General features: G+C 36.7%; 2 protein-coding genes and 1 long non-coding RNA gene across 3 annotated transcripts in view; 2 read left to right on the plus strand and 1 right to left on the minus strand.

Moving 5' to 3' along the window:
- LOC126910967 (homeobox protein homothorax-like) overlaps positions 1–16139 on the plus strand; it is a 23343-nt gene extending 7204 nt beyond the window's left edge. The window contains exons 2-3 of the mRNA XM_050695639.1: positions 13208–13380; positions 15929–16139. Of these exons, the coding sequence (XP_050551596.1) occupies positions 13208–13380; positions 15929–16124 (369 nt within the window). The 3' untranslated portion in view covers positions 16125–16139. The remainder of the gene's footprint in view (positions 1–13207; positions 13381–15928) is intronic.
- An 11763-nt stretch (positions 16140–27902) lies between these two features.
- On the plus strand, positions 27903–72056 carry LOC126910982 (homeobox protein homothorax-like). The gene is made up of 3 exons (XM_050695670.1): positions 27903–28109; positions 70787–70913; positions 71989–72056. The coding sequence occupies exons 1-3, from the start codon at positions 27996–27998 to the stop codon at positions 72054–72056; spliced, it is 309 nt and encodes a 102-aa protein (XP_050551627.1). The 5' UTR covers positions 27903–27995.
- Positions 72057–77992: 5936 nt separating this feature from the next.
- LOC126910968 (uncharacterized) lies at positions 77993–79728 on the minus strand. Its single transcript, XR_007705567.1, has 2 exons — positions 78966–79728; positions 77993–78213 (listed from the first exon to the last, which is right to left on the minus strand). It is a non-coding gene; the product is annotated as an uncharacterized LOC126910968 (long non-coding RNA).
- Between the last annotated feature and the right edge of the window lie 31141 nt (positions 79729–110869).

Below are 110869 nucleotides of genomic sequence, written 5' to 3' on the forward strand. Positions count from 1 at the left end.
ATACCGAGCAGTGAGCACCCGAGGGCAGGTACCCGCTTCTCATTGTTTTATTCGCTGCGCGTTCCATTTTCAATTTGAATATCGCTGTTCATTTTCGAATTGGCTCTTTGTAGACGCGCGTTAATTGCGCACTTTAGATTCAACGGTAATTCGCGCGATCGCTAATTTGAGGGTTTATTGTTGCCCGAACGACTGACATCCTTTTTACGTGTACTCCCCGTGAATTACTGATTGATACGCGCCGTTCTAGTCAAAATACTATACGCCATCAAACACCGTGTCGTAAATCAGTGCGATCCCGTCTGGCGACAATTATTTGGACGTTCATATCGAAATATGTTTCCTACTCGCATATTCTTGTCACGCCGTTTCTTCTGCTGATCAAACACTGCTAGTTTATCGTGCGATCGACAAATCCTACCGCGGTGACTCCCGAAACGATATAATTCCTCTAACACGCCGCCGGGATCTAGATACAGATTAAATAATATTAATTGAAGCAACATGACTCGGCGGTCCGCGCGAAGGGCTGGAACAATGCGCGTCGAGTGCTGGCCGCTAGCCGCTGCGTGTGTACGAATCGAACGTTCCATTTTTAAAAACTTGTTGTTTGAATTTTTTCCGAATCCTTTTTTGATATCTCGTTCAGCCTCGTCTTTTTTCGGCCAGCGATAACGAGGTTTGAAATTGGAATCACGACGGTCCGTTACTAGGCCATTTATCGCGTGCTTTTCTTCGGTGACACTTTTTAGAAATATGGCGGAGATATACGAGGCGAGATGAATAGTCGCCGGTTACTGGTAATTAGTGAGGCTTATCTTTTAGATTAGTGTTGCTCGGCACCGAGTATTGTATCTATTGATTTATTTGGTTAACCGTGCGTCGGTTGTTTTCGTCGCCGTGTGCTCGGTCACATCGACCGGGGCGATGACCAAATTATTGCCAAGAACGAGTCCCGCCGGTGGCTGGTCACCGGCGGGCGCCCAATTCATATGATCCCGCGTCGCGCGTCGTCTGTAAATCTTGATATAACATTTTAGACGAAATTTTAATTCTCTTCGTCGGTGTTAACGACGTTGACACGCCGCTGTTAGACTATCGCGGGTGATTAAAAATAAAAACAGTTTTTCACTAACAAACGTTATCTGTCGAAACAATTTTATTTATAAGACAAACGTAACACACTTAACATAAATCTGAACGCAGCCGCAGCACTTATACAGATTATACAAAAGTCAAATACCTAAAGCGAACGCGTCCGAGCCGCGATCGTACAAAAGACAAGAAATGCTCGGTCGGTTCAGAAATGCGTCACTCACAGAATTCGAAGTTTAAATAGTCAATCACGAGTGTCGGTGTGGCTAATCTCGCATTCACAGCCACAATAGAGGTAACGAACGGACAAACGGACAGACGCGGTAATAAGACGCGCGTGGGCGGCTTTATGTCAACCTTATTTATGATGATACACATTTTTCGGACTTTTTGCCCGACGGAGCCCTATCGGCCACTCGAAATTGGAATTTTCTTAGAATATGTGCGTCTGAGCATTTAACGAGGCGCATGCGCGGCCATTTTATTATTAACATGGAAATCCTTTAAGTAGTTAAGTATGTCCTTATTTTAATACTTTGAATAAAAGCAAAAAGATAGTGTGGCCGTCGCGTCGAAAGGAAATCGTTATCTTAACGACCGCGTATTTACGTGAAATCTGACTGGGAGAGAGTCTCGGACTGTCCCTTGGAGTGCAGCAGACGATAAGAGGGCACGGCTATCGGGCGCGGTTCATGTGCCAGCTATTGACCTCACTGTTTACATTACAGACCCAAGATATTCATATTACGCAGAAATTACGATAACCGAGCCATATTAGTTTCAATTTGTTAAGTTAATCGCGGGTTGCGGGGTTAATGGTCGCTTAAAATTAATTTTGATATCATAAAAAAATTAATTGCGCGTCTCTGATAAGCTGTAAACACACGCAGCCAGCAGTCAGCTGATACAGATTGGAGGCGCGCGAGACGGACTCTGCCGCGGCTGCTGTTTAAAGAGTTCAAATTAAAAATCGAATGGGAAGTAAAACTTTCATCTGCGGCCTTAAAACAAGTGTTAACGTTCCCCCCGCGGTACTTTCTGAACGATAAATCTGCTCGCGAATCGACCGAATTCGAGTCCGGCATCGCTCACAGTTCTATTATTAAAAAAGCAACAAGAAAAACATTCTAGGCGCAGAATGGGTATCGGAGCGGCTCGGCTCGAGAGCGGAGCAACCTTACTCGTATTTAGAACGGGCCCTACGAGATTCGGATTCAAATATAGAACGGTGAAGTGTTGCCAGTAATTAAGGTAGGTGCGCAGCGTTCGGATACGGCGCGCGATTGGTTTATTGACACGTGTTAGCGCTGTCGCGTCGGTGTCGTGCCGCCGTGTCCCCATGCGGATGGGCAAATGGAATAATGGACGTCTGGGCCCGCATCCGGCGCGGGAGTCGGATACAACTCTTGCAACGCTCTGGATACAATTTTTCAATTAAATCGACCAGACAGAAGATCCCTAATAGGTGTCGTTAAGAAGTCGTGTGCCCGATTTTCGAACTGTCCCCGTAACGAGGCCGTTTTATTAGTATTTATGGTCGAGAAACAAACGCACGGAGCATTCTTTGCTCTCTTACGCTGTGTGTATCATGAATGAAGCGGAATTTATGACTAGCGCCCGCTATAATGTTGTGTCGCTGGGAAATTGAAGAGGTCGCTGCGGCGGCGTTAATTCCCGCCTCGGCTGGCACGTCTCAATTCGGCCGGCTAATATTTTAATACACAAAGATTTTTCTAAGTTTTATGGTCGTATTACGTTCGACTCGAACGGGACGCAGTAAAATTCGATACGAGCATCTCGCAGCGTCTAACGACGCTTGATTTACCACTATCAATTTAAAAAATACATAAAAACACACCTGAGTGATTGCTACCTACTTCACTTTAATGTATCATTTTTATTGTGCTGAATTTATGTCTTTAACAAGTATTGTTTGGGAATTAAAGTTTGTATTTTTTGATATGGCAATTGTCTATTATTATTATTAGTTATTGTGAGCTATTCATATGCATTATTCACTGTTACGAATCGGTTCTGGTGCCCCTCAGCCGTGTGAATAGGTTGCCAGATGACAAGGCAGCGACGGCGCGAGCGAGGCGCGGCGGGCGCGAGCGGGACGCGCGATGCTAAGGGTGGTGTTCATCATGTCCCACCCCGCGTCGGGCACAAGTGACGGTTCTGTCTTCCCCAACCGCCTGCGTTCGAAAACCTCGTCTAATTTTATCTACTTTTTATATAAGCGCTTTCCGTACCAGAGGTAACGTAAGATGCTCACCACAACATTTGAAGATATCACTCATATCTGTTGCCGCAAAAGAGTTAATTTTTTACTTCTCGGAATCGACCTACGCTAATCTCGTAACCGCAAGTCGTAAAAAACGATAACCCCACGGGCGTTTCAAGCAAAATTTAAATAACTGAAGCGATTAATAACAGCGGGCTTAATTAGCGCAACAGGGTTCTGAACTCATCAATGTTTGACGGCATGACTTATGCGCTGGGCCCACGACAATGTGCGACCGGCGAAAATTTTAATCATATTTTGATAGTGTTAAAGGAACAAATCGAAGAAACAGTATGGCGCGCAAAAACCGGCCGCTCCGTAAACTTATTACTCTGTAACATTCCCAGCGAGAAAAAACCACAAGAATGTCATTTAAAAAAATTAAAAAGCTAAGATGCTTATTTTTTCTTTATGGCAACCCAAATGGACTAAAGGTTATCTCGATGGAAAAAAGGCGGGACAGAGCGATTCCATTTTTAAAACGTATCATTTAATTTTGGAACCGGCTCTCGAGCCGTCAAAAGGTAGTCATTACACGTTTTGTGCCGGACGATTCTTAGCGCCCGCAGATTACACAACTATTTATGAATTATGGGCTTTATTGACAAAAATGTTGTTTATGGCTTGTGAGCTGGCCTTACCGTTTGGAGTGAAGCAATTGGCCCGGGGACCGGTGATTGATTGTTATGCCTCCCGTTTGAGATTGTCGACTGACTGACAAGTCTGAATGAGTTCGTTGTTAATGAGACAATTTCTAAGCAACTGTTCATAGTTCAAGCGAAGTACTTACTGATAGTATCGACGGGCCATCCAGACAGCTTTTTTTAATAAAAGAAAACAGACAATCAGCGGAGCTTGAATTATGGGGTCGTTGCGTTGGAATTTATGACCTGAGCAAAAGAAATTCAGAAGACATCACGCCGAGGGCCGAGACCGCGCAGGCATTCGACACAACCTGGCAGATTCACACGGAAATCCTCCTCAAGTGTCTCTTTTAACAAAAACTTAAGACTGAGCGCCAAACGGACATCCCTTACTGCTTTTTACGGCTGGCAATTCCAGAGTTATTTCATTTATTAATTGCCAGCGTTGTAATTGTTGTGAGGTGTGAATATGATCGGGACAGCATTTTAATTGGCTCCCTACGTGATGTAATGTGACCTAAAACGTCATGGGAATATAATTTATAAGTTGTCCGTGTGTGCTGTGGGTTTGACGTAAAAGTGTGAGTGAGCAGATGAGAATGTCCGCCATGTGTAATGTCAAGCCGCCTACGAGTTACGTCACCACGACCGTCACTATTTAGATTGATTGTGGCCGAGAAATAACACGGGTTTAGGGCCTCGCTGGAGGTCGGGATGGCTGGCCATATAATGTAAATTAGGTGGAAATACTTTCTAGCAAGGTGCTGCACTATAAAATGTGGAATATTTAGAATTCATGTTGGTTTTGGTGATGCTTTAAACAAGGGTAACAAATACTCCTCAATAAAACTACAACAGCTGGTGATTGACTGAAAATAATGAAACTTAGCAATAAGAAAATAAATACACAGTTATACGGAACTGAAACTATGGAATGAACAGTTTCTCTCAACGAGCGAATACGTACATATTTTCCACCGTCTCGTAGACATGTTACAATGATTTAATTTGCCGGCTATCGGTCCGTTAACATAGACAGGGACATGTTCGAAGCAAACTCTCTTTGACAATCTAACGGAACCCGTGAACAGCCCGCCTTATAAAAAAAATACACGACTGTCTATCGTTTCTTGTTTATAACAAAGTGACATTCTAAATTTGATTCTGTCAAAATGGCTGAATTAATGTAGAGATCTTTGCCTTTCATAAATATAAGGAAAATAAATACGTAGCAAGTACAGTGCGTTTTCAGATTTTATTATATTTTTCCGTTTCTCAGTCTAGATTTTTAGGACCGGAATCATATTGCCTAGTTTTAGTTTGATACGGCCTAAAAACAACAACTGAAACGAATTAGAAAATGTAACATGGCTTCCATTCCACGATTACCCCACGGCTAATTTGTTTCATGGCGACCAAACGTAATGTCGATCAAACAAACGCTAATTTCACCCCCGCAGGCCGTATCACCCCCAAACGTAGGCGTAGTTCTGTTATCGCACTAAGATCAGTGCGTGTTGTCGAATTATTATGAATGGAACGCGCCTTCCACGGTAGCCATTTTGGAAAAATGGGCGGCTAAATTTTCTTGGCGCCATGACAGCATTTATTGCGGGATTTTGAGATTTTTAACTGTTTTGTTTCATTTGTAATACAAATGTTAAAAACGAACCTATTCAGTCCACTGGTTGGCGTTTTTATAGCTCGAGAACAATCGCAAAACATTTAATGGCTCTGCCATTTTGTACGCAATCCGACAAAACATAATCTTAAAGTTCTCCGACACGTTTATCAAATTCACAAAAGTCCGAAATGAGCTTCGACGTACACAAAATAATTTTAGGCGTTCACAAACATCCATTGTTTCAAACATGCTCCAATAAAAATACCTAACTTCGCCGCCATTTTCATAACGCGCAATACAAACATAACCTCAAAACTGAAACATAACCTCTTCGTTTACAGAATAAGGTCGAAAATCGGTCACCAAGATTTTTATGACGATTTGTTTATTAAAGGACATTTTTATAATCCTTATCACATCGTAATAGAGTTCAAAATGCGTGTCATACGAATGTACGATTGAGTTTATAAGTAATTATGATTTAAAGCGACTTTTACGACGCCGATTATTGTCGAGCGCTTGTAAATAGTTAGTGCAGCGATTTTGTACGGTTATATACGTTTGGTTAAGCTCGGTTGCTTAATTATAACCATTTAAATCGAGTTGATTGTCAATTCAGCGAAAAAGCGTCATGGTTCCGCTGAATGCTGTGCAAACATCGTGCTCTTTGCACGTCGTGTGACGTCACACTTGGGTAATTGTTGTCCGTCCATTATTGGAGGTTTCATTCATGACTTACGTACTCAGTGCCACACAAACGTCTTTTGAAAATGTCTGGAGCTAAAGGTCTATTTAGACTGCTAGTATTTTATGTGTAGCATACCTAGTTAAATGTTAAAATACCTCCTAAGATATCTCCCATCTTGATTTGAGGACTACCTAGCGGGTTTACCGGGGACTCCGGCTCGAAAAGCAGGAGTAGGAACGGGGCTTTTTATATAGAAAGAGTCTAAAACACCCTCTTGCCTCGCCCAAGGCCGGAAAAGTCATTGGATGATTGTCCTCCCTCAAAAATAAAGGTGTACACTATCTATGTATAGGGGAAAAAGCTATATCTAGAAAGAGCATTTTTAAATTGATTTTACAAGTCTGTTGCTGCAATTGAACTCGCAATAATTACAAAAGTAATTAAACAAAACAACGTTGATGTCATAATTGACAGCTGTCAACAAATGTGCCTACAGTAAAAGATTGTATTTTTGATTAGCAATGTTATCGAGGAGATTATTTAATAATCTTTAGATAATGTCCATTGAACGTTGTAAAAGTATCTGTGATATTAATGATATGTTATATTACTTTTATCTTGGGTTTTTTAACAAATAATCCGATGACGATTCACGCTACCGTGTTGAAGAATAAATTCGATATTGTGAACTAAAATAATTCTGTGATTACTTACTTAAATATCCTTTTAGTCTTATGCACATTATTCTCAGATGTAGCAAAATAGAAAATGGCTGCGGTATCCATTTTTAAATATTTTGACAGTTATGCTATATATGGCACCTGGCCTTTTTACCAATTAGGTCAATCAGATTTAGATGAACCTATACATGTTAGATAAAGCGATCGGTAGCAAAAATAATTATTGACTAGGCTATTTATTAGGTCTTCGTATCCACCACAAGGCAAATAATGCATGGAAATAGTGTAACAGGACAAAACAATAAGAAAATGATTATTTAGTTAGTTGGAAATAAGTAATATTCTTGTTTCTCAGAATTAATTTATTCTACGATTGGTTTGCTTACGTCGTTCATTAATAACGAAGGTTGCCAGTTGAACGTGTGTCGGCAATAATCATTAATATTGTCATATTCAAGAAATAAGTACCATCGACCATGTGACTTAGGTAACTTGGGAAACTATCGAGAAAAAATCCAATGATAGAGCTACCTACTTATTATTACCGACTTTTGAGATTTTATTGTAAATTTTATTACAGGCTTTTATTTTCATTTTTAATGAGTATCATCCTACCTTACCTTGACAGAGCAATAAATTACTAGATATGATTACGTGTGTCAACTCCAATAGCGCTTCTAGAAACGATACATCGGTGGTCGCGTTCGATATTCAAAAACTTATTACGTCCCCCTCAAGCAATTTTCCATTTGAACCTCTTTAAATATGAACAACCTCACGTTCGAACCATCTTTAAAAAGTATACATTTAGGAAAAGCGTTTATTCATAATAACTGGGGAATTAGACCCCCTATCGTTCCCTGGGCAATTTGTCTAATACCTAAGGTGGGGTGACGGCGCCGAGAATGCCATACTGTCCAATCTAGGCTAGGTACGTCGTAAAATTACATACATGTACATTTTTAATGACTTAATGTATGCTCGGTGGTAATTACGGCTTGTAATGAGTCCTTCGACAACCAATTACGGTGAAGCGATGAGTTAGACGTGTCCTAGGTCCGAGAAATATACGTTTTCATTGATTTTATGACGTTAGTGTTAGTTTACGTTGCCATCTATAAAAGTTGACGGATATAGCGGGAAAGAAATTCAAATTAAAACATGGCGAGAGGTTCTATTCGAATTTTGAAATGCTTTATAGTTTTTTTTGACATTCATTTGTCAAAAAAGTATGGTGACCAAATATTTTAAGGAAATTCCCGTATTACTTTTTTAGAAACCTTGTATAGGAAAAAAAAGTGTCTAAATAAAAACAATGTCGGCAAGATAATTGGCATATGTACGTTCTGATTGCAATACTATGACAATCGCTACTTTATCTAAATAACAGTAATACATAAATAATACATTTGCCCGTATCTGTGTGCTGGAGAAAATGTCAAATATTCCCACAGAGTGTGGGGCAGGGAAAAACATGGCGCGCCAATTTCTTTGACTTGCTTTATTGAGATTAATTATTGTTATTATGGTTACTAGGTTCATTATGTAACGTGCCTAGGTAATCTATCGATGAAGCAATGTCTAAGATAAGTCTTGGTTGATTCAGTAACAATCAGGCTTCGTTACTTTTTGTTATTTACTATTTTATTTATACTCTTTGCCTCCAAGGTGATGTGGGCACTAGATTAAAATGTCCATTTTTATTTTAGTTTTTAATATTGTTGGAAATAGAGAATTTCACTTTCTTAATTAAGCTGGCTAAATAAGCTGAAACCTAGACAGTAAATGCTATGCCAATACACTTGTACTCTTTTAAAGTATAGTACTTACATAGTTACCTGCTAATAATACTTGTTTTTATGGCACAAGTCCTTCATAATCTCCTAAAACTGCAACTCCTGTAAGCCAGGATCTACTGTGCAGACAAAAGATAACAGGCAACAATATGGAACGGTCCAGAAGGAAAAAGGAAAAGGGGGCGCCCCAGAAAAAGATGGATAGACGAAATAAAAGCAATAGCAGGACATTAACAATAGTCTTCGATCCCACAACGAAATAAATCAGAAGATATTATTAGAGAAGAAAAATAATACTTATTTAACAATACATATCAGATAAACCTTTGCCTACCTTTTCGAGGTAAACAAGCGTAATCTTATGTCATTTAGAATAAATTAGGCTTATGCCGTGCAGTTATTCATACGATCTAAATAAAAGATAGCTTAGCTTGACAATTTTGTACATAGTTCCGTTCACTTAGTATAATTTAGTCGTTAAAGTGCTAGAATAGAAATATTTTAAGATTAACTTAACTTTGATTGGGTTTTATAATAGGACAATGTCGTTTAGTTTCTAATTTTCAATTGAATAAACACCAAAACGCTTAGAAAAAAAAGATACCGTAAGATTAAAATTTAATTAAATGATGATTCATAAACACAGGAAAAAAACCTAGACTTACTGTAAAACTAAAAAAAAAACATTTAAAAATAGGAAAATTTTCCATATTTTTTTCAAATACATATAAGTAACGGTTTCGAACGCACCGAACCGTCAAGTTTGAACATTTATAAAAGTACAGTCAGCAACAGAACGAGCAGTAAAACCGATACGACGTGATCACGTGCACACAACAAAAACAATTACAATGAGCTTAACATCAGTAACGTTCTAATAAAGTGACGTATTGAATGCGCAGTAAACTCGCGCAGGTACGGTTAGCAAAACAATGGGTTTTATCAGAAAATAAAGTCCTTTACTTTAATGGTGGTTATCAACATTATAAATTATGTTTGAGTACTTGTGTTGTTGGCATGTCGTCTGTACGACTTAGCTATTTCCTCTATATTTGTATGGTTTGCAAAGAAAATCTATGTTTCTTTATATAGGCGATAATAACATAGAATGGTATGTTTACTTAGTTAATTAAATAGACCATAGGTCTCAGCGTCATTAAATGTCTACCTATGTTGAAAGAACATCACAATATTTATATTTCAATAATTTTAAAGTTAAAAAGACATTCTGGTTGAAATGAGAACCTCCTTTTTGGGAAGTCGGTTAAAAAGTCTTACCGTAATATACGGGGTACTAAATGGATTGAAGTGAAATAAACTTGAAACTTGGGCGATGAACATTTATTTATTTATTTACTATTTATGTACACACATACAATATAATAGATAACATTTAGGTATTTAGGTAACAAGTATACCTATTTATAACTGCGGTATAAATAGGTATACTTGTTACCAATTTAAATTGACGCAATTACGTGATACCTGCTAGACAAAAATAAATTAAAATAGTTTGTAAATAGAAGCCATTAAAAATGTAAATGTTTGATTGAAATTACCCACCCAAGACACATTAACAAATAAATTACCTAACTTCAATAATAATAAGCTTTTATAGTGAATCATTATGTTAGGTAATACTTAGGTATCCTACGTGTTATGCTGTCGGTACTTTTACGTATTGTTTACTTGGCACTAAGTGTTGAGAGAAGCGGGTAACAAGACCTAGATTATATCGTACAAATACGTATTTTGTATATACATACACTCATACATACAAACATACATACATACATACATACATACATGTACACTTTTAGTAAAACGTAAACAGGACGCTCTGCCAACGGTTTCGCAATTAGAAAATAAATTAAACTAGATTTCTTTTAGTTTTTACTTTATTTTTTTTTAGAGAAGTATTCGGTATCCGCTCGCAGTGTCGTTGTATGGCACGTCACTAGTGTTAAGTGGACGCTTTTTGACATTTCATAGTTAAAAAAACAAATGAAAATAAATGGTTTTGGTGAGAAAAATATGTATAAATGAAATTTTATTAAAGAAAATTAAGATCCATACATTGACGTGCTTTTTCTAGTTTTGAAGCGATCACTATTTAATTTTATTAAACTTTGATAACCATATAAGCATAATACACATCCATCTACATAACAACAACCAAATCCGAACACATTTTTCCATACCAAACACCGAGCCATCCTTCAATTAGTAAAAATTAAAACATTTAAAATTTCTGACAACGCGCCATTGGAGTGCTTTAAAAAAAATAACAGGCAAAGGTGCGGTAATGACCGGCCAAGTCTATCGATCGACGCAAAACGCATAGTCACCCTATTTGATGGGTCGTCAGTACAAAATGGACGATATCATGTAGTATAGGTATCTAAAGAAGGTTTTGATGCATCTTTAGATTAGGGGACACGTTAGCATAATCGGCAATGGCTGGTGTTTGGGGACGTACCTAAAGGTTTTTCTAGAAACATTCGGATTGAGGTATCATAAGTAAATAGGTGTTAAAATAAAATGTAAAAAAAATATTAAAGAAAGAATCTTTCATTAAATCCTTGACAACTTAAAATGAGAAAAAAAATACACAAAAATTATGCGAAAGGGTTTAAAAAGAAAAACTTATTAATACATGATGGTCATTCGATATAATGTTTTCCAATGGTTTCCCATTCGAACTTCAATCATTGAAGTAACACCATATTAGTAAAAATGCGGAAATAAAATAGACAGACAATGATAATTCCTGCTTACCTATCTATAATATTGGAATGGAATGTTACTTCGTTTGTTGTAGTAAATATAATTATGTAAATAACTAATACATAGACACTTATTTATAAATAAACATTGCGGATCTATTCTATACTTAATTCAAAGAATTCTAAAATAGAAATTCAAATATTGACTTCATAAGAACCTTCTAATTATAGAATATTAATTATGTCACAAGTCCACCATTTTGTATTTTATATGTCAAAATAATAATTTTAATTAAATCAATTTTATATTATGAACCCGTCAAAATAGACGAAGCTGTGCTATAATTATATTGTAATATAAAAATTCATACCTATTACTTAATGGTTGAACATATCATAATTATTTAAATGTATTAAAAAGGAAACTAAAATGAGTGCATACGATATCTATTTTCGTGTCAGAGGTCGTCAAACTTTTTATTATTTTTGACAAAACAAAATGTCTGTGATGCATTTAAATTTGTAAATTAAAGATTGCATTATAAAATTATGAATTTATTAATTTATTTACCGTCTAATGCGTCTGCGGCCATCAACGTTTCTAAAAGACAAATTCAATACAAAGAAAGCTAATACGTTATTATTTTCTTAAATCAATATTAAGATAGACAACGGAACAATATCTATACAGCCAACGTATGTCTTAAGTTTAATCTGTCATTATAGAATAGTACACAAAAGAACCACAAGAGGGCCTGTCAATTTTTTTTAAACGTTCTAATCTGCTTAAAAGCACAGGCACGCATTCTAAAAGCCTATGGTGTTTAATTGAGGGTCGCCATTGATGTTAGATAGCCATCATGATGACTTAAACATTTTTAATGAATATTCAACGTTTCAAGTCGTACTTTTTTGTTTTTTAACTCCTTTGTACGCGCGTTTAATTGTTGCCTTAAGAGGAATGTGGCGTATAGGAAGTATAATGCCTGGTCTGATGCTTTTAACTGATTTTTTTTTGGATAAAAGGAGGATGAGGTTTGTTTGGCTGTGTATAAAGGCAATGTGTCTGTGAAACTGTACTGTAACTACATAATTATACACACACGACTCTTATTTAAGTTAATTTTGCGCTATTTTCCTGAGTACTGTTAGTTTTGTTTAGTAAAATGAAGGTCAGTTAGTATGCAGTCCTTTCATTACTCACTATTATCAAACTTAATTGTTTACATTATTGAGATAATTAGGTAGGTACCTGTAATATGGTTAGGTACACTCTACACAAGTAGCCTTTAAGAATTTAACTCTCTGCTACATCTCTTCCTAATGGCAATCATTCTTCTTTATTCTCTACCTTGCCTTCTTGATTAACCGGTTGCGTGTCCAACCATACGCAGTTATATTCTGGGTTCGATCCCTGGAAGAAACCAAAACATTCTACTCACATCTGTAGACAAAAAGAAGAATATTACCTATTGCTACAGATCTTGTTAGTTCTTTTACATTCTTCTGTCTTTTAGCACCTTTAACCCGTTGTCTGTCGGAACGCAGATCTACGCGAGACACAATGTGTTTTCTATTGTGTCTTATATACCGACAGACAACGGGTTAATCTTCTTTCTTCTATTACAATCTTCTTTTATTCACTTTCTAATCTCTATTTTCTCCAACAGTACGACGAAGGCCTCCACGGCGGAGGCTACATGGAGGGCGGCGCGATGTACCACGAACACAGACTGTCTCACCCCCACTTACCGCCAGTCCACTACCCCCCTCCCGCGGCCCCTGCGCATGCGCTGCCCGGCGAGCCCCTCGTCCACAAGAGAGACAAAGACGCTATTTACGGGTGAGTGGTAACGTGTGACTTTCAGATGGTATTTGGTATTAAGGTTATTGTAAAACATTGTAGATTGGAAGACTTGTCCAGAAAACAACATACTATTTACTTAAAAGGCAATGCAACTGTGACTCTTCTCTGGGAGTGTCAAATGTCAATGGACGGCGATGTTCGCTTACCATCAGGTGATCTGTCGGTTTGCCTTCTATCCCATAAAAAATGGCTATTAGTCTCTCTGATGATGTGTGACTGGTTTACTTACCAGTCTTGTAAAGCTATAAAATAGGTATATCAGGTAAGATTCCAGAAGATTACTGCCTTCTCTAACGAAATATTTGAAGAGTGTTTACAGTCTCTGACTTTTCCCTCAGCTCCATTATTCAGTAAATATATGTATAGTTGTGTATTATTGTAATAGTTCCATAGCATACACTGCAATTATTTGGTGTACTTTAAACTGCAGTTAGGATTCAGTAATGGTTTCCAATAAAGGGAAAAATCCATTTAATTTTGGCACCTATTAATTTACTTCTAATAAAATAATCCTTTAAACAATCCCATCTTCTATTCTCCCCTCTATCAAAACTTCAAATCTATTTCCATTCCCATAGCACAGCCTCAGAATCAACCAACCAATGTTTGTTACCACTTTAAAACAACACCAAACTTGGCCCAATCTTTGGCCAAACTTTGGCTATCAGTCTCAACTCGAGATGTTTGATAAAGGACATAAAGGTGCCACATTTGACGCTTAGCCATCCATTTGTGGCAATCTTAAATGTTATCTGATCAAAAGTTGTCAAGAAACTTGAGGTTAGGCGCCACTGCGAGCGAGTGGTGGGGCCCCACTGTTAGGGTTGGTGCTTACAATAGGAGAGAATTTGTGCGCTCCACTTCATGTTTATAATGCTAACAAAATGGTTAAAGAATTTGTCACAATATTTTTTTTTGGTGGTAAATTGTATGCAATGAAAAGACAAGTTGGTTTATTCAAGTTTATTTTTTCCTTAACCCCCATTAGTAAGTTACAACAAATTAGGATATACATTTGAATAATTAATGTTTATTAAACTAGCTTTATAGTCATATTAACTTAATATATTTATTTTAACATCCATAATTTGTTGTAAAACTTTAACATAGTTAACAGACATTCATTTGAATCCTATACTGAATCAAAAGTCATACTTAAACAAGACTTTTACTTATTTAAAACTTAAAATTAATTATACGAACTTGGTCAAGAAGGAATAAAAATGTGTTATCTATGGTTATAGACGTGGAAATCTATTGTGTGGTGCAAAGCTCCGCTATAAAAAGGTTTTAAATGTTAATGAAAGGAAATTATAATGTTCGTGTTTAACATAATATAACTGACTCTGGCACTGGATACGCATTATTGCGAGTTTCTAATATTATTCGCTTCAGAAAACATTGTTAGAAATAATTGGAAATTGTAGATAATTGTACTAATGCAATAGAATTGTTGAAACTTTAGAAATTGTTATTGTACATACGTTGTTAGTTCATTCCATTTTAAATACGTATGATATTATCGTAATATGTAATATAAAATAAAGTTTAAATGCTACAAATCTTTAAGAAACTAAACAAGATTTAGCATTTGATTCCTCAAAACAACTCATCTAGACAATATAGGCTGTCGTTTTTTTTCAAATCACTCTGTGTTATACCATATCTAACTACAACTATAGCATAACAAAAAACAATTTAAAATTCAAAAAAAAGCCTCGACAGTTATCGTAAAATTACTAATAAATGCATATAAATTGCACTTTAAACGCAATAAATTTTACCGCGTTACTTCGGTTGGTACAAAAAACAACAATCTATGTCTATAGCGTTGACCTTTTCATGGCGTTATTTACACGGAAATTAATTAAAAAAGAAATCTTTAGGGTCTACTGACTTGTACACGCCATTACGCTATGGTTCTACATTATTTTAATGCGTAACTCTACTAATGATGCAATTTTTTCTTACTAGAAGACGCTTTAGATATTTGTCTCATATAAAGAAACTAATTTGTAAATAAGGAAATGATATCGGTTAGGAATTCCTCAATGATATTAGCTAATCGTATTCATTATCTGCTAAGCTATTTTTAGGAAGATATCCACCCTATCAATCATAGATAAACTAGTCTGTTGTTTAAGTATGTAATATGTAAGGCCAAATAACGCTATCACTGGGACCCCACCCCATACAGTGGCAAAACTATAAAGATTTAATCGACGTCACGTACTGAATATCAGCATCTGATCAGTCGCGTGAGAGGTCATCCGCCAGCAATTGGACCATATCTCTTTAGTTTTATTAACTTTTACCACCTTTTTTTGTAAAGACATGACATATTCCTCACCTTTTTATTAATATTTAATAGTTATTTTATAAATTAAGTCGATTTTTTTCTTTATTGTTCAACGACAATAATTTTGACAGCTTCGTTTTTACTGATCAAGGTATTCGGTCATACAGCCACAAGTGTCACTGTCAAAAAATAAATGTACTAAGTTAACAATGCACCAATTTCCAGGCACCCACTGTTCCCCCTGCTGGCGCTGATCTTCGAGAAGTGCGAGTTGGCCACATGTACCCCCCGAGACCCTGGCGTGGCGGGGGGTGACGTGTGTTCATCAGAATCCTTCAATGAAGACATTGCAGTTTTCAGTAAACAGGTAAATAAATCAATACACACAATAGTCTATAACTCATCACCAAGCAGGTTCTAACTAGACAGAAGCATCAGCATGGAGGTTGTAAATTGAAAAAAGATATAACCTTTAATAAAAATCAACAATTGAGTCATAAATATCACGTAGGAATTAGGTATTTTCAAATGTAAAATGTTTTTGCTAATAGAATAGGGGTCTAGACTAAAATAGCGTCCCCCAGAACCATTGAATGCATAAAAACGATTCAAAGAACCGAACTAGAATTACTCCGTACAGGCAGCTTGAATAACTTGGCACGAAACACCTGCTGCCTTTGCCCTTCGAAAAAAAAGCCACCGGGGTTGCTTGATAGAAAATTTAAAATAATATTCAATAATATTTTTAAAAGGAGTTCTTGTAATTACATCGAACGTTTGTAGGAGTTTTATAAAACAGCAGTGCTCAATAAATAAGATATAAACTGCACCTACGTATTCCCTAAACCAGTTTGTAAATGCAAAATCCAGTCAACATTCTGGCAACTTTGCATATTCATTCGAATTTTAAAACGTCGTTCAAAATGGCGCCCAGTAAATCAGTAGCAACAATTTCTCCTGCATAATGCTTTAATAACTATAAACTTGTAATTAGTAATGGTAAATTCGAGCACGAGTAAATACGACGTTGTATCGATTACAAATTGTTTACGCACAGCGTCTCGCTATTCGGATTGTTATCGATTTTTCTAAATCGAGTCGAGAGTACTTGAATTAATGATTATAATCGATTCGATGCGTGTATTTCTTTCAATTTTCATTTACCTCCTGATAAGAAATTATTTCGCTACGGATGAATGAGTTTTTAACTTTTTAATTTTTATGTTACTAACGTAACTTCTTGTAAGTTTTGAATCGATGTTTTATTGAAATATTTTATGTGTAAATGTTTTTAAAAACATTCGTGGTTCCAAAGCGTCCCCTCTTCAGTTCCAAACTAGATCCACGGGCCATAAAACTAACAAAGCACCTTGTAATAAGAGTGAGAAATGCTGATAAAGTAACATTCAAAAGACAAGCGTGATTTACGACTCCGGCTGTAGAAACAAAAAAAGATCGTCCCTTCAACCGTAATCCCTTGGCAGTACAAAAAAACGTTGTTTATTCTCAAATTCTGAACAAACTTCCTGGAAGGACACTTGTTTAAAATGGCAACATTATAAAGAAAGTGTTGCTACATTTATAAAAATGATATTTCATTACGGAACCTATAATAACATGACAAGGCAGATCGGTTAATACGTATTATTGAAATAAAAAAAGGAAGGAAAATGGAGTCATTTTGTAGCAATTCGGGGCTTCGTAAAACTGGTAATCTGTACAAACCGACAATCAAACACCGTGTAATTTGTAACAAAATTATGTTACCGCGATATCTTTGTGGGTTTTTCAATTTTTTTTTCAACAATAGGCACAATAGTTGTTGACATGTTGCGGCTGATATGCAATTTAAAAAATAACTTTGATGTCTTCACATTCTCGGTTCCACCGGATGTGACTTTGTAACGACGTGCAATTTGAATTTCACTTTTTAATTTTATTGGTTTATTCAGTTTATATCCTTAAAGGGGTTATTTTTCTATCATATTTAGATATTGTTTGTTTATTATCCGAGTTGTTATGTTGCATATTATAATTTTCTATGAACCCCGTCTAATATCGTAGTGCTGTGATAAAATATCGATAGTTTATCAGTCAAAGACTTTATTGTATTATAATTATTGAAATTAAATTGTATTTATAAGTGGAAACGGCGGCGACCCGCGGGACCTCGCCGAGATAAATGATATACAGCAGTCAGTCAGTGTCATGGAACTGACCAGACTTTATATATTTATTGACATAGGTTCCTCTCTGATAACGTTAGTATATCAGTGCTTCGCCGAGCAAAATATTGACGTTCTAGGGAGGTACCAAAATAACTTCAGGTTTGAAATAGAGACTGTGATCGATTTCTCCTTTATGAAGGAAATGAAAGTTAGGTTTTCCATTGTTTAGATTTAGAAACATGCGGAAATGAAACGCGTCACGAAATCACTATCTAACGTTTGGCGTCCTGGCAGTAAACATAAAAACGCTACTATCACAAACAGATTAACAGTGTAAAATGACACATTTATCAAATGTTTGGACGCGTAACACGTACGGAATCTAATCGGTCGCTTTAATTACTATAATAAAACGTTTATCGGTAGCTGTGGCACGTGAAATCGCAATAGATAGAGATAAAACGCACATCGCCTTCTCTTTCTTACGCTAAATAAGTGACGTCCATAATTCATACCACGAAATAAATCATAAACCGTAAAGTGTTTATTTTCAACGTACTTAATATGTTATAAATTTATTTAAGTGGCGTGCGGTGCGATTGTGGGCCAAATGATTGATATAGTGCCCTCCCTGTGGACGATCGGTTTAGTTGTAATACTGTCGTGCCATCGGGGATACTAGCCGTCACTACCGAGTTGATGCAATGACCGAGTACGCTCGATACTCGAGAGTCGAGTACCGACGATGAGTTTAGCTCTTTTTGTTGTCATTAATCGTTCTCTGAATGACAGTGAGTCAATTTTTATACTTTGAATGGTTCGTTTGTTTATTGCTGGATTGAGATGTTTTCTAATGTCTGTCAAGTGTGACGCGGCTATTGGTAGTAAAGAGCACCCAGCGGTGGATTAATGAGGCAATTGAGACAAGGATTAAGTGTTCTCCGACGTTTCTTCAGCTCTCAGTGACGTCATGCACTTGATTGTTTCTTTAGCCATCCCACACCGCAGACTCCCTTCAAATTGGTACAAATTGTTTCTTTACTTCAACTCCTGTTGAATAAATCTGACGTTCACGTACACTTTAAAGTATTCCACAAACGATACGCCATTATTAAGCCATCGTGTTGAAGAAACGTTAAAACAAAAATCGCGAACAACGCCTCCGCCTCCGCTAAATAACTGAATCAAGAAATTTTTATAGAAACGGAAAGTATAATGAGATGTTATTAAAAATTAATTGCGGGAATTTTAATTGACAATTGTCGGGGAGACGATCTATCGATGTGGGAATCGATTCCGAAATGTTTTTTTGTTCACATCACTAATGATAGGGAGGGGAACCTGGTATGTCGATGTGTTACGTTTTTTTATAATTTTTTCCTTGAAGTTATGCATTGTTACGTCATAATACAACGCTTCATTGGCTTGACAGCTGGTGTCTTAGTCTGATTAGTTCATTAGTCAATGCTAGATTGGACCTGTCTGGAACTGATTGCAGCTGTGATAAAATAAAGCTGTTAGCTTCTAGTTTATGTAAATAGCCAAACATAATTCTAATTTAATTGTAATAATAACGTTGTTTAGGAATGTTGTTAGAATTTAACAATAAATTAATCGATCAAGGCTTACATTGATTCGATTATTTTGCATTAAAACGTCTCGTTACAATATTGCAATCATGTCATTTCTTCTTTAAACGATTCCATTCGAATCGAAGCCACTAAAAGACATATTTTTTGTCAATTAACGAGTTTTCTTTCACGTTTCGATATGTTCATTGTTCTTGTGCAATGTTTGAATGGCGTGCATCGATGTCGTTACACCGATGTTGTTCTCATTATAACGCTTTTTAGTGGAGTTCACACAAAACTCCGCCGTATCGAGTTCATATTAGTTCATGCCGATTTAATTGTATATTTTTATTGGTTATTGTACGCCGTCACGGTGGTTGGTGCTGCGGGACCGAGAGGTACTCAGCAGTACCGTAATCCAGTGCGTTGTTCTGTTTGTTTGTTTTTTAAAGTAAATAGATAATTGTATTGCTCTAGTAATTATAGTGCTGAGTTTCGTTTGAGCATAAACTTAGTCAAGCGAAACCGAAATAATTGGGGGGTCTAAATCGTATAAATCATTGCTATCATAAATGCATCTCACGATAGCAGCTGTAAAATATGTGCTGGTGCGTTTTACTTGTAACATTTCGCATGCAGTCATGCAAAGTGGACTAAAAACATATCAGCTTCATGTTTATGCCATTCGTTATATTAAACTTTCCCTGACTGATTGAAAATAATTAGAAAATTACAGCATCGTCAGTTTGATCGAGGTGCACTGATATATCGGCCGCTGGCTATTAGTTGATTCTATTACAAAGCGCTGTTTGGCAGAGTGATCGCCGTCAATCACTTTCAACTGGCATTTTCTAAGTATTCCATCCCATTATCGCGAGTTTACTGAATATAGACAAGTAATCGATCTTGCAATGTCGGATTAAACGATAAAAGAATATACAGTTGTGTTAATAACTAGAGTTTATAATTACGAGGCAAGTAGCGCCGCAGGAAAAACACAGTAATGGGCACACGCACGCACAGACAGATGATCTATCTGCAGATGCGAAGTTTAGACAGATTTATGCGTCATTGAATTTTTTCACATTCACGGATTGTAGTTTTTCATTGCGATCAGACGGAGCCAGGCTGTTTAGTAGAGACGTGTTACTACAGCAACTCGAGCAGATTTATAGTGTTGATTACAGTCACTAATAATATCCCAACATTATCTATAAACACATTAAACACGTTCATTTCCACGATGTATGCTCTCGTCTGAGGAATTTCGAAAGTGTATAAAGTGTTAGAAATGTCATAGTTGTGCAATCCATTCATTACACTGCGTTCTGTATTGCATTACAAAAAGGATTAGCACGCAGTCTTGAACATACAAGATCGATCCCCGCGCCAGCGACCCGTGCGCCGACGCTGCGCCGCAGATACTGCTCATCCGCCGCATTGTGTCGCGCGGCGTCAGAAGACACTGCATTGTGTGTTTGTTTACATCTGTCCGTGTTCCGTTTAACGCTATAATTGACAATTGTCATGGGATTTGGACGCGCAATTTAACCTCTTTGTCGTACTGATCCAATTCAACGTTTCGCGCCGAAATAAAATAAATAATGGAAATGGCGGATCGGTCCGCTCGCGCAGCTGCGCCCGCGCAGCGCGCCACGCAGTATTCATTAGCTGCGCGCGCTAGAGTGGAACCGCGATACGATACGTTTTTTGTTATCTCGCTCGCACGCAGCACTTGCATTTTTTTTTCGACAACGCATCGGCGATTTCGTTTTATCGTCCCCATCGAGTGGTTTTTGCCGTTTGGAATTCCTTACGCATCTTGTTTCGGGTTCGTTTGTTGATAAAAATTGTTGGGTTTTAGATACACTCGACCCCAGATTCGTGGGAAACCGTCGAGCTCCCCAAGATTTCAAGTTAATTTTCGTACCTCGTTTGGCCTCGACGAGCCGAAGAAAACAACAGCAATCGCAAATCGACGATTACACTTTGTTGCATTTTTTGCGTAATCACCAGCGTGAGCGTAAAGGATATCACCTATTTAATACGCATTACCCGCGACGTCGCTCGCGTAACATTGATGCGACCGTTTAATTACACAGTGAGACCACGTACGTGATAAACACAAAAAACCGATTATGTAACGAATGTTTCTTAAGCCACATGCGAAAATGCGAGTAGCATACTTTTAAAATGTCGATAATAAAATTTACAGCCGCCGTTACAAGGTTATGGCGTATGGCATTTTCTCTTTTATTATTGTGGCATCTCCGTGAAAGTGGTTATTACTACAATAAACTGTTTTCTTTGCAGAAATAATAATAATTATTTATTTCATTAGATGCGTTTGGCGCTGCATTCGCAATTATTGAGGCTAATGAATTCTTGTCATGATAACGAGCGCTGTTACAATATTTATTAGATTCGCAACTATCGCTGGCCACAGCTACAACACTTGTTATTGCACGGTTTGTTTCGGTAGTTCAAGTCAACATTGTTTATGTAATTCTAACTGTCCTTTAGAAACTACAACGCAATTTCACTCTAAACAGCCCCCAACAGAGTCCTTATTTAATGCGCCCATTCTATATCACATGCTAAAGAATGTAAAATGCTTTCCACTTTAAAAAGCGACTTCTTTCTAGCGATATAAAAAGGCCGCTGAGTAAAAAGAGCAATTAATTCATTCTGATTACGAGCACAGATAATCTATGCAATTTTATGAAAGGCTGGTCATCGGTAGAAATAAATAAAAATATGTAATTAAGAGAATTTTCTAACCTTTGCTTACTGATTGAGGCCCGGTTGCACCATGCGATAGCGTGCGCCTCTCAATTAGTGGCTGACACGCCGCGACGACCGACTCGCGTCGAGTTTTTGTCCGTTTAAAGCAGCATTAATATGCCGATGGACTAAACATTATGGTCTTTCATCACTCGCCATGACGTCAACTAGAAAATTAAAATAAAGAAAATACGACGACGTTCCGAGGTCACCGCGGATGGTAGAGATTTTGGAAATAGAACACGAATCACGACCGCAGAAGGGACGCGTTCGAAATTTAAATTCGTCCAAGGGTTCCCGAATTTGAATACGCCAATCGTAACGCGAGCCGACGTGATTGGTCAGAGGCTTTTCGGTAATCTCAAGGGTGTTTTAATTTTACCTAAACGTTCTATGAAGGTAGGCACCAAACCTATACATTATTTATTGTATATTATTATACCTTTCATAAACCTTGTATCTCGATGAATTGTTCCATATAAACCGAACAACATTCAGTTGAATCTGACAAAAGACCAGCAGAAAGAAATGCATCATGAAACTGTGTTTAAAAAAAAATCTTTTATGACTTGTGTCAAGAAAAATATCGATTTCTATCGAAAATCTCCACTGAGTCCATTTCTAAATTGTCTCACAATACTTCCTATGAACAAAAGCAACAAATCCCAACAAATATAAATGATACCACAACAATGATTAGCGCTCCATTTTCGGTGGAAAGCTGCAACTAAGTAAAAAACCGGTGGCGCGTCAAGCCGCGCCGTGCTAGAGGAATGAGCTTTTTGCGCATGCCCAGAGCATTCGCGATAAAAATGGATGCTAAATGAGTATTAATTCGCACCGGTTAATAATGACATAAATACACTAGGTGCAAGCTTTTGTTTAAAGGGTGCTTTATGGAAGGAAAATGAAATTTTCTGACGCTTAAATATGTTTTTTTTTACTGTAAAGTTTTTGACTTCCTAACTTATAACTTGATTTTTAATTGGGTATTTTCAATTTATTATGTTTATCTTGATTTAATTAAGTATGACTTATTTTATTAATTCATACTAGACTTTTACTTATCTTATTAGATCTGTATCAGATTTTATATTTATAGAAAAACAAAAATGTAAAATAAAATATTAAGAAAAAATAAATCATGAAACCAAACCGCCTGTATATAAAGAGGTGTGCAATTACAAAGTCTGAGGCGCATTCCTCGCGACACGTCGCCCGATTTCGTCGGCGACACTTACCGACTCTTGCCGACTTTTGCCGACTCTCGACGACTCGACTGTTCGAACGTTTTGATTCCATTTTTAAATTTCAAGTACCGTACACATACTGGTTTGGATGAAAACGGGCGAATTGTTCAGTGTCATTAACCCTTCAATACTGTTTTGATCAAATGTTTTCCAGTAATTTGAGTGTTCATAATTAATTTAGAGCGCTAATTACGGATGAGGGTTTTTAATAGTAAAGTTTGGAGTCTATATTTTAGAGTTCAAAATGCATTGTAGAGTTTTTCTCTCTCATTTTCTTACGGTGCTCACTGTTGTCACAAAAACAGGCGACACCAAAACAAAATATTATTCCGAACAGAATCGATCGCTTTAACGACACTGGACTGAAATAATATAAAAAATACACTCATTATGTATTTGACAGCTCAGCTAGGAGCCATCAGAACCAGCATAACTTGACACCTCACTCAATTTGTACAGTTTTAAAAAACCGTTCAGCTTATACCGGTTGGTTAAGCCAGTATAACTTGACCTCTTGTGGGAAAGGAATTGTGAGGATGGGTAGGTCATTGTTTATTTTGGTGTAAATAAGGGTTTTTGAAGGGTAGAATGGGGAGAAGCGACCAGTCAGAAGCAGCTGACGGGGATTAGAGGGAGTTTTACCTACATAGGGTACAATGTACCTATGGTGTTGTTTAAATTCATCATTATTGAATAGGTTTTAATAAATTCATGTGTTTACTTTGATTTGTTTGTTATAGGGACGATTAAACATATATTTGGTGAGGGGACATGTTTTCTATGATACTACGATCTTTGGGTCTATGTAATAATTACTGAATGCAGGGCTTTAGGTTCAGTGATAGTAATATAGGGAATGTTTAATAGACTTCAGTCATAATCTAATCTAAATGAACCAACAATTAAGGTCGTAAAAACAAAAACATTTGCCAAAAATTCTCATCATAAATACAGATCAATAAACTTTGCATGAAAAAAAAACGACAACACTACTTCCGTAGTCTATGGTGTGGCATAGACAAAAGCCAGCCAACCCTCTTTTATTGAAATTAATGTTGCAGCGATGATTGGTCGTTTTTACCCCCAGACATAAAGTAGAGCGCGGTTGTAGTGTTGGAAATAGTTACAAATATAACGCGAATAGCAAATAATATATTTATTGTAGATATATTTGGGAAAAACATACTAATATTGTAGGTATCGTCATTAGTAATAGAATAGCAACGCGACAATCGTCGCGTCGTGTGTCGCGAATGCTGCTCATGAATATGAGCCTCTAGCATGGCTTGAAACTAGTCGAGTTCCTCGTCAAACAGTTACGTGAGTAAGCCGATAATATAATAATTAACAAGGTATCGTCATTGTTATGAATTACATTCACATCTTACAAAATTTTTAATCAGTAAAATTTATACTGCACTTTGACTAGACCACAAATAGACAAGCATATTTTTATACCACATATTCAGTTACTTATAAAAGTACTTAATACATATAAAATAATTTACAATAGCTGTGTGAAAATATTCGAAAAACAATGTCTACTTCTATTACACACGTATTATATTGTAGCTACGCAACAATAAATGTCTAAATGCATTAGATGCGACTGCATTTTTCATTGCACGGTTATATCTCGGTACAAACACATGCATGTATGATAGGGGCTCAATATGATGCTTAATCCTACCATGAATCACAATGTCTTATAACAATAATATTTATAATCTCTTATGCGAACCGACCGGCAGATCTACCGATACAAAAAAAAAACAAACGCCAAAACAATCAAAAATAAACTTTATCATAACACCACTTAGATCGAAAATCGTGCGTGTTCATCCCACACGGAGATTAAATTCATGATGCATCTGTTTCGTATAAAAAATACACATTTTTACTAAACGCGCAAAAAATGGTTATTAATATTTTTTTTCGGGTTTGTCTTTTTATCCCCGTTCTCCTCTTAGCGTCTTTGTGAATTAATTCTTAAATAAAAAAACTAAATTCTTAGTCTTTTAATAGGCGACATCAATATAAAATTATCTAAATTACCAATCATTGTGTAGAAAGATGTTCGTTGCTAGCTAATTAAAGCGAAATTAAAAGACAATTATTAGATAATCATAATTTATCAACGTAGCCTTGGATAGTACTTATCATAATATACTATGTCCAGGAATTAGCTAAAGGTATTCCATTCACTAAATATGTCTATCTGACATGTAAACAAAACAAGAATTATCTGCGCTAATACGCTATCAAAAGCTAAAACAAAACTTCATTGACTTACGATTCTATTAAAAAAAAAAACACAATTCCACGTACACGAATGAAAAATTAAATAGGTACTATTAGTGTTACTCAGTGGCACGTTTTAACCCTCTGAATATTTCAATTTTCAAGTAATATTACGATCAAGTACTTCGTTTAAAACCCTGTAATTTCTTCGCCGTTAATTTGCCGCTGAATTTGCCCCGCCACAAATGATACACCACGCTACTGAACTTGTAATTATTTTTAATCTATTCCAATGTAATTGTAGTCTGTGGTAGCGGAAAATTCTATTTTGACGGCCATATTGTACGGGGTTCGGCGCGAAAAAAAATCCCTTATTATTCCAAATGTCACGAGCCGTTATGTATCACCTTTCATTTCATTCCAATTTTAAAAAGTATCGGTGAGACGCCGTTTCTTAATCCTGTGTTCCAAATTTAAAATTTTCTGGAAAGAGTTTTGGTGCGACAGGATAAGCTTACGTTATGTCATTTTTAATTTAAATTATTTGTAAAGAGATACTTATAGCTGCATCGCTGCTAATGAATTTTAAACCTTTATAAAAAGCCAAAATGTTTATTGTTGATGAGCAATATGACTTACTACTTATGTTTTTATACACTTAAAAGTATCAGTCATAAAATAAAGCAATTAATTATGAATTTGCACTGAATTATTTACAAAATCTTATAGAAAGAAAGAAAAACAGTTACAAAAGTTCTGTCTGTTGCCAGATGTGATTCCTACGTTTTTCATTTCTCGTCAGTTGTCGAGTAATTTAGAAAAACCTGTCGATTAGGAAATTACTATCCCGAAACATAATTAACTGTCAACGGGGAGCATCGTTTCCGTTTCCGTCGTAGCATTCTATTTTCAAATTCTCTGACGTTTCTTCCCTAGTTTCGATGATAAAAATTAATATTATGAGTTATGGCTAAGGTTGTGCAATAAATTACATTTGAAACAGTTAAAAACTTTTTATTATTTTTGCAACACTGTTGGTTGTTTCTATGACAGTAAATGTCAAAATTAAAAAAAGATGAAAGATTGTCTTTGTTCTAGGCAAAGGAATCTCATAATTCTTCCAATGTTTTTACATTGTTTTTAGTTTTGATGTGTATATTTATATTATATAAAAGTTATATATTAATATATTAACGACGTCTAAATCAAGGGGGTGGACAGCTCTTAATTCTATCATCGCAAGAATTACGATCCCCCGCATACTAATGCATCATATTAGTGTTGACATGTTAATTACTCCAAAATTATTTGATGATGAATATTAGATATTATTATAACATGTTTTAGTGACGTCCCTTGCGTACACAGTATGGCGGTCACGCATGCGCTGTAAAGGGATAAAAAAAGATAACCCAATGATATAATTCACAGATAATTAAAAATTGACAGACGTCAAAAACAGAAGGGTGGAATTAGGCAGTTTGGCCAACACTGTGATATTAGTTTAGGTAAAAAAATATATTATTAATTATTGTATGTGTATTTAATATGGAAAATTATTCCAAATCTCTTATACCGAAATATAGGACGTTAAGCTTAGTACACAATAGTGGTCGTACGACAAAATTGTAAAGTAAAATTACAATTTCAAATGCCCCTTACACCTGCCGATATTTTATTGCCGACCGTGTAAACGCTATCTAAAAGTTTCGTTACCCATTTTATAGCTCTATGTTAATTTCTAAGTTAATTATAGCTATGAAAATTTATAAGGCCAACGCACAAAATTAATAATCAGCCCTCCGGGGTGCCTTTGGAGGTAGGAATGGTAAAAAATCGTGTTTCTTTTCCGTTTTACGATTCATTTTAGAGTTTTTACACGCGTGTGACAGTTGGTCGGTTCCAAATGTATTCCCTTTTTGTTGTTGTTTTTTACTTTTTAGTTTTGTATCCTGATATTAGTTTAAAGGTTAAGTTTAGGTGAGCGGAACGACGATGGTTTAGTGTCGCAGAAACTAATAAATTAGCCTGTATAAACGGTTGTAATAATGTTTTAACTAGTACTAGACTGAGTTTTATTACCTTCAGAAATATTGACTCAAGTCGTTAGGAAAATTTATACCCAGTACAGATAATGATTGATATTACGACAATTTCTAGCGACACTAGGCCCCATACAACTTGAGCAGCGAGCAGCTTGTAACGGTCCTCCTGTCCGCAGGTACACGAGCTGTGTGACAACTTCTGCCACCGCTACATCAGCTGCCTGAAGGGCAAGATGCCAATAGACCTGGTGATCGACGAGCGGGAGTCAACGCGCCCGCCCGACACCAACGGCGAGCCGCGCTCCGCCCCCGACAGCAGCCACGACGGAGCCTCCACCCCCGATGTCGTGAGTACCCCCTACACCAAGTCCCATCTGATTCAGAGGCGTGATCCCCAGCTTGCACCCAACTCTACCACGAGCTATCTCGTGCACCCCTGCTCTTAGTTTGGCCATTGCAAAAACGAAGTATAAAAAGGGGGTGCTCGCAAAATAGTTTTAAATTCCCGCCTCCCTCGTTGTAATGCTGCGTCCGCCGATATTGTGACCTGAGCACCAGTTCTTTCCGCTTCTCGATGGTGTCAGGCCAGGTCACAGTGTCGGCGGGCGCCGCACGCTCCCGGCCGCTCCGCCACCCTCGGGCTCGCGCCTGTCGGTCAAGGATCGGCCGCTAGTTTAAGTTCCTTTAGAACAAATCTTCGTTTTTGCAATTGGCCAACCTCTTAACACTGTACGATTCAATTAAAGTAAATAAAGCAAACATAAAAATGAACGAAAATTTCCAAATTATTTTCATATCAACGTTACAGTGAAGGGGTGAAATCGGGTGCGATTCAACACTATGACAAATGATAAAACGCCGTTTTGTATATTTTATTGATGGCGCGGACTCCCGCGCAGCACGTGTCGATTTGTTTCTACTTTAGAGTTACGCTGACTGGACACGCGCGCCTGTGTCCGTCTTACTATTATTTTGCACTGGAATTTATGTATACGATTGAAAAAAACATACGTATAACGTTGATTGTAATATGTGTATACTAATAACTACTTTTAAGTAAATAATACATTCAAGGTATGAGTTGGAGAGCCGTTGTTCTTGTCTTGAGGCAGTTACTACAATGCCATACAAATATTAGCATCGCGTTTCGGAGCTTAGATTTAAAACGTAATTAGATGTATTAAAAAACCTATTGGAAAACGAAGTATACGTAAAAATACAACTTTAACTTGCCTAAGTGAGATAATAAGGATTAATTAAGAGTTTTAAATTATTGTAATTGATTTAACGGTGGTAGTTGCTAGAGTGTTATTGTTTTTGGCTAGTAAATACAACAAGATACGTAAATAGTTGATATTTTACGTTTACTATGGGATAGCACGATTAACTACATCTTAGTTAGTGAAAAAAGGTAAAAAAAATACGTACACAGTATACGCTAGTTGTAAAGAATGTCCATGTGGTTTGCTCGACTTCTGTACATCTCATTGTAATCAGGCGTCTGCTTGTTACAAATGTACAGATAAGAGCAATTATCATGTTCGGATAATATATGTATGTGCGTTAATGGATAGAACTAGATGCTTATACAGAATAAATTAAATTTAATCGTGGCGTTCATTGTGTTGCCGATATTAAAACGTTAATGTGTACATTTATCCCCATTCTCCTCTCGATTTTAATATTAAAGTAAAAATAAATGATAAGTTTCGCTGTATTTTTATACAATGCGTGAAAATTTTACAGTTTTCTTTGTGTTTCAATGAAATATTTCCGAGGTTTGCTTTGGTTCTCGAGTCGAGAGCGGCAGGAGGACGCTGCCGCGTATTTGTTTAATATTTTAAGAAATATTTTGGGCGTTGAGACTGAATTGTTTTGTTTGTGTTATATGATTATTATTTTCCACATTTGTTAACATTGGAAGCCATACTTAACTAATGTAAGAGCGCGGCTTCGCCCGCACATGTTAACTTGGGGACGATTAATTCTATCTAAAACAATTATTAGTTATTTTTGTCTGTATATGAGTTCTTTTTAACATTTAAAATTTTTCTGTAGTTGTTTGTCTAAGTTAGGTTTTTAGAATACGATGCGATAGTACTCCGGTTTCGGGTGCTATATTTTTTTCTTAAAATCTAACTCTTAATGTATTAAATGCTATTTGGTGTACGTTTACATCTTGTATGTCAATGTGATTATAATTTTATAGTTTTATTTTCTGAACGGATTAAACAATAAAATGTTCTGTTTGAAATTAATGCGAGTTTGTTTTCATGACGGTTACCATTTCACGAGGATAAAAGATTTTTATACAATAATACTAAATTATGACGATAGGTTTATCTTCAGAAAGCCTAGATAGAGACTAATTCATATATTTTCTAAGTGTTTAAAAATTAATGGATAAAGAAATAGAAATAAAACACTTAAAAACATTCACACAAAGACACAGCTAATCCCAAAACACCACTTTGCACAAAAAAAGTACAAAAAAGGGGAAAAATATCCACTAAAAATCATCACGACCCACAAAATTCCCATAGAATAAAAAGAAAAAGAAAATATTCTGTGTGAAAATTCGCAACAATATCGCATTTTTATCATGTACCCGGTACTTCTTAAGCGAGTGAGATCCCCTGGTGTGGGAGGAAAGCTGGAAAATTGTTTCTTTACGACACCACCGCCTCTAATCTTGAAGGGGAAGCGGCCATTAAAAAAATACCCAAAAGTATTGACAATCTGATGTTTTATTACAAACCTCCTTTGATGTTTAAGGGTGTTAAAGTAAGAACAGCAGGACAATTTGCTTTTATTTTACGAGGTTTTAAAATAACAGATTTGGAAGTTGTTAAGGTGTAATTGGGTAGGGCTTTTGTAGATGTAGAAATAAGGGATGGTGAATTAACCACAGGTGAACATTGTGTTGTTGATAGTCAAATTGATGATAATAAAGCTACAGCTTAAGATTTTAAGTTCCAAAAACTTTTAAGACACTATAAGAGATGGGGAAGAAACATAAATACCTAAAGAAACTTGATCGCAAACTCATACCAATATGCTATAGTCAACTGAATTAATATCAGATTGGACAATAAAAAAGGCAAAGATCAATAAAGATAAAGATAAAGATGACGTCACACATCCTAAACATCATCACGAAGCCTTCCTTCCAGATGACTTGACACCAATTACAGCCAAAGAAATATGACCAGACGAACCAATCAGAGTAACGATCAACAAAATTAGTCGCAACTTGCTATTCATGACGGTTACCCAGATATAACAATAATTCGACACAGCAATATGGGTAACTCCCATGAATTATGTATAGGGTATAAGCAGAAATAATAAAATAGTGAGATAAGGGGGACAAAGCAGGGATTTTGGATGGAGACGATTCGTCACGGGTCCGTCACGGATTCACAGAGCTGGTATTTTTTGGTAAGGAACTTTGTATGCGATGGTGGACTTGCTAATCAATAGGAAAGAATATTCAGTGGCATTTAATCTGTTGGATAAAGATTATCTTTTTCACTACATTCGATTCCAAGTAATTTTGTTTCTTACTCTTGATAAAGGATTCTAATACTTAAGTGTCTTGCTCAATTGAATTCATTTTGCTATGACCAAGCTTCGATCTTTTAGGTACAAATTAGCATGTAATAAAAAAGCAATATCATGTGTTTCACATAAATCCCTAAGTTTATATACAGCATGTTAATCACTGTTTACTCCGAACATAAACCTGAGGACATTCCCAACAAACACCAATAAAATCGTTTCTATTAATAATTAATACCAGCGCCGGCCGTTTGTGATGCACATAGGCTGCGCAAGCGCATACTCATTAGTCTGACTGCTTTACAACATTATATATCAGCATCACTTTGCATGACATGGACGCTGTGTAAATAAAGCCAGGCTTTTTAATTAATGGAGACAGTCGCCTGTAGGGATTCATTCAGATTTATTTTGTATTTACTGGGAAGTGGGAACTGAGGGCTTAAATTAACTACGCAGAGATCAACGGTAAATCTCTCAAGTTATTAGCTAACATCACTCCGAGTACAGAGTCACAGAAATATCAGTGATTGATGCCCAGCAGGTCTCCAAGCTAGATGCAGTTTTGGCAACACCAACTAACATTATTACAAATGAGGATCCTGACATTGAGTCCAGTGTTATTTCAGCACACAAATGGTGCTGAAATCGTGCCCAATCGCCCGCGGACCCGGTTAACTAATTAACTGTAAAATGCATCCCGACCAAACTCACCTATAACTCGAATTTAAAGACTGAGCTGTCAATTTTGGCGCCAAAACAGCAAAAAGACGCCGCCTGCCGGTCGTAAACCGTCGCTTTCAAATCTGGAACGTGCTTTTATTGGCTAAGAGCTGACCAATCGCGTCGCGCGAGCAAATTTTACGGCCACCCATTGGTCGTCCGGCATTTTCTTATTTACGACTGTCCTAAGGATCGCTCGCAAAATTTCTATTAATAAATTAGTCGTAAACTGTTTCAAATTTATTATCATTGCGTTTTCAACGTAATTATTTCCTTTATAAGAATAACATTATTCCTTGTTTGCAACGAGAGACTTGACTTTTATAATTCTTCTTCAACTTCTTTAAAGTTTATCTGAAATAAATTTGCAGATCTCTTTTGTACTGAAAGGCGATGAATCTCATATGTTAACAGAAAATTTGATTTCTTTTCCATTTTTGGATCACAAACATTGTGTGGACTTGCCTTTAAATGTTTTGGAACAAAAATTATCAGTTCCTTAAATGGAAAAAAGTGGTTATGTTATTACTGTCTTGTGACAGAAATAAAACCCATAACCACACTCTAGACATAAACTTAGTCTTTGTTTACCCACCTATAGTACCCTGTACCTCATGCTACTTGACACCACTGGATGATCAATAGTTTCTCTAACTGTTTAATGTCTTTCTGGAGTCTTTACGTCCATGTAGTGTTTGCTCATAACCCTTACCATTGTAACCTGCTATCAACTAGTTTAAGTTTAACTTGTAGGCATCTATCATAGTTATACGAAACACAACTTTTTCCTCAAAATGTTTTTAACAAAATATTTCATCAATTCGTTCCGAATACTCAATTATTTCAATATATAATCAAAATATAGATTACAAAAGGGATCGTTTTAGGTATTTTTTTTGCAGTAATAAGTGTTCCCGCTGTGTTTTGATGTGGTTCGGTACATTTGATGGCCACGGGGCGTCGACGTCTTAATCTGTCTTTGAAAAATGTGCTCCACAGATGATGGAAGTATTTCGGATGAGTCTCACTGTCGCTGGAATATAAATCTGATTTTATCTGGAATTTTCCAATGATATTTTTTTCTGTTCTCTTAAGAGATGAAAGTTTTAAAACCGATGCGAAAGAAGACTAATTAAAAACAGCGCATTGTCTAAAAAAAGGTTTGAATACAAATCTTCATTACAATACAATACATAGGCAATTTCCCTGCAGTTTTTTCGTCCGTGCATATGATTACGAATAAATTATAACGTTTCACAACAAAAGAAACTTTACATTAAGGTCGTACATACATAAATAGCCATATATCGTGTATGTACAATCATCTCGACTTGTATGTAGGTACTTGTGTCACAGACGTTGTATGTAGGACTCATCAATTGCTCCGAAAAGGTTGGATGATGTCACTGCGCAGTGCCCACGCTTCCCCTGTAGGGCAAATCTTGCAGCCAAGCAGCCTCAATATACATTACTTTATGGCATATCATAAAATATTGGGCAAATTTAAAAATATAAATTACTGGGCGAGAATTGTGTACATTTTGAGTAGGTTTTCTGCGATAAGTGGCGATAAAGATGGAGAGAAATTGTTGTTGTATGTTCAGACTAGGAAGAATATAATATTATGATCTTGCTCAGATTTTAGGTTTTGATTAATGTACTTCAGCCTTAGTTGTATTAAGGACAGTGTAACATTTAAAGACTACACTATACCTATTAAAAAATAAGTTATATTTCCTTCACTAGTTATGCTACAATCAACAGTTTAATTTTAAAGAATAAAGCTCCTATCATTTCTTCAAAGACAAAATCAACACAATTTTCCGTTCAACAAAATTTAACAAGACTTTTTTACAATAGCACAACGGTATACCATGCGCGCAATGTTTGCGAACCGTCACAGCCAATCAGCGACCGTCACACGCAGACCAAACTCTCCACACCGTAAAACTCAAGTGCACGATAACTAAACACAAGAAATGCTCCGGATATGGTTCCTAAATATCCCCTGTACTTCCCCCCAACCTGACCATCACGCCGTGACTGAAGGGAGCTGGCAGAGACCCCGCTGCGCTATTTGTAACAAACCGCTTGGATTTCCGCCCTCATTCTTAGGGTGGGTTTTTGTGTATGTATGTTTCTGTGTTTGGATGAATGGGTTTTGTATGGTTGTGATGTGTTATGGATGGTAAATGGTTGGTCTTCTGTTGCTTTTGGTATACCAGTCACACATCCAATATGACCATTTTAATTTTCCCAACAATTTCTTTGATCTGAATATCACATAATTCGATCTTCACTCTACAGTCTTAGTTATATCTGCAATCTAGAATATTGAACCACTAGAATATTGAAGTCTGTGCAATTTAAATGCAGATCAAAATTATCGACGAACAAAAAATGCTCTGCTCTAGTTGAAACTAAAGCCTTCCAATATCTGATATTCTTACCTATGTACCATTGAGATACACTGATCAACCTCCAATTTTCAACTCTACCTTCATCGAAACAAAGTCTCATTTCCTTTGAAGAGAATTCATATTAGTATACCTTCATATGCGGCTGGTATAAATAAACCTATATGCCGATCTTATCACGGTATAATATTTATTGGCTAGATAAAAATACAGACGTTACAGACTGACAGATTAATCTTAGCATCTAGATTTTGTTGTGAGACTAAATGAATGTTAGTTGGTTAACGACAAAAACTGATGAATGGATTTTGATGAAAATGTTTTTGGCTTTGGGATAAGAGATAAACGATGTACGATATTATTTGTTGCTGGCTTTACATTGTTAAGATTTTGTCAAAAAATCTGTGACCATTACATATATGGCTTTGTAAATGAGAATTTTGGAATCAATACACTGCACATTTAATATAAACATAAGCGGAAATCAAAAGATAAGTAACAAAATGGTTTTATAAGACAGTATTTGTTAAAAGATTTCAATATTATCTTAAACTTTTACACCTACTGTTACTATAAATCTACTCTCACCACTTATCTTATCTGATCCAAATAAATCTGACTGGTGTATCTCTTTGCATCACCCTAAGGTTGACTGTTAGAGAATGGCAAATTGGCATTAAGTCCACCATTGTTTCAATATACAAAAATTGAAAATGAAATAAATAAATGAATGAAATACTATACTAAAATTATAGACGAAAACAGTCCACAAATCAAAAATATCACAGAGAAACTTCCCAAAAAAGAACTAGTTCACCATCGTATCGTAACCGAGATTTTTAACACAAAATGTATGATTTATAGTTATATAGATTGCGAGAAAAAGTGACACAAACGTCTTACTAATCACATTCACGAGATATGTGTGAGAACAGTGTGGGAATGTTCTAATCAATTTCATTTTGAATCCAATGTATCTACCGTTACCACTCAAATTGACTTCGTTCACATATATTTTATATTTTGTACTTTGGTATGAGAGTAGTTGAGTTTGTCTGTGTACCGACATTGCTCTCTAAAGGATAGTAATAACTTAAGTAATTTCTTACGTGGTTTATTATTTATTACAATTTGAAGACAATGTCAGCAGCATTTATCAGAAACCTTCAATGGCACGCCATAAGCTCTTCGCAACTAGCCCTTTTACATTACTTATCAGCCATTTAACATAATACAAAGTAAACCAATAAAATTAATAGTAATTAGTCTCCACGCTGTAGACCATGAAATTATAATCATTCTATCTATCAATGTTTCTATTGTCTCTCTTTATTTATTTCTATACGAGCGAATCCGCAAACCGCCAGTAGTTTCTCAGAAATATCCCACAGCCATAAAAGCCGACACAGTAACACCAGAAGTGGAAATAGCATTGGTGTAATCAAGAATTTCGAAATTTAAAAGTTCAATTATAGAACCGATCGGCTTCCGAACACATCCGAGCACATTTCCTAATTAGCGATTGGTCACGCGCTCGGCGGTCGCTCTTCGGCCGTCTTCGGGCAATTTGAATTCGGAACGGTTGCATACAATGTGATATACTAAAAAATCAGTTATAAACGTGGACAACTGGATTAGTTTTCATTAAAATGCATCGTTAGACTTAATTGTGAATGATCGTTTCGTGATTAAATGGCGGCCGGCTTCGGCTGCTCATCGATTACGAAGCCATTTTTAATTTGAAAATAATGAAAGACTTCTTCATACCTTTCTACCATGTTCTTGCTCCTGTTCAGCCCATTTCTTACTCACCTCTCCAAGACAACTCCGCACTAAGGTGAGATTAAGTATGTAGGAATGCAGTCAGTCAAAACCCAACCAGCTATGATATCCTTGTACAAAGTGAAGCAGACAGAGTTAGAACGGCTGCACAAAAAGGTATCATTACATCAAAGTCTCTATCAATGATAATGAGCAAAAAAAATATAAACAAAGTCAATCAAGATGTCGGGAAAGGAATTCTAAATCAAACGCTGTCCTGCACATAAATGGTCAACATCACTAAACAGAGTGATGTCGTCATATCAATTAAGATAATTATACCCCCTTAATAAGTGTCAATTCTTAACGAATGCGCGTACGTACGATTTTTATTCACACGTTTCTTAGTGCGGTATTGAATTTATTACCAGAAACACACGAATATCAACCGTATCTAACGGGCACACGGTCCACAATCAACGAAAGACTTGAAAATTTTACGACTATTTTTATTGACGGTTAGTCTCGACACTCATATGTAGCGATTTTAAACGAAGAACATCACACGAGTGGGACGTGTCAATCAAAATTGAACCCTATAAAATGTTGAATAAGGTCTTGTTTATGGGTGGTACGCGAATAAGTTCGGGGGCGCAGAGGCAGTTAATACGAAGCAAGTCGAAGATGAACGAAGTGGAAGCCATCAAATTTTAATTGTCCGTTAAAATAATAATCAATGAGGCGACTACCATTCGCAAATAGAACTAATAATGCGAGCATATCTGTAGTATATTGTAATAGACTTGGTGCAATAACTACTGAAATCTGTTTCAATGCCAGGACAAATGTGAACTATCGATAGCTTTACAGAAATCTAAGACGTACTTGTATTTTACTGTAAGTACTACTGGATTTTTTGGTGCAGTATTCTACTTACCATTCTTGTAAGATATAGCAGCAATGCAAGTAGTAGTACTGTCTGCTGTAATCCTTCTAGAAAAGCTAAGTTGTAGAATATCACATTTTCAACCCTCTCAATTAAAAATAGTACCAACATAACATATTACCCAGTAGGTACCCTCATTCCTATACTACCCGCAGTAGCTCCCGTCTCCATTTCAAATTGAGAATTGTTCGTAACAGCAATAACGTTTTATGATTGATGTGTTTAGCCATGGCTCTTATGGCATTAACCAGCGAAACGACGTAAAACGCTTGTTTCCAACCTTTTAATTACACTTAAAATACCATTGATGACTAATTAAGTAGTAATAAACGAAGGAATTTGTGGTTTATCAAAGCAGTAGCTTTATATAAAACCCTTGATATTCACAGACCGTAAAACTCGAGTGTTACAGCACAAGTTATGACAGCAGGTAACTTGGCATTAGATTAGACAGCAGATGCCAACTGTGCATATCAATTGCAAACAAATGACACGCACAATTGGCGTAACCAACTGAACATTGGCTTAAATCAGCAAATTCTCTTAAATTTTGGCAACATCATCGAAAAGAGGTCGGTAGCGCGGTCAGCCGTCAGACACAAAAAAGTCGTATATCAAAAAGATACTTTCATTCTAAAACTAGTTTCCGATGTGATTGATATTCGAACTAATCATAAAAAACAGCTAGTAAATTAGAAATGTATATTTAGAATCGTTATTTTCCCACATTTCGGCGTGAAATTGGACGAAGCGGTGGGGTTACCGCAAACACTTTGATTTTGGCAAAAGCTGCAACTTTTCTCACTTTGAAATAACTGTTATCCCCTGTTTGATAATCACATGAGGCGTTTTCTACGTCACGGGTGATTTTAGTCGTCATCTTCACGTTTTTACGTGTGTACTGACGCAGTTTTATCAGTTCTGGACGTACTAGCGGGGCTAGTAGACGTTACTGTTTATTTCAGTTCGTTATAAGCTGCCAGTTTCGTCTCAAGAATGTCCCCGCACGTGCCCATGCTATGATAATAATAAAATGTTGGCGCATTATTTATTTATAGTCCGTCTCGCGGCTGTCGCTCGTCCGTCTGTCTTGCTTGTACGCTTATGTTATTATATATAAAGTGTTGGCTGAGCGAGCGGAGACTAGCGTTTCTTTGTCTCGACTTCACTTTGAAATTAAAGAGAAATATTTCTTATTTGCTGCTTTCCACTTTGTCTCTCTTATCAAGAGTATCTTTGGTATCCTCATTTATGGCTGCGATTGCGCCATTATCATCAAATCTTCCCTCAACTTCATTGAGGTATCTTTCAGCGAGTATGACGTCACGGTCACAGTTATCCGCATACCACTCGAGATTCTTAAAACCGCACAAATCTCGCAGTGCGTACTGTAGCATAATATCATACCGGTATTGTTTTGCTCGGCAGAGATGGTCGCTATTTGCGGACGTCTTCCCCCTTCCCCCCGCGAGCCCCGGCCGCCGGTGCCGTCCCCCTCTACGGTACCGTCTGTACATGAGCTATATTTTATCCCTGGCTTGGGCCGCAACGTAAACTGTCAGAATCATTCCGATGAATCTGCAGGACGTTCAACTTTTAGTTTGAAATTTTAAGAGGATGGAATTTGTCTGGTTGTCTGTCTTTGGAGTTTGATTTTGGACTATTTTTACACTGATTGTTTACAGTAGATGAGTGCTGCATTTCTCATCGATAGCTGCTCTAGTGTGTGTTAGACGTCTAAAATTGAACTGATTCATAATAGTAGTTTTGTGCACCAAACTGCTGTAGCGTACCTGGTTTATATTTATTTCGCATAATTCACCACGTCAATCATAATACACCTTTTGACATCTGCCAAATTTTTGAAGACACAAAGTCATCGCGACAGAAAAACTAATCTGCTAACAAGACTCGAAAATATTATAAAGATCTTCCACTGATGCTTAACAAGACAAAATGGACGGCGAGCATTAATACATCAAGAGCAACCATCTGTATCCCTTGAACAATAGCAGAAACAATAAGATAATTTAATTAAACAAATGGTTCCGAAGACATGGGAGAATGTGCCGTGAAAATGTCATTAACAACACTAATAATTAGATATATATCATCGGAATCAGTGCGACGATGCATTGATAAAACGGCTGTATATATCTCAAACGTGCTTGAAATATGGCGGCCACGTCGCACCCGACAGCCAGTTGGCGCGTTCCAAAACTCCCGCTAATATGCGCATGATTGATTTTCGAAATAACTGCACAGGAACCTGGCGCTGCCGACGCTTTCGAGCAAATGACTGACTATTCTAATTATGAAAAAAGAACATGGAGTTTGTATAAAATGAGTTTCGAAATTAGAACACCCAATCCAAATATAAAGTGAGTTAAATATGAGGGTACATTGAGAAGTTCGTGAGCGCGTTTCAGATTCTTTATTTCGCCTCGTTATCTAAGTATGAAGTGGCTTGTTAAACTCGTAAGTGACGTCCGCTGTACAAACACTATAAATTATTGCTCAAATCACATCTGATGCGCATTTCCCTGTCGCCCACAAAAAGCTCATGTATCTCTCTCGATCTTCACGGAACGACAAATGTGTAACAAATAAATTATGAAATCAACGGCCACAGTTTTTATTCTCACGTGTTATGAACTATCCCTTTCTTGCCAGTTGATTTATCATATGTTCCGTCCCTCTCGCACGCAGGTTGTCACCGCCAGAACCGCAGTATATCATCAACTGTCGTCTAATGATGACGTGTCTATTTATCTGTTAGGATTTAGAACATTTCACACAAATTGCAATTTGAAGTATGACAGTTCAACGCACTTTTTATTGTTATGTTTAATTATTAATTATCGTCAACAGTATATCACGGAGTAACAAAATAACAAAATTAAATCGTCATAATTCTTTTAAAATGTCGTCCGGCGTCGAGAGCGGACGATAAAAACATGAAATATCAGTAAAGGAAGTAATATGTTTGGATTATTACAGAAACTTGTTCACTGAAGACTATCAATCTGAATATTACACAAGAAGTGAGGGCGAAAATCTAAAAAATGTCTTCGTATATTTCTGTGGTGATTGAAGCTGTCAGTTGTAAACGAGAGCGTTGCTAATTAAACATGATCAGGGTGGTCCACTCGAGCCGCTTATATATTGTTTCCTTTCCAAAGAGCTTCCTCTACTACACTCTGACATAACGTAGTGACATTCCCAATATCTCTTAGCCTATCTTGGTATTCCATGTGTCGCCATATCGCAAGCTCTAGCAACCTGTTCGACAGACACCTGTTGAATCAACTGTCTTGTTAGGAGAAAGCCACTAGTAATTCATTCGAAATTCTTCGTCCACTTAGCTCGCGATCTACACATGACGATATAAGTCATTTCACTTAGAATTTTCTCTTTAATCCGAGATATTTATTGCTGTGCAAAAAAGGCGGAGTGCATTTGGGAAATTTCAGGACAGTCGCCAAAATGTTTTCGAAAAACGTCCATGAGCAGCCATCTCCCAATTAATTAGCATGGCGGCTATAATTAGCGTCGCACGCGCAGTCGGTAGGTGTAGCTGTGACGTGTGACAGATGGGGACACTGCGCTGGCGCACTCACAGCGCTTCTTTGAACCGAGATGCTTGAGGAAACTTAGAGTTAATTAGATACGAAATTTATATCACAAGAATCTATCATGGGTGAGGGGCTTGTTAGTGGAGTTTTTGTAGCGGAGGTACCAGATGGTGTTTTAAATTAATGTAGAGATGAAAATAATTATAAAGATCTTCACGTCTTATTTCTGGAGAAGTTAAAGGTTAGCTAATGACATTGATTTCAATCTTTCTACAACAATCATACCACAGTAACTGTGTAACTCCCAGTTTTTGAAGTTCTATAACAAATTACAATAATAGTCATCACAACACACTAGAATACATTTTGCATACATAACAGTAACACTGCGGTTGATGACAGCCGAGATGAAGCTATAAAAATAATGACAGAAACAGTTCCAGACAAACAAACAGTAAAAACACCACAATTATCTGACACATGTGAGTGCCATAAAAATGTGATCCTCTTTAGAAAAACTATTAAAACTAAGATTCACTCCACGATACGGTATATCCAATATCTTCATTGACAAATTTATCCTGCCATCAATCAAAGCTACTGCTATCGAATTTCTATCTTATGTCCCTGATAATAGAAGTCTATTTAAGTCCTTTTCGGGTTCAGTAAAGGTAAATTGTAAATTTGTATTTTAATTATATGCTTGTCTCGTACGCGAAGCTGCGATTTAAACCTGTTTAGTGGCTATTGTTTGTCCGTTCGTCCCCAAATAAGTCAGTAACACGATTAGTGTGGATCTTTGAACCATGTTTTTTAATGCTATAATTAATTTTTTTTGCTAAGTCAGTGGTAGGTATTAGTGTCCTATGTATTATTTCCTCTATGTACTACTGATATTTATAAATTATGTTCGATCAGTAACTTGTAGAAAAAATTGTTTTGAATATTTGTGATCAATTAAATAATTACTTTGTCGGTAGATTTAATTGAAACGTGTGTAGTGATCACGATCGGAATTATATAAATACATTTAGAAAAGTACAACTGTTGCGCCAGACGTATGAGAATATGTAAAAAAATACCTCTTTGACACTTTCATTAGTGAAATATTCAAGAAACGACATGAGAATGGAAGCGAATGCGGTTCAAAGTAAAATTTATCCATTATGTATTTAGTATAGGTGAGGTGCGCGCACGCAGCATGTTGCGGTTAGGGCTGGCGTGAGGAGAAAATGTATGACGAGACACTTCAACAAATAAGTGAATTAAACAAACATTACAATTATAAAATTAACTGGACCAAATTAAGAAATCACTAAGAGGAAAACCAAAAAGACTATAGATTATTTTTTGTTCCAATTCACTAAAAACAAACAATAATTTTACTAAACCTATTTGACTTGCAAATCATCGTATAACTCTCAATAACCTAAAACCGAGATCAATAAACCTAAAGACGTCGGTGTCAACCCTACCTGTGCCCGAATGCTGCGCACGATTCGATCGAAATCTCGCGCGGAACAGACGCGGTGCGCATGCGCAACCTATCTGCTTAACTAAGCTGCACGTGGTAAATAAACTTAATCCGTACGGAACCACTCGTGTGAATTTTTAGGGTACCTCCGTGAGAAATGCTGAGGTCCACTTTATGTTCTTAGTAATAGTTGCTGAGGAATTTTTTGTAGCTGTTCAGGGAAATTGGGGTTTTCTAATAAACGGTGATTTGTATGATAAAGTACATGAGTAAAGGAGACTGTGATGATGAGCTGTTAATCATCAGGTAATTAATACTATAATATACTATAATAATAATATATACGAGTAATCTAAGTCGTCTTCATCGAGAATGCTTGTGTATGAACTGTTTCTTATTACTTCTTGTTTAATGAAAGTGTCTCCAAAGATTCCAAACGCATTAATATTAACAGATGCTATCATTTTGATATTACGAATACATAATGAGTATAGATCCATTATTATCTTTCAAAAATACTTTTGTAAATGCACTTAAAGAAACAATACTAAGTCTAACACAATGTCCATTTCCAAAGAACTCATTCACGACAAACTTAAATCATAAAATATATCTAGCAACATTATCTAAGCACTAAAAGATATTATCCTTGATACAGCACAGAAACGAGGCTGGATTAAGACGACGTACTTGTTGATTCAGACTAAGTTCAGCGAAGGAAATTGAATTCTGATGAAAAAAGTTCTATGGGTGAATTAGTATGGGAAAATTTACTCACAGGAGATAACAAAGACTCTACAGATGAAGAAATAGCCACAGTCTATGAAAGTGTAATCGAAAAATTCCCAAGCAAAGATTTCGAAAGTGAGTTCAAGACAAGAGATGGCTGATGGAATTTGGTAAGCTGGCAACTGTCAAATGACGTCATAATGGAACAGATAATCCATTTATTTGTACGTCAAGTAGCCGGACCACCGCAGCACGTCACGCCCACCCAATACCAATCTGATCTGATGATATCTCGGCGCGTGATTTTTTTTAATTCGACTACTTATGCCGCTATTCCGAAGGAATGCGATAACTTGGAGTTGCCAATTCAAATATATTCCTATTGACACTGACTACTTTATTGGTACATACATGCAAAGGAGGTCTCAGTTGTTGAATGTTAAAATTGTAAATTATTCCGGATTTTTGCTCGAACAGATTTATACTAAGTATCCCTAGTAAATATTGATGGCCGAGTTAACATACCGGATCGAACCTTGGGTTTCCCTAAACAGCAACACCTGATCTGTTAGGTGGGCATTATCCAGTTCATATTTAAATTGGCCGAGTCAGCCGCTGCAATTTCGAAGTGCACCTTTTCCAAGCTTGTTCCGAACCCAGCCAATGGCGTTGCCGCGACCACGCAACATACAGTTTTAAGGCGCCAAGCCTCAAGCGCGTAATTCAAAATGCAAATATTGTGCACTTATAATGTATTTTGTATTCAAGCGGCAACGGTGCAGCAGACCGGCCACGTCTCTCGTCAGTTTTACTGGAGAATCATGTAAAAATCGGCCATTTTTATTCTGTTCGCGCACACCTGATTGGCGGTTCCCATGAGGTTAATTTTCGCGGATTTCTTAAAAAGCGATATTTGTCTATGTTCGTGAGGTATTTACGTGCGGCGACGAGAGTGTCACCCCGAGTGGGGTTCGATATTCAAATCGATTTATTGTTTTCCTGTAATATTGGCAAGCGGCAGGTTGTGTGGCTTGCATCACGAGTGGATTTGTTGCATGTCTGAGTGTTCGTAAATCGCTGAACGGTTGCGGATGTGATTATGCATCGGTCTTCCTTTATAAATATTTGGATACGCAGATCTGCTGAAACATTGTAACAATCAAAATATTCAGAAGCAGTATAAATAATAATTTGTTTTGGAATGAACTCATCTGGAATCCCGCTCCAGTGTGAGATCGACCCAAACATTTGACGAGAACACTAGCTATTTTTAATTTACCAACGATAATTGATCACAACACTGGCTCGGCGAAGCGCGAAACCAAACATCTTGCGTTTGAAAAAAAATCTAACTACCTCGTTAGCGTGATACGTCATTTGACCGAGCCACAGAGTAGGGAAGTGCAGTAGGAACATCTAACCTTACAACGTAGTGTCAGATGATGGACGATACAGCTCTGTTCAGTGTTCGGTATGGGGATGTGCAGTCGCTGTGAGGAGTGGGTCTTCTGTGAACATATTGTGTGACTACTCTGTGTATACCAGACAGTGGTTCTGTAGGAGCTTCTATAAAAAGGTGCTTCGCCCCTCCTCGTCCCCCGGAGCCCCTCGCCGCCGTTCGTCTAATTTTAACCCGAAGACGAACCAGCACGTGTGCACTTAGTACTCGGCAACTTGAATAAAGTTTCCTTTAAGAGTCGAGTTTTTTTTGGAAGAAAATATTTTTGGTTTTAATTTGAAAGTTCTGAGATAATTGGAGACTTAATTAATTTTGGAGATGTGCTTCTGGTTTCTTCCGTGTTATTTCCTTTAGACTAATTGCTGTTTTAGTGTCTTCTAAAAATTGGAAATTCATTAAAGATTTTCTTTGCTAATCCTATTTATAGTCGACATTAGATTTGCTTTATTAATTATTATGTTATCGGCTTACTCACGTAACGTTTTGACGAGGAACTCGACTAGTTTCAAGCCATGCTAGAGGCTCATATTCATGAGCAGCATTACGTGAGTAAGCCGATAACATAATAATTAATTTAGTATGTCTCACGAAAGTTACAATAAAATCATTAGATTTGCTGTCACCGTCACTTGAAACCAGTCTTTAAGAAAACTGACTAATATTTGTTTTGAGAAGGTATCATAACAAAACAAACATTGCTAAGCCGAGCAGACAAAACGGGTCAGTTCCAACCGCGACACAAGTACCAGACCACCACAGTACCGAAGAGCCGTTATATAAAAAGATAAAATTTCACCAAAAAAGCTGCATCGATAAAAACAATCGACGAATTCATTCGGACACCGGACCGAAGGCCAACGCTGATATAAAATTAAAAAGTATAAGCGAACGAGTCGAGAGTTTATTAAATTTCAAATATTTACCGGTTGAAATTACAATTTCAAATTTTTCGGACTTGCCGCGACATAGTTGTGGGATCGGGTCATCTCTACGCAGACAGATGGGACGCTGGTCTCATTGTACAGTCGAATGATGTCTTTGAACTGATTATGTCGAATTATGGATCAGGGATTCGGTGGTGCATTTGTTTAGCATTAAATAGGAATTAACTAGATCAGTGGTCTGGATTCTATTTGTACGTTAGCAACAACGGATCTTCTTAGTACCAGAGATATCTGGTTTTATTCATTTACTTATTCAAGATCTTCTTTCCTTTTGATGAACAGGGTGTTAGAAACATTATCAATATTTCTAGCATTACTTGTAACTGGTAAAAACGTATTTCTTATCAGTTTCCTTCAATCTTCAACATCCACAACAACTACTGTTTGTAGATTTCTCTCAACGTTAAGATTAGAAGTATCGTCTTCAGCGTCTATTTTAAATTCATACATAGCATTGGACATCTCAGTTAAGTATGTAATATTGATATCTTCAAGAACTACTGTTTTAACTTTGCATACCGGTACAGTGAGTTCAAAGTCTTTCACTTTTATACATTCATTTTGTACATGTAGGGAATATTGTTCTCTCAAGTGATCATTGAATTTTTTAAAATGTCTGCATTTAAATGAATAATTTTAACATTCATGTCACCTTGTGTTTTAGTATAAAAATAAGGAAAATGCGTTTTATTGAGTTTTTGTTTTATTCCTTTTCTTTGCACTCATATTTTTGTGTTTGTAGTTTCATTAGTTATTCTGTGACTTTTTAAAATCTTCCGCAGAAATCAAGCTTTGGAATAAAAATAATTTCCTATATTCTAATTTCAACTTGATTAATGTGATCAAAATACGAACAGCTAACATAGCTGGTTAGATATGAACCTAAACTTTAAAGATTTTGGGTTCAAAATGATATCAGCAACAACTTATAGTAGCAATTTTTGTCATATTCTGTGACATTTATTAATAGGTAGATTAACAATATCTTTGGATGCTAATAAATCAACCAACTCCCATCGTACAGTCTCGAATTAATCCAAGAATAAACTATAGGATTTGACATCGACTGTACATAACCTGTGTTACTACTTTTAGTTTTGATTTGACGTAACTGGCTACTTTCTATTCGGGATACCGTTCAGCACGATTGTACAAGCGTGCACGTCAAGCTATACAGCCAATTTATCAGGGCCTCTCATTGTACGATCTTTCTGTACATTTGACGGGTCAGTTTATACTGGTTTTGTATAGTTCTATGTGCAGTCGTGTGCACATTGAAATGCTTCAAATGGTCACCATGTTATTGTGTTTAGATAAATTCTTCTCTATTCAGACAGATATAAAGATGATATTGGCTTAGCAAAGAAAGATGATGCTGTTGATGATAATAAGGATTTTTGTCATAACAGTTTTGGAATTTTTAATGCTGAAATTGTTATAGATAACAGTCTGTGATGTCTGATCATTAAACTCGTTTTCAAATACGTGGAATATTATAACATAACTGGTGAAAAATCCCAGGTATGAGGAGCAGATATGAATAAATTGAAAATCCATGAATAAAATGTTCCAAAGATACTAATAATACTAATGATATTTGTTTTTTTGGAACACCAAGATTCAAATCTGAAGATAAAACTAAAAGACTTCTAGAAACTAAATAAAACAAAACGAGATCAATGCAAGTCTCATTAAAATAAATTTTTTGCTCTTCGCAAAATATCGATAAGTACCTCACAGAATTCTGATAAGAATCTGGGACATGTATTAAATATTATTCTCGGAACTGTATTATATATTTTTTTAAATACACATACAGAGCTTAACGTTAAAATTTCATCTTTGTCTTAATGGCTTTCAAATCGCATTTACAAAAAACAATCTTTGAATTCATCTTGAAACACTCCAGCTAGAAATTATCGAAACATCTCAAGTCCAGGCTTAGGTAGATGGAATTGGAGACTTCAATGTTCAGCTTAAGGTTTAAATTAGTGTGATTGGGGATGTTTATTAAGACATTTTGGCTGTCCAAAAGTGAGAAATCTGTATAAAGATAAGCTGAGATTTTCAAAATACGGCGAGTGAAATTCGGATGCCGAATAGTTTTTGCTGTAGTCTCTCGAATAACGTGTTGCGTTTAATTATTTCGGGTGCTAATTAGCTCTTTGGGTACCGTAGTGATGTCAAATATCAAAATGTTGTTTGTTTCTTCTCTTTATTTTGCATTTCTGATATTCTTTTTTTTACTGTTTTTGAAAACTCATTTGGAAATGGTGTCTTGTTATTTGTTTGGTTTACTGCCGTTCGTACATTAACTTTCAAAAAATAATTATTCGTAATACTCTCGATCATATCAAGATTACACTTCTTTAAAATAATCCACAACTTTACCGTGATGTTACTGTTACTGCTTCAAAAGAAAAAACAAGCGACTCATCTCAATCATTCTCTTTTTCCAACTTTATTTAAAGATCTTTGAAACACAATACGGAACCAACTCCATCAAACCTGCAACACGCTTGTCACTTAGTTTTAACCAAAAACATCAGTAAGGAGTTAGGTGACATTTTATGGCTTGTTCCAAGCATCAGATGGAAGTAAAAAATCCAATTTTAACATGAGGACGAGACTCCAACATTCTCCAGTTTTAGGTGTCGTGAATAACTCAATGGACGTAATGTCGCTTCTGTTTTTACTCCATGTTTTATTAACAACATTCCTACCCAAGACAGTTTTAATGAATATTACGGTTTAAATGTGGATTTAGCTGATTAATCTCAACTTAACACAATGGCAAACTTAAAATTTATGAACACCACATCTAAGATATCTTTCGCTCAACCAGGAGATAAGGTCAATAAAATAAATCTAAACAAAACACGACCAAAGTCAGACACAAAAGCTAGTATAATAAACAACAAAGTTTTCGTATCAAAATTTATAACATTTTATTAAGAGTACGGTACTAGGCGGCCCGAACAGGCGAGGAGGTTTAATGAACGTATCGGTTACGGAGTCGAGTTACACTCGTTAGTGGGTGACGTCGTGGCTGCTACCCGTTCATTGTCTCCTGGTACTCTTACGGTGATGTTTTGTTTTAGTGGCTCGTATGCCATTTTGGCGAGACTTGGGGATGTTTTTAGGCTCTAGAATTAAAACAATGTGTGTGTTGTTCATGCTGCAGTTTGTTTCTTTCCAATTGGCAAGCGCTGTCTCCAAACCGCCCGGCCCGTAGTTGATTGAACGCTTACAAATGGCTGTCACGTCCACCAGTACAGTAACATAGCATAAATCGTTCGGCCATCCTTGATTGACGTTAGATTTAATTCTAACCGACAGCAATAGATCCCGTATAATCTACCCACACTCCCAAACAAAAACAAACAGAGTGTACACTCAAAACAGTTCCCTGCACGCGTCAACAAAGCGACGACTGAATAGAAGTTGCCTCTGACGCGGTGTTGACGAACCGTCAATTTGTCAGGCCACCAACACCCAGACAGTTTCGAGCTCTCCCAACCACCCGAAGAATGGGCACCGATGACGGCGCACGAGATATATTGGAGCCCCGACGTCCGACGATTAGGCCCCATGCCAACCCGAACACGCCCGATGATTCACGAACGGGTTGAACGAACGCACCCGAACGCGATTGTGTCAATTGTTTTTCTTAAACGGACGAACATTAATTTGTACATGCGGGTTTGAATTTCGAATGTCGCACATTCTATTTAAGGTTAACTGTTTTGGAGATAATGGTCGCTTTTCTAGTTGAGGTTAATTACTAAAATCTACAGTAAGTAGGTTAGTTTTTGCGTGATTAACGCGACACAAACGAGTTGGTTGTTGGCAACAGTGTCGTGGTATCGTCGTCGCCTCATTGGGCCGATGCGATGAACACTGAAAATTGATGACAATTCTTAGCAATGATGTGTGAATTTTATGAGCATTGCCTTGTCTTCAATCAACTTCGGGTAATTTGAGGAGAGATGTCCGTCTTAATGACCTGATGGACTCTAATAAACGTACAGCAGCCGGCGCCTTCGCAACGCATAAAAGACTAGCAGGTCGACTTACACCTATGTCTAGAACTTTATTTGCAACTGACAATAAGCATCACGAAGTAACAGAGAAAACGTTCGCATCTCAAATTAGATATAAATTGCGAAATATTGTAACTGGCAACACTTGGACCGCGTTGACATCGGGTGTGTCAATTATTTGGCAGAGCCGCGGCGCATTCTGGGCCATGACGACCAAGACCACTCTTTTGTCATCAATATGATAATCAAGGCATTTCTGACCCTACCACCTCGAATTTAGGGCTGAGTATTCAGTGTTACAACTTAATACTGAATGGATACTTGTTCGTTTTTTAGCTCGTTTCAAAATTAATGTTATTCTTAAATTAATATGTAGATTAGTTATGTTCGGTGGCGGATATTAATTAACGTGATTCCAAAACACTCCTTTTTCTTGTTAGGATGCTTTCTGATAAAAATATTTAAGCACACATCCTGCTTGGTAAGACAAGACAATCGATAAAAAATGACTATTAGAGATTGGAACAAAAAAAAGTCGGTAACTATTTATATCGATTAAAGTACAAATCGAATAGAATACTAATAACGAATCGGTATGACCATTTATCATTAATACGTTAATGAGATCGATGTTCGCGGATCGGTCGCTACAATTGGTTTTGAATCGATTCAACGTTTGAGAGAGACAATGGCCTCTGGGTGTCCGTATGATTTACGTCCGCTCGTTACGACCGCCGTAATGAGCTGCGCCCGCGCTGCTTAGTTTACATCTCTTCGATTATAAATAGTGATGACTAGATGCGGATATTATATATTTTCTATCGGATATTTTTTTAAACTATTGTAAGTCATTTTCTATGTTTAAAATAAGCTGTTTTATGTTTAAAAATTCTGTTATGATTATGTATACCTACTATTATTTGTTTAGCATTTAGTGCTATTTTTACTATCCTGTTATGCTAGAAATAATCACTATGAATTAAAATGTCTGTATTTGAAATGGCGTTTATTTGATCACACCCAAATATATTATAAAACAACACATCACAAAAAATCGACTAGCAAAAATATTTCACCCCTTCATTGAAACAATATCGATATAAAATATCCGAAATATCGGATAGTATCGGAACTATTCGGATATCGTGTCACATCACTAGAGTCGGCCATTTGTGTATTAACAATAGTGATGTTAATAATGATGGTGGAGAACGCTCTCTGATTGGATTTTGAATTTTATTTCCTTTTTCTTTTATTTAAATTTAAATCATTTAAAAATATTGTTTCAGGTAAGTAACGTTTTATGTTTTAGCTGAAAGCTGTGTTGGTAAGGCTGAAGGTATTGGTACTGCATGAGTTGTGTTACTACTGAATATGTCTAGTTTCAAACTAACTAGACACAATTTTTGGAAATTATTAAAATCCTTGAATTTTGTTCAAGCAGTTTAGAATCTATTGAGTTCGATTCCCGAAGTAACGGAAATGATTTCTCTACTAAACTAACTACAAATGCGAACTAGTCACGGATAATACGTAAAACCTACAGTTTTTATGTCTGGTAATATACCTAAAACCCTATCCTAAGTCTAAAAATACTATACTGAAAATCACATCAAAATCGGTTCAGCCTATTGCGAGATAATCGCACATAAACACACACACAAATATACACACAGGACAAACAGAGACGTTTTTGAAGTCGGTTAACAAACACATTTTTAATATGTTATTCTTTTCTTAAATCAACATGGATTAACCTGAATAAAGGAGATTTAGTTATAAACTCCAAAAGCATTAAATAAAGGGCATTCAAGAATGTAAAATATGTTGATTCTTAAGCTGGACCGACATCTTACATATTTATTGAATCACAAGTATTTATTTCCTCATAAAATAAAGCGGTTGCCTCAATAAAAGACATGTCCCAAGAAATAAGATTTTTGTAATCAAATAAAATAGAGATATAAAACATGAATTGCTTTAGATAGATGTAAATATAGATAGAGAGACGTCAAAATAATGGATTAGTGAGAAGAATGCTGATATATATGTTATCCTTTATTTTAATACATGTATAGATGCTGTAGAAGAAATGGACACTAAAAGTGTAAATGAATCTAAACTTCCAGATTTCATTAATCGATGTCATCGTGTTGTGACAGAAACTAAAGAAGGAAACGTTAACAATTAAATAGAATTCATTTAACAACAGTATAATTTATTAAAACTATCTCAATATATGAACTTAAAACAAAACGATGGCAATCTTAATATAAATATAGATAAAATACAGTTTCTAAAAACATTCCCAACGTCAGAACCGAATAGAAATACTTACACACACTTCCTTCAACATTATATCGATAAAATAAGAAATAGGAGAGAAGTCACGGCCATAACAGACTACAGTGAAAGAGTCCCACAGGGATCTATTCTCGGCCCCCTTCCTTGAATCTCGAAAATATTTTTTTCAACCATCTCTTAGCGTGGTATTAATAGAATGTTGCGTTCCTGTGTTTGATTTAGTTTTCGTTTACTATAAATAAGACGGATTTTTCACCAGAAACGAGGATTTGAATAATGTTATAGAAGATTATACTAATGCAAGAGAAAATTATTTGATTACGTATTTAGTTAAGAGTGTTGATGTTTCATGATCAATTTATGCGGTTGTAAAAAATTTAGATGCAATTCAGTAGTTGCTAGTGTTGAAAATATTATTAGTTCATAAAACTAAGACAATGGCTGATTCAGTTCATTTAAATATTATAGCTGGTCATTATTTGCATAACAAAGTGTTTGATAGTCGTTAAAAAGTAGAATATTGATTAAAGTTATCTTTGTAAACTAAGATAGCTGAGGTAATAACTATTCATCCATTGAGCACATTGAAAACAGCCATAATCTTAACAAGCATCTCTCTATAGTTTCACGCAAAAATTATAGGTTTCCAATAATAATAAATAATGAGAAAAGAGATAATGAATGAAATAACGTAATACGCCGTAAAAGCTTTTAATTCAACACTAAAAATCATAAATAAGATTTACAACGCAACGTCCATTTGCAATAAAAACAATCCCATTACCACCGCACATTATAATAACGAAAATTCATTAAGGTACCGACCATTAATTTCATTCCGCATCCGATGCAATGCCATTACTCTCATTCCTTACCAAAACAAACAAATCCTACAATTATTCTAACCCCACAAAGTCATCTATGTAACCCGGGCGATCCATTCTAACCTCTACACCTTTAGAAATATGGTTCACACCAACCGCTCTCGTATTACCATCTGTGAATTCCTCTACCGTTATATCACTAAGAGTATTTCCAACGATTTCAACAAAAATAGTATCTATATCCATTACGTTAAGGTTGATAGCTTTGGTATTGGTGTCTGGTAGAATCTGATCCCCAAGTCTTGTCCCGAAATTCTCAAGATATTGAAAGATTAGCAGTGGGTTGCGTTTTGGATGTCCCCATAAATAATACATCGGCTGGGGTGTCTCGTGATGGATCGTGTCTGTCTATCCACTTTCTATTAGTCGGGAATTCTTAAAGGGTGGCGTAGGGTAGTTGTTATTATGAGCAGCGACCAATGTTAGCTTAGCAAGTGATATGGTGGACTCATTAATTCCATGGACGATTCTCGGGGGGTATTACAGTTGTCATGTAAACAGATTTGCTATAAATCTTTCGGAAGCTTTTGTTGGACGACAATTGTGCTTTCTCCTTGTTGATGAAGAAGGGTTGTAGTTGTATGTATTGTTACTTGTTTGCTTTTTATGACGTCATTTCTTGGTGGTTGTTGAGACTGGTTTTAGTGTGTGAAGAGAATAAAATTATCAGTGATGGCATGTTTTTAAGAAATAGTGGAATATAGTTGTGTTTGGCTGGTAGTTGCAAGAAGAACTTCCTATTGTAGTCTTTGCTATAGCATTCGGTTGAAGGCGAAGCAAATGAGAGTCTGATTCTTTTCTAGTATTGTATCTTGTGGATTACCAAAACGATAAGTTTAAAGTAAACCCTATAAGCACTAGTACTTAGTATAGCCTCTGCTACCCAAGAATGTTTATGTGTCTTGCCAGAATATAGCCAAATACTTCACACGCCACTTGAAACTAAATAAAATCAGTACAGTTGTAAATCTATCGGTATTTTAAATATTTGCTGATGGCAACATTCCAGTACGCAACATGGGAACCCTTATCTACGTGATATCAACCGATAATGAGAATTTGGGTGACCGATAACGGATCGGGGAAAAAAACATTAAACCAACATAGGATTTACTTTTAACCTTATCTAGGGCTAGGTAGACTTGTGAATGGAAATTACTGAATAACATGACAACATGCTTGTTATACTCAGATTTATTATACCCAGTTATGTTATTAATACTAGGTAAGAGCTAAAGTTAAATTTACACACATAATTAGAAAAATGAAACTAATTTGACATTTCAACATTAAAAACTTGAGAAAGTAATTTTATCATAGTATAGTAACGTCACGCTTTCTATCCCCGAAGGGGTGGGCAGAGGTGCACATTACGGCACGTAATGCCGCACAGTGTTTTAGATGGAGGAGGACGATTTAGCTGATGGCAATTGCAAAAGAAACCCCATGTCATTTTTAGTTTTCGAGAAAAAAATACGCAACAGTGTGGTTTAAAGAGGATTTTTTAAAAAACTTTTATCTATTTGATATCCGGATTTTAACATATATTTATGTGTTATTCAAGCTTTACAACAATGAGAATTGCAAAAAATCCAATTTTGACCGATAACGGATCGGGGTACTTAAATTAAATCAGCCACATAAAAAACATTAAACCAACATAGGATTTACTTTTAACCTTATCTAGGGCTAGGTAGACTTGTGAATGGAAATTACTGAATAACATGACAACATGCTTGTTATGCTCAGATTTATTATACTCAGTTATGTTATTTTCAGTCTCGTTTATAATACAATGTTAATTATATCTACAAGTGTTACGTGAAACTATGTCAATACAAAAATACCTAGCTCCTAGCTACATATCTGTACCCACAAAATGTACACTTGATTATAAAATTCAAACTACATACATAACTTCACGCCTCCTGTCTCTCATGAGGGTAGGCAGAGACAATACTTACAAAAAAATCAAACTTATTCCACATTTTATTTAAACCCATAACATTAATACTATAGATACAAAATAATCTCTCAATATTTTCACCAAGAAAGTGACGCAACAATTCGTCCATAAAAATAGGGAATACTTTGACAAACCCACAATAAAACGTTCACCTGTTTATTCGATTTATTCGATTCGAAACGATGTTTTTATTATTCATCCTGTGTCCTTCCCGCAAAAGTTGTGAACTTATCAAGTATCGTATCCCAAGCACTTGTTATTTTACAATAACTTTTACGAGAGTCGACATCTTTTTGAATTTCGAATCAGTGGACGGTTGCGATTGACGCATTCTTTGTTATGTGGTTTCGTATCGAATAATTTTGAATAATTGTTTCGATCGATAGATGTTTCTTTTTTGTTGTGTTTGTCGCATCACTACTTTTTTGTTGTAATTAGTTACTTAGTTGATAAGTAATAATATAGAACTAAATTTAATACTTATTTATGGGTAATATTGTTAGACTATCATATTAATTCCAAATTAAAAGGCACAGTTTGTTTAAATTGTTTTATTAATCAAGTTAAGCTCACATTATTTGGGACATAGGTATAACACAGATGGTGAAAAGTAGATGTACATTGTGGCATTATGGGCCGTAATGTGCACCTCTGCCTACCCCTTTGGAGATATAAGGCGTGGCAATACGTTATTAATCTAAAAACATATTGGAAGTTAACTAGGCTATTTACTACACTAAACTTTTAATTGACACAGAGTGTAAAATAATGTAATGTAATTCAGAGGGTATTTTAAAAATATGGGATTTTCTATTTCTTTTAATAATACCTTTACTATGAATAACAACGAAACAAAAGAGCTACGTAATCGTAAACTTTTGTTTTAACAAAAAAAAAGAAAACAGTTATCGAACATATTTTTTCATTCTATCAGCATAGTACTTTTAACGGTGTAATCCAAACTCCTGAAAACTTTCCCATCTCCTTTCAATTACAGTGAAAAAACTTGATACAACATAAACTTTTTATTATTGAAAGTATTTATATTATTTCTTCTCGTCCCCTTTTACTGAAACTTTTTCAGGTTTAATACACTTAGTGGGACAACTTCAGTCGTGTTTGTTTCAATCATATTTTCCCTCACTTTCAGGGACTTTTTAAACTTACTTTTTCTTTCTTTCTTTCCTCTTTTTATTATTGGGAAAGTACACTATGCTTTTAGCCCGGCGTTGTCTCGGGATTTCAAAAATGGCGTGCGGATAATGTGACATCGTCCTTTGTGTCAATTTTTATGTTAAAAAGAAAAGTTTCTGTTGACATTTTTTTCATTTTGTATCTCTTAAATTGTTTCGTGTGTGGAATTTTGTTCATTTGTTTTTATTTTATACGAGTATGTTACTTTTAGAATGAAGTTAGTGTAAGACTTTGGAAAACCTTTCAGGTACTTTAATGTATATTATAAAGTATTTTTTGCATACACGTCTATTCAATCCAAATTCAATGTTACACTTTAACAACTAAACGACCAAATCTTTAACAAATGAAAGAGAAAACACTCATGATTCAATGATTACTTAAATATTACAATTAAATAATCGTCATAAGATTACGTTTCCTAGTAAGTACCTAAAGTCATATAGTTTTAATCGCTCAACGTCAAACTTAATCTTTCTTGTTTTCCCTCATAAAATATTTCTCAAAACTAGTAATTCTAAGGTTGGAACAAATATTAGTTGTTTATATTTTTACTTTATTATCAACGAGTAAACTGCAATGAGATATAGATAGACCAGTGACGTAGATTTTCTCATGAAAATGTGACGACTAACTATTTCTTAGAAGATGCTAATTATACGGATGCTGCCACTTAATGCATTGTTGACGTTTTGGAAAATTATAATGTATGGACATTGTAAACTAAAGATAAGATTAAATACAAAGAAATTAGATTATAATCTAGATTCGGTTAAGGTTGTTCAGTGCGGTCGTACTAAGTTAGATAACTAAAAGCAATTAGAAATCTTAATTGGAGAAGGATATTTTCTCGACAATTAAGATTATTGGACGGCTGTTCTTAGTGTAATTGTGATAGCAATAGCCTTAATCTTATTAAATACACCTATTACTACAATCCATGAAAATGGAAACTGAAACGGAAATGACCAAGTTGGACGAAGCACTAATATAAATAATAAAAAAAAAAACATGAAAATTGTAAATAGTAAAGATGGAATTGTATACAACCATTAATTAATGCTTAAAATATATAGGTCCGAAGACAAATAAATAAATAATGTACCGTGAAATAATGAATTCAAAATCAAACATAATAAATATCAATGCAGAAAGAGGCACGGTTGTAGACAATGCGAATGAGGCGGGGGAGGGCGAGGGTAAGACAAAGGGACTCAAATCTATCGCGGTTTAGAATTACACACGAAAACATAAACAGACGTATGAAATCGAATAGCTTTGGATGATAGAAGAATTGATGTGGTAAGGAATGGTGAAAATAGTTAAGAACATGATTAAAAATTAATTACTATGTTATCGGCTTACTCACTGTAACGTAACTGTTTGACAAGGAACCCGATTAGTTGTAAGCCATGGTAGAGGCTCATATTCATAAGCAGCATTCCGCGACATACAACGCGACGATCGTTGATAAAAATGGTAAATGAAGTTTGTATAGAGTTGGAAGTGGTTTTAAAATAGTTCTAGTTTCTAATGAAAGAAAAGTCATTATTAATAAGAATGAGTCTGTTTGGGAAAATCTTGATGATGATATGAATCAGAAGATATCAATTTACTATTTACTTATTATAGTTTAAGCGCTAGATAAGCTATATTATCGCAGCATTTTCACTGCTAAACGTGTTCTCGAAGGTACATCACGCCTGAAACCACAATATTGGCCACCACATCTCAAAAACCACTAAACATTTATTGAAAGTGTAAATCAAACAAACATCTAGCCCCACATCAAACGCTCTCTGACAGACGACAGCAGTAATCTCGGCTCTATTGTCGAACCCGCTACCCTCCGGCAAGCAGCCAACTACTGCACAATCAACCGACAATACTCCACCACTCAGGTCCCCGTGTTTTCCTTTGTAATCATCCCCCAACGCTCACCCCTAATGATTTTTCTCTGTTATTTGTTTTTGTTCTGTAATTACTGTTTGGTTTTCCTGTGAATTGCCCTGCGGTTGTAAATATGCAGCCGTGGTTTAGCTTAGCGTTAGATTTGTAGTTTTCTGTCTAATAAGAAAAGCATTTTGTATATAATCTTGTAGTATGAATTAACAGATCAGATAAGTCCACGGTTTTTCTGTTACGAAATTTCGACTGATATCCAAACTGGAAAATTAGGTATTACTCGTAAACTACCGATGTTTCCGGGCAATATATTATAGGCATAATATTAACGTGATAAGCTATCAAACCAAAGTACTTAGTACACATGGTTTTGGGTAATAATGTCCGATATCACCGGTTATATTATCTGATTGTGTAAGAACGAGGCACACACTAACAAAATTCACAACTACAAGCTGTATATAGGACATAGGAAATGAATACAGAACGATCACGAAACTAAACGAAATAATCGCAAACCAAACGCAAACCAACGACAACAAAACCTCACGCAAACATAAAAACTAATCAAACTTAATGAAAAAGCTAATAACCAGACGCAAATCCCATTAAAATGCGACCACAATCCTAAAAAACATAGCAAGGAGAAATTTCAATATCAATTGTGAAGCGGTCCCAGTGTAGCGCCCTGCGGAACTCCGACACGTGTAGCAAAGGCTTAGCTGCTCTAACAATTAAGCATTAAGCTCCGGTTAATTTAACCGAGTGAGTATTGTCGCCAGAACCCTTTGAGCTCACAATATGAACGCTTCGTGAAAAAAGGCTATTTAATACTCGCAGTTTGTATTGACGGACGTATTGAATGCTTTAATATAGACATTCGCATGAATGAGGCCTTTAGTCGTTTCGATTATTGAATTTCCGGATTTGGGTTAGTTTTGTGGGATATTTAAATTGATTTGGGTTTTATTGCGTTGCGTTCCTACTTCGTACATGTATCTGTGTTTGAACTAAGATTTGCATGTCATTATGCAATATAAACATGGCATCAAGGTAAATAATGTTTTCCGAAACGTACGTTTTCCAAGTAATATTTATCTAATACTAGGTGCATTCTAATTAAATGATGCTTGTAGCTACTTACGCATAAAACACCCGACAGCATTTATTGCATAACTTAGACAAGTCTACGAAGCGCACATAAATAAATAATAATGAATAAGGCAACGTCTGGCATTAAAAATGGCTCCGTCAAAAAAGTCATGTACACAAATTAATTTAATATACTTCCTAAACAAATGATCGCTGGGGATATTAAAAGCAGCGATTTAAATAGAAACAATTGTTAAATCAATTAGCAGAGGCCGGAAGTGACATAGGAAGAAGCATACGCCGATAGCTGACCAGAGAACGATCCCTGAATTATTTATGCCCCCCTGTTCCGTTACATTGCATATCTAATGAGCTGTGCCTAGGAATATTTACTTTGAATTTAATATTAATGCCTGTATGCCGTGGACTGACTACCGATACCAGTCTGCGATGCGTCTGTATCCAGTGATGAATTCGATCTATATATCTTTTAGTTTTTATTTATAATCTGGGTTTTGTAAAGCAATTCCTGAGATAAAGTACGTGTAACGTCTGTATGTTTCTTTGATTGACTATTTGTTTGAATTTGTTTTGAAGGAGAAACGTATTTCTGGCATAATGGCATAGGTAATGTATGCATAAGCGATGGCGATGAAAGGAGCATTACAAACATTAGTTGAACTGTCGGTGCTGCTGATGGTTGTAATCTGGAGATGTAACGTCTGAAGTATGTAAAGTCTAAATAGTGCATTAGAATTAGTTGCAAAAATGTTGGAGGAAAACATTTGCTAGTGAAAACAGTATTATTTGCGTAACAGAATGGGAAGCAGCTTACAAACATACCAGTCCAAAACAGACCCCAATTTAACACAAACTAGAGCAAAGTCAACACGTTTTCTCCGCACATTTCCCACAAGCCGTTGTTAGGGGACGCGGCGCGCGCGCCGGCTCCGGTTACATCCTAAACAATGGTACATGACCCTCCTAGACCCATTATTACAACACAATCACTCTTGATTAGCTATTGACCCATTTTCAAATGTATATTTTCAATACAATTTCATTTTATTTTGAAACGAACTAATTTTGTTTGGCCGTAGTTGAGTAGGAACCATTGTACTATGTATAGGGTTAATCATAACTACGTGATCATTTGACTGCCTCACGCAACAGTTAAAGAAATGATTTCAGTTACAATATAATACAATATTGTTCTATAAAATCCAAATGTAATCCACGCTGATATAGACGTAAAATAAAAACATAAAAAATACAATCTTATCGCTGTACAGTTGTAAAATTAGATTGAAGAGAAAATATTGGTACTAAAGTTAGTATTTCACCAGCTACATTTGATACCATAAAACATTTCTAAACTAAACTTTTTCACTCAATTACTCACAAAAATAGATAAACAAATACTGTTAATGATATCGTGCCGCAATAAATCTATGTACCAGGGCGGCATAAGAGGGCAGGAGTAAGATCGCACGGAGATAGCAAGCCTAAAGGACACATTGATTGAACGGAGCGGACAACGCAGATAAGAGCCGGCTACACTATTTGCATATTAAATGAGTGGATATTAATTTTACCGGGACTGGTCTAGCTTTGTTAGGGAGAAAGGTAAAGATGCCAGTACTTAATACTTAGTACAGGGACTATTAAAATAGATATGCAAAAAGTCGTCGCCAATCAAGCGAGGCGCTAGTTTTGTTGCTGGAAAATAGTTTGTTAATAAAATTACTTTATTTCCAACGTCGCAGTTCCATCAATGTCAACGTTGAACATTTTAATTTTACAACCAAATTGTATAAAAAAAGATAAACATTTCTCTTAATTTAAAGTTTATTTTTTCCTAAGCAAAGGCCGAGTAACATGCCTTTTCACGCCTAAAGCACAGGCTATTAATTAAAAATGCATAGCTCTTATAATCTATAGTCGTTAACGAGCTCCTTTTATTTTCTGCACTCCTGGTACATGGAGTGTTTATTTTGCATAGAGAAACGTTTTATACCTATAGCATTTATTAGGTTTTAATTAAGAGACCTGAGTATCCTCGTAATGGGGTTTTTATGTCTGAAGTCCGCCATGGTTACACCGCAGTCTAGAATTTACTTTAGCACTAACTTGGCTATGTTTTGCTAAGTCACCTTCTGGTTGAAGATATAAAAATCTGGATAAAGCAATTATATTTTTAGTGTTATTATTTAACGATAGACATTTATTGGTAGTACGTATAGTTTCTGTAGTATTAAAGTCCAATACTATCTTTGCTTAACCTCTTAACTTAACACAATACAAATTAATACGGTGCCTTATTGAGCGAAGTTATTTTGCTGTTGAAGACAGTCGCTCCTTAGAATACTAATTAAAAATGCATTCCTACTCCTTACCACTTACCTAGTGATCTAATATCATATCAGACATCCTCATTACCTGCTTGTTCTTTCATGGTTTCTATAACATCTTCTTCAAGGTATCAGTCTTTTACCAGAACAGTCCAAATGACTTCAAAATCATCAATGACGTGAATAAACAATAAATTATCGGTATATCAAGGGACATCACGTAAGTATGGTGTCCAGTTCCCATGCTGGTCAGTGACTTATGGCGTCAAATTTTCCATTAAATCATTTTGTTTATGTTGTTAACTAGCCAACGCCGCGGACTCACTTCACTATTTTTGTGTCTAATCATGAGTGTTTTTCTATTTGATGATGGTCGTGGGATTTTGTTACAAGTGTTCGTGGGATACATGGAAAAGATACTATGATATATACATATAGGGAACAAATAATTCGTTCATTTAAAAAAATATTGTGTCATTAATGACCTTCTTCACATACTCTCAAACTATTTAAAAAAATGACAGAAAAACTTGTAAATCACTGCATAGTATAAAACAAAGTCGCTTTCTCTGTGCTTATGTCCCTTTGTATGCTTAAATATTTAAAACTACGCAACGGATTTTGATGCAGATTTTTTTACAGATAGAGTGATTCAAGAAGAAGGTTTATATGTATAATACATGCGTAATATATCACCATTGCACCCATGGGTCGCTATAGTATAATATTAATACTAACTTTCGTAGTTAAAAACCTTGCAACATAAAAACAGACAGACACATCAATTACAACATTACATGCCAGGCACAAAAGTGACCAAATATAATGTGCAAGCGCCATCATCAGTATTTGAGTCACGTTCATCGTAAAGCGGCGACATAAATAGCATAGATTAAATACACATAAAACTTGCCCTTGAGTTAGTACATTGTTTAATTATGTATAATTTAGTAGGGGGCCCATTTTGGTCACTATTAATGTAAGGAATATTAAGTATTGCTTGATATTAAGTGTATGGCGATAGTCGCGACGGTTGTATTGTGTCTGGACATGAGGAAAATGGTTTTGATGACTATGTTGGGTAAATGCATACAATTTTATTACTAAACGGTATTTAACTAACAGAACTGGGTGAAAAAACATTGTTTTATTGAAAAAAAAAAATGCGAATATTTCCTTACTTAAAAGGAGATTTAAAATAAAATTGTAACAGTTAAAAATAAATTAATGTAATAAAATATTTACCAAATATTTTCTTAAGAGGAGATATAAAATTGTAACTGTCTAAAATAAATCACTGGAACATTTGCATACCAGGGCCGTATGAATCGCTAGGAGTATTTGAACCACCCCTAAGCACACGGTTTCCTGATTAACAAAATACTAAGAGCTACTTCAAAATGTCAATCAAATCAAAATTCCAACATGGCTACCACGACATCTGTTGAACACATTACTTGAAACGTTTTTGTCCCATCTTGCTATCGCAAAAAAACTTTCACTTCCAGGAATCGAACCTGGTTCGGGATTGAACAGCCCTCCTGTTCAGTGAAATGGATATTGTAGAAAAAATATCCTAATTTTGAAGGCGGGAACTGTGTTTAGTCTGAAATTGTAAAATGATATTGTCATTATGTGGTTAATATACTTAAGGAAATCAGTCAGTAGATAAGTTTAGTCTTGGTCCTGTAATTTATCGACTATTTAAAAGGTGGCACTGACCCAATAGTTCTGTCGACTGCAGGTTTCAGAAGTATAGCATGAACAAGACTCATAGTTAATACAATTGTAATGTAAAATTGTCTGTTTTAGTTGTCAATTTTGATTCTTTTTATTAATTTATCGAGCTAGTTTACATCGAACAACAAACGAGCAGTGTTTAGGTCTGGCTAATTAGTCCAGTCAAATAAGGCAAAATTAGGTAAGAATCTCGGAATGCGAGATACCCAGCTGTAATTTTGTATATACTTGTATATTGACCCGCTAAAACTTGTCTCAAAACCTACATATGGTAGGGCGTAAGCAACCCTTAAAATTCAGGGTCAAAGGGCCCAAGAATCGTTTTTTTCGGTTTTTTGAATATCTCATTTCCTATGGGTTTTTGATAGTTGTATTCAATAGCAATATTGTGAAATACAAAATTCTCTACAACTTTTGTCTAAACTTTTTTTTTATACGGTGAACCGTTTTCGAGATAGAGGGCGGAGAGCGTGCGGTCACTGCATCTCTTCAAAAATATTTTTCGTCTAACCTATCCGTGATGGTTGTCTATGGATAGGACATTAAAAAATACGTCATGGTTCCTAAAACCATTTTTCGTCAAATCAATCGTTTGAAAGATAGACGCTTCCAAAGTGGAAAAATGAGGTCTACAGAATGTGTCCTGCCCTCTAACTTTTAAAATAAGTGAGTAAGAAAACTAAAAAAAAATATATACTGTAGATTTTAATGGAAACTTTCAACGACAATTGGTTTGAACGAGATATCATAATTAGTTTTTAAGAATTGATACATTTTTAAAAAAACACTCTTAATTTTCCACTTTCTCAATTCTTTTAATCAATTCTTAAAAACTAATTATGATATATCATTCAAACCAATTTTCGTTGAAAGTTTCCATTAAAATCTACAGTATAAAAAAAAGTTTACACAAAAGTTGTAGAGAATTTTGTATTCTACAATATTGGTATTAAATGCAAATACCAAAAACCCATAGGAAATGAGATATTTAGCGTCAAAAAAGCGCAAAAAAACGATTTTTGGGACCTTTGGACCTTAAAATTTAATAGTTGCTTACACCCTACCATTTGTAGGTTTTGAGACAAGTTTTAGGGTGTCAATATACAAGTATATACAAAATTACAGCTGGGTATCTCGAATTCCGAGGTGAATTCCTAAATTGACTGGACTAAATTAGAGATCTGCCGGGAATTAAACCTTTAGTCTGAAATTCTATCTTAAAAACAAAGCGTGTTAAAATAACTATTGTAGCGTCAGGAGAGAAAAAATTGGGTTCGTGGTATGAAGCACATGCACAAAATTAAATAGAAAACCATCAAAAATAGCGTAATTATTAGTTATATGTTTGTCAAAACTAACATTACGCACCATTTCATATCCTCCTAGTACCCCTTACTTAAAATGATTATAATTTCGCGCTAACGTCACGGCCAGACACACAAACATTTGTCCTTACATTGTGTTGCGTTTGCGCAGACACGTGGCCAGTGTCGGGTGACGTGGGAACTGCGATCGTTTGCCAATTTACTCGGCGTTTGTGGGGGTGAGCAGAGATGTAGGATCCTCTAGAGATTATGGCTAGTTGTCGTGGTTGTGTTTCTTGTTGGTTTGTATATTTGGGCGTGTTTTCTAATGGTTGATTGGGTCAGTTCATGATAATCTGAAAGAAGAACATTTTATGTATTATTTTAGGGTAGGGGATTTAAGGTATTATTATCAAAAAAATATTAGTCCAAACTAGCATTGTCGTAAGAATTTGAATAATATCTAAACGGAAGACTTACTGAATCTGAAAAAGATGGTGAAATTATTGTCAAACCATTGAAGTCTGCCTAGATTATGTAAAATAAAAATCTATATGTTAACCTTAACTATTTTGAATAATTTTCACTGTAAACTGCGCGACATCATCGCGTCTGCGCACGTTGCTCATGATGAAGTGTCCCTCTGTGACTCGAAACTAATAGAACTTTTCTCCTTTAATTTACGTGAGTAAACCGTGATTTTTAGTTAATTTAGTATGTCTCACGATAGTTATTATAAAAAAAATTAACTGTACAACATAACATTTATGTAGGTATTAGTTGAAAATCATAGCCAGATTCACTATTTCTAAAACACACTTCTCAAGACTATTGACTTGGTATCAACCAAGTACCTCCGATTTACTTAAAACATGTATACGCCTCTTGATAAAGACGAAGAGTAGACAACCGTCCACCGCCCTTGGGGTGAATAGTACCGGACTCTTCCATTACCATTAATACAACCAAATGAAACTTTACTATGGTGTCATCTAGCCCGGCCATACATCTTAATGTACGCAACGTCTTTTGTTTTTCTTTTTTTTCTACGTAGGTACTGCTAAAGTGGGTGAGTAGAGTGTTCGGTGTTTGTTGGGATGGTGAATTGTCGTTCAATGACAGTTTTGTGGTTAGATTTTTGATAGGTTTTGGGAGATTTTCGTAGGTGCTAAGTTTTTTTTTGTCTTACGAGGGGTGGAGTCGTCTTTGATTGTTTGAAATTGAAACGTTACTATTGAATACTTTTCAGTAAACTATGTTTAACCCGCCATTGGTGACCTATATGTCTGAGACCGGGTAATTTAAAAACAAATAATATTTTTTAAACTGTTTATCGAATTGGGTTGCGATTTCGAGTAGCTGCCTTACTACACGCCCTCTACCATTAGTCCACCCCGCAACAGCAATGCGAGCGTTTTATTTTTATGTCCTTTCTATGCCATTTTATATCAGTAAGACAAATACACGTCACCAATGGCGGGTTAATAAAACCGATTTCTGGCACCTCTTTTTGATGTCGGTTAGTATACTAAAATCTGGTCCTAAATATAATAAATACTTTTCAGAAAACCGTGATATGGTACACTCGAGTTAAACTGAGAACCTTCTTTTTGAAGTCGGTTAAAAATCTTTATAATTATTGACGCATTTACTACAATCAAAACAATAATTATGCTGCAGGCATTTACATTTATATTTAAATAAAAAAATCCAATTGAAACCACAACCGAAATAATTTAAAACCACAAGAATACAAATCACATCACAGACCTCAATATAAAAACAATGAAACGTATCGCATTACTCTCTTTTAACCGACTTCATTGAGGCACACCCCCACCTGGCTTGCGCGTGCGTCGCCGATTCCAAATTCAAACTGGAAGTTTTGTTCCAACCCTTCTATTGTTCTTTTTACGAATTGTTTTCGATTTAATTCATCGACTGCGTGCGTTTGACGGGTTGATTCAAGGGTCCGTGTAGGGTTGGCGCTGTTGACGTACTTGAGTGCTGTAGGTAAATATAAATAAGTAAATAAAATAGGTTTTGATTATTGAAACGTACGTAGGGGGTTATTAGGGGGGAGTCCATGTGTTGAAAATACCACAAGTTACAGAGTATATTTGCTTGGTAAGCTCCTAAGGAAAATGCAGAACCTAATGAAAAATCCACCTTCTAGTGAAGTGTGGGTCTGCGGACGGCGAGCAAGGATAGCTCGCCAACCGACCAGAACCAGACCACAGATGGGGCCCAGTAGGGCTGATGCCTAATTCGGAGCTGACTACCTAACGGGTTTCACCTTGCACAAGGGAGAAAACTTTAGATGATTTTCCCCCTAAAAAAACTCTGGTGAAACGTGAATTTTTCGTTCTGTGTATTGCATTTTTACATCAACACACACAATTCCCTGATTACTTACTACGAACATTTTAAACACCAAAAACATATAATAATACTTCATTTTAAAGCTAACAATATATCAATTGGATTTCCACTTTCAGCCAATTTCCACTGAAACGCAGGTACAACCCTGCTACAGGCGGGTATTGTTTTCTTAACTAAAGTTAACCCTGCCGGCGTAGTGTTATTGATTTGTTTAAAAATAATTGTGGCTCTATAGACCGAAGTGACTTGTAAGTACTATGCGTACAGCTACACAATAACCAGTTTATCATGACCTCGCTTTGTATGATGTTTGCGTACTTTTGACGGTCAGTTTACACTGGTTTATGTAGCTTGCTGCATGGAGCTATACATAACCAGTTTATCATGGTCTGGCTTTCTAAGATCTTTTAGTACATTTGAAGGTCAGTTTATATTGGTTTTGTATATCTTTATATGGAGCCGTGTGCTTATATGTTATTCTTTTGTAAATGAAATGGTGTGTGTAATTATATTTTTATGTTTTAAGGGTTATTCGTTTGTTGTTCTATTAAATGTTGGGTGGTTGGTGAGAGTGTTTGTTGAGTAAGGGGTTTGAAGTTTCATCTCTGAGTGAAGTAATAGATTACTCCTCTTCCTATTTCACTTGAACAAGTGCAACCTTTATGATTATGATTAAGAATTACGAATTCATAATAAACTAAATGCACCTCTTACAATGCGCCTCTGACTCCTCTGGTGCTGCGAATGTTCATGGGTGGCGCTGATAGCTCAGGTAATTCGTCTGTTTAATTGCCACCTATTTCATAAAAATGAAATAGGGACGTTGTTCTACCCAAGAATTGAACCTGGTAATAAACCAGCTAACTTCACAAGACCAAAGGAGCAGTAGATATCTATACTTATCTTTTTAAGTAAAATCTAAACACAACTAGTTACAAAACAGCACAAAACTATCCATACTTTAAACACTCAAATTCACAAACACACCTTTAAAACACCCACACTACATACAAATACAAAAATAATGATATAAAAATAACTAACATCGATTCCCTAATCGATTTCCGTCACACACTTTATTCGAGTTGTTATAATTTCGCTAACGATCCAATATGGCGGCTTTAAGGTAAACACTAGTATTACAATAACACGTACGGTAATGATGCATTTGTCCCATATGGTGTGAAACGGTCGGTGTTGCCATAAAAAATATATTAGAGGTGTAAACCAATTAGTGTTGCTAGCGTCCGAAGTTTGAGTGTAATTGAATTTTGTTTTTTTTTGTTGATAAGTATTGTTTTGGTTGATTTATGAACTATTTTAATGTTTTTATGCAGAAAAGTGATATAAAAATGATAGTAAGTTAGTAGATCCACGATTATTAAGTATCACACTCAAGATTGTGTTTTAAAATATCTAGAATATTTTACGCGATTAAGGAGTCGAACTTACTATACATCGTATTTACGTCCGCTAACAAGCAATCTAGTCAGATAACTAGACAATAGAGACACATATAAATCACATAATCTCAATTATATCAATAGATAACTCATATAACATACGGCTAATCGACTAATCAATAACTAATTACACGTTAATTCCTCTACCAATAGTAATACAATCTAATTATTACACAGTATCATTACAAATTTAATTCGTACGTCAAACGTTTGACATAACTCAAAATAATGGCGTACTATTCGTATTTGAATTTGGTACGTCAAAAGCCAAATGGCGTTCGATTAATTTGAAAAGAATACGTTAAAGGGTTGTTTGATTTCGAATTTGAATTTGAATTTGGAACAGGTGTGTGAATTGTATTCTTGACAGTTGTAAAATTAGGTTAGTTTCCATTATTGTAGCGATTAACTAGAATGGGTATTCATGATTTAAAGCATTTCTTTGTGTGTGTAATTTCTTGGTAAGTAATCGTTAGTCAAGTATTTGTAAAAGCTCAACTTCTCAATAAATAAAAGTTGTTACTTCAATTAAATCGAAAAAATAAACAATTTTGGAACATCAAAATCTGGATAAATCTGGAATGAGCAAGAAACTATACCAGAGGATTTTCTTTAGGTGTCACCTAGCCTAGATAACTCATATGTGGCCCAGTAGGGCTGATGCCCGACCCGGAACTGCGGACTACCTAGCGGGGTTACCGTTGCTCCAGCTCAAAGAGTAGGAGTAGGAACGGGGTGGTTTTTAGTCAGTAAGAGTCTGACACTCCCTCTCGCCTCGCCCAAGGCAGGAGAAGTCATTGGATAATTTCCCCCCACTTAAACTTACTTAACTGCTTTTTATATTAGTTCCCATGGGACACCACGAGTCCAAAGCTAGAAACAAACCTTCCTATGTAATACATATCATACAGAAATCATTAAATCCATTACACCAAGCCATTAAGTTAAATGCAAGTTATACATCAGTTAAGCCGTAACGATCGTTAGTTACCTATCACACACACAATTAAATCCAAGTTTTTTCGGTAATTACTGGTAAGCCGAATGTCTGGCTATTTATCATTTGTATGGTAATTAGAATTGTGTTACATGAATGGGAAATAAGTTTTTATGTTATATTTTTGGAAGTTTAGAAGTAGAACACAATGCACTAATTTTAATCTAACTTATGTAAAATAATAGATTGAGAATGCATCATACCTTCTCTGTATGAGAAGAGGACTTTGAAAACAAATGGGATAATAGTGAAACAGTTTGCAGATCAAGCTACCCCAATCTGTCAATTTTATTCATTGGATTTTCTGCTTTATATCAATTTAATAAGGTTGAAAATGTTTGTTAGAAAAGGATAGGTTGACATGCTGGTTGACTGTATAATGAGAACTAGGTGTTGAGGGCAGGTGATGTTAATAAGACATAGTTTCATGTAAACAGTATTTGATTTTGATTGGCAGTAACAAACTGCATTGGACTGATCTAGATACTCAGTTGCCATTGAAAATACAAAACAGACTATATTGGTATTAGAAGAAGTAATAAAAGATTCCTTTATAGAAATCAATTAGGTAAATGTAGAAAGAAACAGCTGCATTCATAATCAAATTATATCAAAATAATTTCGCTAATATTTTACCAAACACAATAAGCGAGTCTCCTTTAATATCACCATACTTCCTTATTTCATAACCTGACCATTACTGCTAAAGTACGGCAGGTGTTGCTCACGCGCTGTCTAATGGCGAAGTGGCGTGCGCGCCGGCTCATTACCCGATCGCTTCCGAAGTATTACGACAATACCCGAAGTGTTACGACAATTGCCGAACGATTTAATTTTAATGCATAGGAAGTCTGTTTCTAATTATTATTGAGGGTAGAATAGGAAATAGTTATTGGTGGTGATTTGCGAAATGTCAGCGAGTTGTGTCAAAGGATTGTGAGAATAAAATTCATGTTTTGTGATAGTGTCTGGAGATATTTCATCTTGACCATGGATGTAAGTAAAACGTAATTATTAAAGCAGTGATAGATTAGGAATTATATATCTTATAACTTATTTGGTATGGATTGCACTAGATCAATCGTATTTTTGTCAAAGAGAATAACAGTCGTGGGTTGTTGAACGCCAAATTGAAAAGCAATCTAAATTGTCATGTCTAACAACCAAAACAGCGGTTAGGAGCATATTTATTAACAATTTAAAGCCCAATTTTCGTAAATATGATCACACATTAATTTCCTAGCCTAACCCAATAGTTTTCTATCTCTAATAAAATAAATATGTCGTTTTTTTTTACTTCTCCCATTTAGTCACGGCTGAGTAGTCACTGTTGGTCGCCTCGCCTCATTGACCTCACTGAATCGATTGTCAGGGGTCCAAAATTATGTTTAATACAATAATTGATATAAAAATACCATAGTTGCTCTGTAGATACGGGTGTAAGCTGTACTGGGACGTGAGTTTTGGTTCAAAACAAACTAAATATGTGTAGTTAAATATGTACCTTACTAAACTTTTCAGATTTTGGTATTAGTATCTGAAAGTGATTGTGAATATATCTGACATACACTTTTTTCAATCTGCATACCTGCTGAACACCTTGAAGATGTAATTTAGTTAGTATCTAATAATAAACCACTGTTTAGGTACTTGGTAAAGAAAAAACAAAAACCTAATCTCATCAATAAGTCTTTGAAGACTTCATCATAGGTAGTTCTTTCTTCCACTCTAGAAGATTTCCTAGTCAACACAACTTAAGTCCTTGGTAAGCTATCCAAGTCTAATATCTCCATCTCTCTCTTGTTCACAGAGACCGCCATCGTCGTCCTTGTCATACGGTGGAGCGGTGAACGATGACGTTCGTTCTCCTGGCTCCGGTGGCACTCCTGGACCTCTCAGCCAGCCCCCGCCGCAGACACTCGACGCGACAGATCCAGGTAAGCTTTCTTACATTTATGTTGCCCTGGTACTTTGGTTTATGAAAGTGATATTTAGTTTAATGATGACATTTGTTTTATTAGGTTTTATTCAATTTATAAGGATGTGAAGATTCATTATTAACTTTCTAGAATTCATGATTTCCTAGTACCTTGGACATGAAATGAAATTTTCTTTTAGGCTCTAGACAGACGGACTGCATTTCAACTTCCAACTGCAAATTGCAGTTTGAATACAGTTGACACGTTCACATAATGCTGGGCTGCATGGTCGGCTTGCAGTCCGTCTGTCTAGAGCCTTAGAACTTTTGCCTTCTGTAAATCTATAAACTAGGTCTTAAATTTAATTCCTTATCATGGAAAAAATTCAGTTCACTTTTAATAAAGGTTCGAGTCTCGTCATTAAGTAATTGTAGAGGAACTAAAAGTAACTAACCTATAGCAGTTTCTAGCATAAAATTAATTGATCCATTTTGAACCAAAACTGTTGCAATAATATTGGCAAAAACCTCAAAAAAGGTAAAAGGAATTGGAAACTTAGTCAAAATTGACGACCAATAAACATTTTAATCGCGATATTTAATAATTTCCGTAATTAGACAGTAAAATGATGAAATAATCATCGGTGTCCGGCGCTGAATGTAAATTTAACACCTAAGCCGGGCAATAACGATCATTTGGTTAAATGCTCATTATTTTAACATAAATTATAAGTTTTTTTTTCGCTGTTTCGTTGCAACATTACGTCGCTAGTATTAGGGTTCGTGTACAAGTGTAGATAGACGTTATACTATTGACTTAGAAATGGATGAATAGTACTCTTAGTACGAATTTGTTTGACGTCGAACGAAAACGAAACGAGAGCGCGTTGGTTGATTGGTGGTTCATTCGCGCCCGCCAATCAGAAGACCGTACGCGTACGTCGTTTTCGTTTAACGTAAAGCAAACTCGTACTAAGGTACAGTATTAAATGGATTTGACGACTGTCAAGCATAGACTGCTTAAATTTTGGTCTATGAAACAAAGGCGTTTTTTTTAAATTCGTATTTGAAAACACCGTTGTATGTTTTCACAGATTTCATGGCTACTAAGTATTTATACTTAAAACATGGACACGGAAAGGGCATTCTTAGACAACCTTGATGTTACATGTTCACGTTTGTACATAAGATTAATTTTATATCTCAATGAAGGTAACACACATGTAATTTGAGTTCTTACAAAATGTATCAACGGACGACGATAATTATTGCAAAAGCCAAAGTAATCTAAACAGGAATCCATCACTGAAACACTAAAATAACTTAAACCTCGTGATTAGCCTGTATCTCATCATAATATGTAAATTTTAACGATCATGGCATATTTTCTTGCTTCAACAGAAACTATCTTTTACGAGCTATCGCTCCGCTTCACTGCGTATCATACCTAATGATGTTTACTATTGCAACTTAGTAAACTACTCGTATCCGTTTTAGTAATCGATTCTCATCGGAATATACGATTATCTATATCGATTAACGAACAGCGATCAAGTTTCATAGGCCGCGTAGGTTCCGTATTCTAAAAACTGATATCGAATTACACGCAAATACGTTTGGAAAGCGAATAAACGTCAGGGGTGTGTTTATGTGACTCCTACGCTGCGTCCATAACAATTAACATGTCCGCACTTGGATCTAGATCCGACTCGGCACGTCAACACCCTTTGAGAGCCAATTGAAAACTGACAGGTCCACATCGTCACGTCACTATCACACGTCAAGTTCTTCTGCTTAAATTTTGTAAAAAGAAGTCGCCGGCCGCGCTGGCCACACGTTTGTCAACGTTCAGATATCCGTCACGAGTCGGAGAATCCGTCGTCACTCAGCGGCGACATGTTACCTTACGTATCTCGATCGATTGTCATGTATTCATTCGTAAATGACTGATGGGTGTCCGTAGAACGGGACGTTACGACGTTACAACACTAGCGCCGACCTCACAATAGGTATTGAAATGAGACAGGATTGTGTGCACGTATCGCCGATGCATCTCGGTTTATCGCTTTCATATTCCTATGCGCTGGTAATTTGTGTGGGATTACATTGTGCTATTCATATTTACGATTCAAAATATCCAGCCGCGGTGACGTTTTGATTTTTCCACGTAAAAAATACGTGTCTCAAAAAAAGGTGCGACTACAAAAGACGCAATCACTAGCGCAGCGTTTGACAGCTGTCAAAAATGGCCGACGCGTTGGCGCGAAAAACTAACAAAGCGTCAGCGAGTGTGTTTTTTTCACATTTCCACGTAGTTTTTGTGGAAAAATTATGCTTTCGACACACGTATGTGTAATTGTTTGGTTTGTCGCACGGCGCGCGGCGGGAGGACCGAAATGCTGGCCAAATTGAATTTTGTGAAGCCGCAGTGTCCGTACTGATCTGTAACTAGGAACCATTTTGTTTTCAACGTTTTTCTCTTCTATTCACCGGGAATAAGTAATTGCGTAATATATCAGTGTTCTGCGGATCGCGAACCGTCTCGTGTCAGCTAGCGACGTCTCTCACGAGTGGAAAAAAATAATATGATTCAGTTACGCCTATCTAAGGTTAAGAAGTTAACAGTTATTGTGCTTTTAACATATTGATATAATAAATCATTAGTTATTAGGTCACAGTTATTACTTGTCAGAAAAAGCTGCCATAAATATTGTTTCACTATTATCTAACGTACCTACTACTATAATAAAATACAATTATTATGTCAGATAGAACGTCTTTATTATTTATACGAATGCAATTAAATCTTTATCGCTCCAACACTATTGAACAAAAAGATGCCAAAAACAATTAGGACCACAAAACCCGTTTCCACCCGAAACAATAAGCAGACTAATTAAACCAAAAATTCACTCGTCCTCCTCCCGCGTGCCATAAAGGGCTAACTCACTCCCGTGAATTATTCAAAATTCAAAATTTGCCTATAATTCAATCAGTCCATGCCCCCTGTGTCCCCGGGGAGGGGGTGTGCGGGGAGAGCGGGGCGATTATTTCAGAATTTAATATTAATTAACTGACGCTCTCGGCGTTCATAATTGCGTTTTTCAATTACCGAATGACAATTATGCGAAAATTTTGGATCAGACAGGACGATGCTGCTAATTGTCAATCGTTGACACTTGTGCAGATGATTTTTTTTGTGCCGCCATGTTTATTGACATGGACGAAAATTATTCTGCCAGCTTTTCAAAAATATTCCTGATTGGTAGACGAAATGTGACAGACGAATGTGATTCAGCCTTAATTGTCAGGCTATTTTAAATGATATGGAAACTTTGGTCCGGGGATACTGCAGGGAATAATGTCGTTAAAATGAAATTGTTTCATATGTTAACTTATTCGGGCAACTGGCAATTTCCTATTGCCCTGGCGTAGGGCCAGAAAAACCATAGAATTTTAAGAACCTGCTAGGGTTTTCACGTGTGAATTAAATCTAGTTGGTCGTAATGCTAATGGCGTCGTGTGAGCCAGCAGTTTTATGCTGATTACTTATTTAAATAAAGCATATTGTTTGCCAGGTGTTCCTTTAATGGGTTTCTTGCTCTTTTCTTCAAGTCCTGTAGGTTTATTTGGGCAATTACTGCTTGTTAGGATCGGAGTAAATCTTAAGTTTAGGATATAAATAGAATTATATGAGAAGCTGATCTAGTGAAGCAATCTTTGTCATACGTCTTTGAAACCAAGAGTAAAAAAGTACCCCAATTTGAAAAGGCTATAAACAAAATTCAACCCTAAAATTCAAGTACCCGCAACAGTAAATTAGAAAGTAATTCCTAACCAAATACGTTCAAGTGTGACTCGTACAAAATATGACGATTATTGCATTACGGCACCCTTGAGGAGGTTGGGGGTAAATATGAACGTGGAACACAATTACAGGCTATGGCTGCTCGCTTCTATTTTCGTCAGAATTCTGTCGGTAACTTGGTATTCAATCCACGAGTGAAATGACCGCTGACTGGACGTTTGTGTGTTCGGAATATTCTGTTCTAGAGCTATCCGGGTGTCGGCGAAGTCTACTCGCGTTGCCTACATGTTTTTTGCGTGCTAATAACAAGCTTTACGCATTGTCGTATGCTAAACAGGCTCGCGTCGTTTTTGATGGGTTTTTTCTGTATGACTTTGTAAGTTATAAGTTATTTGTTAGTGCGAATGTAATTTGATTAGGTGTTTATGTTCTTTTGACGTAGTTTAGGACTAGTTTTATAGGCATTGTGTGCTAATGTTTGGACACTTTTGATTAGCACTTAAATTTAGTGTTACATTAAATATGCATGGACTTTAAGTTAGTATCCCTCTTGAATCATAACAAATGGCACGCATGGAGTTCAGTAAGTGGCGCAATGTTGGAAACTGCAAATCATCTTCGAGTGATCCAATAAACTGAACACGGGGGACTTCAGCTTATCAATATTTCAGGCACAAAATTGAAAATTACCGGAACCCCCAGCTGACTTACATAACTCAAACCTATCGAAACCAATAAAATATTAACTGGCAACGTTTTCCCGCCATTTTTCACCGGCCATTCGACTTTCGTATCACGTCCCGCCCGCACTTACACTCAATGCTAAATGTAATCATAAAATTGTTGTTAATAATTCATGTGAGAGCGAGACAGACGTGTACGAGTGAAAGGGAGGTGTGTATAGGTGTGGGAGCGGGATTATTAAATTCTGTGAATGCTCACTTTGTATCTAATATCCGAATGTGTTTAATATTAGATTAGCGGAGGGTCGGTGTTTGCCCGACTTCCCCGGGGCGTGGTGGCTCGTGATAGATTCGCGTTAAGTTACGTTTTCCCCGAATTATGATTGGTTGATGGTTTCTCCTCATTTAGAAATGGAAAATTCGCCCTTTGAACGTGTAGTAAGTAGTTGGGTATCGATAATAATTAGGAATATTCTGATACATTGACACGGAACTGCTATGTTTTAATATATTAGAAACGTTAGCATTTCCTTGTGGGGAGAGATTTTGATACAAAATCACTCATTCATTTTACAGGTTATGAGTATGACTACTTGTTGGTTAAAAGTCGTAAAGAGCCTTGTCATCTTGCAAAACTATCCCTAAATTCTGCATTCGAAGTAGACTAACAAGCTTCATATAATCAAATTACATAAAACTGTTTATGAGAACTCTTGAAACTCAGACATTCACACCGCATATCTGCTTACTCCTCCAGGGCACAACAGGTGTGATGACACCATGTCGTAAGACCAACAGCAATAGTCATACGATACGATGTTGATCAAAAAAAGAAACAATGAGTTCACTGAGCTTTAGCTGTGTCCGACAAATTTCGGGTAACCTGACCCCGTACCCATGGCTTCCACGTTTCCCGTATTTGATCTGTGGTTTTGGACCTCAGGAGTCGTGTATCTTACAAAACGAAAGGTAATAACTCGGTTCCAATTACCTATCATGTTATTTTTGTATTTGGGCTGCCATTTTGTTTGTGGAGACTGGAGACTTGTTCCAAAGCGTGACCATTGTTCATGAGGTGTTGGATTATTGTTTAGTGTTGGTTGCTTTTGTCTAAAAGTATTCTGGTGGAATGCGGATGGTCGGTTTTTTATTGGTCTTGGAATTTAAGTTCTAATACACTGGGTATACGTCTGCCTTTACGTTCACGGATATTAGTGTGGTTATCAAGTTTTCCGTTTGATTAATTCTCTATCTTTCGTCTGATTGTAATCATCATTATCTAAAGCCTTCCTGACTAGATATTTTAGATTTAATGTGTCTACATTCTACATAGATACGATTACTTTTTACCAATGAATTTAGCCAAGAAAATATTTTTCAAAAATGTGTCAATATTTCGTCTATCGCATCAACAGCACCATCTATTACAGTCCTAGAATGTTCGTCTCAAATAAATAATTTTGACAGATGAAAATATCAACATGGCGGCGACTGCAGTCGTCCGAATGGCCCCTGTGATGTAATCCGTAACATTACAAGGGTTCACGTGTAACCAAAGGGTTGTGTACAATGCAATCACACAGAATATAATTCTATTGTATGTCTGTATGTCATGGCGGTGGCGTTATGTTTCCAGTTATGGGATACCGGAGATATTTGAGATTAGAGATTTTTAGTATTTTTGGTTTGTACTCATTCGTTGCTTTTTAATTGGTAATTAAACGCCATGGGGGCAAAAGTGACCAGTGCTAGCGAAGCACTTGTTGGCAGTCAAAGTCTTAAGCGAACATCAATAGTACAAAGGAACAATGGTAAATTATAGAAAATTTATTCTCTCTTTGGGTAAAGAAAATTAAATTTCTTTTGTAATTGAAATGAATTTAATTCCTGGTTACACTAGCTCTATGGGTTTTATATGTCCGTCAGTTAATAAGTCTACTATAGAAATGTAGGTATGTAGTTTGTTCTTGGTTCTCCTTTTTATGATTGAGAAAACTTATTTCAAAACAACCTTCTTGCTCCAACTGCATCTGCCTTTAAATTTTTTTTCTTTTACAAGGCACTACAAGCAACAAACATATTGCGTTCAACACAACTATTTCCATAATTATATTCATCTAAATCAGAATATTAACAAAACAAAATTTCATATACACCATTACATCCCTCCCTTGCTCCGTACCATAGAAAGATACCATTTTAATAAAATTAACACCAACCCCACGGGACCCTAAAAAGCAAAAGCACACATTATCATCACGACTACGCATCAAAAGGGTGAGGAGAAGCGTCCAAACTGACACAATGACAAAGTGATTCGTCACACATGACAGCTGCGCGTGCGACTGAGACAGAACATAACAAACAACCAAGTGCGATAGAGACAGAATAAACAAATCGACAATTAGAGCGATATGCGTGTACGCATTTTTGTCATGTTTAGATTATTGTTAATTTTTGACCTGATTTTTTTGACGTGCATCTGAATGGGACATTTGTATGGATTTTATTGTACCAGTTGTTATAGCTGTCAGTGATGAGGAGAATGCATTTCTGCGAATGAAATGGAAGCAGGTGGTGGCTTTCACGTTTATATTTTCAATAATAATACTTTAGGGAACAGAGAGTAAAGTTCCCTAAGCAAAGGAGGATCCTCCGACCAGGCGAGGTGATCAGCCTGGCGGGCTTTCTGCCCAACTGTTGTTCGTTGAGATTTTCTATCCGTGTTAATTCGCACGCAAACTTCATATGTGCGATGCAGGATATTTGTGACGTCATCCATTGATTTGCTCGTCGATAGTCTATGTGCGACTTCTGTCATCTGTCATCTGTCACTTGTCAGTGTCGCCACATCACTCCCCCCCAAGACCGGAGGTTGATCCTGTTGAGACGGCTGTCGATGCTTGAGATGAGCGGTGCCAGAGCCAGTGTAGAATGTCCCTTAGTTCCAGTGAGTCGGAACTGTGCCGCTGAATGCCCAGTGAGTCGGGTGAGCGGTGCAGGGTGATACTCCAGTGAGTCGGAGTAGTGAAGCTCGCAGTGTCCCACGGTGAGTCGGGGAATAGATGCTGCGAGGGTAGGTGCGTAGTGGCTGGCGTCTGCTTTGACGGGAGGAAGACGTCCTCAGACCGTGTGCAGAGTGCTGTGCCTAGACGCCGATGAGGCCGTAGGGAAGAACCAGGCTGCATATCTTCGATGTAGCGTGTGGTGGTCCCTGATGAGGCCGAAGATGCTGGTTGGCTGCGACTTGATTACCGCTCAGCGGAGAAGTGATGGGTGAGGGAGATGGCGATAAGGATGACGGTGCTGATCTGCTCCGTGTAGGTTGGTTTCATTCACGTCGGGGGTCACCACTTTAGGGAACAGAGAGTAAAGTTCCCTAAGAAAAGGAGGATCCTCCGACCAGGCGAGGTGATCAGCCTGGCGGGCTTTCTGCCCAACTGTTGTTCGTTGGGATTTTCTATCTGTGTTAATTTGCATGCAAACTTAAGATGTGCGATGCAGGATATTTGTGACGTCATCCATTGATTTTTGCTCGTCGATAGTTTATGTGCGACTTCTGTCATCTGTCATCTGTCACTTGTCAGTGTCGCCACATCACTCCCCCCCAAGACCGGAGGTTGATCCTGTTGAGACGGCTGTCGATGCTTGAGATGAGCGGTGCCAGAGCCAGTGTAGAATGTCCCTTAGTTCCAGTGAGTCGGAACTGTGCCGCTGAATGCCCAGTGAGTCGGGTGAGCGGTGCAGGGTGATACTCCAGTGAGTCGGAGTAGTGAAGCTCGCAGTGTCCCACGGTGAGTCGGGGAATAGATGCTGCGAGGGTAGGTGCGTAGTGGCTGGCGTCTGCTTTGACGGGAGGAAGACGTCCTCAGACCGTGTGCAGAGTGCTGTGCCTAGACGCCGATGAGGCCGTAGGGAAGAACCAGGCTGCATATCTTCGATGTAGCGTGTGGTGGTCCCTGATGAGGCCGGATGCTGGTTGGCTGCGACTTGATTACCGCTCAGCGGAGAAGTGATGGGTGAGGGAGATGGCGATAAGGATGACGGTGCTGATCTGCTCCGTGAAGGTTGGTTTCATTCACGTCGGGGGTCACCACTTTAGGGAACAGAGAGTAAAGTTCCCTAAGAAAAGGAGGATCCTCCGACCAGGCGAGGTGATCAGCCTGGCGGGCTTTCTGCCCAACTGTTGTTCGTTGGGATTTTCTATCTGTGTTAATTTGCATGCAAACTTAAGATGTGCGATGCAGGATATTTGTGACGTCATCCATTGATTTTTGCTCGTCGATAGTTTATGTGCGACTTCTGTCATCTGTCATCTGTCATCTGACACTTGTCAATGTGTCGCCACAATACTATTATTGAAATAATATTATGGTTCTGTTTGTCTAGGGCATCCTTGGTATAGCTATGAATATTTGTAATAATTTACAACATCATGTACCAATAAGGGCCCTCTTCTATAATACTTTGGAGACCTCCTTAACACAGACCTGTCAGACTTTGAAGACTTAGAAGTTCTAGGAGCTACCTAAAGCATCAAAGATTTTCTAGATTTTACAATGAACATGCATAACAGATAGATCGAAGTGTACATATTGCAATGCCTACTTACATTATGACTTTATGAGTCACTTAAAGAAGGGGACGAGCCTATAGGCAAACACTAGAAGATATTTTAGAAAATCTGGATACAATAATTCTTAGTAACTAATTCCAATTAATAGGTGTACTTAATACCTACAAATTAGTGTGACATAATACATCCTTATCAATAGCAATTACAAAGATAATATGCTTAAAAACAATGGATTAGTGGCAAACAGACATTATCTTTGAATTGGACTTTCCCAATAGATAATTAGATAATTTTTAAAGGCAAGACAGGGCTTATCATGTTTATCTACGTGTGGGAAATTTGATGTACCTACTTATTAACACAGATAGTCGGCTGGAATTCATTAATTTTTATTATTATTTGATTAAAATGGCAATTGTACACTATGTTAAAGATGTTCAATGTTCAAATTCAGTTGTTGTTTTTGTTGTTTATCGTTTATCAAATGATTTGAAGACGGTATTTCCCATATCATACTAATTTTCACTAGTTTTTCCTTAATGATACGACAAGTAAAGTGATAATTTGAACTCAATCAATCTGCTGAAAGGATTAGTAAGCTGAAGTGGCAGTGAGCCAGTCACATTTGTTGAAGAACCGATTACCGTTGGAGTAAACGTGTTCTAGAGTGGAGACCGCGTCTAGGCAAGCGTAGTGTAGGGCGCCCTCCAGCTAGGTGGAGTGACGATATCCGCAAGGTGGCTGGTAGTGGTTGGATGCGTAGAGCTGAAGATCGAGCTCAGTGGCCTGCCATTCGAAAGGTTTATGTTCAGCATTGGACGAGAACAGGCTAACACGATGATGAAACTGCTGAAAATGAAGACTGATATACGATACTTCGATTTGAACACAAAACTCAGCAGTGATGACAGAGAGTACAAGACAATCTTCTATCTGTTAAGCAATTTCATGCTCATCATGAATACTCCAGCTACCCGTTACTGTTTTGTTAGTATTGTCAAATTTATTCATGATCGACAATGTGGACGCATTTGTCTCGAGCCAGCTTGTGACGCTAACTGCGTCCAACTCTCATTGCACTCCGCTACCGGTCATTCTTCTTTAATAGAAATTCCTACAGACACCAGCCCAACGTGACCCCTCATCGCTTTGACCCCACAAAACACCGTACATTCTAACCTCACCAAAAATTTCTCGACAGCTCATGTTTATCTGGACACGTATTAACATTTTTTAACATTGAAATATTTATTTAAGTAGCCTATTTGTGTGTTTGCCTGTCTCTCGGAAAGGGCACGGAATGGTAGCAATCCGTCATTCGACATTTCTTTGTGAAAGTAATCGTTTGGTTTACATTTTTTTTTAAACTTGGTAGCTGGTTTGCATAAAAGTGTTAATTTTGCATATTTATTATCTGCTGTGAAGGTTCATAAATATTTAAATACTTCAGTTTTTGTATAAATGTAACTTCTTTTTTAATACAATTACGAGTAACATGAGTCACTGGTGCATTGTCAGTGGGATGAGTACGCATCCGCGATGTTACTTGGCCCGCCAATATGCATGAGTGACGTCATCACATTTATATCCATACTTTATGACATAAACTCCGTGGACTTTCAAATCTCGAATATTTTGAAGCTCCATTCCGAAATTACAATGGAACCTTATTCAAATTTAAATTCAAAATGAGAACGTAATGCAATTCCATCTTAATATCGTATGCAGTGACTTTGTCATGTGGGCAGGTGCATGCGGAATGCAACTGGGAACTGCTCTAAATGTCTTAAATGCCTGCAATGTTTGTGAAAATTAGATTTCTGCTAAACTAAAGTGTAACAAGTATGCAGTGTGGAACACTAGAGGAATGCCAAATGGAAATTATTTCATTCCAAAATTTTGGTTCGCGTGACGGAAGAACATTTTCTTAGCTAGGAGCTGGAGTTGGGAATTTGAACTCTTTATGGAAGGGAATTATTATGTTGACCGTAAGCTTAGAGTATTTGATGAAATGCCTTCTTAAGTAACTTTAAGTAATCATGAAAATAACATTAACATCTTGGAACCATCCGAGAGTATTAATACAACAGTTACCAAAATCTATTGAAATAAAGAAAAAAAAGGAATTAGCAAAACGAAAGACTTTGCAATGCCAAACTCAAGCAACCAAATCGCTAATGTTTAAAACATAATTACACATAAATATTTGCATGAGCTAGCTAAATAACAATCACAAATAATAGGAGAGAAACTTAGCCACATACAGCATTCAGACAAAGATATACCGATCACAAATACTAAAATGCTAAAATCTAGTACAAAGCTATGTAAATACGTTCAGCACTAATTTCCAACTTAGACTGACATAAAAATACATCATTTTGAAACAATATAGTAGCACAAAGTCGCTGTCACAGGGTGGTAACAAAAGTTTTGGAGGAAAATTTCAACAACTCACACTCATTTATATTTGTAGATTTTCAACTAAGTGAGACAAGCGAGTCGAATCATCTGAAATCACTTGTACTTGTTCAATATGCGTGGAGTTACCTATGTACATGATTTTTACAAGTTTTTAACCATGTATCATTGACATTGGCTACTTCTTAACTTAACGTTATTTCGTCTTAAATGTTATTCTTTCATTGTTTCGGGTTTTGGAATTAATCGCCGTTCTCTTGTTCATTGTTTAGTTGTACTCAAAGATTTTCTTGTTCTTTATTGTTTTTTTTTTAGGTTTCTTTCGTTTCAATGGTTTTAGGTCGGGTGTGAAGTGGCTTGGGAATTATTTATCGGTTGTGTTTCGTAAGTGGACTGCCTCGTTGGTCGTGTGGTCAGTCTTATTTGTTATTGATACGAAATCTAATGGGCATTGTTCATAATTTATAAAATATCGTAATTGAAAAACCATTTCGAGGAATAGACTTACTAATCATTATGGACTAATTAATAATTTAAAATATTTATTATTTATTGATATTTCGTTAAAATACGGTTGACCTTGCTTGTCTTTCAAATGACGTCATAATAGGACGTATAAATTAGTATCGTTGCCTCATGTTTCAAAAATTAAAAAGTTTTAAGTCAAGCCTACAACTGTCAAATATAAATGTCATGTCAGTTTGTTTCGGTTTTGTTTACAAAAAATACAAAGATTCAAATTCTAAGTTTCTTCTGCATAAAGTGAAAATAGAATACAGAAAGTGCTTTGTTCCAAGTTGCAGCAGTAATTGTAAAAATTGTCGAAACAAAATCTTCGTTCGCAATAGGGAAGACTTACAAGAGAAGTGGTGTCGAGAAGCTGGTGCGGAATATTACAAAGTTTATACTATGTATTGTCGCGAAGATCATTTTAATGTAAGTACCACAGAAGTAATAGACTCCTATGATATTATCAGTCCCATTATTGTCCATATCATATGTTAAATTACGTTTTATCACATGTTTTATTGTTTACAGCTTATATTAAGGTTATTATTATTGACAGTTCTATTCAGACAGCTATTATTGACAGTTGTACTTTTTTAATGCAACCACACTATGGCACAGATACTATCGTTCTGAGCCTTATGATGACGTCACCCATATCAAAAATTTGAAAATCTTAAAAAATATTTTTGACGTGGTTTCTGATCCTTTTATCAAAATATTCAAATTAGTTTCTTTAAATGGTCTATATTATCGAAAAATTCAATAAAAACACAAGGTAATTTTTTTGAACAATGCCCATTGTTGTACCACACTTTTCTGTCCTTATACAATCATCTTTTTTGAAGAATGACATCGAAAGGACAATAATTTTATAATTAATGGCATTTCTCAAAACATTCCTTGCAATTAAAAATAGCTTATATAGAATAGATAGCTAATTTTCACATTAAAATTCTACACGCATTGACGGCGTCGATAATTGGAATGTACCAGGGCAGCATAAAAACAAGAAAATATCGTCAACAAACTTTTAATATCACACTTTCACTTGAATAGTAACACATTTTTTGTATAATTTTATTGCAATAACAACGTAACTGTTGCACTTCTGTCTTAGTTATGTCACCCTGGTAGGTAAAATATAATAATTGTTAGTAATGGAATGTTTCAATGAGATTCAATAATTTTGACAAATTGACTTGCACTTGGTGCGTTGGCTGGGCAACCTATTGCCAAGTAACGTATCGCGGGTTCGATTCCCGCACGAAGCAATTCTTTAGTGTGATCCAGAAATTGTTGTTTCGGGTCTGGGTGTCATTTGTATGTAAAATTTTATGTTTGTAAACGCACCCACGATACAGGAGAAAATCTTAGTGTGGGGCAAAGTTTTAATCTAATCAGTTTGATATCGACATTTAAGTTATAATTAAGTTCGACTGAATTACACAATTTTACATAAAACTGCTACTAAAACACTTTGTTAGAGACAAAGAACTTAATAATATTTCGATATAAATAGCAAAATAGCCACGTAATAATTGCGCAAATCCACCCAATGACGCCATGACAGTGACGTCAATGGTGCCTGCCATTACTTGCGATAGACAAACAAATAATTTATTCATGTGTAAGTCAAGCACACCCATCGTTACTTAACTTATGTCAGTCACCAAACAATACAGAAATTATCATAGTCTTTTGTTAGGGGGAGACGCAAAAATATTTTGATTAAAAATTTATTCGACCAGACCAACAGAATGTAGGGTAGGATTTTTACACCAACCGGACCCCGAACCCCTAGCCTGACAGATGTCAATCTGTGAAGGGATGCTTGTGTTTTTTTTTTTTTTGGTGAAGGGTGCTGGATGTTGGGGAATTCGGATGGTGAACGTTTTGAATGAGGTTCGGTTCTAAGCTGATGTAATTTGTTTAAATTTTATTTGTTTGCTAGTTTATTCAGATAAGTTGTTGACTTTTCCGGTTAAATGGGTCCAAAGTAATCATATTATACCGTCGTAGGTTAAACGGAAAAAATCACCTTTTTATAAACGTATGTAATATGTATGTATGTATGTTTGTCACTTATTAACGTCAAAACTGCTTAACGGATCTGCATGAAACTTAGCACAAAGATAGAATATACTCTAAAAAATACATTGACAAATAAGAAAACCTCTATTTTAACCGACTTCAAAAATAGAAGGAGATTCTCACTTTACTACTATAGTTAAATGAAGTTGCTGTGTAAAACTAGTAGGTATATAATAAAATGGTTACTCATAGCCCTTTGTGGTCATTGGCCACACTGGTCAGGGAGCTGAGTACGTGTCTCAGTAATTGTATGAGACATGCACATAAATATTAATGTGTCTGTCTGTCTGTCTGTTAATGTAGCTGTTAACTGCCGAGGGTAGGATTGCTGTTTTTGATTTGGTGAATGAAAAGAAAGTGATTGTGGTTGAACAAGAGTCAATATATACTTAATGGGAGCAAAATAAAGTGTATTGTAATTTTAGTACCTAAGTTAATGATTCAATTGCTAGTTCTATACTTATTACCTAACGATAACTTAGATATAACTTACATTTAATAACACTTAAAACTAAGAAGTCCACTTTATTCTGTTTTTTATCCTAACCCTAAATATCTACAACCTCCTTGGATCATAAATCTAAATTCAAAAACCCAAACAAGCACATCACTATTCTAGTTATCGAAACACTTTTAGGGTTCCACACATAACGTACATAAGAACCTTTACCGTGATATTTTTCTCCAAAATTATAGTGTATGATTTTGTACATGGGCCCTCTGGGAGGGCTGAGAGAGGTATTCGACGAGATTCGCCGGCCCTCCGGCCCTCCCCGTTCGCAGCCAAACCTCTTATTAGGAATAGGCTATATCGCGGTTTGTATAATACTTATACAAAGTATGTAAGTGAAACCTTCGTCCAATAAGAAAACGTTTTTTTAAAACACGTCGTTCTAATTGGCGTAATATGATTTTCATTTTCTCTTGGTAGAAAATAATTTTCTCGTTCCCCGACAATGTTGTTTACGATACAAGAAAAATATACTGGAATTATCCCAGCTTGTTACTTCGGGAGCGAAAGCTTCATAAATAAGAAGCAAATACCTAGTTACAGCCACAAATAAGTATTATCCTGGAAGAAAATATCTTGTTAAAGAAACACCGGATAAATTACAAGCACCTGAATAACAAATATGGCGGCTTTTAAGGCACGTACTCGGGGACCCGACAATAGTTTCGCTGACCGACCAAAATACCTAAAGAAAAAACTTGATATTTATTTAGCGGAATTCGCGGTCATTCTTCGCAAAATATATAGAGCAATAGTTCCCCAGCCATTGTGTCCGTCCGTCCGTCCGGCCAAACATCGGCCCTTTCATTAGCCCCCGTGTAATTTATTTGAAAAAATATTTACGAATTTTCTTGTATGTACGCCGTTTTGTTACGATATATGGATTCAGTAATTTCGGGGGTTTTTCGTACACATTTTGCATGCTATGTCGTCCTGGTAGTTTTGTTTTGTATATTGTAATGTATATGTTTACTAAATGTTCGTTCCTTTTTTGCAGGTAAGCGAGACTTTTATCCTCTAAGTAAATTGATGTCGGTAAGTTTGTTCTCAAAGTTGAATGATGACATAATTTGAATATCTTGATTTGTTTGCTTGGGGAGAATTAAGCGCATTCCTCAGAGGCTTAAAGTTAACGAAATGTCCCTCAACATAAGCAGAGAAAGTAAAGAATCCGATTTACAACGATTATTTTAATTTATCCGTTAAATCCATTACTTACTGTTCTAAGTTTAATGTCAGTAATACCTACTTAATTCTCATCACGTGCACTCCGTCTGCCGGTCCCCTCGGAGGCCTAGCGACATTTTATTTAATCAAGAACACTTTTTAACATTCTTTGGACGTACTCACAATATTTTCTAAACGTGGACATGAAAAAAAATTATAAAAATAACTGGCGACACTTCTTGTTTTCATTAAAGCGGCGCAGGGCGTCACTTGTAACGCACAAATTAAAACATTTAGAAACATATATTTTTCCTTTGAAACATAATTTTCTTTATTGAAAATCATAAAGTCGTACTTAACAGCTTTTAAACGTTCCCAAATATCATAAAAGCCAAGGATGCGAACGAGCAACAGCGTCTTAAACGGTGATTACTAGAATACATTAATGAAACCATTATTTATAATTTTTCATCGCGATCACCATAAAAATATGTTAATTAAAATGGATTTTTCCCGAATTATCCGGCGTCCAGGGCCGCATTCTAACCAGGTTTACGGCGTCGTAAAATAATCTTTTTTTACTTGTGTGTCCTGCGTTCGCGAGCATAAATTTAAGATTTTGTCAGATTTATTAAGTAGGTCTTGTGTGAATTTGTCGTAAACGTCCGATAGTATTTTACTGCCGTTGGATTATTACATTTTTTCAAGTTTAAAAAAAAGCAAGAACATCTTGTCGCGACTCGGGGCGATTTTAATTTCATTTTTGTTGTAACTTTTTTCGATCGTTAAACCCGAAGCTTAAAAATCTTGGGGTCAATTAGACCTATTTCAACAAAGCCCATAAGATTTTTTCATTTACAATTTTTATTGGCCCATAAAATTTTTAATTGTAATAAATATTTTTGAACACGTTAATGTCTTTACTTTTGATGACGCGCGGGACATCGTAAAATGTAGTAGGAAATAAACTAGCTCACTCGTTGAAATGGACCGAAATTAACGAATTCCTAATTACGTTTGATCACATAAATATTCAAATAAAAGTTCATTTGAGATTGTTAATTACGTTTTCCCAGTGAAAAAATATTGTTGTATTCTCTACGTTGGAACGCCATTAAGTGTCGACGCTATCAAAGTCCCCCCTACGAAGGAGTTCGGAACTCGAACAAAGTTATCATTCGGAAAAGAAAAATATTAAAAATGCATTTGGCTGCATTTCCTTAAAATTTTCTTGCTTTTTCTTCGGCGCACTCCCTTAATGACTAGGAGCATTAGTTATCTTTAAATTACGATAGGTACTCCTCTGGGGGTGGAAAAGAAAAAAAAGGTAAAGATTGAAGGGTGAAAGTGGCCGGGAGGTGATGATAACGAGGATTCAAATAGGGCTCTTATCTCCCGCTTTTTGTGATAGCCAGCAAAAAGTAATTAAGTCCTTTTTTTTTGTTTTGTCAAAAAAGAAATTAGATTTGAAACGGGCTTTAGGTTCGAGTTAATGTATTTGTGATGTTCTTAATTAGAAGATTGTGCATCTTCGGCGAATGTTTAGTTTTATTTTTATGTTTAATCGTTCCGCCATAATTCATTTGTTGTTTATAGGCGTCCCGTGAGATATTGATAATGACGCTTCAGTGGCTCTGAATAGGCATTTAAACTTTTCTTTTTACTTTTTTGTGGCCACGATTCAATAGCAAAAACGTACTTGATCGTTAGAGACGAGTATATTTATTTACAAGAATGAATGTTATGGTTTAACTATGCTTATCTAGATCGCCTGGTTGTAAAGAAACTATCATTAAAAGTTGTAAAGATAGGTGTTACGATTAATTCTATATGACTGGTGCACATGTTAAATGCAACAACAATGCACGATTGTTTTAAAAAGTTTTTCTCTGTAATTATAATGATAAACGCTAAAGAAAATGCGTAATAGTATTCTTAATTATTATTTTAATTATAACGTACCTATTTGAAGCGATAAAAATTAGAAAATAGAAACAAAAGAAAAATTATCAAAAAATAAATGTCAATTCCGACCCTCTTTCTCCTAATTAAAGCGAGACGCTAAATAGGGCAATGCAGGTGTTAAAGAGAGACAGATGTAGTACAGGGGTGAAAGCGACGAAGAAAAAAGCAGGTATTGTTTTAAAGACAGTTTTAATTTCCCGAAGGTAATTTATCACGACGCGGTGTTTTGGCGCGCGGCAGGAGTGTGCGCGATCGATGCTCGAACGAGGGATAGAATTCCGTTACTATTGAACAATGATTGTTACATAATGGCTGTAAAAATATTACATAGCTGCATAATCACAGAAGAAAACATAAAAACATAGTTTAAATACGGTAATACAATAAAATAAGAGTAAAAATAAATACATTGATGGTGGTAATAAGTAAGGAACACGGAAGAAAATATCATTGCATTCATTTCAAAAAGTCTTTTCATAGAATTTAAAGAAAAGTATAGAAAAATCATAATGACGGAACCCATTTCCAGTAAAAACCTCTCGGGCTGGCCGCTTTTTTTCCCGCGCGGCGAGGGGGAGTGTTCCCGCGACGAATTCAAATATAGAACGCAACTTATGTTTTCGAAATAAGAATAATATTTTTGAATACGGAATGCCTTTGCGGGTGATCGGTTTAAATTCGGCAATTTGGAGAAAATATTTCGTTTTTGTAACGGTTTTTAAGTAAAAAGAGACAGATTATGGCGTTAGAAAGTAAACACAAATGCAGCTATACTAAAAGAGGCTAAGCAGAATTGATAGATATCTTTCTTATAGTGAACAATTTTCATATTCCTTCGATTTATCTCGCGTGCTCACCGGCCATAATAAACGTACCTACCGAAATTGACCCAGATGACAATAGCATAAAGAGCCTGCGAATCAAAACCATAACCTGCTTACACGGCCATCTTACAGCCACGTGGGCAGCGATCAGCATACAATGACCTGTCACCAGTCAACTGTTTGCAAATCAACCATTGTGGGACATTAGCTGGTTTCAATCGCCTCCCAAATTCGAACGTTGGTGGTCTCCGCCTGTGTTATGCCGCCCTGGTACTTTTCAATTGAATCTTGATGATAGGTGATGACGATTGGTGATTATTATTTTATTAAAATGTTTTTTGATGATGATGTCATAAGTTTAGTAGCGTTTTAATATGGGTCTTTTTAATGAGAAGTCACATGAACAGATTGATTTTCCACCAGTTATGTTGTTATGAGACCCGCGTAAACTAATGTTGTGCATTGATGTATAGATTGCTGATTTATTACAAAGCTCAGCACCATTTGACTAACTCGGGAACCAATCACAGCTCCCTTTCAGCACAGTAGATTTGTTCAAGAATCTAAAACAAAGTAAATTTCAATTCTTCAATCTGAAATAAAGTCATTGTTAGCATTAAATTGATTTTCCTGCACTTTTCCATCTATATTGGCAATTGGTCTAGGATAAAAACCCCCAAAAAGTAACCTTTCTTGGTACTTTAACATGAAGTAACCAAACATGATTCCATCTTATTAATATCTCTTAAGTAAGCGCATAGCAAACTTGTTGGTAACTTAGCGTAGCTTTTAAAGTAAGCGGCTTTCCTTGCATAGCTTAATATTGGCGTCGGCTCTGCTTAGCAATGACGCGTGAATTTCAAACAAACTTTTGTTTAGCGATGGGGCGCCATGCAGGATTGTCGTTATAGAAAATTTAAGGTATCTATACGATATAGGTACGTTGGAGAATTCATTGATTATAATAAAAACAGTGAGTAACAATTAATATTGTAATTTGGTGTTGGCAAAGACGGACCAATATGGATAATTATTATACAAAACTAGCTTCCGCGCAGTTTTACCCGATCTGCTTGCCTCTTATTGATCCTAGCTGGATGGTATATAGCCTACGAATTATTCAAATCGGACCAATAGTTTAGAAATTAGCGTGTTCAAACAAACTCTTGTGCTTTATAATTATATAAGCATACACATAGAATAAACGCATATTTTTGTAATTACATATAGTGGCACGGCTAATTTGAAATTGGTCAAACATCTTATTCGCATCAATGTCCTGGATAGGATCTTCAGGTCAAACATGAAAAAAGAACATAATTAATTTCACCTTCCTAATATTAACAAACACTAGTTCTATCTATTCAACGAATAACTAAATTCTAAGCCACAATATATCCATATAATCTAAGCGAGATTACCAGGAGACCATAAAACAATACAGCACAAAACCGAGAAAGTACTATCGTGATACGAGTCCATTTGACAAGAATGGCAGGGTTTTTTGTTAAAACGTACAGTTTCAATAGCTACCAGAAAATTTATGAGCTGGAAAAAACGGTAGCTACTTAGATGATTACTAAAACAGTGTAATTGAAAAGAGGATTGATATTATTGAAACTTTCAATTTCAATTACGGCTGATGCAGTCTGAGTGGACTTAGATTAATGTTTGTGATTAGGTAGTAGCCTGTATAGGGGCCACAGATGCTGATTTGTTGGATTAGCTTTCACTGAGGCACTGATTTTACGTATTCGGTAGTCAGTGCAAAGTTTTAGGAGATGGACAATAGGAAGGCTAATAAAGAAGCATAAAGAGTCGAAATGGGCTATGAAATTGATGATTAAGTGATTCCTAAGCCTGTATAATCCTCATTTGTAAGTTGGACACTCACAAACGATAGGTAGCACTCTCTTTATCTCATTTTCTTTTACAAATTGCGTTGTATTTTCTTCTGTATTTCCAAATTCCGTTAACAACAGCTACAATGGACGTCCGCATTGTCCACAGAGGTAACTCCGGTAGCCAGGAGACAAAAAAAATGTCTTCCCATTTCCACCTAGCGATTGTTTACCAGGCTAACATAAGCGTACAGGTGGTACTTGAACATCATTTGCATACGTAATGGACGAAACAAAGGCTCTGCCTCGACCGGCCGTGCGCGCTCATGCTACCCCGGTTAGCATTGTAATAAATGCTAATGAACATTAGGAATGTTAAAACAAATAACTCGAAAAAATAATATAACTCCTTGAGGTTACGAGCGCCGGCTGTTTAACTCCCATTCTAGTCAGGTGAACCGAGTTTAGCTGCAGTATTTCCACTAAACAACTACTTCTATTGAAACAAAAACACTAACATTGCACGAGTTTAATAAAAACGTGGGTTCCGTTGTGAAAAACGAGAAACAACTAACGCAGCCCATTCAGGAAACTAATAATGCGAACGTATAAAATTATTAAGCCAACTATCGGCATAAACACAACAAACATCTCATTAACATGTAAATTAGTTACAACCCACAACAATAACGTAACCTAACCAGGGTGGGAGCAACAAAAAGAGCTTTAAAGGATGAAAATGAATACCACAGAAAACGTAGCGATTTTAATTAGAACGGTCCGCGCCTCGGGCGCGACCGCAGCCCGTAAACCGAACTACCGAGCGGCGAACGTTAAAAAATTAACTTCTATTTTTGAATTTCATCTTTAATGCTGACAATTTTTAATATCCGTCCGTCTATGCTGGCCTGGTAATTAAGATCGGCTCGTCTTAACGCCTTCAGACCCACAAAACGATCAAAATAACGAGGAAATATTGCTCGTGGATCTTTTTACATTCGTTATGATTCATGTGAAGGAGATATTCTGCAAGGAGTGACCGTCATGCAAATTATCCCTGGTTCTCATACAATTGTTCCGTACTTGAGACTTTCGTCAATATCTGTCATAGACAGGAGGAAAAACTATCCGTTCATTACGCTATTTAGTGGCAGTATCCACATCGAGAGAATACGGTTGTCATATCAACCGTATTTATGACGTAATCACGGCTTTGACATGGACTTTTTTGTCAAATAAAAGGGAGGTTACGAGCAGCGTAAATTCCACCAAATTATACGTTTGTACTATAAGAAATGCTGACACAAAAAATGTATTATAATACGCGGTTGTCTCCCGGATATCCGCATACGAACGACAATATTTGACCGTATTATGATCCGGACGCGTATTTCTTTCCGTTTGTACGATATTTTTCGCAAAAGGAAAATCCAGCGGGGCCGCGGCCCATCCGTATATCATCCCCCGTGCACAGATTTAACCCCAGAAACAAGACCGAAATCTCCATAGGAATTGTTTGCGGGCAAATATCACTGGTTCAATTTTATCATACGAATGGCCGGACCTAAATAATACCACCCCTTATTATCATATATTTTGGTATAACAACGGTGCCATGCGGCGACGCGTACCTCGCTCCGATGTGTTCCGCTCACGAAAAAACCCACCAAAGAATTTGTCGATCGTTATTAAAAGTTCAATGCGAGCCGTCTTTTACATAATGTAAGCTCGTCCAATAGAGAGAAAGTAAATAGACGCCGGCCCGAGAGGGGTTCCAACCGAAAAACCGCAAGACAATCCCGAAATTCATTACACGCACTAGGAGAACATCGTCGGAATTCACAATATTGAAATCGTGGCGCCCCCTCTCGGGCGGGCCGCTGATATTACAAAACCCAAATGTACGTCGCTATTGCAAACTAACACGAATAAGTAAATCGCTCACTTAACATGCGCCCGCCGCCCGTCGCCGCCCGCCGCCCGTCGCCGTCCGCCGACATACCTCGCGGGTAACGTCACAGATCAAATATACTATCACAAAAACATTACACTCTTAAACAATGAAAACATATCATAAAACAATTTAGCCAGTAATCCCGGCTATAATTTATAGCCACTAATATCGGGGAGAATCAGTGTTAAATCATAAAAAGAGCACTTAACTCTTGTATTAGGTAACACGGGCAGCCGCTATAATAACTATTATTAAAACTCTTGACGAAATTCCCCAATAATAAAGCTGGAGAGCGCGCGGCTTCCGATAGCTCCTTTACTTTATGGTTTTTAACACATCTATGATTTTATGATGTTCTGGTAATGTGTTGAGTTATTTACTCCTGGTAATTTACTCCTGGTTAGCGAGCCAAGTACCCCACGATTAGAACCTACCTACATGACATCTGTAATAGTAAGTGCGGGACATATGGTTAACAGTGAGCACCATTTAGGTATTCATGGACCAGTAAACATTTTGCGGTTTATTTTGATGGCGTGATATACTCTTATGGGAGATAAAAATGTATCATTCGCGTAACATTTTAGTGCGCGCCAATCGTAAAGAGTGCATCACTTGGACTGGGTCGCACCAGGCTAACATGTGTCGTAAAGAGACCTCTTCGGCTAACAATTTCCTGATGGTCTGTAAATAGTAAGTTTATTGTCTTTTTATGAGGTACTCGGACCGTAAAAAGGAAATAAAAGAGCACCGCCGATGGTGATAATAAAAAAAATAATTTTCGACTCATCTTCGTGATTATCTCTTTCGGTTTTACGAGTAAGTAACGTGCGGGAGCGAGACGGGAACGTTTTTACAGCGTGTCGTACCGATGTGACCCTTTCGACTCGATGGGGGTAAAGGTCGTAAAATGGGAGCATAAGGATAATGTTTTGGGTTTCCTATACTGCGCTTCATTCATGATTTCGTTTTAGTACGGCGTCGGTAGACATGTAAATCCGATTGCTTTCACAACGTCGATACTCGTATTGAGATACGTTTTCCCCCATTATTTGCTGTATTACATCCGTAATAGAAAGAAAAATCTTGTTTCCCGTCCTTATTACTTGGCACAGACAAAAACTTGGGACTCCATCGCGTGCGCGCGGCGAGTTATTAAAAACTTTTTAATCTAAATTCACAACGAAGGCCCGATTATAACGAAACCACCGAAATCAGTACACGCAAATTCAAATTTGGAACAACGTGATAACGGCCGGTTTAATTGCGAATAGGGATGGGACAGTGCAATCCCGCGCGGACGTATTCGCAGTCGGCCTAAGTTCCGACACTCCATTTGTTCGGCTCGAGTGAGCCTAACGCCCAGCCACGGGACGCATCCTAATTCTTAAAGGGCCCATCAGCAGACCTTTATGCGTTAATAAAGTTGCGATATAAAAAGAATGGAGGCGTCCGAGGGTGAAAGACGGAAAGGGTACGAGTTAAGTGCGCGTTTAAGGCAATGTCGGGGGCGTGCGAATTTGTCAAGCCATAGAACGGGACGATTCAATTGTACGATGATTAAATAAAGACAAGAGATCTCTTGTTCGTCTATTGTCACCGAATTTACCCTTTTGTGGCTTACCTCTAATTTGTCTCAAACAATAACTGCAATGTTTTATTAGTGGAATGATTAATCTGTAACATAATTGGCAGAAGTAGTTCTGTTCAATGGACTGCACGTTTCATGTGTTGAGAAACGCGCATAATTGCATCACGCCATGCTACATAAAGCACCGGTAATCATAGAAAATGGCCGATTTTCTTCACTTGAATCATTATCTATTGCTATGTTATGTATCTTCGCTGTCTAGTTTATTAAGTAATTACTTGACTCTTACATTTTTACGTTACTCGGTTCGTTGTTCGCTGGATAAGCATCAAGAACAAATTTCCTTAATCCTACGCTCGTCGAAGCCTGCATAATATCTGGAGAGCCATCAAAGAGCCCTATAAAATCCTTAACTCAAAACTTTACGACATTGCCAATACTTTTACGCAAACAATACACAACAAAAATACAAAGATGGGCCTTAATCGAGATAGCTCGCTAGTTGGCCCTAAACAAAGATGAGGGCCCGTAAAGGAAGCCAGAGTGTTTTATGGCCCATTTCGGCTTTATTTAACGCTCTCTCATACAGATTTTATACATCGGCGTCTCGACGTCTGACGGGGTATGGCATCATGGGCTCTTAAGGTGCCGTATACCTCGTATCTGATGTGGGGGACGTAGGGCTGAGCTGGGAAACCAGACCGAATTATACCGAGACCCTTGGCAACGTTTATGTAGCGATAGCGATTTCAGTTGTGAAATTGTCTCCATCTGTTTTGTCAATGGTGTTACTATTGACAGTGTTATGGACATTGTTTCTATGTGTTTTCAATTTTTGTATATTTTGACCATCGTTTTCTTTACTTATTTTTCCTTTTGTTCCCTTATACAAAGGCGCTATATACAACCACTTTTTTACATATCTTCTATAACTATTTCTTTGTTTATCTCTTTGCCATAAAGGGTTATATCAGATTGAAGGGTAAATGTCAGCCCTAACTGTAACATGGAGTAGAGTATGGTATATTTCTATGGTGTTTGCGTCCCGTCTTGCCAGACAGTCTGTAATTATACAGGGGGAGTCTAAACATAAGTTTGTAGTTACAAGTTCGATTTTGATAAGACTGACATGTGTATGGGAATCGAAGGAATTTGCTAAATTTAGCAGCATAATTTATATTTGAATATTTTAAAGTTTTACTGCCAAACCTTGTCAGTATAAATCAGATATAAAAATATATCCGAAATTCCATTTTAATTTCCAAACAACTCCATTCAGTAGCCACGCCGTATAAAAAGCCATAAAATGCTAAACAACATGAATACAAATGTCATCAACGATACAAATATAATCACCGCGTTACTCGTTACACCTGCAGATATAAATACTTTGTTTAACCTTCACAGAAACGTGTCAATCACCCAAATACCAGAACACTATAAAAAAGTATCACTAAGCACCAAAAAACTTGAAAACCACATTTCTAAACTCTCGACGACACTTACGCATTGTAATCGCGGCTAAATCGAATAATCGAGCACTCGAGCAAACCAAGTTAAGTTATTTAGACTCGAGTCCCCCCGGCACTACTCGGTAATCGAATTGGAGACCGCCACTTGGCGACACTTGAGCGGAGTGTTACTTTGTTAGCCGATTTTTGCGTTCCCCGGCCGCCCCCGGGGTACAACGCGATTATGCAAAAGTACCCCATACGAATCTTCTCGCAGACAGCTTTATAGCATCTCGACATTTTTTATACCTTATTTTCCAACATTTTTTAATACAAAACATGATAATCTTGATACTTTTCAAGCATATTTACACCCTGTGTAAAGTTTCCAATTTTGCATGTCGAGTACTCTTTTGGAACAGGAAAAACAATTCCAAGTTGTTAAAACATGGCACTAGGCAGTGTACCGACTTATGCCAAATAGAAAAACAACTAATTACAGAACGTGGAACATGCAAACATTACGAATTAACAAACCGTTCGCTATCTACTGCCATTAAAAAAACATCGCACTCGTTAATATTCACATCGCACTGCACGATACGCAACCACGATCCAAAAAACAAAACATAATCCCAAAGCGTCACAAACAATAGCGAATAATCGATTCCAAAATCGATACAACACTAGACCGGCTAACTCGGTGCAACCACGTCACAATCTGACTCGATTCATTCGTATTCCGATGACGAGACACAATTCAATTTGAATATTTTGACGTGACCGTCGAATACTAATATAGACGACAGTTTAGCAAATTGTATCTTATAGCGCGTGTTTTATGTTTTATTTATGATACATACGATTGTAAATTTAATTTGTGTCGCGTCGCTAACGATCCCAGTCTGGATTTCGTGCATTCTCACTTTTGAAACGGACTAGTGATGCGACACGGCCCACGACAACACCGTTCCGAATACCGTGGAAACTTTCGGCTCTGATAAATGACAATATTTGTTATAACGCAGACGCACCTCATTTAACTTAGTACCATCCATTCATACATCTTATTATGTATGAGGATTCTATTCTAACTTTCGCTGTGTGCGTCAGTTAAAATTAATTAACAGTCAAGTTGAACGCGGGACATGAGTTTTGGCATCGTGTCTGTGCCGAAAAACTCTAAGTATCGGAAATAGAAACGGATGAGTAATGACGTGATATACCTAATGAATGTCGTGTGAAACTGTCACTTGATTTAATTAATGTTGTTGGTGTTTCCACGCAGCCTTTCTGACTGAGAGACGCTTATTATGTTTTATAATAGAACAGACACGGATAGACATTTGTACTTCATTATTTTTGCTGTCTAAGATCAACGTAAAATGCTTTGACGTCTGCATTTTTGAAAAGATACATTTTATAAATTAATGATATTCCGTTAGTTGTGAAACCGACGAAAATCTTGTTAGTTGACATTAATACGTTTTTTGAAGTTATTCACGGAGTAGAGCAGCCACTCCTGCGCATGCAGCTCCGTGAGAAAGACTAACAACAGTGTGTTTGTCACATGAATGTTTAATTTTTATAAACAGTCGAGTGTTTAGTAGTACAGACAGCACTTTTCTACGATTTTATTATATGTATAGATGATATTCCGTTAGTTGTCGCCTGGGTCGAGATCTTACCGGATACGGAGATAAAACACTCCACGTCAAGATTAGATTTTTCTAAATAAATATCAAACTCGAGTGTTATTTACCGAGCCAGCTTGGCAGCACAAGAGGTCCCTGTTCTCGACTCAATGGTGTTTGTTTAAAACCACTTAAAAACTGAATGGGCTCGACAAATACGTAACTGCAGTAATCTGTTGTAACAATACTCGACACTGTAAATAATGCGAGTTTACGTCGTTACGTATCGGAAACGTTCCGTGGGCGTCACGGTTTTATCTATTACATACATTATAGAATGTTTTTTTTCTTATAACAAAAACACCATAAGCCATGGTGACATGTGTGGCGCCTCGGCCACGTTATCTCATTGTGAAATGTGTACCAAAAGACGGCGTGACGTACAACGAGGACGCGTTCGATACATAAACCGCGGCGTATCTCGGTGAATATCATCTGTGCCTTCACAAACACTGACCGTAGATTAGATAACGCCGGATGTTGCTTCTGAGATCAGAGACGTCTGCGCACGGCTATAGACAACATTTACACAGGGCTACCTGATAATAACACTGGATCTTTCCATCGGACTATCTAATCCGAAATTTCGAAATTTGAATACACCGATTTACCGACTTCCCCCATCACTAATTGCGTGCAACATATGTTTCGTGTAAACTATGTTATAATGACATTAAAATGACAGAAAAAAAGGTGCGAACGCATCGATTCGGTATTTATTATTCGAAAATAATCGGTAACGCTCCGATAATGTGCTAAATTCGAATTACCGGCGACCAAGCGGGTATAATATAATTGCTGGTCGCACGCGAAGTGTCTATCAAAATTATTTTCGTATGGGGTATTTTTTTCTTATGCACCCCTGGCAACGCGCGTGGGGTGTCGTGGGATCCTCTCGCACCTACGTACGGACACGCAAACCCCGTCAATACAGATAATTGTTTCATTATTCTTCTATTAACTCCACTGGCGCGGCAATTTATCTTTGCGGATTACGTGTTCTCGGGAGGGATAAATTTGTATGGTTTTTAACACACTGTTTAGCAATATGGCCGGTGGAAACTAATTTTGGTGGCAACAAAATGCGGAGACGGGTCGTAAAATGCGAAAGCAGTAAAGTCTCGAGCTGGCGCGGTCTAAAAGCCTGCGGGGCGTGGTGGCGACGCCCAGCGTTTTAGCCGCGCGGACATGCGATGCTTAGCGTCTTTATTAACAGTGCACCTTCTTACTAGATATGGACTCCTGGTACTGCTGTTATTTATGCTATAAGCTATCTTTGTGATTATCTTAAAGGGTAGTAGATAGAGCCAACCAGTAGAGTTATAATAATAAAGTGCAAATCAAATTATTCAAACAACGCAACGAGCAATACGAGAGAATCTCATATACGGGATTGGCTGCATCTCAACTACATTAAATAAAATATTTTGTCTTATTCCAAATGTTATTGAAAAGAGAATATTGCTGGCTGTGGTTAATTCAGAAATACACGAACCAATTTTGACAAAGTTTTTAGTAATATTTCAAATACTTTTGGGGATGGCCACCCCAGAAGGAAAGTTACGTAACTCTGATTAATTAGTTATTTTAGCAAAACAGGGGCGGCGCAGGGTGGTGTTAAAAGCAATTATATTGATGCACGCGAAACTGCCGGCCGCTGAGTGTGGCCTGCACTATTGGATTTGTTATGGTGGCAGAAATAACTTCTTATTGTTGGTTTTGTTGACTGCATAGTTTTGCTTACACTGCGCGAACTGATGTTTACCTGAAAGTTTTGCTCGGAAGCAAAGTGCCAAGTTTTGTGGCTAGTTAAGAAAAACGAAAACATTTCGTAATTGAAATATGAAAAATAAGAAAGAACAGCTGTCATGCCACACAAAAACTTAACTAACACTGATTGAAATCACCAAACACATACCGCATTACGAACAGTCGGTTAAACGAAGTGCTTCACCAGAGCGACACGAAACAGAAATACCAGGGCGTAATGAGAGCGCAGCAGATATATTAATTGGACAGCAGATCAAAGAGCAACAAATGGGATCTTCGTCAGCCATGGTTGCCTGGTAATTGTGAGGACAGGTCGCCCGTTTGATGGCTTTCTGCCGCTCCTGTGATCGAAAATAGATACCAATCTGTTTTGGTGATAAACTGATGCATATTTACGACGACTTACGTAATGGGAGTCAGTAGAGAGGCATTTGAACCTATACGTTATGTGCTTGATGAGGCTGCTATAAATTCAAGCTACTGGATATTTAGTCTTCCAACCGAATCGGGATTAGATTCTATTGATTGACATTTAGATTTGTACTTATTGTTATATTTAGAAGAGATAGTCAAAAGTATTGAGAGTACCGCCTCACTTTGTGCCATCAGTAGCAATAGTCCCTATGCAAAGAATATCGAAATGAATCCCATCGTATTTTGGGCAGCAGGAGTAGCTCTGTCGACCACTAAACCAACAAAACAGGTGATATTACCGAAAGAGTTTATGTAAGTACACGCGTCTATTAAAATGAAGATATTCAGATAAGCAAAGTCGGCCACAATCCTCAGGGCAGAGTTATCTAAATTCTTCAAACATTTACGAAACTAAAACAAGTAGTCGACTTGAAGCCTGTCTTATCTTTACAAGACTTGCCTCCCGGCTAATCTCGTGATAATGCTCGCCAAACAATACTTATTCCCTTGAAGTAATTAAGCAATTTATAGATCAACGTTATTTTATGCTAGTCTCATTAGAAGATTTGTAAATTATCTGTTTTATGAGGCACGAGCTGTGACATCGCTTGTTTCATTTGCGTCGCGGATTTTTGTGTGTACTTAGTCAGTTATCGTAAAGTTATTTCGATCTCATTTTGATCCTAACTTTGCTTTTGCGCATATTCTTCTTTTTAAATTATTTTACTTCACCCATAGGTGTTGTTGAACAAGTTGAGTTTATTGTGAAAGAAATTTAAATAGACATTTTGTCATTAAAAGGAATTGAAGACGAATCTTCCTGTGCACCAAGTAAAACATATCGAATGATTTCCCAACAATACACTAGGAAAACATAAATAGAAAGGGCTAATGTATCGCTTGTAACAAAGCAGGTTGGTAACGGAACTGATTCTCGGAAAAGTGGGAACGGTGCGCTCCTCGTCCTTTGATATAGCTGTAACAACAAATACAACTCCGTTAGATGCTTCCGCCCTGGTACTTGCTGCTGTAACAATGAAATTTACGTAAAAATGTTTTTTGATCTGTTTTTGTGGGAAAAACGAGTCGTTTTTAAAAAGTTGGTTTGTTTTTCTTTGATTTTTGGTTTTTTGTAAATGGCTAACTAGGTATTGAAATTAAACCGTAGGAAGAACAATTGCTGAGAACGCAAAAATGGATTTAAAACAGGATATTTTCTTACATTTCTGGAGACGATACATGACATTTTTGGAATAACTGCAAAGAAAAATAAATAAAATCATCTTGGACTTTCTGTAGTAACTTTTTATAATCTATCAGGTGTACCAGGAGAGCACAGACGAGCAGTGTTCCACATAAAATGAAATAATAATGAACTAATCGCGGTCTTGCTGCGGCGGCGCGCGAACAATACCGCGTTAATTCGTGCCCTTTGTCCGTACCAATAGAAAATTTCATGTTCCACCGAGCCCGCAATGGCGGCATTCTCTTCATTACGAGACTTTAAATGTAAATCAGTGCTATCTTTATCGCCACAGGGGTAAATGTCATTGGCGAACATTTGAAATGTTTAACGCATTCCCCTGAGCGCACCTATTCAAAGAAGCTGCTTCAAACATTTTTCTCATGTCGCCGCCGGTACGACGTTTGACGGACTAGCATTAAACAGAAAAGAACAATCATTTAAATCTATTTACATAATCCCTGGCTATGTTACTTGGAATCGAGAAATTCGGCTTTGACTTTGATACCAGCGTTTAGCAGATTACAGCGTTGCTCGGAACCGATTGTTTGTTTGTCAGGCTGTAAAACTGTTAGGAATCGTAAACGTTCGTGTGTGGCCAGCCCTTACGACGAAATCTGAACAGATGGACCGAGATCAAAAGACTGTGTGGTGATAAAAAACGTTGATGTGAATTAAAAGTAACAACTTAGTGCCGGGGGACTGACGGTTGCGAGTATTTTCTCTGTCGTTACACACCATACATTCTCCCTTAATGTAACGCGTGAGGGAAGGGAAATAACATTCCCATTTTCCAGGTATTTTCCGCACTCCATATTGGTGGGATTTGTAGGAGCCCGCTGCCGGCGCAATCATTAGCCCCGCAATCCTCCACGGCTGTATGGGGCCCTGGTACCGCTCGGGGAACTATTGGCGAATTTTCCGGGATTTTCTTCTTATTTTTATCCCCCTATTTTGGTTGTTTTCTTAAGGGAAAACAAACAATAAACTTAAGACTAAATGAAGCACACATTTCTTGTTCAGTTTGTACGTTTATATTATTCCTTCCTACTTGCTTGCTTCAGAGAAGCAGCGCGTTACTTAAAAAGTGTTCAACAAAAAATTCTAATATTAAGAACTGTTCATTAAACATCCAACGAGAAGACTTCCAATTACAGAAATAAAAGAACGTGGAATGGCTCCAACAATATCCTAACGTAATCAATGTTGATAATAACCGGGCAATTATAACTCCCAACTAATTCTCGATTACGGAGCGCGGGCCGAGGAGCGGGGCGGGGACGCGCCGGGACCTCGCTAGGCGTTATTAACCGGGATTACCGGATCCCCGGCGCGATCCCCGGATACGGGGATTTGCTCACGGATCGCGTAACAGTGGAAATGATAAAAGATACGTGTGGATACGGGGATTTTTGTATGTTTATTGGCGTTGGAAAAAATAGTAGAAGCGAAAGTATCAAAAGAAAACTAAACATATGCATCATGTGTGAAAGAATTATGAGGGTAGATAAACCGGGCGAAAGAGATTGCTTCCGTTAGCGCCCGGCGGCGTCTGTATACATTGGAAGGGTGTAATTACGTCCTATCTTTGAGCCAACACTCGGAGTGTCACAATTTGAAACAAACACTGCAAGTAGCGACCAACTGACAGCACTATCCTACGCACTACTTACGCCCTGGTAGAATTAACAAAAGTACCAAGAGACATCTATCTCCTGAGACATGCATGACAAGACCAAAAAATAATGAACAGCCAGTGTAGTGTAAGGCACGTGTACTAGGCTCGCACGAGCTGTTGGGAGTGTAGGCCGGGCGAATCCCATGCGGTATCAGCGTTACAAGCGATCGCACTTAACCGCGTCACTGGTATCATATCGCGCTGCAGCGCTATCAGTCAGCGTCGCCCGCTGCATTAGCCGCGTCGCCGCATCAATAAATTATACAGGACACCTCCGCGCGGACCTGCCGCCCTGGTCACTCGTTGCATTAACGTCGACGAACATTTAAATGCGTGTTTGTCTGTTTGTCACTCGTCTTTATATGTGTAGGTTACAATAGCTTAGGGATAACTTGAGGGTTGGCAGGAATTCAAGATCTTATTGTACATACAAACATACAGGAAAGGCGTAAGCGGGCAATCACCCAGCTAAACTTGAGACTAAAATCTGAGGAGAATCTATAAACAGTGCATTCTCTGTAGAGCAATGCTGTTGTTGTAGGCAACGCGGTGTATGCGCAGTAAGTCTTCTGAATGGCAACAGGTCAAAACCAAGCGCGCAGTGGTATCAATCAGCGCCTACAAGCAATAACATCAAACAGTTTCCGACGAAAATTCCTCAAACTTTCTACCCACCCACTGGCTGCACCATCAAAACATTCTTCCACAGCGTTCGGTCTTAGAATCTAATGTCAAAGTTACAGGTCAGGGGTATAAATAGCGAGAGTGCGTCAGTACTGCTATTATAGTACATAAGCCGCGCTTATTAAGACTGACTCCCACTCGCAACGAAGCACGCAACCCGATTAAGCTCGGCTTACATGCAGCGGATACTGGAGCCTGCTTTCTTTTTTTAGGATGCACCGTTAATTAAAATAAAAAGAAAGCATGTTTACAAACATGATCGGTATAAAATGGATTCTATATATAGCCTCCCAATTTTGGAAATTACCCTCTATATTTTATTTATCGAAATATACCGTTAAATACTGATTAATAATTTGAACCATTCTCAACGCTTTCTACATTTGATAAATAGATAATAATCAAATATATTGATGCGACAGTTAAGTCATTGACGTATTTATGCAAATTTTTGATGAATTTCTTTCGTCCAATAAAAAAAAACTTTTATTATTAAAATGCGACTTGGAACGGTATTTTGGATGTTGCGACGCGAGACTCGTATCTGGACACTTGTAAAACAAAGTTTTATAAAAGATATCATCTGAGTACGGATCTTGATAAAAAGGATTTAAGAAATACAGTATCTCATCATGATAGATGTTCAATAATGGAGCATCGCTCATTCAGAATGATTAAATTAGGTATTAATGTTTGAAGATAAGAAGTAATTACTATCTACTAAAGAAGTGCTAATCCAATTTGCATCGTAACACGACAGGATTAATTCTACATTCCTGTTTAGGCATTCTTGATGCAGAAGATTTTGAAGCAAAATACTTCGTCTAAAATTAATTTTGAAACCAATAAAAAATACGTTGATAACCTAGAATGAAAGCAAGCCATAATAAATATTGCAAAAAAATAAATGTATTCTATTCTATCCTAAATAAATAATGATTAATTTAGTCTAGGCGGCTTCTAAATTCCCCAAGCGCTAAATTAAATGTTAATCTGCTATTATTATCTAGACCAGACTTGATACATATTATTTTAATCTAGAATTAGATTTGTCAATATCTAAATGTGTGTCTTTTTAAGTGTTTAAAAAAATCTATCGTATAATTTCATGCGATTTTATATTGAGACTTGTATGAGATGTTCAGTTTAAGGATTTCTCTGGGAATTGTTTGAGTGTGTTCGATTAGTTTCAACTTGACTGGGGGTCATGAATTTGATCAACATGTACGTCACGCAACAAATTTATTTACAGCTTCTTCTTCCTTGCACTTATCCCAGAAGAAAAGTATTCTTCTTCTTGGCTTTATCCCAAGTTACTTGAGAACTAAACAATTTGTCTCTCTCTCTCTTTCTCCATTTTTCTCCATCAGACGTCATCTTCTTCACACAATCTATCCATATTCCCTCCTATTCATCCTTTTCCACAATTCCTAGGAGATTTTTGATAATCCCAATAGTAAATTTTAATCTCCAACCCGACAGAACCAGTATAAGAAATAAAAAAATATAAACGTGAAACATACCAGGGCGTCATGTAAGCTCAGAGTAAGCGAGTAAGTGGAATCATACGTACATTTCCAAGTAGGGCCGACTCACAGACGGACCGGTTGCACCGTGCCGTACGTACTCCGGCAGAACGGGAGTTAACGTGATCCACAGTCAACGGATCGTTAACATTCTAGAACGTATCTTGTATTATGAGGTTTATTGATGAATAGGGTTTAAACGAGTTTAAGAAACTTGGCTCTACGTTTAATTATATTGGGTGTTATATTATTTACACCAAAATGAGCTGTTTCGTTGTACGTAGTTACATCTTCTTATGACTCTTCACTCCTAAAGATTGCTCATTAGCTTCATAAACTAGTGTAATGTTTTCTAGTGACTACTATGATTACTTCAAATTCAAACTTAACCTCACATCAAGCCAATATAGTCTACTTTATTACAAAAAGACCATCCTCAAATAATACATAATGAAAAATCTGTTGAACGTAAACGTCAAACCAGTGATCTTAGTTTAACAAATCCGTAGCTAGCAAACAGTTTATGAAACCGTAGCACCGGGACTGTGGCCTCGGAATGTAAACAAGTAAGGAGGCGGCCCCGTTGAAGCACGTTTTGCTGAGAAAAACCCTTCTTTAATTAGCTACCATCTCTCCTATGCTGGAAGAATGCTCATCCTTACAGACCTTGGATGATTAGGGGCTGATCTGATTGGGTGTAAGGATGCAGAGGTATTTTATACTTGTACCGTTTTGATTGCAATATGAAGAGAAATGTGGTTTTTCGATTATTTGTTTTTTCTGATTGCATTGGTTTTCTGTTTGCCTATTCCTGAAGTTGACTAAAAAACAATAAATGATACAAAATAACATACAAGGTATTTGTAACACAGGTACCATGTACCAGGGCATCAGAAATACAAGGAGGTTAACAAAAAAGTAAAAACAACTGAACAAAATTAAAGATTCCATTTTCAAACAGCTGATCCCTACAATACAAAACTCCTTGGATTGACGGATTACCTGTCAAAATGTCAAAATTTTTCAAACGTCAAGTGTCTGTCAGTGATGTGATAAAAGTGATAAGGCGTCCAATGATATGGTATCAGTAGGATTCGGGGTTAGATACACTATCGAAGAGATTATTATGTTTTAAAATCGTTGGGAAATCCGTAAACATGGGGATTCCTGAGAAACTGTTTTGTTTTTAAGGCTAATTCATATTTTGTGTAGATTAGGTTAAAAACACGTGCATGTAGGTTTGTTTCTATTTAAAAAGTCTAGTATTTGAAACTATAATATATAATTATTAGGTAATTTATTAGTAACTATGTCGGATGGTACTAGGAGATCAGACTGCATAGGTAGATAGATGTTTTTCCTAAACACAGCTGTGGCCAGTTCCCTGTTCAAACTATTTCAATAATCTAATACACATTCTCATAATAAGTTCCAATGGAAAAAAGTACTACAAAAACTACTTTCTCTGCTCCCCCTTCCCTTTAAAAATAACCCAAATAATCCCACATAATGAACTCACTAACTCGTAATGTGTTTTTAAATATAATTTTTTTCTTGTTTCAGATGCGATGGGTAAGCTTCAGGAAAGCATCATAAATCAAACTCCGGCGCATGTAAAATGGACTCTAAGAGAAATTCCAATCTTCATAAAAATCCAAAAATAATTATGGGTCGCACCATTTTTTTTTTCTCGCCACAATAAGTCAATCCCGCTAACACTAGGAGTCCGCGAGAGATTCGCCTCGCGTCGTAAAATTTCATTAGGTCATTAAAACCAGCTAATTTATAGGCATTCGAACAACTCTCATTTGCCATAAACACACAAAACCCAACCATAAAATCTTTAGCATAACGTTTTTTATTCAAAATTTGCGTAAACGGCGTTTGTGATGTTATGAAACATATTTTGCGGGTGTAATCTAAAATGACCTTTGTAGTAATTAATTGTACGGTGCAAAATTGTTTAGAGAAATTTGAATTTTGGAATGTTGGGAATCGCGGGTCTGTGGTGTGCAAGTCACGTCGATGACGTCACGAGGCTCGATCTATGTATGGGCCAATCAATGGATGATCGTTGCTTTTTGAGCTGTCAAGTGTAAGAATGGTAAAAGCTGTTAAATTATGCGTGTAAGCGATAGGTGCGATGGCTGACCAGCCATTACTGTAAGCTGGGGAACAAAGCCAGCATTGTGTGGCTTCTTTAAATCAGCTCCATAGTTAAAGTACAGTTATTTCGTGTAGTTATTTGTATAACGATGTTAACCTTTCTGAGTGATATAATCAATAGTACATCTTAGCCAATAATGTTAATGGGAATGTTATGTTGTTTGTATTGTGCTGCGTGTAAAACTACTAAGCCGTTTTGGTAAAATTTAGTCTATAGAGATGGACTTAGCTGGGATTTTCTGGTCGCAGAAGTAGGAACGGGGTGGTTTTTAGTTAGTAAGAGACTGACCTCCCTCTGGCCTCAAGGAGAAGTCATTGGATGACTTTCCCCCGTAAAAAAACATATAACTAGAAGGATAGGAAAGAAACAGTGTCCAATGATTTAAAAGATTAATTACTTCATTACTCTGGAATATGACACAGATAGGTATATTCAAAACAACCGCAGTGCACAATCCCTGCAACGAACGATACGAACATTTAAAAACGGAATCAAAAAACGAACGAATCGTATCGCACATCATTTCGAAAAAAATACAATTCCATTCCAATTTTAAATAAATAAAAAAAAGTCAAAAAAGAAAAAAAAGCAACGAAATGACGTATTCATTTCAATCGCGTTCGAATTTTAAACACACAGCGAGCGTTCGGATACGCGTCCCGCATTTGTGTGAAATCCCATAATTCCGTCACTGCGGAAACGGAGTATTCATTTAGTGCAAAATTCTGTTGATGCATAAAATAAATTAAATGCACACAATATCAATCGGACACGGGAACACACTCGCGCGTTCCTACAGCTATTTATCATAAAATACGAACGCTGAAATTGGATATCGTCGTCTCTTTTCTACCCTTGAAGAGTGACAGAGAGGTTGAACGTGGACGTTTTTTCTTTGTTTCAAAGCCGTGCTATCGGGTTGTCTGTCTGTGCGTTGATTTGCTCGCGTCGGTATCGACTCACAATATTAATTAATGGGAGAATAAGCTTTGTTTCTTGCAACTTGATTGGGATCTGCATATTTCTTATTTGGTTTGTGGTTCCGTATGATTAGATTGGTATATAGAATTTTTACAATAAGTGCTAATGCGGAGACTTTAAGCATAATCTTCCACACACACTTCCAACTTTAGAATAGTAGATTTAAAAAAAACAACTCACTTCTCAAGTACCGCCCAAAATTTGAATCGTTCTAACCGTCACCAAACTAAAAAAACAAAACTACCCACAACAATTTTTTTTCTTCACAAACTCATTCAAAAATCACATCACCGATTCGTTTCTTCATTTCGAATAGCGCCGCGGGCCCCTAAATATGATTAATGGTTCCGTAGCAGTATAACACGGCGCAATAGCATTGATTCCTATCTATTGTTAATACTACTAGTTAATTACAAATGCGGTAGATAACTATTATGGTAACTGACATTGTTGGGCCGCCGGCAAAATGGGGTAAGTGGATGTTTTGGTTTTACTAGCTATGTTTCTAGTTGCTCTGGGTTCCTGGTAGTTGGGGTGACGGTTTCATAGGATTTTGTTAGTTTATGATAAAAATATCATAGCATGTTATGTCATTAGACTTCTATAAACTCACATGGGTTCTTCTTCCCATGGACTTTTCTCCAATCATGGTAATAATTTTATTACTCCTTACTTTAATCTGAGAACGGATCAAATACCAATCTTAAGCTGAATAATCTTGCAACCAATAAATGAACCAGTCACTAACTTAAAAATGGAATATGGATTGTTTTGGTCATGCAGTACCATCCGAAGTGAATCAGTCTGTCGAATAATAGCACTTAATATAAAAATGAGCATCTCACAATGACACAAAACAAGTAAAAACCGGGTGTAAAGTCCTACAACAAGACACACCTCTTTGGACAAATAACAGTTGATCAAATCTACACTCATAAATCGCTGCTCATATTAAACTGCTCTAAAACTGTCCACATTACTACGTACAGTTCCATTCCTTTCATCTCCAGCCTCCGTCCTCTGATCTAACTGAGATATTATGCCTCATAACCTCCAATCAAGGACTGACTCACTGCAAACATTCATTAGCAGTTATGACCAATGATAATTGTCCATTTAGCAAACTATCAACTCAGTAATTTGTCAGAAATCACAATTAAAGATTTGTATGATACAACCTGTCAGATTGACAGCTGATTAGCACGCGTTTGTTCCGTTTTGATGGCATCGGACGCTAAAAAGTATACTAATTATGCGCGCTAAATGAGCCAGTTGTCGGTATCATCCGTCAATCTCATGTATCAAGTAATATACAGCTTTTTGCTATGCGTATGTTTGACTAGCTATGACAAACAGACAGTCATTCATCGAGAGAATTTACAACCACGTTTTATGCGGACATAAACTTACATTTCCAGCATCACCATATTAAGAGGCTATCAGAGAGCAGCCACTATTACATCTGAATTGCAAAGCAGCAATCTCAAAATGTTCCCACCATAAAATCGTAAACATAACCTATAAACCGAAATCCCGCCAAAATCCGTTTGACAAGTGCACAAACGAGCCAATGGCGCGTACACATTCAAATTTCGAACGCAACATTCAAGATGGCGACCTTCGGGAGTCGTATATCAATCGTGATTTACGCACCGCAGCCGCGGCCGGTCGACGACCGCCCGAATTTCGTTCAGAAATGCACTCAACGAGTAATTTATTTGTTACCATCTATTATTTTGTAGACTCGCAAGGTCCTAAACACAGCTGACATTAATATATCATTTTACGCGACGTCGACCTGCCGCTCTGTCTCGCTTCAACACGAAAGTGTGATGTAAGAGGGAAAGGGATGCAGGTAGGGGCAGAGTAGTTTGCGTTTTCACTTTTTATAGTAGCAATATATTTGATCAGCTGATCGTAGTGACGTTTACTGCCCGTGTGTCAGTGTAGTGTTTTTCATAATTTATATTGTAGTAGGTATTTTTTACTCTCGCTTGCTGTAGGTCGGGGTTTAATTTATATATTGAATATTCATCTAAATATCGACTTGTGTGCCGGCCTATAAATTTAATGGGCGGTCGGTTTTGGTGAATTTTCGCGTTTATTTATTGTTTATTTTGTTATTAAATCATTTCGTGTGAATATTTTGAATTTATCGGATACGCCGCTCTGTTTCGCGATGATAATGGTATTTGGTCAACTTTGTCAGTTTATGGTTTTAGGCCAGGTCGGTTAAGTTGTTATTTATTTGTTTATGATGTTTAATATAACAGCTTAACTTAATTAAACGCTGATTTATTACATTCTTATTTATTTTTCATAACTCTAAAGTTTCATCTTAAAATTCGTATTTCTCATTTTTAACCGACTTCATCGACAAACATTTAACCTTAACTGATCATTTACATATCACCAAAAACCTTGA

Source organism: Spodoptera frugiperda, chromosome 8, assembly GCF_023101765.2.
Source record: "Spodoptera frugiperda isolate SF20-4 chromosome 8, AGI-APGP_CSIRO_Sfru_2.0, whole genome shotgun sequence".
NCBI lineage: Eukaryota > Metazoa > Arthropoda > Insecta > Lepidoptera > Noctuidae > Spodoptera > Spodoptera frugiperda.

Excerpts from the sequence above, each read along its gene's own strand:
- LOC126910982 (XM_050695670.1), top strand. The coding sequence starts at position 27,996 with ATGCCAATAGACCTGGTGATCGACGAGCGGGAGTCAACGCGCCCGCCC. Across the intron at positions 28,110-70,786 it reads GAGCCTCCACCCCCGATGTC|AGACCGCCATCGTCGTCCTT; the intron begins GTGAGTACCCCC and ends TCTTGTTCACAG. Across the intron at positions 70,914-71,988 it reads ACTCGACGCGACAGATCCAG|ATTTCATGGCTACTAAGTAT; the intron begins GTAAGCTTTCTT and ends ATGTTTTCACAG.